The 144179-nt window shown below is 44.1% G+C and overlaps 1 protein-coding gene across 1 annotated transcript; it reads left to right on the forward strand.

Annotated features, from left to right (window-relative positions):
• The first annotated feature begins 19124 nt into the window (after positions 1-19124).
• On the forward strand, positions 19125-86227 carry LOC147683747 (nicotinamide N-methyltransferase-like). Its single transcript, XM_086942573.1, has 3 exons — positions 19125-19344; positions 72679-72886; positions 85762-86227. The coding sequence occupies exons 1-3, from the start codon at positions 19125-19127 to the stop codon at positions 86225-86227; spliced, it is 894 nt and encodes a 297-aa protein (XP_086798699.1).
• The last annotated feature ends 57952 nt before the right edge of the window (positions 86228-144179 follow it).

Genomic DNA, 144179 nt, shown 5'->3' on the forward strand with positions numbered 1-144179 from the left:
GACACGCAGCAGCCGCCATATATGGGTAGGTGGGGTGGAGGAACTGCTTGGAGGCGGGAGGCGGGGCAGCGAATGGGCAGTCAGGGGGTGGGGCTGTGGGGACGCAACGGTGGGATAGAAGAAAGAGCACAGAATCCCAGGGGCAACGGAGGGGACAGAAGAAGACAAAGGCACAGAATCACGGGGGCAGCGAAGGCGACAGAGGGAGAAAAAGGCAGAGTCACAGGGGCAGCGAAGGGGACAGAAGGAGAAAAAGACAGGGAGGCACAGGCAGTGCTGTGTGGAGGGGGAGCAACCTACCTGGTGGGGTCAAGGGTCGCACGTCAAAGACCTTAGTTTCAGAAAAAGAAGGTTGCTGTATTAACCGCGAGGTATGCCACAGATAGAGAACACAGCTTCGGAACCTGACATGGGCACTCACGCTGCTGGACAGCGCAGCCGAGGTTACAATAGTGTGGCAAGCACTGCGTCCATATCTGAAGGCAACAGCAACTGACACTAGAGTGGCTCCCCCTGACTGACTATATGACATAGTTATTTTAATTGAAAGTGACATACAGCGTGTAATAAAAGGGATTATTGGGGAAAATCTGACTTCTACATATGACATTTTGTTAGCAGAGGTCTCTTTTAATGCCTGGAGGGAATGGCTATCCTGCATTAGAGGCACCGACAATCCCGCTCTTCACTCATCACCATGGCAGGTTACCAACAAAAAACTATGGTCTTCCTTAGACCCGGCCTCCTTTACCTTCGACCCACCATGAAGCACCACCAATGAGGTCAATACTTGGTAAATGCGGGGATGCCGCTGCATGAATTGTACTGGTTATATCATGTCCACATGGGCTTACCAGCCTTAGACACAATGTGCAGGAACGACAAAGTATACCTGGTATTATATGACTAGATCTGGATGGAGAGCTCTACGGAACCGTGTACAACCGTAAGAATGCAATGATGGCATATTTTATTGTTTACCTTGTTTATTTGCTTATCCATTTATTTATTCATTCATCTCATATCATTTACAGATCCGGACTGGTGTTACCTTCTTGGTTTTACTATGCTTTATTTTCCGTTAATGTATGTATGTATGTATTGTTTTATATGCACTGATCCATGTTTGATTACGGCGTCACTCCAATACGATTGTAATTCTACTGATGCCTCATGGCCGTTATCTTTTTTGTTATTGCTTAATAAAAATGATTTGAACTCAAAAAGAATATCAAGGTGTAAATGAAACCTGTGTGTCTCCGATGAATAATCCTCTTTTCACTGTGACCAAGCCTGATGGGGCGTACTGCCTTGTTTTGTATTATCGACATTTGAACTCTCATTGTTGTACATGCACAGTACAAAATACTCACAGTTCTGCTCTGGTTGATAGTCTTGTGAGAAAATGGTTTAAAACCACACTTGACTTTTCCAATGGCTTTTTTAGTCATAAACTGTCCCTTCTTATTTGCCAATGGACAGCGTTTACTTCTGGCCGTAAACAAAAACAGTTCAAAAGGTTAACCAAGGGCTACAAAAATAGCCCAGGCATCTTTGCTGCCTGTGTCTTCTCATTGTTGGACAGCATAGACCCGAATGCAGACTCGTGTGTGGATGATATTTATCTCACAGACGAGAAATTATGGCTGCATCTGTGTCGCATTGACCGCATTATTGTCATGTTTGGGAACTTTGGTTACAAATGTAACTCTGCAAAATCTCACATTGCAGAGCACACAGTGTTGTTTTTGGGCTATGAGCTCAACAACGAAGGTCGATTTTTGGCACCTCACTTCCTGGAGATTTGTGCACGTTTGCATGCTTCAAAAACTCTGAAAACAGTACAATCTTTACTGGGTTTTTTAAATTTTTCGGGCATACTTACATTCCAATTATGCCCAGCGTATCAAGCCGATATATATGCCTTAATACAACATACTTTTACCAAATCATGCTGGCTTCCTGAACATTCAGCTATCCTGCAATATTTCAGGAGCAGAGTGTGAGTTATTTTATGGAAAAGAGAAGAAATTTGATTTTCATAGCTGTACAGTTTTACGATATTGTTTATACAAAACAAAAGAGGGAAGTCTGACTGATAGTTTCCTGATCTTACTGAAAGCTTCCTGATTGGTGATGTCTAACCTACAGCACGTTGTTCAAATTGAGCCATTCCTTCAGAGTCCTGGTAAACCTCCACTATTGGATAAGTGGTTCAAGTCTTTTAAAAATGTTATTGTGGCCATGGGTGCAGAGAAATTCCCATTCCATTCCATTAAGGCCCTTCTTGACAAACTGGTTGCAGAAGGTGTTCTTACATACATGGACACTTTCGGAGTGGGTAAGCACCATTGTCATTGTGCAAAAAAAGGATGGGGACATTAGACTTTGTGTAGATTTGTGTACCCTAAGCAAATATTTTGCAGTGGATTGCCACCCTATGCCCAAGAATAATGACCGTTTAGCAAACAATAGTGGGACCAAGTTGTTCTCCTTGTTGGATCTCTGCTCTGCATCTTATCAAATTCCGCTCAATGTAGATTCTCAGGACCTCATCACTTTTGTTACCTATCTATAGCAAGTGTGATTCCGAACATGATAGATACTATTTTAACCAATATACCAGGTTCTCAGACTTATCAATATGATGTTCTGCTTCTTACCAACACAGTGGCAGAGCATAACGTTATACTCAACGAAGTCTTGGAAATATTCAGAGAGTTGGGAATCACACTCAAGCCAAAGAAGTGTTGTTTATTCGAAACAAAAATGTGATTATTTTAGACGCCATATCTCTGACAGGATTTAAACCCAAATTCTTGTTGATTCAAGCAATACAGGACAAAGCTCCTCCTAATGACAAGGACACCTTGAAGTCTCTCCTTGGTATGAGTGAGTACTATTTTAGGTTCATCCAAGGGTTTGCACTAGTTGTTCAACCACTCCACCAATTACTGCATCAAGGTGTACAATTTAATTGGGATGATGTTGCTGATCAAGCCTTTCCTAAGACAAAGAGTCTTAGAAACTCTTGGCTATATCCTCATTTAGACCAGAAAGCTAATGCATTCTCACAGTAGATGCTAGTCAAGTTGTCATAGGGGCTGTTCTTTCAAACTTTTGTAAGAATAAAGAACACACAGTGACTGCTTCCTGCTCATGTGCGAATGAGAAGTTTTTAAACTTTTCTTTGGGGTATGCAATTTGAAATATTTACGGATCACAAGCTCCTTATACATTTACTTAATGACATTTACTTAATGACAGTAGATCAGGAAAGGCTTCACGCAAGGTTGGTCAGGCTTCTCTTCAGTTTATGGGAATACAATTTTCAAAATGGATTACCTACCTCGAGACAAAAACTCCAGGGCAGATTGCTATTTTAGGATGTCAGTGGAAGGTATAGATCAAACACAGGTTTTTGATGAAAATGAATCTGTTATAGCCACATTAGATGACATTTTGAGCTCTCTTCAGGTCTAGTTTCCCATGATGAATGGTTGAATGCTCTCCAGTATGACAATGTGTTGACAACGGTTATGGACTTTGTTGAAAAGGGCTGGCCCAAGGAGAGGTCTTTGACTACATCTCTCTAACCTTTTGCAAATGTGGAGGACAAACTGTCCATTGTAGATGGTATTCTGTTATGTATTGAAGCCACTGTTTGGTCAATTTGGAGTAGGAGCTGCTTGTAAAAATTTTAAGCCATTTTTTGGGTGGCCCTCATTAGATATCCAAATTGTGAGTTTGGTTTCAGGGTGGAATACATGTTTACCTTCAGTTAAACATTGGATCATACACACAACTCCCTTACACATAGTCCCTCTTCTTAGTGATGTGTGCTACAAGGTTTCTTTGGACTTTGCAGGACCTTTCAAACAATTACCTTCTGACAAAAGATCCCTACTAGTTCTAGTGGACTATTTCTCCAAATGGGTATATTCCAAATAAGTGAGTGCAACAACTACTGCCACGGTCATAACATTTTTGAAAGAGGTTTTTGATATAGAAGGAATTCTAAAGGAAATAGTTAATGACAGCAGTACACATTTTGCATCCTCACAAATGAAGGAGTTTGTCCAAAAGTTTTGCGTCAAACATTTGAAAGTGGATTTGCACTCGCCAACTTTGAATTGTCTAGTGGAGTGGATGAACAGGTTCCTAAAGGAAGGTATACAGTCTGCATTTGCTAGGAGACTTTCATTAAAAGAGTTTCTTTTCGAAAAAGGTGTGGGCTTATCATCTCACTCCTTATTCAACCATGGTGGTTTTGCTTTTTTGTCTTCTAAGGAAAAGACAACCAAGGTCTGACCTACGTCCTGACTGGGTTAATAACTTTATGACAGAAGTAGAAAATTGTCAATGGAATAATAATAGCATGGTCAAAGAGAGAGTTGTTGCAGTTTAATCTGTGCATAAAAACTATTATGACACAGTGCATGGTGTGAAAAATGTGGATCTCAATATTGGTGATTGGGTGTTGATCAAGCAACCCATCAGAGTGAAAAAGGATGAGTCAAAAGTCTTGGACTCAGTCCATGTTGTCAAGTTTTCATGTGACTCAATTATGCCTAATGGTAGAGGTTGGTCAAGCAAAAGCTAAACAAATCATCATACACAAAACTGGTGAAGATTCTCATGATTGGTTTTCTTTGGAACTTTTCAAATCATCCAGGTGGCAGGTGGGGTTTATCTTTCACATGGCGGCAGGTCTCCTATGTCCATTCTGTCCAACACTTCAGATTTAGGTACAGATTCAAATATTACTGAGGAGAGTTCAACAGGGGTTTCTGATGATTATGTAGACCACAGTCCTGCTTAATGTACCAATACGACAAAACCTCCTATTACTGTTGGAGCTTCTTCCCGCAATGTATCTATGCCGGTAAAGTGTAAGCATTTTTGTATGCACTAATGTTCTCACAGAGTAGCAATGCCTGTAAAGAGTATGGATTTTCATTTGTTTCCAATTTTTATGTGAGCCATTGCTTAATTTGTTTTTTATAAGGTCTAAGATGATGTAGTGGTGGGCTTGGATACTGTCAGTCCCTTGTCTATGTTTTGGATACATTGTGTTATGGCTGTAAGTAGTGTTGAACCATGTTTACTTTCACATGGGTTTATGTTTAACTTAACTCACACTCAATGTTCCTTCTCCATGGTGTCCAACTATGACTTGGAAAGCTACACACTAGACACCGTGGAGAAAGGACATGTGGGGCATGTGCCTCCCTTTGTTACTGGAACAAACTACAATTTGAAACTTACCTGGTCCTCATCTTCAATATTCATTACCCCACTACAAAAAGGTAGTTAACCGAAGCCAGAATGCACAGAGTTAAGTGTGCTGTGTGGGAAAATCTAATTGAAGACACCTAATGACTATAAGGAGAGTTGTTACCCTGAGTAAAGTGATTGTAGATTGCAGTCAAAGTTAAATTACCACTAAACTTTAGACCTGAATGTTGCTGTAGGAACAACATGGAACCCACCAGTCTCTTTCCATGTCAACAGTGCTGAAGACTTTAATAAATACTGTCAGCAAAGAGTGGGAAATTGGGATAGGGATGTCAGAGAAGGCAGACAAAAATGGCATCGGGTAGTAGAGCAATAGCTAATCTTCTCAATGGACCCTCTCTCAGATGTTCTGCAGTCTCTCATGGCTTAAGGTTCTTTTATTCTAAACAGTAAATAAGACTACTGTTACTCTTTGTTCTTACTTCAATATCTATTCACAGAGTTTTTTTTCATTAACGTTGATTTCACATGGATGGTAGAGCTCTACTGAAACTGAAAGTAATTCCCAAGAATCACCCTAGCAACATGTGCATTATAAAAAAATGAAATATCAATAGCACAGTACTTTTATCTTGCCAGAGCCAAGGGAATTGTTGTAAGACTAGTCCTTTTCCAATGCTCTATGCACAATTGTCAAAGCTCAACAACTTAAGGTACCAAACACAAACAAAAATTCACACAGGATTTGTAAGTAAAACTGGGAATGCCTAAGAGAAAGTTGTTACAGCACAACTTATCCACCCTCCACAGGATGATACAGCATACCAATTCATCAGTGCAAGTGGCAGTTAAAGAATCCAAACAGTAGTTTCAGAATACAAATAAATAAATCTAACTCTCCTTAGCTAATCACTAACATTAGGCCTCTAAATACAGCCCTGGAAGAGGTCAAAGAGTTCCAAGGATGCAGGGGAATTGTTTGAAGAGTTTCAAGGATGCAAGGAAGTTCTTTGAAGCAACACTGTAGAAGAAGTTCTGAGATTTCCCACAGGCAGAAAACATTTGAGAAGATTAACCCTGTGTTCAGTTTGAAAATTGTCTCACATGAGGAGTCAGGAGCACAGTTGAAGAGAAGAACCCAAGCACAGTAACAGAGATGAAGAGCAGGACAGAACCCGGGGATTCCTCTCTTCAACAGAGAGGAAAGCCATACAGATGAACATACTCCTTGAATCTTTAAGTGAACTTAGAATACTAGTGTTGATCCTTAAACCCTGGAGTTCTTTACTCCTACAGTAGATCTTTAAATCCCGCTGTGGACTGCAACTCAGATGGGGCATACTTTTTCAGCTTATGGAGTGCCTGCATGGGAGACTATGCGTTGCTGATGTTGGGTAAGTCGCAACAGTGCAGCAGACAGATAGTAGCTACAATTCTGGGCAGTTTGATTCTCATCAGAACAGTGTAGATAACATTCATCTGTGCCGTTCTCAATTTTCTTTCTATGCATGCACATGCATGCATAATATACCTCAATGATGTGTAAGACTGTAAGCCATTTATTAACAACTATCTTTTTAAAAATTATGCTAGTTGTTTTGGTTTAATGTGAATAGCAGAATAAAGGATGATGTAATTTGAAATGTTATCAGTAAAGTCATTTAACATGTCATCAGTAGTGTAATATGTGAGGTCACAAATAGTGGGCCCGATTCACAAAGGTAAACTAAGATGTTTGGTCTAAACTTAGGCCAAAAGTCTAAGTTTAAGACTTTGGGAACTCACAAAGGGTATTTATGAGTACTATCTTTATGTCCGCAGCCTAGGCGGAGATATGTCCCGAGTGTGGACATAAAGATAGTACCCATAAATGCCCTTTGTGAATTCCCAAAGTCTTAAACTTAGACTTTTGGTCTAAGTTTAGACCAAACATTTACTTTTAGGAATCAGGCTCACAGTGTAATGGTGAGTAGTACATTAACCATATGGCCCCGTTTAGCAATCATATCCTCCTCTTTGGACTAATACCGAGCCTGCCAGACTAATCCTTTTTTTTTATCAATAGGGCCTTCAATAACCGGTGATTACCGTGAATAAAACCAAAAGCACGGTGTGGCTCTATCACTCACTGCAAGGAATTGGTGAGTAAGGCATTAAGCATGTGACCCCTCATTAACATACTGCTCCTTGGACAATTACCAAGCCTCTGAGATGAAGCCATCTTTCATCAATAGGCCCTAATGTAACCGGTGGTTACCGTGATGAGTAAAACCTGAACCTTGGTGTGGCTCTATCATGATAAGGGTAAGCAATCCCCTAAAAAACACCTATTCACTTGTGTTTACCTCACACTATCTCATTGCCAATACATCCCTACAATGTCATTAAAAGGAACTAGACACCCTGAACTACAAGAAAGATCCTGAATTAAATTAGGAAGATTCCTGCATCATGGGCACAACTAAGTGTTGCTCTGTATGCATTTTGCCCATTTTTTATCCCTAAGCCCACAGAAATAAAATGCTCAAATGGCACTAAATCTATTTCTCCTCAGGCCCCAGAATTCCTGTCCTGAAGAGAGCCCATACCACGAGAGGGTCGAAACGTTGTTGGCTACTTTAGAGAGATAGCCCCAGATAAACTATAAAGTTGCCTATGACGAACTGACTGCATCATAAAAAGGGCTCCTCTTTTAGATAGCAATAACCATTTTTTTCGTCTCTTAATAGCACTATATGTATTGCACTGTTGGTTATGGTCACTACACTGGGGTTCACAAAACCACTTCAATCTGTTTAAATGTACATAGTGTAATTACACACTAAAATATTTTTACATGAGAAATTGTTCAATGAAATAAAATACACCCACTTTGGCTGAAGTGAGTAATGCAATTATTCATGCTCTTTGGGTTTCTATATATCTTAGGCTATAATGTTGATAAACCTAAATTGAATTAAGGTTCTACTATATATTTTTCTGGTCTTTGCTTTAATCGCGCAAGATATATTACTACTTGCTGAAATCTTTATTTATTCACTAATGAAATGAGTTCCTTGTGAACACTGTTTCTACATATTAGCAATACCCAGTTTGCAAGGACATATGGGTTGCTCTTGTTTTGTTTACTAATCACAGTTTGATAGGGCACAATTTAGGTTTAGCTCTCTAATCTATAACTGGCGAATTTCAGTGATTTTTATTTTTAAACGTTAGTTCTTATTTCATTTAATCACCTAAGAATAATGTCACTTTAAACTTTGTCTTTTTCAGTGACCCTGTATATGTATATAGTCACAGAAAAAAACACATTTAGAAATTGAGTTATAGTTCATGTTCAAACATCTAGTCACTGATATTTGCCAGCTATCATTTATGGCACAAAAATATCTCGTTCATCTCGTATGTCATAACTATATTATCAATTCATGTTGTTACAATGTGTTTTGTTCTATGTTTCTTAAATGTTATTCATATATTTCAGTTCTGAAGTAAGCAATGTTTCTTGAAGGTGCTGAACTAAATTTTCACTGGTTTTTGTTAGTGTGATAACTGTGGTTTAGACAGTTTAGAAATATTTAATAGAAGTCAGAGTTCCTTTATCGAAATATCTTTGTGCCCATAGAAAAAGGTTTTTGTTTGTACATGGAGAATATGGTGAACAACAGGCGCAATGTATGATGTTTGCATGTAGAGGACTATAATATTCTGAAATGGTAGTCTGTTTCTCCCTTGCCTAGTGCCAATGGTTGCTTATTTTATTTTTTCTTCTCTTTTTAATTGGTTGTTTAATTTCTTTTATGTGACTGATTTAATGTTATTGATTTCTTCAAACTAGCTCTACTTTTCCCTTCCATTTAGCAAAGAATTACATTCCACCCTCTTGGCGAGGATCGATTCTTGTTCCAATCTTCAAAGGAGGGGACAAAAAATCCCCAGGCAAATATCGGTTAGTCGCTCTTATCGATAATGAAGCGAAGTACTTTGCAGGGATTTTGCTGAATTCATTGCGGGATTGGGCAGAGGAACACTCAATAATCCCTCCAAACAATACTGGTTTTACAAGAGGAACTGTCACTGCAGTTAACCTTATAACTCTCTTGTGTCTGATAGATCAGACGGAGTTTATCACCAGACCGTTTTACATGGGATTCATAGACTATAGTTCGGCGTTTGATAAAGTCAATAGGGCCAAGCTATAGCAGAAGCTTTTCGCACTGAGCATCCCGAATGGTTTACTAAGAGCCCTACAGCTACTGCACCAGGACACCTGGGCCAGGATTAAGATTTGCGACAGTTCCAGACTATCACAACCAATTTTTACAACAAAAGGACTCAAACAAGGATGCATCTTGGCCCCTACACTTTTTAATCTATTTTTATCAGATCTCCCGGTAGCCCTAAACACAGTCAACTCTCATGCTCCCAAACTAACCAGCTTACAACTGTCAAATCAATTATATGCCAACAACGTGGTTCTCCTAAGTAACACAAAGATATGCTTAAAAAGGCTTATGGACGCAACTGCTGCATACTCAAATAAGAACGAGCCCCAGATAAACAACAAGAAAACAAAAATCTTGGTGGTTACCCGGGAAGGCCTTAAAAGCTGGCATGGGTCCTAAAGTCGGAAAGCATTATAGAATCCAAATGCCACAAATAATTAGGAGTCTTCTTCAACAACAACGGAAGATACAAAAGCCACCTGGGAGAGCAAAAACAGAAAGGAACAGCGTTAGCATTTGCTCTCAGTTCCATCCATAAGAAATTACTCGCCCCAACATTCGCTCCAACACTTCAGGTGGCACTTGCAAAAGTCACCCCAACCCTAACATATGGAAGCGAGGTGCAAAGAAGGATTGGACAGCGGCCAATTAGACACAATCATAGCAAAAAAATGTAGAACAGTCTTCCAGCTACCATCTTTTACGTCACCAGCACAAATCAGGCAGGAACTGGGCATCTGTAAACAATCACTGGGCAGAATGACAAATTTCTTAATGTGCTGCCACAAGATGAGGTTATCAAAAGAAGGCAGTTTAGCGGAAAACCTATGGTCCAATCTGAATACAAAAACAATGGCAAGCGGGGCATCGCTATCTGTCAAGAGGGCTAAAAACTCTAGGTCTGGGGATGTTGGGGACCTACACGTTAGCCAAAACTAGTTCAAAAGGCTACCAAAAATAAGCACAAAAAAGCTCTCCTCAATGGAAGACAAGGCGAGTCAGTGGGGGAGGGGGGAAGATAATGTAGCCGAAGGCGGCATTAATATAGGTCATTCTTCACCCGAGCAGAGTGTAATGTTTGCGGAGCCCTTGAGTTCTGAGAAAAACAGCATGGAGGATCCAGCTCTTAGCTCCAAGCAAATTGTACCTGAAAGTATGGATTTATCTGTTTCAGAAATGGACGCTATGGTGTTAAGTTCTGACAATTTCACACAAGATCTCAGGGGGTCACAGGAAGCGATCGATAATTTTTATTCCCTCTCTGATCCCTCTTCGGATTAATATACAAATTTTAGCAAGGATTGGCAGGATTATGGAGAGGGGAGTAGCTCGTAAGGTGAAATAATGCTAAATACTATCTCCCCAATCGTGAGTGATGTCACAGTTAAAAGTAAAAGGAAGAGAGGGAGTCAGCGTAAAAAATCGCATATTGAGCAGGCTAATTTTGGGAGATCAGCAGAAGCTGTACTATCTGAAGTAGCACCATCCCAACAGGACGAGATTCTGAACGTACCTCAGGAGATTACTCTTGTTACAATTTATGAAACCATGATGAAACATAGAGCGGAGATAAAGGCGGAAAATACCAGGACTCAGGTGACATGTAGTAAAGTGACAAACGCAGGTCGTTGTGTGATTAAAATGTGTGCAGACACAACAAACAGAGTAATTGAAGGTGAAGCCAGGATCGCAACACTAGAGGTTGAGGCAGAGGCTCAGAAAATTGAGCTTGAGGCAGTTAAAGCCCAGCGGGATGACATAGGCAATAAGTTGTCGGAGCTCGAGAACCAGACACGCCGGAATAAACTGCTTTTCTTAGGCATTCCGGAGAAAAAAGAAGGGACTGATGTGAGGAAATTTATTGCGGATCTATTGACAGAAGCTTTTCCTGAATTGACATCATGGAATTGGCTAAAAGTAATACAAAGGGCCCATCGATTTCCATTCTCAGTGAAAAATTTAAGGAAAGGAGAGGAAGAGTGCCCTAGACTAATTCTAGTTCGCTTTAACAATTTTCTAGCCAGAGAGGACATATTTTCATTGGCCAGGCCGGACAAGAAGGGGGCAGCTAAAGATTGTAATTTTTTTGTGAGACCAGACTTCTGCCAAGGGACAGGATCTAAACGCTGGCACCTTCGGCAGCTTATCCCTGGATTCCAGATTAAAGGGGCAATGTTTTTTTTGCAGAATCCAGCCAAACTTAAAGTAATTGTCAAGGGTCAGACTCGATTTTTTTTTCAGAAGTGATGGCTAAGGACTTTCTGGACTCATTGTAGAAATTGTTGAAATGGGACAATTAACTTTGTTTTATAAATGTTGTTCTGGGGACCTTCAACAAGAGATTATGTGACTGCTACTATTTTGATATTCCTTTTTTTTTTCATCTGCTCTGGGGGGGGCACGGTACTCCATATAATACAGGGACTGACAGCCCCTGGGCCTCATGTGGTGGGAAGGGAGGGTGGGGAGGGTGGGGTAGGCACGGGGATGGTGGTGGGGGGAGGAGGTGTTGGAGTAAGGGGGGTGTAAATTCAGTAACAGCGAAGGCACAGTATAAAAGACGGAAGAGTGGACAAGGGCACTCATGGAAGAATGGAGCAAACTTAGTCTTAAGTTATGAAGGTTCTCTGGGCAAATTCCAGATTCGTGTATATTATTGTTGTGTTTTGATTAGTATTTTTTTTATCAGCATACATGGATAGGAAATTAAAAATGTGTACCTTGAATGTATGTGGCCTCATTGACCCTAAGAAGAGGCGTGTATTGGCTAGGATTGTACAGTTGTTACATATTGACCTGCTATGTTTACAGGAAACGCACATTTCATGGATTAATAGGGGTTATCTAAAAACTCTGGGCTTGGAATTAATTGTGTGTTCTAAACAGACAGGGGTTAATAGGGGGGTGGCGATTTTTTTGAAACGTGGATTGGGCGTGTGTACCAAATCGGCATCAGACAAATGGGGACGTTGGGCAATTAGCGAATTTAGAATTAACCAAAGCAGGCTTACTGTGTGTAACGTTTATGGTCCCAATTTAGACGATGCCGAGCTGATGAATTTTTTGAATGTGGAATTGGCCCAATGGGCTCAACCAATGATTATGTGTGGTGATCTTAATGTTCATATTGATGCTCAAGTAGATATAAGGTCTAGCAACGTACACAAAGGCAGAAAGAAATTTGTCTTTAAGTCATTGAGAGGCTTGATTTTAGAACACAGACTATATGATGTCTGGAACAGACTATATCCTAATGATCCTGGTTTCACATTTTTTTTCTGCCCCTCACTCAAAATTTGTTAGGTTAGATTACTTTTTTGTTTCCTCCATTTTGTTAGGGGGAGTTACATTTGAGATCCATCCTAAACTTCAGGTCCTGATTTGAAAGTAGGGAACCAAACATGGTCTTTTAAGAGGAAATTATTAATGTATGAAGAGTATTGCCAATTTATGCGGAAGATAATTTCTGAGTTTTGGGAATTTAATAAAGGAACAGCTGATGTGAGAATAGTATGGGATACTTTAAAATCCGTAGTGAGAGGGGAAACATTGAGTTTTGCCAATGCGAAACGTAAAAAGATATGGGCCAAACACAAAAAAGACTTTGACTCAGTTATATTAGCAGAAAGAGAACTGGCTGCTGTTATTGGTTCCGGTTCTAACCCTACTAGGGCACAGTGCGATCTTACTAAGAAAAGGTCTGCTGCATATGCTAATATAGCAGACCAAATAGCTGAAATGTACACACAGTATAAGGAAGAGGCATATGAATTAAGTGTGAAAACTGGCCGAACTTTCGCTAAAAGGCTGAGGGAAAAAGCTGCCTTTAATGAGATTACATGGATTATAGATTTAGATGGAGTCTTGCAGGGGACGCAGGAAGGGGTCCTTGCAGCTTTCCAGAGATTCTATCAATCCTTATATAGTCAAGAAGAAGCAGACTTACAACCAAATGAGGAGGTAAATTATTTAAAAGACTTGGTATCTGGGGTATTGACGGATGTACACAAAGCTATATTATCTGCTCCTTTGGTATGGGAAGAGGTTGAAGCTGCTTTATTAGGATTAGCGAAAGGGAAGGCCCTGGGCCCAGATAATATACCTTTGGAGTTTTATCAAATTTTTCGGAGTGAATTGAAAAATGAATTATTAGAGGTTTGTCAGTTTGCATTTGCTGGCCTAGCCCAGGACTCTTGGTCTAAAGCAACATTAGTGGTCTTTAGGAAGAAAGGGAAAAAGGATACCAACCTGGGGTCCTACAGACCAATCTCATTGCTTAATTCAGATGGCAAAATATATTCAAAGGTAATAGCAAATAGGTTGAATGAGTTGATGCCAGGGTTGGTATCTTTGAGGCAACATGGCTTTATTCAACGTAGGGACACCACGGATCATGTTAGGAGGATTGTTTCCATGCTGGACTGGGCACAGGGGACCAACGCCCCGGTTGGAGTGTCCCTGTTGGATGCTGAAAAAGCATTCGACAGGGTCTTGTGGAGGTTTCTTTGGTCAGTTCTAGCATGGAAGGGGATCCCCGCTGAGTTCATCACAGCAATAAAAACATTATACAGTAATCAAAGAGCTACCATCCGTATTGCTGGTAAGGTGTCAGGGGATATAGTGATAGGGAGGGGGACAAGGCAGGGTTGTCCTTGCTCCCCCTTGTTATTCGCATTATATATTGAGCCCTTCATACTCACCATGGAGAATAATGAAATAATGAAACCGGTGGTGATTAATAATTAAGCATATAAAATATTTGCATACGCAGATGATATCGCAGTCACAACATCAGATATCTCAGACGCGTTACCTGAAATTATCAAAGCAGCTAAGGTTTTTGGATGGGCTTCAGGATATAAATTAAATGTGTCCAAAACACAGCTGATCCATTCTCTGGCTGGTCGCCCGGCTGATATTAAATTTGAACCAGTGGTAACATATTTAGGGATCAAAATATCATCAACAGTGGAGGATATCCTTTCTTTGAATCTGGACCCGATCATTGCCACTTCCAATAAGACATTGGAGCGGATTAATAACTTACATGTTTCTTTGTATGGGCGTAGTAATGTCCTGAAAATGTTAATATTTCCTAGATTTTTGTATATTTTTCGGACTATTCCTCTCCTTATTTCTTCCATTTTCTTTACTCGTATTGAGAGAATGTGTGCGAGGTTTTTGTGGAGCTATCGGCGCTCTAGGAGAGCTCTTAAATGGTGTATGATGCCGAGACCACAAGGTGGCTGGGGAATTCCCAACTTTCGAGTGTATCATTGGGTTGCTATATTGCAGCATATGGGGGTGCTAATACTCTCAGAAGATCCAACAGAAGACTTTGCGGCCCCGTCTATCTATGAGATGTTATTAGGGGGAGAGGCTAGGCTATGGCTTAATCCTATAATAGAACCTAGCTACTATAAGAAAACTAAATCCGAGGTTATGTGGTCTGCATTTGTAATTTGGAGGAGTGTGAAGAGAAAGCTGGGTTTTGAGGTTAATTTAAATTTAGGTACTTCACTCCATAATTGTCCGTTTCTCCCTGAAATATTTAAGGATCATGTAATGAAGAGATGGTATGATGCGGGGATTTGTGCTCTGGGAGATTTTTTTCAGGGGGATCAGCTGGTTTCATTTGAGTTTTTACAGAGGAAATATCAGTTAACCCGTAATTATTTTTTTAAATATCTTCAAGTGCGTAGTTTTTTTGAAGCAAAAATAAAGCAAAAGCAAATTCTTTTTGACAAAATAGCGGTTACAGAGGCAATCAGATCTCGAGCAAGGATGGGACCACTTTATCAGATATCTATGAAAGGGATGGAGGATGATATCGAGGGCTGGGAAAGTAAATGGCAGGACAGACTTGGTGTGGAGCGAATTAATTTAGTAAACTCCCTTGATTTAGCCATGAAAGTTTTATTTAACGGCCCTTTGAATAACCAACATTATATGTCAATTTTTTACTTATATTATACACCAAAGAAATTGGCTAAATGGAAATCAAATCGGGGGGATAGCTGCTGTCGTTGCGGGTTATATGCCGCAGACGCACCTCATATGTTCTTTGATTGTCCTAAGTTTTTTCAGTTTGTTAAAGATGTGGAACAATTTTTTCAGATATAAGGAATATCTATACAGTTATCAGCTGAATTGGTGATCATGGGACGGCAAGAAGGGGGAGATTATATACGCTCATTAAATGAGGAAGGATTTATATTTATTTGTATGGCTATTTTCCGTTTATGTATTACATCCCAATGGCTTCTTGATTCTGAGCCTCCAAATTTTATTAGCTGGCAAACTAGGCTATTATCAACATATTATTTAGAGATTGATACTTATAAAACCAAGGGCATGAAGAGGAAAGCTCAGGGGCTGCAAATATGGTCGCCGATTATTAATTGGCTATGAATTTAAGATATGATTGTATAATGTTGAATTGCTCTTCATTTTTTATTTCTTTTTTTCTCTTGTTGGGTTCTTCTTTCTGTTTTTGTTATAATGTAATTATGAAATATTGAATGTGTATCTCCTGTGTGTAATGTGTCTTACGCTGTTGCTGACATAAAATGTAATAAATAAATGAAAAAAATAAAAAAAGGAAGACAAGGCGAGTCTTGCAAGAAGAAGCCATGGTTGGATGACCCTCACTTCATACAATCAGGTGACACCTCAGAGCTACTTAACTTGCACTTTCAACGCTCACACTAAACTCTGTTTTTTAAAACAAAGATTGGGGGTGATCAACCTGTCCTGCCATCTTCCCAAATGGAAAAGAGAACAAGCTTTGGAGCAATGTCGAATTTGTTGCAACTATAGGGAAGACATATTTCATGTTCTGTGTCTGTGTCCAAGCCTCCTGAAAGAAAGAAGGACCCTCCTACGGAGGACCTGGATCAACAAGGAAGTTAGAACGTGCAGATCTGCAGTATTGGCCTTTTTCGACCCACGGAATACACACTTAAACTGCGCACTAGTGAGGTTTATGGACTGCGTAGTAAAAAAACGATGAGAGGGGAGATGTTGACCCCTACCTCAGCTAGAGGAGCAGATCCACTGACCTCCGCATTAACGGTAAATTTTGCCTTGCGGGCACCCTGATACACGAAAATCCGTCAGAATTGTCAATGCATAACTGACACAAAAAAGGGATGTGCGCACAGGCTGGACACCTTTGGGTCCTAAAACACAACCTTGGACACAATTGCCTTGAACGGATAATCATCAATGGCACCTGCAATGCAGCGCACCAACAAGAGAGTTCAGAAATGTGGGGGGCCGGGTGCTTTTTAACACTAGAACCAGGATTCTAATTTTACCAAACCTAATAAGTGTTATATTTTTATCAATTTAATAGGTGTCAAAATGTCATCTCTTGTACCTTGCAAAGGTTTCTTTTTATATCATGCAATAAAGATTTTTACATATTACTAATTTCTTTTATATAATGTTTTTCATCCATTTAAAGGTTTTGAAGGTTCTCATAGTAGTCAATGACATTTGCATTGACAAGGCATCAGTAATTTTGTTCTTTTATATTTCTTGTAATTTTTTAAGTCAATCATTTCTTCTATTGCCATGTTGTTTGCACAGTAGATTCCCTAACAGTGACAAGTATGCCTCAATGTGGGTGCCATGCTCACAGTGCCATAGTACTCAAGCTATACCTCACTGATGAGACCTAAGTAGGTTGAAACCGGTCTGGGGATGCGTGTGCTCCCATCTAGAGGTGACCTGGCCTGGGAGTTTGGGCTGGTCTGTTCCTGCTGAGAAGAAACAAGACTAATATGCATGAGACGGGTATCTGTCTAGAATGGCACAGTGGGTGAAAAACAATGGCATGGAATGTGGCTCAGAGAGACTCTAGTGGCTGGGATTAATTCAAACAATCCTTCAATTATCTTGTTCTTTTTACCTTTATTTAACCAAATGGAGAAATAGGATATGAGATACTTGTAGGTGCCTTACCATTGTATACAACGTATGCAAATCCTAGAATTAACCTAGTGAAAGAGCAAATAACTAGAAGGTGCACAGAAAAAGAAAGAGTTACAGACAAAGATTTGTATTAATGTCAACATGAGTGTGTTTGACGGATTTGTCTTCCAAGAATGTTGAAACGTGGTTATTTAGTAATTTGATTAATCGGAGAAATGCCTGCAATTAACTATTCTCCCACTCAGTCAAACTCCTATTTATAAAAGGATGAGTCACTGGATTTATTTAATTGAAAAAAATATTGATCCAGTAGCTAATCAGCCAAAGAGGCATGAAGACACTGTGGCAGAGGCCCCTCCCCCCATTTAGAACGTGGTGTCTGCCTCTGATTGGTCCTGCTCGGCCCTCCAAAAGATGCGCAACAGTCCTGCACTTGAAACTAACAAAATGTCCCAGAAATGCTCAGATGAAAAGTTCACTTGATTTCAAAGACAAATGTGTTGCTTTTTAGAAACAAACTTCATGTAAAAAAAAGAAATTCCGAGTAGACTGCACCAACACAGCATTCTGCTTTGTAAAAGGGGCGCCTGCTGTTCCAGTATATGGACATCTGTCACTGAGATCCCCATGAAGAACATGGGGAACTCTAACTTTGGTGGGCAGAACTCTGCTGGCGGTAAGAGAGTGAGACAAGGTTGGTCTTTGATGGGTTATGGTCACCCCATTAACCTCCAAAATCAACCATCACTATTAACTACATAACCTTTTGTATTTCTGACCATTTTTCAGCAATCAGAGAAGTGTAACTTATCTGGTGGACCTGATAAGTTCACTGCTGCAAGGTCACCTGACCCCAGTGCATCAACATGAGTTTCCAGGTTCAAACCTGAATCTGGACACATGTACTGCAAACTAGCACCTTTGCACTCCTCCAAAGAGCTCCATATTGAACAAGATGGGATTGAGGAATTGAATTACAGCAAAATGTGATGATGTACAGCACCTAAAAAATAACCACATTGTGCATATTGCATTTGGACGTGAAACGTGGGGTTAATGATTCTGCAATTGTGACATATAAAATGAACTGTGAAATATATACATCATCAACACTTCAACAAAAGAAGCGAAAGAGAGGAAGGGTTACAACATCTAAGCAGCACTCATTTGATGGAGTGCGACAATAATCCAAGCTTTTGACGGATAATCAAACCCTCACACAGTGGCTTAGTAAAGATGCCACAGGCCCTAGTGCACGGCCCAAAATATCCCCACCCCATTCCTTTATTTGGTCAAAAAAGCTACACTTGGGAATCAGTGGTCTCCTCACACCCCTTTTCTCCGGTGCCACTGCACCTGCTGCACTTTTGACAACTACACTCCGGACTTCACATGTGGCCAGTACAGAAAGGCAGCTCATTTTGCTTGTGTGGCTTTTGTTCTGAAGGGCCCAGAGTACGCTTAAAGGAGTGCAGTGTTTGTATTTACCATGTTCCTATAGGTAGATTCATCCCTTGCTTTGTGCAGCACCCAGCAGGATGTTTACTACAATACAGTGCCTAAGGGAGCAAAACATCATTATGTAGGGGTCGAAATTATCATTTCAGCTCACACAGACTAGACACAAACAGACAGCGCAATCTTCAAAGAGCACAAAGCAAACAAGAAAGCAGAACGTGGGCACGTAAGCAAACTGCACCTGTGGAATATAATGGGGCAAAAATGCTCACAATGCATAGCACTGGCGGCGTGGAATTCAGAGTCACGGTCCACCAACAAGTCTATAGTCAGAACATGGAGCCGGGCTTAACATGGACATCTATCTACCAGAAATATTTTGATGCTGAGAAGGCTCTTACCGAGTACTATACTGCAGACTCTGAATTCACGGACGAATCAGTGATACAGCCAATGAGACAACTTGAACAACTCTTGGCTTCTGGTAGGTACCGCACACAGTATTGCTTTAGCATTTTTTACTTATTTATGGATTCAATGTTGTGAACACGTTTTTCAAATATTTAGATGTGTCCAATAGGAGTCTGTTTATTTAAACTGTTGATTTGAGTTTATTAAAATTCACCACACACAGACTCTGAAATATTCTCTAAATAAAATGTATACAAAGTCTAGTATAAGGCGCATTAAAAAAAAAAAAAAATTAAACAATTACAGGTGATCAACAGTGCATGACTTTAAATTGTCAGCAAACATCAATTACTTGCATACCTGCTATATATTGCCCAGTTTTACTAACATTTGCTTCATGGCAGCTCCACATTTTTTGGCTCAGCCTGGATGCAAAATGATAGTTGGCACTTACTAACCCACGTAAGAGCCGACTTGCGTCCCCTTACATGGCTTCCTAAAGAAAATGTAACGCAACACAGCCCGTTGAGCTGCATTTTATCACACTGTGGCTTGGAGGTTGAGCATGGATGGATCTTGGGCATTCCCCTGATTTTGGCGCACTCCGAGATTTACTAAGCTAGAAATTCTGGAATTGATCAAAATGCCACACCAGTGAGGCATAACAAGGAAAAATATTTTTATTTCTCCTTGTTATTTCCTCTGCATCACACATAGAAAGAGGAAATTGACTTACAAGGATTTTTTGTGTGCAGGAAGCTCTCCCTTCCTGCAGAAAACCAATCCTTCCCATTACTCAGGCACCCTTGCAGCATAGCGCATGGGTGCTTGCATTGGTGCTAGGCAGCACAGAGTGCACCAGCAAAAGGAAGGAGTTGTTCAGTACCATATTTCTTCTGCAAATCAGGTGGCCATCTTAAACTGGCCTCAGTGCCCATAGGAATGGGCTATTCCCAAGCAGTCACTGAAATAATTCAGTAGTGCACTCCCCCTATTCGTCTACCCCTCATTTTAGCCTCTTAGCAGAATGGAGTGCTCAGGTCAACATATTTACACCATCAAGTACCTCCCTAACCTCTAAAAAAAGCAGTGAAACATTTTTAACATTCGCTGCTAAAAAACATATCCCGAGACACCAATATCAGACACCCACCACTCTCTATACAAGGGCTCTTTAACCAATGACATAATTTTTTACACAAAGAGAAGAGCTTAATGGAGGAAAGCATTCTACCCCCTGTTCTCTGTTTCCTCATCAAGGAAAACAGTGCACGGTCTCAAGATCTCTATCATCCCCTCCCCGCTTTCTAGGGCATCAGCTACAATCCACAACACACAAAAAAGATAGGTTAGGGTCAGAGGCCAAAATGTAAAGACTAACTGGAATATGTAGCCCCAAACTAACATGTACATACAAAATATACTCCAGCGTCTAAAAGATAAGAGAACAAAAAGAGGAAGTTCTTACTAAGAATCAAAATTGTGAAATGGCAAATAGACATAAAAATGTATGTATATGGATTCCCATCATTCACCAAGCCTGGTGATCAGCTTCATCATTTGGGTATCCTTTGATGTGAAAAATGACAGACTAGCTCTATAAATATCAGAGCTTACGTATGTCAGAAAGGTATAATTACCAAGATGAGCAAGATAGAATATGTGGGAACAAGATTTTTTGAAAGATTTTTTTAATGCAGTGCAAAATGGTGGGGTGCAAGAATATAAAATTGGTGCGTGAACAGACTAACAATTTTTATTCGTGTCAGTCACGATCAAGGATTAAAAACGTGAGTGCCAGGACCAGTTTTAACAAATAGCTGTCCTAAGCCGAAGTGGTCAACATGTTTCAGCACTTTAAGGCAAGAGATTAAGCCATGTGCTTTCGTCAGGACCTCTAAAGACAGAAATACAATTACTGCTATTTACAATACATCAAAAAGGATATGGTGTGAATGTAGCATCTCACAATCCCGATTTCCTCTTGATATCTTCAATTTTCTGAAAAAATAAAGAAAGAAATAAAATAGCACAAAACACATATGATTCTTAGAAAAGAATGACCAAATAGTCTTCTCATAATATGTGGCCACAAAGCGTTATGCCATCATATATGCCCCTGAATGGTGCAAAACTCCATCTTACCTTTGTAATATGGAAGACAAAACCTCACCCCACCTGGCAACGGCTCAGGATATAGGAGGCACCGCTCTAAAAAGAAGAGTACACCAAACTAAAATTCTTGTGGTGTATCAGACTTTTTCATTAAAATCAGTAACAATTATCCACAGCAGTCAAACACAAAACCAAATAGGCATTAGATACACTCTCATTGTATTTGCATAGTTTGACACTGATAATGGTGGGTATAAAACAAACCCAAGGGTGCCTAAATGCAATATGCTCAAGAACATACACTGCAGCTATATATGTGCAGAAGATTCAATCAGGTGAATCTCAAATGTTGGGGTGCACCTTAGAGGAAAAGTGCTGTTTTTTCTTATGAATAGACAAACTGTATTACCCACAATACATTGACCCCTTAGATCTTGTACTGCAAGTGCATTATGAAACAAGCTGTTATGGTGATCTACGATGTCGTATCACCTTACACGAGTCATAGATCTTAGCAATAAGGAAAAACTGTATTAACCCCTTGTTTCTGGGCAGTATATGCATAAAGGTTCAAGCTGTCTCAAAAACAACACTGTTTCGTGTGCTATACAAACTAGTTTTAAGCATTTCTATTCTGACCCCGTAATTCCAACATGCGCGGCGTATTAACAAAGTTTCCCAACACAGAGAAAGAGAGAAACCTCCGCTTACCTTTCCGTTGGTACCTCGGACGGTCAGCAGAGCCGTCGGGGAGGAACCGAGCGGATGGGCGACCGTAGTTTAATGTCCTGCGCACGTACGGCAGGCTTCCGGGTCCCGAATAGAAATCTTGCGATACCGCAAATACCGCAAGACTCTACTCGGAACTACAAAAGAGAAGGGACATGCAGTACAAAGTGGGCCCGTACAGGTAGGAGCTTGTAAAACACAATTTGTACACAAAATTTGTACACAAAAAAGAGCTACAATCACCATCTATCATACTGGGATCATTCTCTTGCAATGTTATGCCCAAAATGTTATCTTGCTCGACAACATCTTTCCGCTCATCAAAGATAAATTCCTTCATCCTTTACCCCCGCCACAGGCACCCCTAACTCCATAATTCCCCCCGAGTCCATGCCGACATCCCCCCTTGGCACTCACCTACAAACCCATCTTTCCATACTCCCACCCCGATGCCAGAAGATATCCAAGCTTTTGAGAACCACACCCATAACTCCTACATCACTACACTTTCACCTAGGATCCAAAGAAGTAACTTCCCTTACAATAGTCCCCCAATCAATAGGAACCCTCACATGCCCATAACCTCGATGCACACCCTTCCGATACATACCTACCCCCTTTGTTTACTTCCCCCCCTTTGTCTACTTCCACATTTCCGGACAGCCAGACTCGTAGTTCTCACTACGCAGATGCAGACTACTGCTACCCTCCAATCCACATCCCAAACGCTTCCACCCCCCTAGACCACATTAATAACACCCCTCCCACATCAGACCCTAGGCTAGACGAAATCCTACTTTCACTACAATATATCAAACATGACCTCCATAAGCTACGGAACCTGATCATACAGCAACCCAAGATCAGACGACATGCGGTTAATAAGAGCAGGATCCCATACAGCAAAAGCCCCACACCCCAGCACCAGTTGCAACTACTATCCCCTAATCAACCGCCCCCAAGATAGAGAACATTTTCTTACTGCAATTCCACAACGCGTCCGATCCGCAGGAAGAATACTCTATCCGCTAAAGATATACACTCCCTACTCATCTCCTACGATCCCCCCCACCCCGCCAGTCCACAGTAGACCTGAACAAGCAGAAGCAACCCTTCCTAATCAAAACTCAACTCAGTACACACAGAGCCCCTAATCACAACTCCAGAGGTATAACCCTGGAGAATCTTATATACATTCCATTAACACTGGAACCTCCAATGACCTCCAAGCCGTGTACCAAATGCATGCTACTAAACTGTACATCAGCCTCAGCACATGCAGATGACATTGTTGACCTTATACTCACTCACGAACCGGACCTCCTAATCCTAACAGAAACTTGGCTAAATGAATCATCCATGCCGATCCTAGACATACTGGTCCCTCCCAATTATGACATTATGACATCACCAGACTATATAGACCTATAAGACCAGGAGTGGTATTGCCTGCATACACTGGAGCAGCCTCTCAGTGAGCCGCTCACCCTCACCGGATCTTTCCTCATGTGAATATTGTTGCCTAGATATCACAGATAATAACAAAACAATTTGTTTGCTGCACACATTTTACGACCCAACAGACGATAACCTCACCTTCATCGAGCAATTCATGGGTATCGTGACCAAACATACTGGTCAACAAAATATCCAAATATTCCTTGGTGACTTCGCTCTCCATTGGAATGACCCTAAGGACCTGGCAGTAAATTGCCTCAAAACATTCCTTTCGGACCTTGACCTCAACCAAATCTGCAATAGCCCCACACATGTCAAAGGCTTATCCCTTGACTTGGTGATTGCCAACCCAGAGGCCATTCAGCTTAACACAATCCTTCCCTGTGATTAGTCTGATCACCAAAATATGGAAGAGCAACCTAAAAAAAACTCCCTCACAGACCTATTCACTTCCGCCAGTGTCAGCCTCCTGCTTCCCCCGGAAGACGTAACAGATGTTTATGCTTTGACACAACACTACTTTAACTCCATGACCATAATTTTAGATACAACAGCACCTCTACAACTGAAGGGGCTCTCCACAAAAGAATCTAAACCTTGGTATGATGATAGACTCAACGAGAACAGACGAGCCCTAAGATTAGCTGAACGGAGATGGAGGTCATCACCATCCACTGACCACCTTAAACTTCTCAGATCCTCCAGAAACTTGTATTATAGAAAGATCAGACACTCAAAAGCTAACTTTTTAAAAAATCAACAAGACCAAGCCAAGAACAGACCCAAGAAAGTATTTGAACTAGTCAAAACTTAATCTCTTGGCGTAGCTCACCCTCACCAAGATGGTCTATGTTCTCCACCCAGCTGCAAAGAATTTTCTTCCTTCTTCAAAATAAAGACCGAACTCCTGGAAACAGACCTACTTAAGGCCTCATTAGCTCAGACTGACTCTCAGAAGGACATGCCATCTCACACGCTAGCAACCCCAAGTACCTGCACAGCTAAGCTCGCCCTAAAAAACAACACCTCCAGGGCCTCCTTCACTACCTACAGCGAAGAAACAATCCTAAAAGTACTCCCGTCCTTGAACCCCTCTAACCACTTCTCTGACCCCCTCCCTGCTAACTACCTCAACGAGAACAGACGAGCCCTAAGATTAGCTGAACGGAGATGGAGGTCATCACCATCCACTGACCACCTTAAACTTCTCAGATCCTCCAGAAACTTGTATTATAGAAAGATCAGACACTCAAAAGCTAACTTTTTAAAAAATCAACAAGACCAAGCCAAGAACAGACCCAAGAAAGTATTTGAACTAGTCAAAACTTAATCTCTTGGCGTAGCTCACCCTCACCAAGATGGTCTATGTTCTCCACCCAGCTGCAAAGAATTTTCTTCCTTCTTCAAAATAAAGACCGAACTCCTGGAAACAGACCTACTTAAGGCCTCATTAGCTCAGACTGACTCTCAGAAGGACATGCCATCTCACACGCTAGCAACCCCAAGTACCTGCACAGCTAAGCTCGCCCTAAAAAACAACACCTCCAGGGCCTCCTTCACTACCTACAGCGAAGAAACAATCCTAAAAGTACTCCCGTCCTTGAACCCCTCTAACCACTTCTCTGACCCCCTCTCTGCTAACTACCTCAAAGATCTCATACCGGCGCTATTGCCACTTTGGACAAAGTTCATCAATGCTGCCTTAGTTTAAGGAGTTATTCCTCATATTCTCAAATCTGGACAAGTTTCCCACATCCTGAAAAAAATGACGACGGACCCCACTGACCTAAACAACTACCGACCAATTTCCAACATCCCAACTCTGGCTAAACTCTAAGAAAAATGTGTTCTCATCCAGTTAGACAACCACATCACCAACTTCCACCTGCTCACTAAATTTCAATCTGGCTTCGGACAGGGCATAGTACGGAGTCGGCCATGGCCCGCATAACAGACGACGCACTAAAAAGCCCAGATCAGAACAAAGCCTGCCTACTCATCCTACTTGACTTATCTTTGGCAATTGATACCGTCAAACATGATAATCTACTAGACCTCTTGCAATACAGAAGGGGCCTATCAGGGTCAGTTCTAAATTAGTTTACCTCTTTCCTCCGAAATAGATCCCAGAGTCAAGGTCAACCAATCCCTGTCCAGGACTGTCCCAGTAACATTAGGAGTCCCACAGGGCTCCTCCCTCTCGCCTACACTGTTCATCCTATTCATGGAGCCACTCACTGAGATCCTCTACTCAGCTAATATCCTCTTTCACATGTCACAGACGACACACAACTATATTTAAAGATAAACTCTCCGGATGACATCAAAGCTCTCAATCTGACTCTACAGAAAACTCAGTCTTGGTTGACTGAAAACCACCTCAAATTAAACGCCCTCAAAACCAAATTCTTACTAATCGCCCGCCTAACTAAACAAACATCATACAAGAATGGCTTAAACATCTTACAGTGCTCAACTTCAGCCTCTTATTATAGATTCAGCAAAATCACTGGGAGTAACTCTGGACAGTAACCTAAACATGCAAAAACATATCAGTGCCGCAGCAAAAGGTGAAAACTTTCAGATGCCCACCTTGAGAAAATTAAAACCGTTCCTCCCAGTAAACGACTTCAAACTAGCAGTCCAAACACTAGTAATTCCCAGACTAGAGCATGGTAGTGCAACTCTCTTGTTGTATTTCTATCTAGGACCCTAATTCGATATTCCCAATTCATGCCCTTATGTGGTTATAATTAATAATATCCTTATAAAGGCATAAGAATCATATCCATATTCAGTAATAGCCCATGCAGTCCAAAACACAGCACGGCTACTCCCATAGACTCCGAGAAAGCACAACGCATTCTTCAAACAAACCAAGCCTCCAGCAGCCCGGGAAAACCCCTGATTTTGTTTTGATTTGCACAAGAACTCCTGGAGTCCAGAAAGAACTGCTAGTTCTTAGTGACGTCTTATGTCCAACCTTACGTCAAACCCGGCACCTTTCAGGTATAAATATACCAATGTTGCCTTAAGCAAACACACAGTGGTTGGGAGCAGAGCGACGTTCTACTTGCCCGGGAGCCCAGCTGTTATGAGACCCGACGGAGACCGCCCCTCCCCTTGACACACTGAGAGAGACGCTGTCTTTTTCTCCAGCCGAGAAAATCCAGCTCCGGTGTTCCCAAGTCACCCTCGCGGGTTGCTGGGAGATCGAGTCCTGAGAAGCGAAATACAAGACCTTCTTCATTCTATGACCAAGGTACGGAACTGATTACAACGTTAGAGAGAATTCTTGATTCCGATACTTGGCAAAACTTAACTTAACTTAACACTGCAACTTACTTACTCCTTCCCACGTATTAGGCTTAGGTCAGGTACACTGGGGTAGGCGTATCTTAGAAGCACCAGTTGAGTTTGTTAGTCAATGTTTTTATGTATGTATATATTTTATCCATTTTAAAGTATCATATGGCTAAGAAACCATATCAATGCTTTTACAGTATTATTTCATAATACAACTTTTACTGTATGCACTTTACTTTACAATAAGTATTGCAATTGTGGCAATTCATTTCTCTTGCATGAGAAAGAAGCCTGCTCAATAAAATAACAACTTTTATTGAAAACGCCTGTCTCTCTATTTCTCGGAAAACTGGTGGAACTAAGCATGCACGACTGACTGAGTGAAATAGTTGTCTATTGTTTCACACGACTCTGAAGATACACTCTTTATTCTGGGGGAGCAAAGTTGTCATGTTTATGCGGTTGTCAGAAGCTAATCCCTTCTTGTCTAAATCAGGACGGGTAACCCTTTCCTGAAATTCGAGAAAGTTTCTAGTGACCTCTGAGCTAGCTGGCAAAACTAATTAAGTTTAACATAGTCAGTAGAGACCTAGATGACCTCAGTCCTACGTCTACACTGCTGTTATGTTATTCCAATGCGCAGAGCCTATTGGGAACATAGGAACTACACTACATGGCGCCCAACGTTTGGTAAGGCGATAAAACTAACGCAAGACACTAGAGTAACTCAGTCGTGCTTTTCACACAGACCCCTTTCTCCCGTAAAAACTCCAATAGACGTCTGGAGTGGGTGAAAGGTTAAATATCCACTGGAACTTAGTAGGATGAGAATCCTATGTATTAGTTCTTGGTTTAGTCAACGTTGAAGGATACAGTGTTCCAAAATATTGTGCACCTAATCTTTGTTTCATTGATACTCGCTCTGCAACAAAACATTTTTAGTCAAAATGACGGAAAGTGAAGAAGAAAGAGAAACATTAGCAGCTCAACTCTTAGAGGAAGACACAAGTCTCCAGCAAAGTGACCCGAATGCTATAATCATTCCGGTCAACATAAGAAGAACTATAATTTTTAAACTTATAGAAAATGGACTATCATCCAGAGGTGGTACGGTCATATTCGTGATAGAGGCTCATGAGTTTCCGCAGACAGAGGTATTCTACACATGGATAAATTTTCCATCAGCACACGCTGTGACAAAAGATTTCCACTATTACAAAATAGAGGAACCTCCGGATATATATACTCCTTTCGAGGACGTTGAAATCCCACTAACTTACCAAGAGCACCTGCTCTGGTGTAAAGGCGCCCTAAAACATCAAAATCACATCACCAGGCACGGTCCACTAGGTAGACTAGGAGCCACGTGGCCAGTTCTAGCCAGCTACACACCACATCCAGACATTGAAAACATGTCAGACGTGGAACTTTTCGCTCAGCTAAAAATATTAATTAAAATACATAGACAATTAGTCCAATATGTCATGCGGACTGCAACAATCTAGCCAGAAATTAACATCCCACAACTGACCTCTCATCAGGGGAATACAAACAAAATTACACCACAGAACATACAATCATGTCTGGGTAAAACACCCATAAAACGGGAACAAATTCCATTCTGGTTAGCTCAGAAAATACCTCAAATAGAGGCAGCATTTCCCAATACTACACCTCATGGAAAACACAGGATTCTGACTATCTGCCTCCCAATGGGGGTTGCACCACATGAGGAGGACTGTGACACTTGGGGCACGGTCTTTGCTTCCATCTACACAAAAACACATGGTGTTCCGTCTATAGCGGTAATACCAGATGTACTAAGACAAATTCAAAACGAATACGGTCCAGAACCTGCCTTAAATCTGGGTATGAAATTACTAAAAGACTTTAAACAGGTCTCAGCTGTACTATTGGCCAACATAATAGGAGAAGCAGCATGTGTGGCAATCCGCCAGAAATTGAAAGAAACAGATATAACAGACCAACCATTTGAACTTGCCAGAATTATAGAAAAATCCTATGAAGTGCTAGGAAGAGATAGTTTGGGTGGGAAACCGGTAAAACCCCAACTAACTGAAAATCCTGAAAAAAGATTTATTAAAAATAATTTAAATACTCCAAAAAAGGGTTGGGAGGGTAATAAACAATCCACTCCCAAGGAAAAACTTTTCCAGTCCAGAGGAAGGTCACCTCAACGGAGAGAAAGATCTCCAGGCCGAGGAGGCAAGTCTCCCCTAAGGGAACCCTCTGAGAAAAGGTATAACCTTAGAGATAGGGATAAATTGAGAAAACCTGATAGATATCAAGATATTGATACACGTCCATCTCGATCTTTTCAGACTTCCTCACAGAAATCGGAAAGAAGAGGACGTTCATAACAGAAGGAAGAGCACGTCAAGTCCAAAGACAAAGAACCTACTCATCAAAGTAATAAATCCCAATTTCCCAGAAAAAAAGGTAGCAAGTATTAAGATTAAACATGCCAAGGATTCTGAGGACACAACTGAAAAACGGAGAGTGGGCTCAGACAATGCTAGACAGCGCAGCAGAAGTGAAATAGCTCGCAAGATCCTGATGAATCTTCTGGAGACAGTGGACACGAATGAATACATTCAGGTGGAAACTGCAGACACACGAGTCAGTGTGCCCCATAAACTATATGAAATAACATTACGCATAAAGGGAGATAAAACCAGGAAAATAAAAGGTCTCTTTTGGGACATCCTGTTAGCTGAAAAAGACTGGCTGCCAGAGTTTGTCAGAGAGTGCCCTCATGGCGAAGAAATGATTATGCCTGCCTTCTCTAATCACATTCCGATTCATAAAAAATACACATTGGCAAGAAAATGGGCCGTGGCCCAAGGCCCTGCACTATACAAAAATCATGTTGGATGGGATGAGGAGTCTCCTCCCCACAAAATCCAGTTAAAAAATCAACCCACTGCACAAAGGTGGTACCCTGTTAAACAAGAAGCTAAAAAGCAAGTCAGGGAGATCTTAGATCAACTTGAATATCAAGGGGTGATTGAAACATGCACCTCACAAATGAACAATCCTTTGTTTCCTGTCTCCAAGCCAGGCAATTCATATCGCCTAGTTTTGGACTACAGACATATAAATTCCTGCTGCAAAACTTTTGCAGTACAAAACTCACATAGTGCAGCACTAATAAATAACATTGTGCGCAAAAAATATAAAACGACATTAGATATCTCTAATGGATTCTTCTGTCAAGACATTGCACCAGAAAGCAGGTATTTGACCGCTTTCTCAATAATGGGGTCGCAAAAACAATTTTGCTGACTCTCACAGGGATTCAAGAATAGCCCAGGATTATTCTCAGCAAGGGTAACAGAGTTAGTACAAATATATGATGATGAAGCATTATCATATGTCTATGATATCTATCTTACAGATGATGACATGGAGAGTCGCTTAAAGAGAGTAAACACCATAATACTTGGGTTTGCATCAGAGGGTTACTAATTCAACTATAAAAAGTCAGGAATTGCCCATCTAACAGTCCTATTTTTAGGATATGAATTATCAAGTGAAGGCAAAAGCCTGGCAGACAACTTCCTAGAGAAGTGTGCAGTACTCCAAGCACCAAAAACGCTGAAAAACTTACAATCAATACTAGGCTTCCTGAATTTCGTTAGAACATACATTCTAAATTACGCAGAGAGGGTTAAACCTATGAATTAATAAGACCTGATTTCAAACCAATAAATTGGACTCAGAAACACACAGAAATTTTAAGATCACTACAAATAGACATGTTAGCTAAAACAAAATTGCAAACTCGCGACAACATACGCAACCTGGTAATCCGAGTCATCCCAGGAAGATGCGGATTCACATACCTGACCTCTAATGAGGGAGAAACGGTACCTATAGCTTACAAATCACATTTGTACACTCAAGCTGAAATGAAATTCAGCTCTACAGAAAAAATTCAGACAGCGGTTCAAACTGCTGTAGCAAAAGAAAGAGCCCAAGCTCGAGGCAAAAGAATAACTGTTTATACAGTAGAATCAGCGCTTGAGGCATTAACAGGTCCACACAATCTGAATACAGTGGCATTAGATCCGAAACGGATACAATGGGAAAATTCTCTTGCTACAGAAGACATGAAATACTATTTTGACCCGAAACTGAAAAAACTAGATGATCTAGAATATGAACAAGAATATCCTCTGCCAATCAAAATTCTGCCTCTGGAACAATATACCTGCGTAATCTATATGGACAGATTCGCACAACACTACGATGTAGATAAAAAATCCTACAATGCAGCGTGCGCGATTGTTAAAGGTCTCTGGCGCTCTGGTAAATTCTAACCGATGATTACCAAAAGTGAATCACTCAGAAACTGTTCAGCTCAGCGAGCTGAAATACGATCTTTAAAGATGGCGCTTGAAAATGCTGATCGCGAATTCCCCACACTGATAGTGTGTGATTCGCATTTCTGCGTCAAGTCTTACAACAGTGACATGCAGACATGGAGTAAAAACGGTTACAAAGATTACACCGGTGCCACAATAAAGCATAAAACGCTTTGGGAACAAGTAGTTCTTTTAGAGAAAGAACTACAAAAGACTAACGTGATACACACACTGAGTCATCAACGTGATGGCATTCACGTTGCACGGAATTCATTGGCTAACACAGCCACAGTAGAAGCGGTTCAACCGGCTTCCGTCGCCACAAAAAAGCTTTCAGATAAACACATAGATGGGGAAACCATGCTGGCAGTAAAAGCCTCATTAAAAGGCTATTATGTAGCATTACCTCTCAACTATTTACTCAGTAATACATACATAATTGATGCAAACTCCGTTTCTTTTGCTCAAATCCCTGGAGTGGGGGATAGAGTAATTCCAAACATGAACAGGAGAGTTTTCTTGATTGAAGACGCACACAGGGGACTGGGTCCGAGGCACCAACAGATCTTGAAATCTCTAATAGAATTACAATCAGAATACTGGTGGCCGGGGATGAGCTTGCAAATCTACAAATTTGCAATGAATTGTCCAGACTGCAACAGAGATCGCAGTTGTGAACCAGACCAGACTATTGCCAGGACACCTTTATTAGAAAGCATCAGGCAATCTATAACGCAGAAATCCAACCGGAGAAACGCATCCCCATAATTATTAAGACAAAATTAACTTAAAAATGTAGACCACCAGCACTCGGCTGACGCCAGAACTGTTATAAAAAGATTTGCGAGTCTTTATCGGCACATACGCAATTGGCATGCTACATTCTGATCAGGGTCCTGCGTTTAGCTCTCGAGCTTACAAAGAGCCCATAAACAGCATGGGCATCGCATTGCGGTACTCTTCTCCCTTCCATCCTGAGAGAAATGCGGTAGTGGAAAGAAAAAAACGTGACATAAAGTAATCTATAACGGCGAGGGTATTCGGTTCGGGTGATGGGTGGGTCAAACATTTAATAAGTGTCCAACGTAGTCTTAATAACATGCCAAGAAATTCCCTAGGAGGTATCAGTCCATACGAACTATTGTTCGGTACTGGAATGATAATCCAGGATCTGGATCCTCAGACTTCAGTGGTAGAAGAAAAAACCTTTGATATCAAAGATCGTTTGGCTGTTTTAAAGGACTTGAATGAAACAAGAAAGAGTCTAAGTAACAAAAAGTTTAAGGCAACAACCACTGAAGAACCACCTGTCCCATCAAGACCTGTCTGGATTCCGAAGATTGGGGATCTGGTCAGAGAAAAGATCGGGGTAAAGAAGGAATTTGGGCCTTCTTACAGGAAAGCAGTACCTGTCTTAGCTGTCAGCGGAACAAGATCAGTAGTACTACCGCCACTTGCTGGTAAAAAGGAAAACAGAATTGTTGCCATCGATCTGGTGAAACCACAAACATGTGGCCGATAATAAATAGCAGGCCCAGTGGACTGCCAAGAAATAACAGAAGACCAAACTTTGCAACTATCCAAGAGGTTCAGACTGAGAGACTAATCACATTCGATAAACCTGCTGTAAATAACAAGGGACTATGCAACAAAGCCATGGAACTTGTGCCTCTTGAAACCCAAATTGCAACAATTTGTGATGATACACCAATCTACAACGATGTAGCATCAGACTGTACAAATGTAACAAAAGAAATTGCAAAGATCAAGGGAAATCTGGAAGCAATCCCACCAATTGACAGAACAGCATCTGGCTATTTTATCAACTTTGATGACTTTTCCGATGATCCAAGTGAACATGGAGACAAGCCAGCAACAAAAACTTTCAATGAGAAAATGACCGAGCTTTTACATCAACTAAAAGAAACATATCTGATTTCACCATGGATTGAATTTTGGACTGTGTTAGGTTTACTTTTTCTCCTGCTTTGGCTCATCATGGTTTTGATGGAAAATATAGTACAATGGACACAGCAAGTCAGAACATCAACTTGGTCTTAAAGTCTCACAGATCCTCTCACATTGAGAAAAGAGAACTATCATCAGTGAACATCACAGCCAATCCAATATCTGGTGGTATAGCATGGGACAGAACTGACTATGATATTTATTGCCCGATTGAGCTCTTGAAGTATCCACACCAGTTCAAGGTTTCCTTAAGTGACTTTGTGATACCAAGTTCTTTTTCTGATGATTGGGACTTTGAAAATATCAATAATATGATGTCAGATTTAGTAATGTCAGCTAAATTCACAGTGTGTATACAACAAAGGGGGACAGAATGGGGACAATATTTAAAGGGGTCCAGTGTACCTGTTCTAACAACATGTAACAAAAGAGTTGTACAAAGTTCCCCTGGGAAGCATCTTATAAAAGGGTCTCTCTCTCTAGGTTGACTGATGTAGCCGGTATTCAGGGAACCAGTCAGGTCCCTTGTCGAAACTAAGAAACCTCACACAACTAATAGGCTGGATGACTTGTTTCATTTAGCCCTTGTGCTGTTGTATCATTATCGGCTTCCTGCTCCTGCGTCAAGCTGGCGCTGCAATGCCTGACGGGTAACAACAAGTGTTACACTTTTGTGGAGATCTTTTGTTCCTTGCTGTAGCTTGATGATGTGTGAGGCACTTAGAAAAAAAAGTGGTAGTGAGCGTAGAGTGAATTTAAAAAGGGTTGGTTAGTCCACTAAGTAACCTTTATTCATGTGGTAAGCCACCCTATTAAAAAGTGCAATGAGGGGTATGGAGAACCAAAAATGAATTAGGTTGGTCTCGGTTCAACCCTCAGGTGTGGTCAACATGTTTCATGCCCTAAGGGCAATTCTTCAGGACCTAGTAGTGCTCATAAACTAATCAGGTGCCCGGAAAAGGGCTTTAGTGTATATAGTATACAACCTGGTAGGTCTATTACTGGGGCAAGCTGGTAGTCCTGCGGTCCCGTCAGACCTAGGGAAGGAATAGAGGCATTAGATACAATCTGTTTATATTTCAAGTAATTTGTATGTTGCTGCCTTCCCAAGTTTAGATATATATAACATAACACCCGAGCATCAGTGGTATCTATAGTGCTCATTGATACACAGGTGAAAATGTGAAGAGAGAGAGATGTTGTGAGTGACTTAAGTGAATATGTGAATACAAATTGTTTTCGGGAGCATAATGGAAAACTAACTCTAAGAGGAAGTCTGTTTCTTTAGTAATACAAGGACTTCTAAGGTTAGATCATTGTTTTGCTTTCACTGAGGAGCCAATTACCCCCGGGTTTAGAAGGAGAAATGACAATAGGCTACTGCCTAGAGAATATTGTGGCTTACCATTGTAAACCCTGTAGGACCACGTGGCTCGTTCCTGTGGGGCCTGCGCTTTGCGGTAGTTACCTAAGGGATGTACGAATCAGGGGTCAAATGGAGACTGGACATTAAGAAAGGAACTTTGAAAAGAATTTTGTAAAAAACTTAAAGGTACCGCCAGCAAGCCACATGGAGAACTGTCCAACCAGGCTGCACCGCCCGGAAAGACATGCCGCGCGCCATGGCCCATGACGCTGACCGCAGGTGCCGCGTATCCACCCTGGGATCGTGGGAGGGCTCAATTGTGCCGGTAACTGGTAGGCGGGGGTCCCAGGTAGTAGCGCTAGCCATCCAACAACCAGCGCCAAGGGGCCAGGCAAGGGCAGCCTCCAGGAGGCTGCAGCCCGGCAGGGGACCGAGACCCATATGGTCTCGCTCGGGAGTCCGACACTCATCAGGAAAGGAGTCCTGAACCCGACCGCAAGGCTTACCTTAGAGGCGCGAGGCCACTGCCGGTCAGAACCTACCCCCACACTTCGGCGTGTACTTGACACGCGGAACAGCCGGTGATGTGTTGTAGAAACCACCGCCATTAAATATACGGCGTTTGCGTCTCTCTAGGGGGGCGTGTCCCGATGATGTCGCTAGTGGACCGGCCAATGAGGTGCCTCGGGTGTCAGGCAATCCCGAGTGGAGGTCAATAGGCTACCTGCAATGTTAGGGAGTGAGGGCAAAGTGCCTCACTAGAGTGGGGTGGCAAGATGTTTTAACTCTGCGGTATCTGGGTCCCAATGGCACGTAGTTTGGGATTCTGATTAAAGTATAATGCGTGTCAGTATCCGTGGTGGGGGGGGCGTGTCCTGATGACGTCACTCATAAATCGGCCAGTGAGGTCACAGGTATCAAGCGAGTAGGAGCCAATAGCCTCCCTGAAATCTAAGGGACTGGGAGCAAAGTTGGAAGGTTGTCTTCACTCTAAGGCACCTGGGTCCCAATGACTCGTGATTTGGGATTCTTAATGAACCAGATGACAGCTCTATGAAAACCCCTCCCTAATGTAAGGAGTGTATTTCATCACAGGAGGTACAGAGGTTTATAGGGGATGTCGGTGAATAAGGGGTCAAGTGGAGCTGGCCTAGTTTAACCCATGGATAGGCAGGTAACGCCAGTCTTGATGATAATAATAGTAATAATAAGCCCGCAGGGTGCCCTACGATCAGGGGATAGGTGGAGGGAGCCTGCGCTTTAAATGATGGAATCTACCTGATTCTATCGGGTATATCTATTGGATGCTAAGTAGTAGCAGCAACGCTAAAAGGGATTGAAGGAGACTCAGCAGGAATGATGGGGGCACTGTAGTTCTTATTGTGGTATTTGGTTCCAAGGAACTGAGTCATTGAGCCCACAGGTGTCTAGTTGTAGGCGGTGCACCCACCTTTGTTCCATTATAAACAGGGCTTGTTGATTAATGGAGGGGTGGCACTCCAACACCACCCATTTCATGCTCTCTGCGGTTGGCCAGTTTGTTTACAATGATCATAAAGTCGTGTGTGTGTCTTTCCACAGCGAATATTGCTGTTATGTTCAATGATGCGCACTTTGACTGTGCGCATCGTCATGCCTATGTAGTTAAGCCCACAGGGGCATGTGAGCATGTAGATGCATCTACTGCTGTTGCAGTTGGTATGCTTGTTGAGGTGCCAGGTAAAGGTATCGGATAGCCTGATTAATTTACTTTGTAAAGACTGGGGACAAACGATGCAATTTCCGCAACGGAAGTGGCCCACGACTGGTGGTCAATCCCAAAGTGTATTTGGAGGCAAGGTGCTTGTCTTTTTGGGTCGAGTATGGATCAAAGTATCCTTCAATTGGCAGTTCTTTTGAAGGCAAATCGTGGCCGTGGAATATCCAGGCCAGCGGAATTGATGATTCCCCAGTGTGAATTTACCGTTTTTTTGATGAAGGTTGAATTTTTGGTGTAGGTAGTCACGCAGGTGATGACATCATCTGTAGCCTTTGTGTGTGTCTCCAGAAGGGCTTCTCTGTTCTTGTTAAGTGCTCTTTTAGCTGACTGTTTGAGGAGTCTCGTCGGATAGCCTCTTTCTTGAAGTTTATATTGCAGGGTGGATGCCTCTTGTTTGTAGTCAAACACTGACGTACAGTTCCTGCGAATCCGCAGGAATTGTCCAAAGGGTAGGTTCTCTCTCAAAGCCCTGGTGTGGTGACTCTGGTAAAGGAGGAGACTGTTTCTATCAGTCTCTTTTTTGTAGAGAGTGGTGGTGATCTCTGTAGGGTCCAGCCTGATGGTAAGGTCGAGGAAGGGGAGAGATTGTTCTGAAATGGTGCCTGTGAATTTGAGAAATGGATTCTGGAGATTAATCCACGAGCAAAAGGCTTCACAGCTGGCCCGGTCTCCATTCCAGAGGACCAAAATATCATTGATATAGCGACGCCATAGGGTCAGATGTGTAAGGAAAGGGTTGGTCTCAGCGGAGTAAATGCAGAGCTCTTCAAAAGTGGCCATGTAAATACATGCCAGGCTTGACGCGAAAGTAGAACCCATAGATGTGCCACGGATCTGATGGTACATCTGTGACTCGTATCTGAAAAAGTTCTCCGTCAGAGCTATACTTGCTAAAGCCATGATAAATGAGATGGGGGTGGGTGATGTCCATTCCTCCGTCCTCAAAGCAGACTCTACTGCTTCCAGAGTTGCTTGCTGTGGAATATTCGTGAATAGAGCTTCCACATCCAATGTCAATATGAGATCGACATTTTCCCTGCCCTCCATATCATGGACCCCGAAGACCCCGGCCGACCCGCCTGACGTACTCCGCCGCCACCCTCATCGCACTCAACACCGGCTGACTCCCAGAATGCCATCAAGCCACTCCACGGCGCACCCACGGACCCTTCAGCTGCCACGCCTGCAAGTTCACCTGCATCCGGACCTGCCTCGCACCAGCACCCACCAAGTCGAACGCCAGCAGCACCCACCTCAAGTGCATCCTGCTCAACACCCGCTCCGTCCACAGACACGCCATCGAACTCTGGAACCTCCTAGATGCCACAGCCCCTGATGTCGCCTTCCTCACGGAGACCTGGATGAACGCCTCTTCAGCTCCCGACATCGCCATCGCCATCCCAGAGGGCTACAAGATCGTCCGGAGGGACCACAACGCCAACCAGATGGGAGGAGGCATCGCCATCATCCACAGGAACACCATCCGTCTCACGACCAGCACCGACAACACCCTGAACACCGCCGAACACCTGCATTTCCAGATCCACACCAGCCCGAACACCACCCTCAGAGGCACCCTGATCTACCGACCCCCGGGACCACGCACACAATTCAGCGAGGACATCGCCGACTTCGTCAGCCCGCATGCCCTCCCCTCCGCTGACTACATCCTCCTAGGCGACCTCAACTTCCACCTGGAGAACAACAACGACCGCAACACCAGCACCCTGCTCGACAACCTCGGCAATCTTGGACTCAAGCAACTGGTGTCCACCCCCACCCACCTCGCCGGACACACACTGGACGCAGTCTTCTCCTCCAGCCCAGACATCGACTTCAGCCACGCCACAGAGCTTCAATGGACGGACCACAGCTGCGTCCACTTCACCTTCAAGAGAACGACGACCCACCGCCACCAGCAAAAGGCCGCCCGCAGAAGCTGGAACAAGATCACAGCAGACCAGCTCGCCACCTCCCTGAGCCAGCACCCTCCTGCCAGCTCAGCGAACCCCAGCCAGGCCGCCGACAACCTCACGAAGTGGATCAGCATCTGCGCGGACGAACTCGCCCCACTGAGGACCCCGCCCAGCAGACCCGGCAGCAAGAAGGCCCCATGGTTCACCGACGAACTCAAGAGCTCCAAGAAGAACTGCCGAGCCCTCGAGAAAGTCTGGAGAAGGGAACCTACACCGGACAACAGGACCTCCCTCAAGCTTGCCACCCGGAAGCACCACCAGCTGATCCGCGCCGCCAAGAAAACAGCATTCAAGGACCGGTTGGACAACAACGCACACAACTGCAAGGAGCTCTTCAACATCGTGAAAGAGCTCTCCAACCCCAGCGCAGGGAACAACGACATCACCCCATCGCAAGACCTCTGCAACTCCCTCGCTTCATACTTCCACAACAAGATCGCGGACATACACAACAGCTTCAACAACCAACCAACGCACACCATGACCGAACAACCACCCCCCACCACCACCCTCCACGCCTGGACCCCGATCAGCACCGAAGACACCATACGCACAATGAACTCCATCCACTCCGGATCACCGACCGACCCCTGCCCTCACCACGTCTTCAACAAGGCCGACGCTGTCATCGCACCCCAACTGCGGGACATCATCAACACCTCCTTCGACACCGCCACCTTCCCTGAGAGCTGGAAACACGCCGAACTCAGCGCTCTCCTCAAGAAACCAACAGCGGACCCCACCGAACTCAAGAACTACCGCCCCATCTCGCTCCTCCCGTTTCCAGCCAAAGTCATCCAGAAGACCGTCAACAAGCAGATGGCCGCCTTCCTCGAGACGAACGGATCCCTCGACCCCTCACAGTCAGGCTTCCGAGCCAATCACAGCACCGAGACCGCCCTCATCGCCACCACCGATGACATCCGAGCCCTGATGGACAATGGAGAAACAGCGGCCCTCATCCTCCTAGACCTCTCCGTGGCATTCGACACTGTCTGCCACCGCACCCTAGTACAGCGCCTCAGCAACGTCGGAATCCAGGACAAGGCGCTGGAATGGATCATCTCCTTCCTCGACGGAAGAACACAGAGAGTCCGCCTACCACCGTACAAGTCAGAGGCCTCCGAAGTCATCTGCGGCGTCCCTCAAGGGTCATCTCTGAGCCCCACCCTCTTCAACGTCTACATGAGCCCCCTCGCGGCCATCGTACGCAAACACAACCTCAGCATAATCTCCTACGCCGACGACACCCAGCTGATCCTCTCCCTGACCAACGACCCCGCCTCCGCCAGAGCCAACCTGCACGATGGGATGAAAGAGGTAGCCGAGTGGATGACGACCAGCCGCCTGAAACTGAACTCTGACAAGACGGAGGTCCTCATCCTGGGCTCTTCACCCTCCGCCTGGGGCGACTCCTGGTGGCCTCCCGCCCTGGGCACCGCACCCAAACCGACAGACCATGCACGCAACCTGGGCTTCATCCTGGACTCCTCCCTCTCCATGACCAGGCAAGTCAACAACGTCTCCTCGGCGTGCTTCAACATCTTACGCATGCTATGAAAGATCTTCTGGTGGATCCCCTCCGAGACCAGGAAGACCGTCACCCAGGCCCTCGTCACCAGCCGACTGGACTACGGCAACGCCCTCTACGCCGGTACCACCGCCAAGCTCCAGAAGAGACTCCAGCGGATCCAGAACGCCTCAGCCAGACTCATCCTCGACATCCCACGAACCAGCCACATCATCGGACATCTGAGAGACCTCCACTGGCTCCCCGTCAACAAAAGAATCACCTTCCGCCTCCTCACCCACGCACACAAAGCCCTACACGACCAGGGCCCGAGCTACCTCAACAGCCGAATCAACTTCTACGCTCCCAAACGCCACCTCCGATCAGCCAACCACGCCCTCGCCGCCGTCCCCCGCATCCGAAGAGCGACTACGGGAGGAAGGTCCTTCTCCTACCTGGCCGCCAAGACCTGGAACTCCCTCCCTCCCGACCTGCGCCTGACCCAAGACCACCTCTCCTTCAGGAAGAAGCTGAAGACCTGGCTGTTCGAGCAGTAGTGGCACCCCCCCCACCCCCCCCAGCGCCTTGAGACCCTACGGGTAGGTAGCGCGCTATATAAGTGTCACTGATTGATTGATTGATCATCAATCAAACGCAGGACATCTCTAGTGTCCTGTAAAAAGGATGGAATTTTCTTGACTATCGGTTGTAGGAATACATCGCAGAATTGGGAGAGGGGTTCCAACAAGGACCCTATTCCAGAAACAATGGGCCTGCCTGGCACCGGGGTGACTCCCTTGTGGATCTTTGGTAGTGTGTAAAAATAGGGGGTCACCGGCTCTGTAGTAATGAGGAATTCTGCTTCCTTCTTTGTTAGCCATTCGTTTGTTTCCCCCTCAATCATGATGGTAGTCGTCAAACGTTTGGTAGGATCTATGGTGAGGGGTCTGTAGTGAGTGCTGTTTGATAGTTGTCGTCTACATTCCCGGTCGTATTCCTAATAGTCTTGGATGACCGTGGCTCCTCCCTTATCCGCCTGTTTAATGACGATTGTGTTGTCATTGCCTAAGGCTTGAGCGGCTTGTCTCTCTGCTTTGGTCAAGTTATTGAACTGGTTGATGTACGGTTTCTTTGTGACGCCGGTTAAGACAGCTCTCTCAAAAGCCAGAATCTCCGGGGGGGGGACCATCCCATCCGTCGGAGTAAAAGTGGAGGGTTTCCGTAATCCTGTGTCTAGAGTTTCTGTTTCAGGTTTGTCATCGAAGTAAGCTCACAGGTGTATTTTTCTAAAGAGCTGCTTGATTTCAATCATTTCTTGAAAGTTATCTGGAGTTGGGGTTGGGACAAAGCCAAGTCCGTTTTCTAAGATTTTGTTTTCACTGGGGGTCAGAGTCCTTTTCGAGAGGTTCACCGTCAGACTCTTCTCCCTCTGGTTGTGCTCCTGGTTTCCACTGTGGTCTGTGGTGTTGGCTGGTCTTGCCACTGGACCCCTTTCTGTCCGCCTCGCTTTCGCCCTCTTCCTCTGCCCCAACCTCTGCCTTGAAAAGGTGGCGGGTTCAGAGGGAAAAATTGTGGTGGACCCTGTTGGTAAAAGGGGTACTGCCACGGGGGTGCCATATGTGGGGGCCCATGGAAGGCGGGTCCTTGGTGGTAGCCAGGTTGCCAGTTGGGGCGTTGTGGGGCCCGATTGTTCTTTGGGTTATATCCTCCACTGGAATCACTGCTGTTGGAGCCTTGTCTACTGTTGTTGTCCGAATTTTCATCCGAGGAGTAGCTGGTCTTTTTATTCTTATAGCCATCCTTCAAGTATGGGTATACTTTCTCCTTTTCGAATTTTGCGATACCTTTCTGTAGTTTGGTTGTTTTAATATTCAGAAGGTATTCATGGTGGTCAGCCATTTCCTGATTGATATCAGCTAATTTCGTGGTGAAGTTAGCCTTATTGTTCTTGTTGACTGCGCTCCTCATTGTCGCTTCTATGGCTGTGATTTTCTCCAGTAGGGCATCGGACAATCGTTTCGCTGTTTGCACAATTAAAAAGAGCAAGTCTTTGGTGCACTTCCAGGATACCTGGACCCAATCAACTTTAAATTGTTTATCTTCCAAGAAGAGTCTGGGTATGATGTTGATAATTAGGCCCTGAGGGGCAATGTTGCTTCTCAAATATTCAGTCATCATTGTCCCATGTATCGTGATCCTTATCAGTTCTTTCTTCATCTCAGTTAATGTGACCCAGTCATCGTTGGAGGTACCGGAGGCAGAGGTAGCCAAGGTGGTGAGAATGCTAGGGGCTGCCCTAAGGGCTTCAGCAATTGCGTCCTCATCAAAACTAAGACCCGGTACATCTTCCATGTTTATCATGGAATATGGCCAGGTTTATGTGTGTTGGAGTGGTGAAGTGAACCACAGTTGTGGAATACCGGGGAACGGAGCCCGGTAGAGGTAGGGCCTGAGAAGTGAAGTAGTGTCACTCTTGGTAACCTAAATGTCCCGTGGGGGTAACCCACGCCAATTATGTGTACAACAAAGGGGGACAGAATGGGGACGATATTTAAAGGGGTCCAGTGTACCTGTCCTAACAACATGTAACAAAAGAGTTGTACAAAGTTCCCCTGGGAAGCATCTTATAATAGGCATGACGATGAGCACTGTCAAAGTGCGCATCATTGAACATAATAGCAATATTCGCTGTGGAAAGACACACACACGACTTTATGATCATTGTAAACAAACTGGCCATACCGCAGAGAGCATGAAATGGGTGGTGTTGGAGTGCCACCCCTCCATTAATCAACAAGCCCTGTTTAGAATGGAACAAAGGTGGGTGCACCGCCTACAACTAGACACCTGTGGGCTCAATGACTCAGTTCCTTGGAACCAAATACCACGATAAGAACTACAGTGCCCCCATCATTCCTGCTGAGTCTCCTTCAATCCCTTTCAGCGTTGCTGCTACTACTTAGCATCCAATAGATATACCCGATAGAATCAGGTAGATTTCATCATTTAAAGCGCAGGCTCCCTCCACCTATCCCCTGATCGTAGGGCACCCTGCTGGCTTATTATTACTATTATTATTATCATCAAGACTGGCGTTACCTGCCTATCCATGGGTTAAACTAGGCCAGCTCCACTTGACCCCTTATTCACCGACATCCCCTATAAACCTCTGTACCTCCCGTGATGAAATAAACTCCTTACATTAGGGAGGGGTTTTCATAGAGCTGTCATCTGGTTCATTCAGAATCCCAAATCACGAGTCATTGGGACCCAGGTGCCTTAGAGTGAAGACAACCTTCCAACTTTGCTCCCAGTCCCTTAGATTTCAGGGAGGCTATTGGCTCCTACTCGCTTGATACCTGTGACCTCACTGGCCGATTTACAAGTGACGTCATCAGGACACGCCCCCCCACCACGGATACTGACACGCATTATACTTTAATCAGAATCCCAAACTACGTGCCATTGGGACCCAGATACTGCAGAGTTAAAACATCTTGCCACCCCACTCTAGTGAGGCACTTTGCCCTCACTCCCTAACATTGCAGGTAGCCTATTGACCTCCACTCGGGATTGCCTGACACCCGAGGCACCTCATTGGCCGGTCCACTAGCGACGTCATCGGGACACGCCCCCCTAGAGAGACGCAAACGCCATATATTTAATGGCGGTGGTTTCTACATTACATCACCGGCTGTTCCGCGTGTCAAGTACACGCCGAAGTGTGGGGGTAGGTTCTAACCGGCAGTGGCCTCGCGCCTCTAAGGTAAGCCTCGCGGTCGGGTTCAGGACTCCTTTCCTGATGAGTGTCGGACTCCCGAGCGAGACCATATGGGTCTCGGTCCCCTGCCGGGCTGCAGCCTCCTGGAGGCTGCCCTTGCCTGGCCCCTCGGCGCTGGTTGTTGGATGGCTAGCGCTACTACCTGGGACCCCCGCCTACCAGTTACCGGCACAATTGAGCCCTCCCACGATCCCAGGGTGGATACGTGGCACCTGCGGTCAGCGTCGTGGGCCATGGCGCGCGGCATGTCTTTCCGGGCGGTGCAGCCTGGTTGGACAGTACTCCATGTGGCTTGCTGGCGGTACCTTTAAGTTTTTTACAAAATTCTTTTCAAAGTTCCTTTCTTAATGTCCAGGCTCCATTTGACCCCTGATTCGTACATCCCTTAGGTAACTACCGCAAAGCGCAGGCCCCACAGGAACGAGCCGCGTGGTCCTACTGAGGGTTTACAATGGTAAGCCACAATATTCTCCAGGCAGTAGCCTATTGTCATTTCTCCTTCTAAACCCGGGGGTAATTGGCTCCTCAGTGAAAGCAAAACAATGATCTAACCTTAGAAGTCCTTGTATTACTAAAGAAACAGACTTCCTCTTAGAGTTAGTTTTCCATTATGCTCCCGAAAACAATTTGTTTTCACATATTCACTTAAGTCACTCACAACATCTCTCTCTCTTCACATTTTCACCTGTGTATCAATGAGCACTATAGATACCACTGATGCTCAGGTGTTATGTTATATATATCTAAACTTGGGAAGGCAGCAACATACAAATTACTTGGAATGTAAACCGATTGTATCTAATGCCTCTATTCCTTCCCTAGGTCTGACGGGACCGCAGGAATACCAGCTTGCCCCAGTAATAGACCTACCAGGTTGTATACTATATACACTAAAGCCCTTTTCCGGGCCCCTGATTAGTTTATGAGCACTACTAGGTCCTGAAGAATTGCCCTTAGGGCATGAAACATGTTGACCACACCTGAGGGTTGAACCAAGACCAACCTAATTCATTTTTGGTTCTCCATACCCCTCATTGCACTTTTTAATAGGGTGGCTTACCACATGAATAAAGGTTACTTAGTTGACCAACCAACCCTTTTAAAATTCACTCTACGCTCACTACCACTTTTTTTTCTAAGTGCCTCACACATCATCAAGCTACGGCAAGGAACAAAAGATCTCCACAAAAGTATAACACTTGTTGTTACCCGTCAGGCATTGCGGCGCCAGCTTGACGCAGGAGCAGGAAGCCGATGATGATACAACACCACAAGGGCTAAATGAAACAAGTCATCCAGCCTATTAGTTGTGTGAGGTTTCTTAGTTCCGACAAGGGACCTGACTGGTTCCCTGAATACCGGCTACATCAGTCAACCTAGAGAGAAAGACCCTTTTATAAGATGCTTCCCAGGGGAACTTTGTACAACTCTTTTGTTACAAGCTAAATTCACAGAACATGATTATTTACAGGGTTCATCAAATTATGAAGAGTTATACTGTTACAATCACTAAGGGTGGGCGTAAAATCCGTTTCGCGGGCAAATTTGCGGATTTTCCGCGATTTCCCGATCCGCTAATCTCGCGAAATCGCGGTAAAATCCGCGAATCAGCGGGGACGAATTTTCAGCCAAGCAAGGGTTACAGCAGCAGGTGCAAAAGTTGAACCTAATTTCTTTGTAACCTTTTACAAAAGGGTTACAAACAAATTAACTTCAACTTGGACACCTGCTGCTAATTGCTTCCTGGCGCCTCGTTGCCTACTTGCAACTATTCTCCGACCCTGCTCTGACCCTTGAAGCAGGGTCAGAGAATAGTTACAAGTAGGCAACGAGGCACCTGTCCAAGGAATTAAACCTCATCAGGAAGCACTTACAGATATAAAAAACAGGAAGAAGGGAGAGGATGGCAAATACACCCATTTTGAGTTGTCAGGAGGGGTTAAACTAAAAGAGACCTTTACAGCACAATTTTTATATGCATTTTGCTAAAAATAAAAAGCTGTATGTTCTGTAGGGGCAACTCATGAATCTGGCCCTTCAGAGATCCGGCCTCTCTTTCTTTCTCTCGTTCTCTCTCTCCTCTCTCTTTACCTCTCTTTCTCTCTCTTTCTATCTATCTATCTCTCTATCTCTCTCTCCCTCCCTCTCCCATAAACGACTGCATGGGTAACTTCGCTATGCAAGCGGCTCGCGAAGACGCAAAAAGCCCCGCGAACACGCAAAAACCCTGCGAACATGCAAAAAACCCCGCTAACATGCAAATAAACAAAAATCCACAAATTCGCGAATTTTGCGGATCACGAATTCGCAAATCCGCAAATTTGCGGATCGCGAATTCGCAAAATTCACCCATGCTTAACAATCACTATGGTCATCACTATTTGTATAAATCTGCACAACCTAGAAATGTTTTTAATTATAATCAATGGGAACATTGTCCAACTCCGCCAAAAGGCAGATTGAAGACATTCTATGAGAAATTTCCAAACTTCTCAGGGATCAAAAATAGTGATCCAGAAACGTTTTATTTTAAACTGTTAAACAGAACAGGAATGAAAACAATGTTGACAAATACTAAATTGATTTATTCTGAAAAATTTTAAGACACAATGTCTACATTTGGTTTTGAGTTCTGGAAAAATAACATCGAAACAAAAACCATCTGGGGTACAAAAGATTGGCAGGTACGAGGTCTAGAATCATTATTTAGAGCCTGCATGATCCCAGAACAAATAATATTCCTGAATGATACCATTCAACAAACTACTTGTCTTGGCCTAGCTAAGATAAAAGACTTAAACAAACCGTCTATTCAGAAGCCCATAGCTGATAGCAATAGCACTACAGATGTGGAAATAGACGTATCCCATATTTTTCACCAAAACAGAACCAATCCATATTGGAAAAAATGGTTGATCCGGCCCACAGACACAAACAACTGTCAAGATAGATTCCTGAACAAAAAACAGGGGTTAAAAATGACCAGGCCAGACCCAAGATACTCCCAGAGACAACACCCAGGGATAGTTACAACATACAGTGTAGGGAAATTATGCCTTGAGTGGCTACAGAAATCCACAGTGGCTGAAATTAGGCAACAAGTGACTTTACTTAAAGAAGGTGCTGACTTGCGAGATTGCATAATGGGACCTCGCAAACAGCGTCAAAAACGTTTTATAGCGGCCGGTATATATGCTGCATACAACGAAGCTTGGAAAGTAATGCAAATTGAGACAGCAGAAAAAATACGAGAAATTGATCGTATAAATTTGGAAAAATCACTTTCTGTTGTGGACAATGGGTTAACGACTCTGTCTTCCAGAATATATTCACTGGACAGTATTGTGTCATCTGCCTTTGATATAATAGAGCAAGACTTACTAATGTTACAACATGGTCAGTCCCAATTGCGTTCTATTGTACAGCTTGGCTGGACGTTGCAAAATCTACGTTCAGGCTACGTACCATGGCGTCTAATCAACGTAACGTCATTATTTTCTATATTTAACCTTACTGATAAACAAATCAGTTTGGCACAAAAAGGAGCAGATTATACGATTCTGAGCATTGAAAAACTTGAGAGATTACCATTGACAATGTCAGAGAGACCTGTCATTGAAAGGATAATACACGGAACAATTACAATTCCGATAACAACTTTCCAGTTTAAAAATTGCCAAGAATATATACCAGCAGGCCAGTATGAAAGGTTGGGTAAAGGATACATCAAATCAACCTGGGATTTACCTTACACACACAAATGTTATAGTGAAGGCAAAAAGGAGGTATTCCTTAGTGGCAATAATTGTCAAAAATCACTAGGCGGTACACTTCTGGGTCAAGGTATTAACTTGCATGGAGCTTGCGAAGGGTCTTCAAATAACCTTTCTTGTCACCTGCAAGGCACTCCTTCAAAACAGATAGAGCCATTCTTCAGACAACTTTTGAACCAAAGTTATGTTTTAATAAATGACCACAGCTGTTGCGGAATGGTGCCAGGAGAATGTTATCTTGTTATTGATACTTCCAGGGTCGTTTGCTGTATGCAAGTATTGTATCCAAACAGCAATCCAGACATGGAGGCGGCAATATGGCCTCATGTGAATATCTCTTCTATTCGAATTGATACTTTAAGCAGAATGAAGTCTATTCTTTTACAGACTACTGTGCCTCTGACGTCGTCCAAAGAAACGTATGATCTGCAAGTTGCAAGGGCGGCATCAGAGATACATACCCTTTTATCAACAAATTGCCCCATGCATTTCGTAGAAATGTTAAGTCAAATCTTAAACATGTCTGATACTAGTGGCATCGCACATGTATTTAAGACAATTTCTTCGGGACTGTTAGCACCCTTTGAAACTGTTCTGGGCATCTTCCCGAATTTTTTCCTTTCTGTCTTTGGCGGCCTACCCTTAATCTTGGGACTCGTGGCAGGAATTTTATTTTTGTTCCTTCTGCTCAGATATGGCAAGCTAATCCACAGACAAGACTCCAGCAACGATGGATGAAACGATCCTAGCAATACGAAACCGAGACCATATCACTAAGGTCCTCGGATTGGCCCGGCTAAGAGATCTGAATACAACTTGGTTTCTTTCATTCAGACATATCTGGCAAGATTGCATCTTACCTGTGCTTCGATGTCTGCTATGCAGAGAAGAATGCGTGTTGGACAGTTGTCTTACACTACCATCAGCAGTACCAATGGATATCGACTCTTTGCTTTGTCCTGTAACGACTCATGCAACGTGTTGTCCCCAGCGGCTACCTATTCTGATGACGGCATTCGTTGAGACTTCACCATTACGAGTAGGTGGCGGTGAAGTACGAGAGGAAAGCAGCACCAAACAGGTAAAACCTTCTGTGAGCATTGCTGATCCAAACATCGATGATAGCAATCACGCTCCAAACTGCAGTTACAGCATTTTCGAACTTGGTCGAACTTTCACCTGATGTTGTAGACCAATTTTTTCTCTTTCTGATATGATGTTCTCTCCTAACAACGAGAATAACATTTAAAAACAATGATCACACAGCATTCCCTGAACTCTGAATTCGGCCTTCAATTTTGTTAAACAATGCTACTAAAAACATTTGGGACTATTCTTTTTCCTCACTTCCCCTGAAAGAGAAATTATTTTTCTTTCACTTCTAAAATATTTTTAAAAAATTTCGGTACATGGTATGCTGCTTAAAGTAAAACTATTCTTAGAGAACAGAGCTACTATTTTTAGAGACAATGTTTACCTCAGCCTCTAGCACATGTACAATATCTTATAAATATGTGATGAAGTAGTCTCGTTTAGAAAAACAGAGGGGGGAGGGTCCTGGGGACAGTTTAACAACCCTACAGTGCTACTATCCCTATAACCAGTTTAACCAACAAAAAATAGCAAGAGGTCAATTATTATGCAATCCAAATTTTCAACTAAGAAATGGGGAACCTCATTCCTATCACACAAAAAACTAATAATGGGCTGCAACAGTCACTTGAAAAACATCTTATTGAAAAAAAATATCCAAAACGACTGATCAGGTCTGATGAAGGGCGGATCCGAGTGATGACTGATGGGAATCTTCTCACAAAGAAGGAGACCCCATGTGTGACTGTTGCAGCACATTATTATTTTTTTGTGTGATAGGAATGAGGTTCCACATTTCTTAGTTGAAAATTTGGATTGCATAATAATTGACCCCTTGCTATTTTTTGTTGATGAAGTGGTCTCGACCTTCTTTTCTGTAAACCGAGCCATTTCATATGTAATTTTTCGCAATTCATTCAGCTGATATATATATGCATTTAACTGAATGATAAACCTGCTTGAAAAGCGTACAGTACCAATACTCATTTCGTGTATAAACCATACACCATTTCAAATGCTATTATGTATTTTGGGGTGGGTTGGAAAACACACATGCATCGTTGTATGTTTATATTGCTTATTATTTAGTAATGATGGACATTAATACGTGGAGTAGGTGTTGTATTTCTATCTAGGACCTTAATTCTATATTCCCGATTCATGCCCATATTCAGTAATAGCCCATGCAGTCCAAAACACAGCACGGCTACTCCCAGAGACTCCTAGAAAGCACAACGCGTTCTTTAAACAAGCCAAGCCTCCAGCAGCCCAGGAAAACCCCTGCTTTTGTTTTGATTTTCACAAGAACTCCTGGAGTCCAGAAAGAACTGTTAGTTCTTAGTGACGTCTTATGTCCAACCTTACGTCAAACCCGGCACCTTTCAGGTATAAATATACCAACGTTGCCTTAAGCAAACACATGGTGGTTGGGAGCAGAGCGACGTTCTACTTGCCCGGGAGCCCAGCTGTTATGAGAGCCGACGGAGACCCCCCCTCCCCTTGACGCACTGAGAGAGACACTGTCTTTTTCTCCAGCCAAGAAAATCCAGCTCCGGTGTTCCCAAGTCACCCTCGCGGGTTGCTGGGAGATCGAGTCCTGAGAAGTGAGATACAAGACCTTCTTCATTCTATGACCAAGGTACGGAACTGATTACAACCTTAGAGAGAATTCTTGATTCCGATACTTGGCAAAACTTAACTTAACTTAAAACTGCAACTTACTTACTCCTTTCCACGATTTAGGCTTTGGTCAGGTACACTGGGGGGGGCATATCTTAGAAGCACCAGTTGAGTTCGTTAGTCAATGTTTTTATGAATGTATATATTTTATCCATTTTAAAGTATCATATGGCTAAGAGTCCATATCAATGCTTTTACACGATTATTTTATAATACTACTTTCATTGTACGCACTTTACTTTACAATAAGTATTGCAATTGTGGCAATTCATTTCTCTTGCATGAGAAAGAAGACTGCTCAATAAAATAACACCTTTTATTGAAAACGCCCGTCTCTCTATTTCTCTGCAAACTGGTGGAACTAAGCATGCACGACTGAGTGAGTGAAATAGTTCTCTATTGTTTCACACGACTCTGAAGATACACTCTTTATTCTGGGGAAGCAAAGTTGTCATGTTTATGCGGTTGTCAGAAGCTAATCCCTTCTTGTCTAAATCAGGATGGGTAACCCTTTCCTGAACATTCGAGAAGGTTTCAAGTGACCTCTAAGCTAGCTGGAAAAACTAATTAAGTCTATCTTAGTCAGTAGAGACCTAGATGACCTCAGTCCTACGTCTACACTGCTGTTTATGTTATTCCAATGCGTAGAGCCTATTGGGAATATAGGTACTACACTACACTCTGTGGACTCCCTAGATCGACAACTTCCCCGCTAAGAGCATCACTCAACTCAGCGGCCAGGCTCATCACAGGCTCCTAAAGACATTGCCACATTTACCCTGACTTCAAATCGCTTAACTGGCTACCCTTCGAATCAAGAATTCATCTACAAATTGCTTGCATGACACACAGAGCCCTACATCACAACACCCTGAGGTACCTGGCCCAGAAACTGAAGCCCTTGTGTGGAAACAGATCCTCCAGGAGCGCCAACAACCTTCTTTTGATGCCTCAAAGATTTGCCAAGAAGAAAACATATAATCGCGCCTTCTCTGGAATTGCGCCAAGTATTTGGAATGCACCACCCCCAGAAATCAGACTCAACCCATCAACTGCCTCCTTGAAAAAAGAAGTTAAATCTCTTCTCATGACGAAATTATTTTGAACATTATTTCGGACTAGTAGAACAACCAGCTGTAACATATGTCTTTATCTCAAAATACTATGTTTCTTTGTACATTGTCTCTTTTGTTTGACTACCTTACTTGTAAAGCACTCTGATACCATGTTCGCGATATATAAAACCTTCAAAAAATAAATATGGTGCTGTACAGTTTTCTCCATTTGAAGCAACACAGCGTAGCAAGTGACCTTGCTACATTGCGCCAAATGGTATTTAATGTGGCCCATTATGAGTGACTTGCATGTTGGACAATGCACCTGAATTTCATCCACACAGGTAAAATGGTTTCTGTTACATTTATTTGGCTCACCTTTGGTGGCTCAGTGAATGTGGCTAAGCGAATGCAGTAAGTCTAAGCTCAGAGAAAATGTGTGTGGTATATTATGTAACTGCACAAACAAACAACAAAATAAGTATGAAAGAAAGATGAAAGGTCCACATCAACATTAGCTAAAGATGCAAGCAAATCTAGATTTTTTGAAAAAGGTAGGAATAGCATCTAAAGAATACATTTTGTGATGGGCAAAAAAATAATTAAAAATAGTAATCAATAGGTATATTTACTATTTATTCATGAAACATGGCACAGCAAGGGAACTTGCTGTGCTGCGTTGCATAAATGAGAAATCAATCAATCAATCAGAGATTTGTATAGAGCACTACTCACCCATGAGGGTCTCAAGGCTCTGGGGGGAGGGGGGTTTCGGGCCATTGCGGTCATCCGAAGAGCCAGGTCTTTAGGCTCTTTCTGAATGTTTGTAGTGTGGGGCTTCGTCTGATGCTGAGGGGGAGTTTGTTCCAGGCCTTGGCTGAGATGTAGGAGAAAGGATCTGCCTCCCGTCCTGGCTCTGTGGATGTGAGGGATTTTGGACAAGTGTAGGTCAGTGAAGCATAGATTTCTTTTGGGGGAATAGAAGGAGAATCTTTCTTTGAGGTATTGGGGTCCGGTCTTGTTGAGGGCTTTGTAGGCATGTGTTAGCTGCTTGAAGGGTACTCTTTTTTCAATGGGGAGCCAGTGGAGGTCTCGTCGGGGCTGGGTGATGTGGCCTTGTTGTGGGATACTGAGGACAAGTCTGGCTGTTGCATTTTGGACAGTCTGGAGTTTGTGGAGTAGAGATGTATTGATTCCAGCATAGAAGGTATTCCCGTAGTCCAGCCTGCTGGTGATGAGTGCTGGTGTGACAGTCTTTCTGGAGTTGGGGGGGGGGGTCCATTTAAAGGTCTTGTGGAATATGCGAAGAGTGTTGATACATGTGGAGGATACTGCGTTGATCTGTTAGTTAATGATGAGGGAGGAGTCGAGTAAGATGCTGAGGTTGAGGGCATGGTCCATGGGTGTGGGAGGGCTGCCAAAGGCGTGAGACCACCTGGTGTTGTCCCACGTGGAGGGGTGGATCTGAGGAGGAGGACTTCCATTTTCTCAGAGTTGAGCTTCAGGCAGCTGCTGTTTATCCAGGATGCGATGTCTTTCATTCCTTCCTGGAAATTTTGCCTGGTGATGTCAGGTTCCTTAGAGAGGGAGAGGATGAGCTGGCTGTCGTCGGTGCTGTGGTTGCTGCGGAAGCCGGATTGAGGAAGTAGTTGGATTCGATGAACTTTGTTAGCTGGATGTTTACGATCTTCTTGGTGACTTTGGCTGCAAAAGGGAGGAGAGAGATGGGCCTGTAGTAGTTGCGGTCTGTCTAGCCTGTGGAGGGCTTCTTGAGGAGGGGTTTGACTACTGCGTGTTTTCAGTTGTCGGGGAACATGCCTGTTTCAAGGGTACAGCTGATTGTCTTTCGTAATTCTGGTGTGATGGTGGAGGCAACCCTGTGGAAGAGGTGCTGTGGGGTGTATGCTCCTCATGGTTTTTGCAGTTTCTTCTGTGGTGACCGGGGTCCAGGAGAGGATGGTCTGTTGAGTGGCATTGCTGGTGGGAGGTGTTGGGTCAGTGCCTTGGTCTTGTTCGTCGAAGTTGTCGTAGAGTGTCCTGATCTAGTAGTGGAAGAAGGAGCCGAGTTTGTTGCAGAGGTCCTGGGAGGGAGAGATGTCAGAGGTTCTGCTGGGGGGTCTGGTGAATTCTTTTATGATGTTAAAGAGTTCCAGCAAGTTGCTGGAGTTGGAGAAGATTCTGTTCTGGATGAAGTTTCTCTTCGTAGATCTGATGAGTTGGTGGTTTGCTGTAGTGGCGATTCTGAAGGCGGTGCATGCTTCCAGGGTATTGCTGTTCCTCCATGCTTTCTCGAGTCGTCGGCACGAGCACTTGGATTCTTGGAGGTCCCTGATGAACCAGGTGGCTTTTGTGGTGTGTTGTCTGAGTTCTGGAGGGGTGCAAGCGCGTTTGGCACAGTTGGCAATCAATTTGTGGAGTTCAATGGCTGCTGAGTTGGCATCGATTGTGGTGGGGAGGAGTGCAGATGAGGGCAAAGGCGAGGTGCTCTTCAGTGATCTTGCTTCAGTTTCTGCATGGGGGTGTGCCATTGGCTTGTGTGTTGTGGCTTTTGAGAAGGAGAAGTGAACACAGTGGTGGTCCATCAAGAGGGGTTGCATTGTGTGACTGAAGTAAATGTTGATTCCACCAATGAAGATGGGGTCTAGGGTGTGTCCCACCTTGTGAGTGGGGGTGGTGACAAGTTGCTTCAGTCCGATGTTGGCGAGGTTGTCTAGGAGGATGGTGGAGTTTGGGTCGCTGAGCTTCAGGTCCCTAAGCAGGGCGTGGGGCGCGATGTAGTCTGAGATGGTGTTATTGAATGTGGTGCGGGGTCCCGAAGGTCTGTATGCGAGAGTTGTTCCAGGGTAAGGTGTGGCAGCAGTGTCGGCAGGAGAATGGTCCTTGGGTGACGCCGGGTGTTGAGAGCTGGCAGTTGTTGTTGCACCCGGGGTTGAGTGTGTGGAGGGTTACTGAGTCGTAACGGCGGGGAGTCGGAGGACCAGGGTCCCTGCTGCTGGTCGCGGTTGAGTCACAGACGGGCACAGACAAGCATGCCTTTGGCATGCTAGCAGCATGCCAGTGGTGCACACTGCGCAGTAGCCGTCATTAAGTAGGGGGAGGAAGAGCAGCTGGGAGGTGGGAGAGGGAACATGCAGGAGGGCAGTTGCCTAGAGGTCAGCAGCAGTGGGAAGAGGTAGGAAAAAAGCAACAGGAAAACCAAAACAAAAGTGAAAACAGCAACAGAAACGGCAGAGACAGACAAAAGGCACAAAAAGATAAAAAGGTGTGGACAAAAGGCACACACAGATAAAGAGGCACAACAGATAAAGAGGCACACACAGATAAAAAGGCACAACAGGTAAATAGGCAAAACAGATAAAAAGACACAACAGATAAATGGGGAATCCACTACCAACTTTCCAGTTGAGCGGGGGGTACGGCAGGGATGTGCAATGGCACCCCTGCTGTTCTCCCTGTTCATTAATGGCATTGTAGATAGGATATTGGACGCAATGGTTGACGCACCTTCGTTAGCGGGCATCAGAGTTCCAATTCTGATGTTCGCCGACGACACCTTGATTGTGTCCAAGACCCCGTCGGGTCTCCAGCGAGCCCTGAACATATTTGACGCATTTTGCAAAGAACGGGGTCTCGAGGTTAATGTAAATAAAACCAAGTTGATGGCCTTTGGGCAAAAGCGCCAATCTCAACCCAAGGTATTCTTGAACAATATCAAATTAGAGTTAGTAAATGTTTTGACATACCTCGGGGTGGAGATATCAAGTAAACTTGGTTGGTCAAGACACATAGAGAAGGCGGTGTTGAAACACCAGCAGATTTCAGGAGCCCTCAGGGTCGAGCAAGTAAAATCCAAAACCAGGCCTATAAAACCTGTTCTTATGGTTTATGACGCAAAAGCCTTGGGCGCAACCCTTTATGGGGCTGAAGTCTGGGGCTTTGAGAGTCTTACCACCCTTCAAAGATCTGAGAACAGGTTTGTGAGAGGGATAACTAGTCTTCCCCAAAGTACCCCATTAATACCGCTTGGCCTTGATCTAGGCAGAAGATCGCTTAGTGACCGTGCCCGACTGAGGCCTATCCTCTATTGGAGACGGCTATGGACAACCGTGGAAATAAGACACTACGCTGAGGGGTTCTTAGCATTAGCCAAATCAGATGCTTTTCGTAAAATTAAATGGCTAAAAATGCTAAGGGACGTCCTTGCTGAGCTTGGGCTCTCCAAACTATGGGAAAACCCCCTCGGGGAAGTATTCCCTAGTAAATCCAGTATCAAAGAAATATATTGGGACCACATCGATCAGAAACTTTGGAGGAGCGTAACCTCGGAATCCATGGGGGGTAGATTTATGGAAATTAAACAAAGACCATCCCTAGAAAAGTATTGGGACAGTATAACTGTCCCATTAGACAGGAAATTATTTTTCCAGTTAAGGGCAGGCTCTCTCCCCCTGAGGTGTTTGACGTCCAGTTGGAGAACTAGTAGTAGTTTGTGCTGCCCGTCATGTGGGGCCCCCAATGAAAGCATCGCACATTTTCTTTTTTTATGCGAGGCTTATGTAAATCCAAGAAAATCTTGGTTGGCTCCAGTCTGTAGGAACCTTGGTGTCCTAAGCGGTGTTGAGGGGTTGAGAATTATTTGTTCCTCCACTGAAATGTCCATCGTAGTTGGAACAGCAAAATATCTGGGGTGGGCATGGTCCATAAGGAGGAGGGCTCTATCCTCTAATGTGTTTTGAATTTTACATTTTCCATTGTTTGACTTATCCTTGCAAACATCTACTGGGAGATATATATGAATTTTAACTACAAAATGCGGCTAATATGTATGGTATGAGTTTTTATTGTATAAACTTGGGAATGGTCCGTAATGCGGAGGTCTCTATACCTCAACATGCATCTAGTTTTCGCATATTATGAAAAAGCTTATTTTATTCTAATTGGCAACAATTTTAATGCTTATGTATTATGTATTATGTATTTTCAATTATAAATTTATTTAACAGAATGTTTGAAATTTTAAAAAAATGTATGAATTTATATGTGTGTGCTTCTATGAGTGTATAACTCGAATAAAGCTTTTTCAATCAATCAATCACAACAGATAAAGAGGCACAGACAGACGAAAACAGAGAACACAAAAAGGCTGGCAGAGCAGACCAGCAGAGTCCCAAATATCTAAACAATCCCACTGGCCATCTTTCCTCCACTCTTCTTCACATTCAATTAACTATTAAACACCCTACTGAGCAGAAGGTACCTTACCAGGTAGATTACTCAAACTGCATTAACAGAAACAGGCTCAGTACAAGAAATGTACTAAACTCAAAATACAGCTGTTTCACAGCTATCACAATGCTTAAGTCTCCTTAATGCACATCACATTCCTGAAAATCAGTTACTTTCCTTGTTTCATATATCCTTCCTATTGATTTCTATTGATTCCAAATTTTTCTCTCATTCTAGATTCAGCTACATTGCACAAATGCATCTCACTGAACTAAATGCCATCTTCCCTTTCTAAGACTTGCCTTGTTTCTCTCACTTTGTCCATCTTTCTGTCATATATTTCCCCATTGTCTAATCAACAACTTTGTTTTCACTGTCTCTGATTTGTGCCTTTTTCCTCTTCTGTTAGTGTAGTTCCTATGGCCTAGATGTAGGTAATTTTATTTTACCACTTCTTAAATACCAAATTTTACCGATTCGGTATTTAAGAAGTGGTAAAATAGAGGGGGGATGTAGGTATTACAGATTCTGTAAATAACGAATCGTTAAGATTCGGTATTTACAGATTCTGTAAATACCGATTCGGTAATGCCCATTGATTCCTATAGGCATTGAAGCCCATAGGGATCAATGGGCATTACCGAATCGGTATTTGCCGATTCGGTAACTACCGATTCCAGCAAGGGTGCAGGGGGTGTCACTTTGACACCCTCTAGCACCCGAAATACAGGCATGTGTGCCATGTGGCACACAGACATGCCCTAAGGGCATGTCTGTCTGTCACATGGCATAGGTGTGCATGCACACCAGGATTCGGTATTTTACCACCCAATTAGATTGGGTGGTAAAATACAGAATCTGAAAGGCCTTTGGGACTCAGAAGAGTCCTACCTACATCTGGGTTTTACCGAATCAGTAAAATTACCGATTCGGTATTTTACAGAATCGGTAAATTTACTGATTCGGTAAATTTACTGAATCTGTAAAATGATGCCCCAACATCCCAATCCCCAAATACCGGTCGGTAACGGCCAAATTCGGGCGTTACCGACCGGTATTTGGGCTCCTACATCTGGCCATATATTCCCAATAGGCTCTGCGCATTGGAATAACATAAACGGCAGTTTAGACGTAGGACTGAGGTCGACTAGGTCTCTACTGAATATGTTAGACTTAATTAGGTATGCCAGCTAGCTCAGAGGTAACTAGAAACTTTCTCAAATGAACAGGGAGGAGTTAACTTCCCTGATTAGACAAGAAGGGATTAGCTTCTGACAACCGCATAAACATGACAACTTTGCTCCCTCCAGAATAAGGAGTATATTTCCAGAGTCGTGTGAAAACAATAGATAGCTATTTCACTCAGTCAATGGTGCATGCTTAGTTTCAACAGAGTGCAGAGAAATAGAGAGACGGGCGTTTTCAATAAAAGGTGTTATTTATTGAGCAGTCTTCTTTCTCATGCAAGAGAAGTGGATTGCCACAATTTCAATACTTGTCATAAAGTAAAGTGCGTACAGTAAAAGGAGTATTATGAAATAATACTGTAAAAGCATTGATATGGTTTCTGAGCCATATGATACTTAAAACGGATAAAATATATACAATTATATACAATGATAAAAGTTGACTAAACGTACTCAACTGGTGCTTCTAAATACCCCTACCCCAGTGTACCTAACCTAAGCCTAGTACGTGGGAAGGAGTAAGGGAGTTGCAGTTTAAGTTAAGTTCGTTTTGCGAAGAATCTGAATCAAGAATTCTCTAAGGATCTAATCAGCTCCATACCTTGGTTTTAGAATGAAGGAGGTCTTATATCTCGTTCTCAGGACTCGATCTCCCAGTAACCCGCAAGGGTGACTGGAAACCCTGGAGCTGGATTTTCTCAGCAGGAGAAAAGACAGCGTCTTTCTCAGTGCGTCAAATGGGAGGGACAGCTTCCTTCGGCACTCGCATCAGCTGGGCTTCGGGTAAGTAGATAGCCGCTCTGTTCCAAACCACTGTGTGTTGCTTAAGGCAAACGCTAGTATATTTATACCTGGAAGGTGCCGTGTTTGACGTAAGGTTGGACATAAGACGTCAATAAAAGATGTCACCAGGAACTGGCAGTTCTTTCAGGACTCGCAGGAGTTCTAGGACAAATCAAAACAAAAGCAGGGGGAATTCCCGGTATGCTGGAGGTTTGGTATGTCTAAAGAACTCGTTGTACTTTCTAGGAGTCTAAGGAAGTAGCCTTGCCGTATTTGGACTGCTTTGACTATTACTAAATATGGATATGATTCATATGCCTTTATAAGGATAGGAGTTGTTATAACCACATAAGGGCATAAGTCGGGAATATTTAATTAGGGTCCTAGATACGTTCACAACATTCTCTGTTCCCCTCATTTCTCTTTAAGACATCTATCTGGTTCTTAGAGAGATAAGATTCAGCAGATTCTGGGCTTCATGTACGAAAAAATGGCACAGTACTGCGCTGCAAGACATGTTGCTGCGTCAAGCTGCATCATTTTAAACGCACAGGGATGTGTCATATTACCAACAATATAACACATGCATGTGCTTTCCCCTGCGCTGGTACACAAATGGGTGCCGTGCGCCAGCACAGGCACTCTTGTGTCATGTTGTAAGGGAACCTTCATTGCGGGATGATTGTTTTTGTGCAGGAAGGGACACCTTCCTGCGAAAAACAATATTCATCTTGTAGAATTAGGAAAAAACTAGGAGAAATAAAAGAATTTCTTCTCGTTGTACCACTCCTACGCATCCCCTGGGGAGGTGTAGGATTCTGACGCATTCCCAGCTTTACCGAACTCTGTAAATCTGGGAATGTGTCAGGTTCAATGGATGTTGCGTTGTAACACCCATAGCAACACCCAAGGAATGCCCATTTCATGCAGAGTAATGTGTGAAAGGGGTCCATATTTACAAGGCCATACAAAGTCATGCAGGGTGACTTTATTTGGCCTTGATATATGGGCAGGGACACTGCACCGCAGGTGCATCAAAAAAAAAGATACACCAGCGGCGCAATGGCCTTGTAAATGATGCCCTCTGTTTGTATCTCCTTCTGACTCCCACCTTTGCTCATCTCATTGTTTCAAGCCCTCCACGATTCAAGCTCTTTGCTTTGCCAAATTTATACTCTTCCTGTCTGTCTGAAAGAATTCATTATGAATATCCATTCAAGAGTTCACTAATTATCTTAGTACTTATGAAAGCCCCTTGTTCAGTGTAAGAGCAATCCATCTCAATTGTTTAGTTACATGTAAAGTGTGCTGACTCCATTTTGATTATGCTGTGCTGTATAAGCAAGTTAAATAAATTAAGAAGCAAATACCTACATAAATAAACAAAACAAATTACTATGAATTATGTGAGGAATATGCCTCGGCAATGTTGAGCCATTGGTGCTGAATTTGAACAATGTAGAAGAGTCTGGTCTGTTACTGATTTAATGCAGACTCTGGCTGATGGAAGGGGAGAAGAGAGAGGATACTTACTTAAATGGAAATCTATGTCGGGCGTTGCCAAAATAGAGTCCGTGGTGGACGTGTAACTCTGAGCTCCGTATTGGGCCCGATAGTTATCCTGCATTTATCCCCCGCATCCGAGTTATCCACGACCTGAGTTACCACAACTCCCTGTGTCGCCTGTCGGGTGAACATGACTGGCGTGCATGGCTGACCATTTCGACATTAATAACAAAGGTCCTTAGCTGTTGTCATCGCAATGGCGAATGAGACCAGGCCTACCAATTGGGCTCGGCCATGGGCATTTGAGGCAGAATCCCTGGGGCGCCCTGCCAGGCAAGTCGGCTTCTGGACTTACTCCACGGCTTTGGAACAGCCCAGAGCTAGGGACACACCCCAGCCTGTGACCCGGATTGTACTGGACCTGGGGCCGCTGTGGGGGACAGTGAAGAGGGGGGGTTATCAGCCTACCTGCCATCTGTTGAGTGGTCGGCCCCTGGACCCTGCGGTGTTGATGGACTGGGAAGGTGCTCTGAGGAACTGAGGCAGAGATGACACAGGATCTCCTCGAGGAACTCTTCCCTTCTTCGTCGTCACTGGAACTGATGACGCTGGCAGAGGTAAGAACACTGATGGTGTCCCTCTGCCCCACCACCCCTAGCCTGACTAGGCCACTTTGAGGTGGCCTGGACTGACTGTGCAGTTCCTGGGTCCTCCCTGATGCTGCTGGAGGTGGCTGCTACTCCTGAGGGGAGCCTGTCTGTGGTTATCTGCCAGGCTCATCGGCCCTGGGACGACAGCCTGAGCCCTAATTGTAGAGGTTGGTCCGTGGCCCCATGGAAGGCCGCAAGGATCGTCTGAGGGCGAAAAAAATGTTACAGAAAAGGAAGAGAAAAAACTGGAGGAGGTGTGAGCTACTGTACCCCAGTGCACTGAATGCCTCCAAATTTGAATGACTGCCTCAACAACATACATGCCCATGCTTGCAAGCTACCACGAGGAACTGCAGTGGGCACAATAAGAATGCAAAGGTGAGATGACAGAGTGGACTCCTACCTAATCTGGGGTGCAATGGGACCCTTTTTACTTCCATCCCATTCCCTACTGAATGGGGGACAAACCGCAAACTAGCGCAAATTCCCTGTAGCATATGGACTCCTTGGATGCCCAGGAACCCAGACACTGGCTGCTTGACTGCTGTACTCACTTCTGCAGCTGCAGTGCTCCCTCCCATGCATGTCATTGAGGGGACTCCTGGGGAATGTGACCTGTTGTATGAGAGCCTCCCTTGGATGCTAAAGCTGCGCCTCCGAGACACTCCCCTCAGCTATGGGTGATTCCCAAACACGGGGGCAAACACACAGTGTGCCCCCAAAATGAAGTGATACAACCTGCTGTCTTGTGGACACAGGAGGGTTTAATGATGACTAATGATGATGAAGCCAAAGTCCAACAAGTCACTGCTACCAGGAGGCACGAGAAACAGCCATTACAATGCAACTAAAACAACGCACTACCATTACAACAAAACCTTTACAACGCAGGATCCATTACAACGCATGCCATTACAATGCATGCCATTACAACACAGCCGCTATTACAATGCATGCCATTACAACGTAAGTGTGGGTAAGTATTTAATTAAATTTTAACCCCTACACCATCCAAAACGTACCCTACTATTATGCCCCCCTGGAGTTAGAATTAACCCTGGGCGAAGCACTACTCTACGCTCGCGGAGTTTGCGAAGTTTGCGCAACTTCGCACTACGCGAGCTGCACGTAGCACAGTGCGAACACGCGTAGTGCAGGGTAGCGTAGTGCAGCGGTCATTTTTTGCTTGGTCGCTGTCCTCAACGTCATGTTCGCGACCGCGACCAAGCAAAATGACATCCTGACGAGATTCTCAACGCCGGGAGGTCAGGTTTCTCATTGTGAGTGGTTGCGCATGCTTGCGACCGCTCTCAATGAGAAACTACCAGTTCGCGTTGAGAAAGCTGCCGCTCCAGTAATAATCTACTCGAGCAGCAGAAAACTACAGCTCGCACTGTGCAAGATGCCCTTTTCAATGATTGCACAGTGCCGGATGCTTGTCCGCATTGTGCAATCATTGAAAACGCATCTTGCACAGTGCGAACATGCTACTACGCAGCTCGCGTAGTGCTACGTGAAGTTCGCGAAGTGCACTTCGCGTAGCTTCACGTAGCGCTACTTCCCGAACTACGCCCACCCCTAGTTAGACTATTAATTTTAACCCCTACACTATCCAACACTTACCCTACTATTACACCCCCCTGGAGTTAGAATTGTAATTGTAACCCCTACACTATCCAACACTTACACTACTATCACATTCCCATTAATTAAAAAAAAAATACTTACCAATACTTACGTTGTAATGGCATGCGTTGTAATAGCAGCTGCGTTGTAATGGCATGCGTTGTAATGGCATGCGTTGTAATGGATCCTGCGTTGTAAAAGTTTCGTTGTAATGGTATGCGTTGTGAATATATGCATTGTAACGTCATACATCCGGAGGCACAGATCCAAAGGCGGATGCCCCCCATGGACAAGACTCTTTGCAGCCTGCAGCACCAGAAAGAGATGCTCCTTGCCCACTCTGCCAAATTTAACAAGGTTCTCCAAGCCATCCTAGACACTAAAATCTCCTTGGAGACCTGTACAGACTTTGTCACACTGGAGGTCAACTTATTGCGGGCTGATCATCGCAGACTAACGGAGTGAGTGGGTGTGGCTGAGTCCACATTGGCAAAAATGCGGCCTTGCATGCAGGATGTGCAGGAACGTTTGAAGAAGGTGGGAGCTGAGGTTCTCACCCTGCATCACAGGGCGGAAGAGGCAGAGGGCAGGTCGAAATGTAATAACATCAATCTGATGGGACTACCTGAACGATCGGTGGGCCCCAAAAGGAAGCTGTTTCTGGAAGAATGGCTGATGGGCAAAGGTCTGGATGGTAAGGTGCACACCAGGATGACCCCCGCACATGGGCCATCCACGCCCTATCATAGCATGGCTCCTCAATTACCATGATTGCATCTTGTTTTTACATTTCTTTCATACCGAAGGTCACATATCCATGAGAATGCTCAAATTACAGAGCATCCCGACTTCACCATGAAGGTGCAGCAGCAATGAGGGTCGTACTCCTGTTAAACAACGTCTCTGAGAACTGAACCTGAAGTACACGTTTTTTATTCCCTGCTAGGCTACTCGTCGTTGATGAGGATAACATTCCCATCTTTCACTCACCGGAGGACGTGTGGACATGGCTCCACACAACGGATATGCTACCTTCTCCTTCCTCGGAATGGCACGAGGGTGAATGGTTGCTAACCAAACCAAGAAGATGCGGGAAATGCACAAGAGGGTGCGACCATCCAGAGATTAGGCCGCTGAGGAGAGAACACAGGCTGTAGCGGAGGACTCCCTCCAGATCATAAATTCATTTGCCCCTTTCCAAACTGGTCACCCATCAGAGTAGTTCTCGGACTCAGGCAAATCACTCCCTACCATGATCTGCAAAAGTCAGGGCCCGAAGATCACCCACAGATTGGCAGATGACCTGTGAATGTGCACTCAGGACTGCCACTGCTCAGATGTCAAATTAAACAGGTGCCTCACCTGATGGGCCGGAAGCCGGCAGGTAAGAGGTGGTGTGTATGGGACTGCAGGGCACATATGAACACAAGGCCCACACTGAGGTCTACCCACCAAATATGACCCTTGTCTTTGATTTTGGCACCATGTCACCCCATTGTTTCCAAGTGGACTCTGGCATTGAATATTTATACTTTTCTTGTGCTTTTCTCTTCTTTTTTTCTTAATGTATGGCTGTTGGTGCATAGTTTGTGGGTACTTTTATGGACGGAACTTCTCACGGCAACTGTCCCAGGGGAAACAGTTTTTTGGATATTTTAGATATATGCAGTGTTTACCTGATGCATACATGCCACCTGTGGGGTGAGCCGCAGGGCTATGGGGTTCTCAAAGAATGCATGGCATGACGAGTGACTTACCAGACACCCGTGTACTTCCGTACCGCATAATCCCCTAGAATGTGCACAGTAGGCCACTCCATGCAAGCAATGTCGATGTTATGCCTCTCTTAAATGGAATCAGATACACAAAGCCACGCTCCAAGAAACAGACCACAACATTACTGAATTGCACCAAGCACCATGCAAAGTGAAAGGGACAGATGCATGGCCCTCTTGAGTCTTCCTTCACTAGTGGGATCTGTATTTGGGTGGCCCAGGGGCACCTTACACTTTGGTCACTCAGAGGGTGGACACAGCGGGCGATTTGTGATTTTGGATGTGCAACTAGATGGCGAACCACTCACTCTTGCTGTAATCTATGCACCCAAAAGACAACAGGGTGAATTCTTGGACACCCTCACACCGGCGCTCCTTGGAGACCCCTCTTCCCCTGGACTTTGAGGTAGGTATTTTAATTGTGTCCCAGATGTGATGCTTGATTGCTTCACCCCCCCACTCAGAGAGGCAGCCACAAGACGAACCGCACAACACCTTACTCAATAGCTGTCGCGCATGCACCACTTGGATGCATGGCGCCACCTACATCCCTTAGACCATGAGTACTCCTATTATTTGCAGGTCCACAAAGTGCACACCAGAATTGATCTGTTTCTCTGTGCGACCTGACTTGGTGCACGGTTAGCTGAGGTAAGGTACCTGCACACGCCTTATCAGACCACTGCCCCCTATGACTTTTACTATCCGAGGTACTTAGTCAAGTGGCGGCTGCGCTGGACATAAAAAAGCTTTTGACACCTCAAGGTAGGATTACCTTCAGCTGGTCTTCGCCAAAATGGGGTTTGGACTGGGATTCTTGGGATGAATTCACATCATGTACACCAGCCCCACAGCGAGAGTGAAGATGGGACAGGTTATCTCGGACAGGGTGGATATCTGTGGGGGACAAGACAGGGGTGCCTGCTGTTCCCTCTTCTGTTGGCACTGGTCATGAAGCCCCTGGCCTGTCAACTCTGTTGGTGGGCAGAGGAGTGGGGCATCAGGGAGCAGCATGTATGCCACATGATATCACTGTATGCTGATGACAACTTAATTTACCTCTGAGACGTGGATGTGTCGCTCAGCGGTGCCATGTGAATATTGCAACCTTTTGGTGATATCCCTGGGCTGCGCGTGAATTGGGATAAGACCTGCATATGTCCTCTGGAGGACCAGGTGGACCCCATGGGGACCCACCTAAGATGGTGCTATGACACCTTTCAATATCTAGGTATACAAATGTATCATACTAAGAAAGACCTCAAGGAAGGAAATCTGGAGAAGGCAGTTTTCTCCATACGTCAATCCCTATCTTTTTGGTGCTCGCTCCCTTTGTCTCAACCCGGTCAGGGAACGATAACCAAAATGTATGTTCCCCCTAACTGTTGTATTTATTTGTTGCCCTCCCAATTGTGTTCCCCAGTAGCTTCTTTCGGTAACTGAACGGGTTAATGCACGCAATGATATGGGGCTCAGGACAACATTGGGGTGCTTTTAACACGATACAACACCCATTCAATGAGGGTGGTTTAGGGGCACCCCATTATGAGCTCTATTATGCTACTGTGCAGCTGCAATGGCTGTTGGGGTGGTTATACAACTTAACCCACCATGAAACCATCTTGGTGTGCGCACTGCAGATGGAAGTGTGCACCTACACCTGGCTGACTGATTCTGTACCCCACGCACGACATGTGTTTAGACAAAGGGTGGTAGTGTGCACTTGTTGTCGCAGATACATAAATCCCAAAGGTGCCACCTGATCCACCCTTGATTTGCAGCGGGTCTCCGAACAAACCTTTACAGAAAACAACAAAGTGAGACGTCTGATGGTAAAGCTTTTCTGCCACAAGATACCATTACAAAGTGAGTGGTGGGAGAAGCATTTACTCAATGGGACAGCCGAGGCTTGCCTAACTGTCAAGAGCGGTATGAGGGCCCGAGTGTAGAAAGCACATGTGCACAGCGTTGGAATGTGTGTGCAAATGTGCACGTTGGCCTGCTTGCATGCCCTATTCTAAAAGCATACCCCCAAGATGGCTGAGTCACGCACTAGTGTTACAGTGCATGCTATGATGTACTGAGAAGCGAACCAGTGTAGTGGCTTGTCCAGTGGATAGCAATAATTACAATCTACTAAGAGGCATGGGGGCCTCTCCACACACATTTGGAGCATAAAGGTTAGATCGGAAAAGGACAGATAGTGAAGATATTCTGCACATAAACACAAAATTCATTAAACATTTATGCTACTGTATCAAGTTTCTGATAGTATTACATGATATAGAATAATCTTACAATAAATATTGATTTTTTTTTAAAAAAAAAACATTGGTTGTCTTTGACTTCTCTCTCTCGCTAAGATCAATTGTCTAGATCATTAATACATGTATTAACAGCGTATGTTTAGCCATGAGGACCCTTATGTTTGTATAGCACTATACCCAGGTCCTGTGGCTCACCTTGGATTATCCCATGAATTTGTAATGCTCTGAAACAATGAAAGCTGATGGATACTTAATATGGAGTGTTACAACAGAACTAAGACCTGAAACTGGCCAATCAACTTTTCAGTGAAAGAACTCAGTGAAAGAACTCAGCATATGATAGATTTCAGAATCTTTTCTTATATTCTCGTCATTTCAAACCTGCTGGAAGGTATTTCCATAGGTCTACAACCTCTATAAACTGAACTTCATCCGTGACCTCATCCAGTTAAATCAAAGGTTCCGAATTATGGTATGACAGAAATTGTCAGGATTCTTTCTAGTATTCTTTTCTCTACAAGTCGCCAAACCCAGTGGGCGTATATTAGGTAGCTATGACTCCATGATTATGTCGAAAATGCTTCTTCCCTGTTTGTTTAGGGGCAGTAATCCCCCCAAACGCCAAAATATTCCTTTTCAATGCCAACATGTTGTGTCTCATTCAATCACGAAAATTCTTTTTACAGCGACCCCCACCACGTGTGTTATTTTGCAGTGTTAGCACAATGCCTTCTGAGAATCTAGGATGTTTATAGCAAATTGTTAGTTACTAAATGGTCACATTTCTTACTGTTTTCTAATTTAGTGTGACATAGGATGCAGTACTTTCCAACATCTATTTTTAATGGTACTGTTTTCTAAGAATGATTTCATTAATGTTACATGCAGTCTTTAGTCACAGAATAGTTATTGGTGTTATTTTTGTTTTGCCTATAACCTTTGGGGACCCTCTTTGTTTTGCTTAACTGAGTTTGTCTTATCTTACTTATTATGTTTTCAGTTCTTTGTTTTTGACTTTCCTAATATGCTACTGACGTCAAGCTAAGGAGATCAGGCAGAGAGTTATCTCATTGAAACCTGCTACCCATATCAATTGGATGGTGGGCCACTCCCAACATTTCAATTTATCACTTTGTATTGTAGCCATTATTTCCTGTTTGCAGAACACAGGGAGTTTTCACTAATTTCAGTAAGTATACCATTGCCAGTTTCAGTTTTGATCAGCAGCGTATCATTCACAGTTTCATTTATGGTTTGCTAGGAAAGCATTGACATTTTCTGTATAACTATTTAGCACATCACAGCAGTTTCCATCAGGCCCATTGAGCACATTTTCACCAGTTACCAATTTGTAAAATTCGCATTTGTAGGTATGTTTCCTTTAGGCATGCTGGTAATTGTCCAATATTTCAAAGTTGCTCTTCATGCTTAGTACAGTACACAAGCTAAAACAATATTGTCAATTTAAATTATGTCCAGTTACTGTGAAATGCTCAGGGATATAGTTTGTTACCAAACCATTCTCAGTTTTCACAATAAGAAATAAGTCTATTATTGACAGATTACATTATACCAGCTTAACACATCGTGCATTTTTTTCCACCGTGCTCAATTAGTATATAATTTTAATTATTCATGATTTAGAACAGCATTGCCAGTTTTCTTTATGACCAGTTGGAACAGCATGGCAAGATTTCCTTACACATATTTTCCACACTATAACCAATTTCAATATTAACCAGTTAGTATTTGATTTGGCATTACACATGTTCTCCTCACAGCTTCCATTATCTTATTCTCGGGGTAAATATGGATGGGAAGAAGCTGGCTTTCAGTTGACTGAAGTAAGACGGTGTCTAACCACAGTCAAACGCAGACCTGGATTGCGGGTTGCAGAAAGCCTCATTACCTCCATTCATGTCCTGTTGGTAAGCACTGGCAATTCTTCTTTGATAAGGATAATAATCACAACACTTGGAAACCTCTTTCAGAAGAGCATTGCCAGAGCAACACAGATGCACTATCAGAACTAATGCTCTAGAGAGTGATGTAGAAAATACTCTTCTTTAGATTTAACACTAGGAAGATAATAGAGCAGTCTTGGTCAAACAATGAACAAATCTCCTCTCAAGATACATTTGTCGCAAGTGCCAGATCGCTTATAGCACTCTAAATTGTATGGGTGCACTATATTCATGGTTTAAATGCACTCACATGTATTTTTATCGTTTGCAGTGTTTCATGATTATTAAGATGCATTTATTCGAGTTATATTAGCATTGAAATGTAGTGTGCACATTTAAGTAGGCCTTTGTATGTATTAAAGAAATTTATAATTCCTGTATGTGTAATATGCAGGTTGAAATTATACTTGTGTAATGTATTTGTATTTAGTATAAGTTGACTGAATTGTAGGCCCAAACTGTAGGTTGTTTTGAGTTTCATTTCTCCTTGGTTGCTCAAGAATTGTAATTAAATGAATCCTTAGTGTGCTCGAAGATAGTATGTTCTTATCCTACTGCAGGTGCCGGAATTTGGCCTTGTTATTCTTAGATGTAAGGAGATACTCGGAATGTCTTTGAAGAAGTCTGGGAGGCAAAAATGGAGGACGCTTTTATGTCTGGCCTCTCTGGGAACCAAGGACACTAGAAAATAATTAATTTAATTAAAGGCTTCTGTGGAAACTAACTGAAGGATGGTGCCAATGATTACGACGTATTGTGGGTTGAACATTGTCTTTTTGTATGGTGCGCAGGGACAGATTAGGGAAACTTCTGCCCATTTCGTAGGAGAAGGAGCATCTTAGAGCGAGCGCCATAGCTTTAAGACCCATTTGACGTGAGGATTTCTTAGGAAGTCAACACGTGCTTTCACCTTTGGGATAGGATATTGGGGAAATAGGTTGGACTCTCATTTAGAGCAGAGTAGGGAAAGATACTTTTGTTTTTCTCTCAAATGAAAAGGGAATTGGACTCAGCTTCCTTTGTTGAATTTTGATTCTGGAGTTCATTATATTATGCCACTTATGCCGAATGATTTATATACGTAGACTTGGCTCTGTATTCATTTCTATGTATCTATATACCCTGATATTGACGTGTGTTTATATTCAATTATTTTTGGCCTTATAACCAAAACTGGAATTCGGAGTCTGTTGTCCTATAAAGCATGTCTAATTGAAAGTATAATATTGAATTGTTTTACTCCCTCCACACTTTTTAGCAGGCAATAAAAGACCATCTGCCTTGAACTTAGTAGGGAAGGTAAGGAGCAAATTTAGCGTCACCACATGGATGAAGTCATGCTGCTGTGGGTGCACATTTGAACCATATTAATCCTTCAAACCAGTTTGTAGAAATGAAACATTTCTAAACCCCTTCCCAAAGTTATATCAACAATTCCCAACACATTTACTTTTGCCAGAAAGCCCCCCTAATATTTACAACTGAAATGGGCAATAAGATTTGGCATCTGATTCACCATGTTCCTAACATGAAATACAGATTTGGACCATTTACTAGTGAAAATTAAAGATATGAATATACTTGGAGAGGCTGAGCCCATCTGGTCTCTTCATATATGTATTTGATTAGGTATATGAAGAGACAGATGGGCTCTGCCTCTCCAAATAGTTTGATATCCTTAATTTTCACTAGTAAATGGTCCAAATCTTAGGTATGGGGATTTCCATATATTGAACCTTGATATAAAGCTAGACAAGTCGGTATAGATTGGATGTAAAAAAAGGAGTGTAGAGAAAAAGGCCATGGGAGAGGATGGAGCACGGCAAGGAAGGTTATCAGCTTTTACCAATCAACCAGAAGGTTACCTGTTTATAAGATGGCAATTGAGGAGGAGTTTCTTGAGTGAGCTTTCCACATCTGAGTTGCAAGGGAGTATGAATCAAATAATTACTTTTGCAAGAGTTACACATAACCTATGAAATGTTGTCTGAAACTATTTAAGGAAGGATTATCCAGTGTAATTCCAAGTGGACCATATTCAGGCCTGATATAAAGAATGACCAATGGGAACATAAATGAGAATCACTTAGCTTGACTGGATGTAAGTTTATCTCATAGAGGTAGTTTGACAATCTAGCATAGATTTGGTCCTTCTGGATCTACGCTATAATTCACTAATGTATGACTTTCTCTCTCTACTTACAATATGCATTACATCATTTGCATAAACCAATAGACAATGAGGCATAGAAGCAATGATTGGAATATCAGCAGACACATTTACTAGCTTCTCATACAGATTGAATACAGTGGGCCCGATTCACAGAACTAACTTAAGACAAAATCCTAAACTTACTACTTATGGTATTCACAGAAGTTATGATTTTGTCTTAAGTTTGTCTTAAGACAAACTTAAGACAGACTTAAGACAGACTTAAGACAAACTTAAGACAGACTTGTCTTAAGTCTGTCTTAAATCTGTCTTAAGTCTGTCTTAAGTTTGTCTTAAGACAAACTTAAGACAAAATCCTAAATTCTGTGAATACCATAAGTAGTAAGTTTAGGATTTTGTCTTAAGTTAGTTCTGTGAATCGGGCCCATAGATCATATGCATAGAGATGACTAGCATGCAGCCTTGGTTAGCCATGGTAGTAACACGTACTGATTAAGTTATCAGGGACCATTTGTCATAAGAAATAAGTTGAGGTTTTCAGAAACCTGACAGCTTGAGCTATAGCTTGCTTCACCCAGAGATACAAAGAAATAACATGCAAATGTGTTTATAATGAAACTTTTTTTTTAAAAATATTCAGTTGCTATTATACCCATTATTTGTCATTTTTAAAGCATGAGTTTAAACATGCACACTTACCCCTAATGTAAGTCTTAACGGGGTAATCGCCCACCTGACTGGGATCACTGATATAGATGCCCCAAGGCTAGACGGCAGCAGGGTGCCCGCAATTATGTTTGCAGACGACACCCTGCTGCTGTCAAAATCCCCGATGCGGATACAACGTGTTTTGCATGGTTTTGTGGAATTTTGTGGCGAAAGGGGGCTGGAGATGAATGCCCTTAAGACTAAATTCATGATTTTCAGCCCCCCGGCCACAACTCGCCCCAACCCAACCATAGGCACAATGAGGCTCGAGAGGATGCACACATTCGAGTACCTGGGGGTGACAATTAATGAAAATATGACCTGGGATACGCACAGAACAAAAGCTAATCTTAAATTGGTGCAGTTAACGGGTGGCATCTCCAGGATAATAAATAGATCGACCCTCAAACTTCTCGGTCCATTGCTCGAAATTTATAAAATTCAGGCGAGGGGGGCAGTCACATATGGCGGGGAATTGTGGGGGCACATATCCAGCCAAGACTTGATCATTACAGAAAACAAGTTCATCAGACAGCTGACAGCCCTACCCCCAAGCACTCCTCTCCTCCCTCTCAGATTTGATTTGGGCCTTAGATCCATTGACGAGGAATTGGGCCTAAAACCACTAACATTCTGGCGACGACTCTGGAGCACTCTAGAGCTCTTGATTTATAGGAAAGAACTGAAAGAGATTTTGAGCTTACCAAATTTGGCGAATATTCCCTGGCTTAAATACATACAAAAGGAATGCGAAAGTTTGGGAAGGCCAGAATTATGGCAAACCCTGAAAACGTTTGTAGTAAGGTCTCACGCAAATGTTTAACAAAGGAATATTACGATTTAAAATTAAACACCTTATTAGGGAATTTGCGGCTAGGGATTTTAACAAACACATTTATTCAATTCAAAGACTCTTATTATTTGGAGCAAGCCCTTGACAGAATCTGCCCTGTATTGACCAGGAAGTTATTCTTGCAGTGGAGGTATGGTACTCTCCCCCTTAGAGCATTTACAATTACCTGGTGTCAGCTCTCCTCAATTAAGCAATGCCCTGCATGTTTATACCAGTTGGAAAATGAATTACATGTTGCTATGCCTATCAAAAATCTAGAAAGTATTGGCTTGTTCCCCTTTTTAAAAACCCAGGCTTTAGGCACTGCATCCCGGCTTACAGAACCCTCAAGTCGGTTCTATCACCCCCTATTGTATTTGCGATAGCTAAATTCTTAACAGCGATTTGGCACAAGCGCACCTGCCATATCCTGAACTCTGATACGCATTTGGTACAGGCATTTTAAAAATCATAGTATAGACCAGCACAAATCAGAAGGGATTGTAATTGGTTTTATCTATTATAACAAATGTGTTTAAACATAAATTAGAAGTCTGATTTTTATCTTGCACCAGCACTTTGAATTTGTACCATAACATGATAATCGGAGTGATTTTTATAATCTCTGTTTTATGAATATGTATTATTCTTGTTTGTTTTAACTTTTGGTGCATATCTTTTATGGTCCAAGTGATCGAAATAAAGATAGAAATGAATGATGTAAGTCTTAACATGTTGCTCATTTCTTTTATAGGATCTGTGAAGGGAGACACACTGGTCTTATATGGGGTTTTCGTAACTAATCATCTGCTTTTCCCAACATGTGCATACTTCAAGGAGATCACTATCATGGAGTGTTTAGACACCAACCTGCAATATATAGATAACTGGCTTAAAAATCAACCAAAAGCATTTAACTGGACCCAGTGCTTCAAATCTATTCAAGAAAATGAGGAAGAGAGGTATGAAATATACTGTTTAGTCATCCATCACATTATAAGGATCATTTCCCACTATTATGCCTGTTTTTATTGTTACATTCCAATACTACACTGGTTTAATATAAGAAATACTGTCTATCAACATCTAGTGGGGGCTTTGAAACTGTACTGCATGTCTTAATTTTTTTGAAAACGTATTTTACTCAGTTTTAACATCTTACACATCACATCCGTAAGCACAAGTTCCCAACCCCACTGTAGTCTGCCATGGACTGAGAAGGTGCGTGCAATCCTGCTTATCCAATGAACTCTGGGAATCCAACAGTTCTAACATGGTGACACTGCCTAATAATGAAACAAAGCAATGAACAGTAATTAAGAGTCCTGCCAAAGGGAGAGGGAGAATGACATGATATGTGATGCAATGTAAGTACGGGGAGGTGACCCTGGGGATACATGAAGTCATGGAATTTGCTTGTGGCAAGTTAGTAGGGAATGTGGGTGAGCAAGTGTAGGCCAATTCATACTGTGTGGGTGCCCTCATTGGCGCTCAAGAGACACCACACCACAAGATGCCAGATGTTACTTAACCCTCTTCTCCCACAAAGTGGGATGTCAACCAATATGAGGTTCCAGGCCTCAGTCCAACTCCCGGGTTGCAATCCCCTGTTAGACTCCTGCTATAGCGCAACTCCCTCACAGCCAGCTCATTTGCAAAGGTCCATCACCCACGAGTGTACAGTGGAGCTGCCAGAGGACTTCCATACAAGTGGAATTTGGTGCCGACAAGTATGAGCACCAAGCCTATACATTTGTTTGTAACTGTACCTTCCTTAAGGCAGGTGAACCATCCCAGCAGGAATGCCCCTGGAGAGCCTATAAACTGCCTCCCCATTGCTGTTGATATTATTGTTTCCACCCCTGTCCAGAATGGTTAGATGACTGGGCAATCCCATACCATATGCAGATATATGTCAATATATTCACCACATCTAGGGCAAGTGTGCTCTGCTAACCCCTTCACAGCTGGGCAAATTCCCCTGCTGTGCAGGGGGGCGCACACAGCGCCCCGTGCTCATGACGAGCTGAGCGCGTCATGAGCCACGGTGGTCGTGTGCTCATGACGAGCTGAGCTTGTCATGACCACACCCGTTTCTTTAGAACGCTCGCACAGCAGGGGAATTTGCCCAGCATGCGAGCGTTCTAACGGTCATGACGAGCTCAGCTCGTCATGAGCACACGAGCACCGTGGCTCATGACGAGCTGAGCTCGTCATGAGACACGAAGGTGCTAATGTGATAAAACTGGATCCATTTGAAGCGCTCATTGTGGGACCCTAGTGGTGTGATTCTGACTATACTTGTCCAGTATGTGTCAGTGATGGGTTTCCCCATTGTTTTTTTTTTTTTTTTTAAACCTTTATTTGGAGACAAGTAGGTACAAGGGAAGTGTACATTCAAAACATACAGTCACATTCGGCCATTACAGTGGTACGTCAGTGCCCAGAAAGCATACAAAACAGAAATACATAAGGAGACACGAGGAAGTACAGGGCAGGGCATCAGTCAATACAAGGAGCAACAGCGAAATGTGCAGGAGATATTAAAATACAATGATCCAGCATGGACAGGCGAGCCAATAAGACAATGCAATGTGAATACAGTACAGTAGCGGAGAACACGTGAGCCAGAGGGGACACAAGTAGGAGGAGCACTGGATAGAGGGGTGCCGCATAGGGATACAATCCGAATTTCCGATAAAAATACCTGTCCGAAGGAAGACTCCCACCCCTCAATAGCTCGCAGGAACAAGAGACAGTCAGCTCCCCCCCCGATATCGGAAGAGCAGCAGGTGTCGTGTAAAATCCCAGCCCATCCCGTCGTCATCAGCCTATCCCCTCACGGTCCTCAAGTTCAGAATCGGAGTCCCGCGCAGCCCTGGTAAGGAGGTACACCTGGAGCGGACTCCAAAAATCCTTTGGTCTGCATCGAACAGGCATCAATTCAGAATAGATATTATACTGATCCTGACAGTAAATGAGGTCAGTCACCCAGTCCTGAAAGCGCGGCACCCTACCACGACCCCAGCAGCAAGCAACCCTACGCTTAGCCAACAACAGAGCCACGTCAACAAATCTACGGTGAGAGGCAGGTACGTCCTTAGAGAAGCCAAGTAACATCACCAAGGGGTCAAACGCCACCCCATCCTCCGCCATAACCTGCAGGGCCTCATGAACCTGAGTCCAATATTCCAAAACCCCCGCACAGCTCCAAGCCAAATGCAAAAAGTCAGCGCCTTCCGCTCGACACCTAGCACACCTATCATCCTCCGCCAAATGAAACCGCAGTTTCCTCGCCGGGGTATAGTAGTACCTCTGAACAAATTTGTAATGGATGATTTTAAGGCGACAACTAGAAGAGACATTGGCCGTGAGTCCGCAACAATATTTCCACTGCTCGTCTGTAATAGGAGCACCCAATTCGGCAACCCACTGCTCGCGCACCCGATTGGTCGGGACCGATCGCTGTTGGCGAATAGCCCCGTATAACTTCGACACCAGGTGTCGCCCATCTGAAACCAGCAGCACATGGAGGGGGAGGGTTACCCCAGGCTCCGAAGGGTAGTCCGGTAGCAGAGCACGCATGCCCTGCCGCAGGCGGACAAAGTAGAACAGGTCTAGAGGGGAGCAAGCAGCCGAACCGAAGAAATGAGCCTGCGTACGAAAGGCACCTTCATGGAACAAGTCGCCCCACGTAAGAATACCTAGCCGCTTGCACATCCGCTGAAACCCCGTCTCCAACAACAGCGACAGATCCGGATGATAAGACAGAGGCAAGGCCGGCGAGTAGAGAAAGGAAACGTCTAGCAAATGAGCCGTCCGCTTCCAAGCATCCACCGTGCATGTCACCGTCGTGCGGGGCGTTTCCACATCTGACACCTTGCCCAAAACCATCCCCTCCAGTGGGAGCGGGTGGGCGACCCAATGCTCAGCAGCAATCTGGGGCATGAATGGCGTGGGGCGCATCCAATGATAGGCATAGTGCGCCTGAGCGCTGAGATAATAGAGTTCAAAATCAGGGACGTCAAAACCGCCATCAGCATAAGGCAACGTAAGGGTAGCCCAGGCCACCCGTGGCTGCTTGCCCCCCCAAAACAATCGCAGAAGCTCAGAACGAAGTCTACGAAAGAAATAAGCACCAGGATGATATGGGAGGTTTTGAAAGAGATAAAGAAAGCGGGGCAGAACCACCATCTTGATAAGAGACGCCCTGCCGGCCATGGAGAGAGGTAAAGACATCCACCTGGTGACATCATCCGCCAGTTTAGTAATGGCCACACCATAGTTGAGCCGAACCGCGTCTCCCCTATCCAAGGATACAACAATACCGAGATAGCGCAACTCCGAGTCACACCATTCCAGAGGGTAGTCAAGGGGAAACCTGGCCACCGCAGATGTGAGGGGGAAAAATTGAGATTTCCGCCAGTTGATATGAACCCCAGATACGCCACCAAAAGCGACCAGCTCCCGCAGGAGCGAATTAAGGTTGTTCTCAGGGTCCTTGACATAGAGTGTGACATCATCGGCGTATAAAGAAATGCCGACCTGCCGCTGAAGACAATGAAAGGCGCTCTGCTGATGAAACTGACGTATCCTACAGGCTAGCGGCTCAATGGCGATAGCAAACAAGAGGGGTGAGAGGGGGCAACCCTGTCGGGTCCCTCTCGTGAGAGGGAACGAGGGGGACAGCACCCCATTCACTACTACCCTCGCCATCGGATCAGTATATAGAAGCTTAACCCAAGAGATGAAAATCCTGGGGAAACCCATCCGACAAAGAACATCAATAAGGTAGCCCCACTCGACAGAGTCAAACGCCTTAGTGGCATCAAGAAAGACAGCGGCAACCGGGACAGCGGGATCGATGGTCGACACAAGCGAAAACAAAGTGCGAAGATTGTGAGAGGTGGCGCGGCCGGGCACAAATCCCGACTGATCAGGCAACACGATGACGGGCATGAGTTCGGCTAATCTCACCGCCAAGACCTTCGCGAGAATTTTAACATCGCAGTTGAGCAATGAGAGGGGCCTGTAGGAGCCCACGTCCAGTGGATCCTTACCCGGCTTGAGCAGCGACGTGATGGCGACCTCCCGCATGGAGCCCGGAAGGCGTCCCTCCTCCAGAGACTCCTCAAACACCTCACGGAGCACAGGGGCCATGATGTCAATATAACACTTATAAAATTCAGCAGGAAGGCCATCCAGCCCGGCGGCCTTCCCATTAGAAAGAGACATGATGGCATTCCTGACCTCCTCCTCCTCCAGGGGCCTGCCTAAGAACTCCCGATGACCATCCGATAGCCAACAGAGCGCCAACTCATCGAGGAAGCCACCGTATCGAGTCTCACCCGTCTGCTGTGTCGTGTAAAGGTGTGCATAATGATCAATAAAAGTGCGCTGAATCTCCGATGTATCTCGACAGCGAGTGCCATTCGGAGACACCAATTCCAACACGTCCGACCCATGCCTAGGATGTCTAGTAAGGGCAGCGAGGACCTTACCGGGCCGCTCCCCTTCGCAGTATCGCCTCGCCGTCCAGTATTTCCCCCTGTGCTTAGCCTCCCGAGCAGCCTCCTCCTCATACTCGGAGAGCTTAGTGCGGAACTGTGCCAAAAGAGCGGGGTCCGAAGTCCCCTGCATCCTGCGCTCCAAGTCTCGCAAGTCAGCCTCCAACCTCTCGAGGGTCCGAACAATCAGACGGAGTACTCCACAACTTTTAGAAATAGTGACACCCCGGATCGTAACCTTGAATGCCTCCCAAATGACCTCAATGCTCTCCACAGAGCCCTTGTTTCTAGGGAAGAACGCCTCCACCTCCGCACCGAGTTCCTCCTTGAACACCGGGTCAAGCAAAGCAGTCGGAAACAAACGCCAAGGCGGGCGCGGCCTGTGTAACCCGGGGACGGACAAATCAACCTTCACTGGACAGTGATCTGAATATGTCCGAGCCAAATGTGAGGCCCCCCTTAGGCCAGCCATCAACCCTCTAGAGAGAAAGACATAGTCCAGCCTCGCCCATGAACGAGCATGTGTGGTGTAATGGGTGCCTTCCCTAGTGGCAGGGTGGGTGTACCTCCAGCTGTCAACCATCCCAGCCTCCTCCACTATCCCCCGCAGCACATCCCTTGCCTGTACATTGTACTGAGGACTACCCTCCGATCTGTCCATCTGGGCCTGAAATGCAAAATTAAAATCACCCCCCCACACAATGTGAGTAGCATCCACAGCAAGAACATGACCCCACAGAGTGATAAAAAAGATTGGCGTATCAACATTGGGAGCATAGCAATTAACAAACAGTACAGTGGTCTGCCCAAGCCGTCCCCACAGCAGCACATAGCGCCCCTCAGGGTCCCCCATAGATCCAAGTTCCTGGAATGCAAGCGACTTCTTAACAAGGGTAACAACCCCACGAGCATAAGAAGAGTATGAAGCAAACCCCCTGGCCGCAGCCCACCTTCCGCCGAAAGTGGGGGAGGGAGCGGGGCGTAGATGCGTCTCCTGGAGAAAAGCAACTTGAATAGCATGCCTGTCCAAATACTGTATCACACTGCGACACTTCCTGGCATCATTAAGGCCCCGCACATTCCAGGACAAAATCGAGATCTGATCTACAACAGCAGTTGACATCACATAAAGTAAGGGCCCCACAGGACCCTATAACCAAATACAGGGCATCCAACTACCAGCAACAGCCATCGATAGGTCCGCGCCCCAGGGCACGGGCAGCCCTCCACATACACTCCATACATTTCCCAGTCATCTCCAAAACAACCAAACAAGAACACAACAACTCCCCCCCAACCGACCCATCCACGCAGCAAGCACTCGGGACAGCCTACGCGCCGCGCGCCGCCAAGCCATTCCACACGGCCCACATCACGCACACGTGCTGCGCTCGCAGAGTGCGCCCCGGCACGCGGCAGCCTAAAATGGCGGCCGGCGCGCTCGGGCCCAAAATGGACGGGAGCACGGATCCCAGAACCCGTCCCGTAAGATAGGAAAGTGGAACAGCCCGGATAGCGGGCGCCACGACATGTCCGTGCACTCAAACAACAGTAGCAGCTACCAAAGCGAACCAAAAGTCCCGGGCAAACATACATGGACAGCTTCAGCCCCCCCCAATCCACCCACCTGATACCACCCCAACTATCAGGCCACATACACCCCTCCCCCCCATCCCGCAACACACATCCAGTCAACCAACATAGGACTAGAATCCAAACAAAAGGTAAATATGGGGCACACCCTCCGGGGAACCTTCCAGAGGTGCACGACGCCACTCCCTCACGCCACGCCAGTGTCCGCGCCAACGAGTATCAGGCGGCCCCAGGCGCAGCGCGGGGGGGTGGGTGCCCAGAGCGCGACATCCCATAACACCATCCCGCGGTGCCATCCCAACCCCACAATAACAGCAAAACGCACTCACTCATCATAATACAGCCATAACCCACGCATGAGCAAAAAAATCAAAAACGGACAATAGCTAGGCCGCAAATACTGAGAAGGAAGCCAGCAGGCCTCAATAAAAAAAGTTACATATCCACAATACTACAAAAACCGGGAAGAAGACAGACAAAGTCCAAAGTCACCAGAATCAGGCGACCTCCTCCTCAGCAGCCGAATGTTCACCCTCCGGATCTCGATCGTCGCCACGATCCGCAGCAGCGCGCTCGCGCTGGAGGCGCTTCGCAAAGTCCTCAGCATGCTGTGGGTTGGTGAAAAAATGTTGTTTAGCCTGGTGCGTCACTCGAAGTTTAGCCGGATAAAGCAAGGCGTAGTCCATTTGAAGGTCCCGAAGCTTCCTTTTCACCCCCAAGAACTTCCGACGCTGGTCCTGTACCATCGGTGTGAAGTCGGGGTACATGGTGAAAGACACCCCTTCGAAGGAGAGAGTCCTGTTAGTGCGGGCAGCCTGAAGAGCAGCGTCTCGATCACGATAATTCAATAGGCGCGCAATGATGGGACGCGGTGCAGCCCCAGAGGCCGGACGGGGTCCCAACGTCCGATGCGCTCTCTCGACGATGAACTGGGACGAGAAAACTTCCGCCCCAATGGCGCCCACCAGTAACCTCTCCACATAAGTCTCCATTTTCCCCACATTCGTGGACTCCGGTACACCTACAATGCGCACGTTGTTGCGCCTACTCCTCGCCTCCAACTCCTCGTTCTTGGCGGCAATGACACGCAAGATATTGTCCATTCTCGCCAGCTGGGTGGTATGGGTGGCCGCCGTGTCATCATGGTCCGAAATGCGCTGTTCCGCCGCCGTCAAGCGCTCCTCGTGTACGTCCAATTTCTGAACGACCGCATCCATGCGCGACGATATCTTGTCTACTTTGTCCACTATAGTGGCGAACCCCTGCCTCATCTCCTGCATCATTTGGGCGAAGTCCGTGGAGGTGGGTGCGGGACACTCTCAGCGACATTCGGGGGGGGGGACCGCGAAGTCCCAGCTTCCTGGAGCGAACGCGCCCCTCGCCTGGCCCCTCCAGAGTCAAAGGACAGTTTGGACTGTTTAGTGTCCGGCTTCCCCATAACGGTGGTACAGAAGGGGAACGAGGCAAATGGGAGTCAGGATACAGGTCGGGCAAGGGACCCGGCCAAGCAGAAAGCAGCTCGAATCGTGGGGGCACGAGCAGGCCAGCACGCCCCGCCACTCCCACCGATGAGCAAAGGCCGTCGCCGTTCCCAGCCCAAGGTGGCAAACCCTCAGAATCCAAGTATTAAATCCGTGGCACTTCCGTGGGCGATGGTATCTGGACAGGCAGATGGGAGAGCCAAGAAAAGTCCGACAACAAGGGAGAGCCAAGCGTCTCGCCCGGCCAGCGATCGGGCCTGACGGAGAAGGGCGGAGCTAGGCCTACACCCCACGTGCAGAGCCCCGGACTGGCATGAACAGCGACGCCGGGCAAGATGGCATCAGACTTCCAGAGCGCGAGTCGGAGAAACTTGGGACCCTCATAACTTCGGCCAGCAACCTCCGAATGGCACAGGAGTTGGACCGTGGGTGGACAGCCGATATCCCAACCGAACCGTGGGGTCAGTTCAGGGCGCAGCGATGGTAATCAGGATACCTAAGCGGATAATAGCTCCGGGCAGCGGGAGCCTCACGACAGTGCGGCCATTCCGCAGTGCGCCCTCTAGCGCCCCCCAGGTTTCCCCATTGTTTGCTCCCAGTGATCTCTTAGGGCCCAAGCCCAAAATTAGCCTAGTCCTGTGGAACCCTATAGAAAAGTGACATTACATGATGCCTCCTGGGGAATCTCACAAATGCACTGCAGCCCCTGTGCATCTGGGGCTTCGGCAGTCCTGCCCGTCACCATTGTTTGATGTTCCTTGTCAGTGCCCCATGAAAAAAAAATCACTAGCGAGAATGTGGTATTGCTCTCAGATGCACTGAAAATCCACTATCACAGCATTAACAGAAAGGTTGTCTGCTGTTGTCAGATTTAACTCCAGCAAGTTTCTAAGTCTGTTCCAATTGCCACCATGTGGTATGGCAAGCATGTGCCATGTCGGGAGCTCTCTGACATACAGTACCCTGGTCTGCGTCTTCTGAAGTGCCCTCTTTCAAACATATAGCTACCTGGTTATCAGAAGCCCTCCTCCAGGCCCACCTGGAAAGCCCAACAAGGTCAGCAGCAGTCTTGCCATATCTCTCTCTCTGTGGGGTGAACCTTGAGGCTATCATCTCAACAATCCCCCTGTCAGAAATTGGGTTTCTGGTTGGCACCCTGTCTAAGCAGGAACCACAGTATGGGTAAGCCACAAGCACACTGTAGATTAACCTGTGCTCCCTCCCTGGTAGCTTGGCACAGAGCACTCAGGCTTAACTTAAGAGGGAATGTGCAAAGTATTTGTGCAACACTTCAAACAGTAAAGCAGGGAAATCACCACACAAAAAGATACCAAACTTGGTTAGAATACCAGAGGTTAATTTAATGAAAAGAACAAGACCAAAATGACAAATATCCAATAAGCAGAACCGGAGTTATGACTCTGGAATGAATAGCTGAAATGTTGTGCTTAAAAGCATGAAGTGCCAACTGAAGCTATCTGGGTGCGCTATAACCATGAGGGCAAAATCCGTTCCACTCGCGGATTTTCGGTAAATCCGCAATCCGCGAACTCCCGCGAATTTACCGAAAATCTGCGAATCCGCGAGCAGCGGATATGGGGGGCAAAAGTTCAAGCCTTCAAGCTTGAAGTTGTAACTATTTTAGGATGGCGCCGGCAAGCTGCCAGCGCCATCCTAAAATAGTTACTAAGTTAGCTTCAACAGGAAGCACTAATAGATAAAATAAGCACCTGCTTTATTTTATCTATTAGTGCTTCCTGATGAAGCTAATTTAGTAACTATTTTAGGATGGCGCTGGCAGCTTGCCGGCGTCATCTTAAAATAGTTACAGGATGATGGGCACTGGCAGCTCACTCAAGGGACCCCTGCGCTCTTCGGTGTGATGGCAAAGTTAATCAGCCCCCCAAAAAATGAGCGTTTTGTCGAGGCTGGGCAGGTGTGCGTTCACCCCATATCTATCGTCGAAAATTAGCTATGATGCTTGATGGAGGCCTTTGCATAATTGACTTTCACGAGCTCAATCCCTGTGCAGTTCCTGTGACCACGAGCTTCTCTGATCCGTGCCTGTCCTTTTATACACACAAGATGCATGTGAACTCGCATATAAAAATCAGCAAAATCCGCGAATCCGCAAATTCGCAGATTTTGCGGATCCGCGAAAACGCAAATCTGCAAATTTGCGGATCGTGGATCCGCGAAATCCGCCCATGCTCAGTACGCTAGAATGGGTCAAATCCAAAAGTTCAGGGTGACGACGATGGCGTGCTGGTCGGATACAGTAACCAGCTTTGGCCCTCTGCAAACTACCTTGGTTGCAGATACAGGGTGCAGGTGAGGTGATGGGTAGTCGACGGTCCATAAAGGAAGACAATGCAGCATTTTCAAGCCGGGCAATGGTGATAATGCATAGGGAATGAAGTCGATCTGCCATGCAGTCTGCGATGCGCCATTGTCAATCCTCGCAATGGCGGTGATGCGTCTGCAGTGGAAGTTATTGACAGGTTCAGAGTACTCGCTCCAATAGCAATGAGTGGATTCCGCTGGAGCAGCACTTCAAATCAACTTCCAAGGATCCAGGACTGGGTTGACGCCGCTTGGCAGGGCAGACTCATGGAAGGCACAGCCCAGGTGCTGAAGCAGTTAAGTTGGAAGTCATTTATGTCCCCACGACTTGAATCAGAAGGCAAGCCAGCAAGTCTTTGGAGTCATTCTGATTCTTGGTTCAAGTGATATGGGTCCAGTCCTTATCACCCAGGCAAGGAGTGCAGCAGGTCAGCACAGCAAGGAAGCAGTTCTTCCAGAGCACTGTCCAGCATAGTGGCAGTCCTTCAACAGCACAGCAGTCCTCTTTCCTGGAAGAGTATCCACAGGTCCAGAAGTGCACCAAAGCGGTAGAGTCAAAAGTCCAGTCCTTATATCCACTGGCGCCTTTGAAGTGAAATGGACTTAAAGGAAGGGCTTTGAGGTGCACAGAGGCCTTCTCTTCCTGCCTTGGCTCTGGCCTCACTACAGGGGATATGCAGCCCTTTGTGTATGGACAGGACAAAGGCTATTCAGGTGTAAGTGTGAAGCTGTGCCTAGCTCCAACTTCCCATCCTATCCAGGATGGCCCATCAGGTGGCACCTAAGCTCTAAGCTCCCTTTGTGTGTGCTGTCTGGAGTTGGACGGAAAATTATGCTACGCTCGCGTGAATTGTGCAACTACGTGCTCCGCGAATTGCACATAGCACAGTGCAAAAACACGTCGCGTAGCATAGTTGGCATTTTTTGCTCGCTCGCGGTCCTCAACATCAAGTAGGCGACCGCGAGTGAGCAAAATGACATCCCGGTGAGACTTTTTCCTTGTTTGTGTTCAGCAACATGAAGTTGCTGATCGCGAGCTTGGAAAATAAACCTCCCGGCGAGATTCTCAACACGGGGAGGTCAGGTTTCTCATTGCAAGTGGTCGCATATTCTCGCGACCGCTCGCCATGAGAAACTATCAGTTTGCTTTGAGGAAGCTGCCGTTCGAGTAAAAACTACTCGAGCGGCAGAAAACGACCACTTGCACTGTGCAAGATGCCATTTGCAATGATTGCACAGTTCCCACTGTGAGTGCACCGCTAACTATTACAGCTGGAAAGTCGGGTACTACCAAACCCCCTGCCGTTTTGCCAGAGCCACCTGTTTCCCTCCATTGCCCCATATAAGTTGGATGAGCAACACATCAATAGTTAGAAACACTGTTCGTGTATTGATATGGGGAGTGCTGTAAAGTAGTAGAGTATCTTGGAAGGATTACCATCGCAAACAATGCTATTTAGAACATAACTGACAAGGGCAGCATCAGCCAGAATCTAACTGCGAGTCACAAAGAAGCCACCACTACCAGGACATTCCGAACTAAGAGTTGTTCCAGTGTGCAGGGGATATGGACACCCAGATACTTTATTATGTCCGACGCCCATGTCAGTGAGTGCCTTACGCCAGTGGGCATGAGGATCCCTGTGCAAATGCCAAGGGGAAAGCCACAGGACTTCTCCCAGTTGACCCTCAATCCCAAAAGGCACCCAAATTGTTCCAGGGCTCCAATCCTCCCCTGCACACACGAGGAGGCCTCCTTCATGTAGAGTAACATATCATCGGCACACAGGGACAGGTAAATGGAGACCCCAAAAATCATAAAACCACGGTGATATATAACCCATCTTAGTGTATTAGCCAATGGCTCCAGCGTTATCACAAACAACACTGGCAACAGTGTACAACCGTGTCTGGAGTCACGCCCCACCAGGTAAGTGGCTGCTACTTTGCAGCCTTTTTTCACCCAGGCTACTGGGTTAGAGTAAAGCAATTTGTCCAATGGATAAACACACTGCGCAGATCTATGCTCGCCATCACCACATATAGGAAACCCCCACAACAATGTGTAAAAGGCTTTCTAAATATCTTTGGCCAATGTCAGGGCCCATTGCGGCAGTATGGCGGAGCTTTCAACGATATGCATCAACTGCTGTTCATTCTGAAAGGTTTTACATGTACCGATGAACCCCACCTCATCCAGGTGTATCAGCGTATGTATTCTGGGCACCAGCCTACCTGCCAAGATGCCACTGAGAATTTTATAGTCCACATTCAATGGGAGAGGGGTCTGTATGACCTGACCTCCTCAATGTGCCTCCCAGGTTTGAGCACTGATGTTACTAGTGCCTCCTGTATTCTACTCAGAATTTCTCTCTTATCCCTGGCTACCATCTACAGTTTAGTCAGGCGATGGACTAGGCGGTACACATAAACTGCATAGAACTCCACCGGGAGGCCTTCCGTATCTGGCATCCTCCGCTGCTCCATAGCCCGGATCGCTCCCTCACTTCCTGCTCTGACTTAGCCGTGCACCGCGGCTGTCTGTCTCTGTTAGCCAGTGTTCCAGAAAAAGTTCATCATTAGGTTTAGAGAAATCTGGTACTATCTCATTTGATCAATGACATGGTGTGACAGGTTACACTCATCAAAAACATGATGACAGCAATGTGCAAACAAACGAGGAAAACATGGTAATGTTTTAACCACAGATATTCCTCAGTTCTTTGCACAATCATAGGATTATACGCAACAAACATTTCTACCACCTTGAGGTATTACTTGTGGAGTTTGCAAATGCCTCTAAATAAACCTGGTAGTACTTGTTAAATGTGACGCAAAAACGAGTGGTTTGAAAATATGATTGCCATAACTCAACTGGGAGGTCTGTATAATACTTTTTGCATTTTTTTCCAGGCAAAAGTGGATTGAAAATGAAGAGAAAACGAAAAGAATCATCAAAAACATCATGAAATTAGAGGTTTCTGAAAGTGGTCCGGTAGCACCTAAATCCTTCCCTCAGGTTGATTGCCTGCTCGTCCCACACACTTTGATAACACTATGCAAGGACCATGTCTCCTTCATCAGCAGTTTGAAAGATTTGTCATCATTGTTGAAGAGCGGGGGTCACTTATTAATGTTTCTGCTTCTGGAATGCACATACATGTATGTAGCCGATTTTAAGTTTCCAATGTTATGCGTCGATGAAGATTTTGTGAGAAACGTTTTGAACGAGCAAGGCTTTATGATTAAAGAAGCACAAGTAAAACCTAGACTCAACCAAACAAAAATTTCAATCATGGATTATTCTTATATTATGTTCATTCATGCTGTTAAAGTGAAGGATGTGCAAAAATGTAAAACATCAGCAATAGAAAGCTGAAAGTGTGAATAACTTTGTTCCTTGTCAAAGAATCATTTTAGTTTGTTAAATATGTAACTCGTGCTTTCTATGCTTTTGAGCCTTTTGTTGACAGGGATTGATCATTTGTCTTGATTTTTACTTTCTTTCTAGCTTCCTCATCAGTTATTTATTGCTGTTAAAGTCATGTATGATGCAGGGTTGTGCTTTATAGAATTGACCTTATAGAAAGGAAAGGCTATTGTTGCAAAGGGCAACTTTTGAGCTTTGAGATATATATATATATATATATATATATATATATATATATATATATATATATATATATATATATATAGATACTGTATATTAAGGACGGACGGTTGGAAACAAGAATATACCGCAAAGCCACCGCGGGTAACAGCATTTTACATGCTGCAAATGCACACCCAGCTCATCTCATCTCCAGCAATCCGTATGGTGAAATGCTGCGCATGAGACGAGTGTGCAGTAACCCTAGTGATCTGGAAGTGGCCCAATGTGAGAGCAAGAGTAGATTCTTGGAAAGGGGCTACACTGAACAACTCATTGAGAGGGCCAGGATTAAATCCATGATTAAAACTAGGGAGGATCTCCTTACTAAATGCAGTAATACAGATCATTCAGTGCTGCAGCCAGTTGAAAACAAGAGACACAATGATGAAACTAAGAGCTTCAGAATTATCACTGGCTACAGTAAACAACATAAAGAGATCTATAGGATTGTCAACAGAAACTGGCCCATTGTGGCCAGTGACCCCATTATTGGTGCCACTTTGGCAAAGAGGGTGTCATTAACTTACAGCAGGGCGGCCTCACTTAGAGATCAACTGGTAGATACCAGCCCTGAGACTATTGACAGAACTACGTGGCTGCAGAATAACAGGGGATTCTTCAGGTGCAAAACCTGTAAGGCCTGTGGCCATGGTGTCAATGTAAAAACGTTCACAGATGGTTTTAGTGGAATAGAACACCCAATAACTCAGGTTTTAACATGCAAAACTGAGTTCGCCATATATGTATTGCAGTGCCCATGCCCACTTAAACATGTGGGCAGTACCAAGTTACCAGTACATAAACGTATCCTCCAACATCTTCGGGCTATTACAAATGGGGATAACACGTACCCGGTGGCGAGGCATTTTTGAGACTGCCATCAAAGTGTAAATACAAGCTTAAAATACTTTGTCATTGATGCAGTCAAGGCCAGCAGGCGGGGTGGACACTGGGAGGCCAAACTCAGGAAATTGGAAACCCAGTACATTCTCCAACTTGACACCAAGGTACCGGGGGGATTGAATGTAACTGAGGACATGTACACTTGCCTCCCATAATCAATTCCACTTTACTTATGACTGTCTTATCTGCTTACTGCTATGTGTGTCTTTTTTACTTCCTATAGTTGGTTGGCGACCAGGTACTTTGATTGGAGGTTTGACCCGGCTGGGCAAACTTCCCTCCTATGATTGCCAGTTGATGCCCAAACACAATGATATTGACGAAAAATTTCGCTACATTTATTTGTTTTTGATCAGGATCTGTTGTGTGACTATGCTGCTGCTGTTGACTAGAGCAATATTTAATGAGAGAATTGTTCAATACATCATTCAGACTTTACAGGTTCTTATTCCCTAACAGTCTTACTTATATGATGATTTCCATAATTTATAATATTCACATTTTTCATTATTTCACTACTTGGAGAATAAATAGAAGCCAGGAATAGAGACAACTGGGGTCGTTGTGAGAAACACAAAGTAAGGTTCTTTGTAAACAGAGAGCATTGGTGTATATAGAATATGAATTTTAAATATTTTTATCAAGTTTCTGATGAAATATTCCTTGCAGTTTTTTAATGTTTGTACCTACTAGAATTGTTATTTGCACATATTAGCGAATGGCTAATTCGGCAGTCTTTGCTCAGATTTGATAAAATTTGCACATTGGATGTTATCAACATCTAGATATGTTATTTGCACTATTGCGTAATTTGCACATAATTTAATGCATTTGCACTTTAGTTAGACTGAGTTGATATCTAGTACGGTATGTTAAATTATTGAAACGTTCTCTGCTCTACCCTACAACATCATTTGGTTCAATCGGAACAGGTATTTAACCACCATTTTTTTCTAGAAAACCACTTGACTCTTGTGTTCCCCATTTTCCTACTATTGACTCACACAGATTTTATAGTATTTTACTATAATTGTATTTATTTGTGTCAATTTACGCAAATGTTTAAACATTGACCCATGTAACATTTCTGGTTGACTAACATGTCAAAGTATTTTTTCCATGTTAACTCTCAGGCACAATCACGTGATGCTATTGCATCCAATTACTGGCACTTTAAATTGAGCATTTTTCACCCAGAACGTTGTCATGTGAGCAAGGCTCATCAGAGCCGAAACGTCATGCGGCTGAATTTGCACGAATAAAATTTTGCACTTAACTGGTCCGTGTCCGTGCTGTCTTTGCCAGCTGTAAGAAGTTCTGTGTACTGGGTGTGAGACGCGGCAATCCGTTATATATATATATATATATATATATATATATATATATGTATATATATATATATATATATATATATATATATATATATATATATATATATATATATATATATATATATATATATATATATATATTCCTTGCACTAACCATACCATGAAAAATTAGGCTTGTTCTATTGGGTAACTATGGGCAATGTACCATATCTGTATTCGTACAGTTATTTTCTTGTATTCCATATGTGATCCCAGCTTAATGTTAATAGAACATCAGGATTTATCTCGTTATTTTGCACTATCTGATGTGATTCTTATATGTAATGTTGTTTAAAATTATGAGCAATAACAAGACGATATTTAAATATGCCTAGATATTTCTTCTATGTCTATGAACATGTGATCGCTGATGCCACCACTTAGGCTGTTTCACATTAAAAAGCATATGTATAAAAGCAGTAGTTGTCATAAAATCTTCAGCTTGACAAAGGGCGAGTAAGCCCGAAACGCGTTGCTGTTTTCGTGAATAAATGTAACATCCCTGCTGTACTTGGCTGGTCCGTCTCCTTCCTTTGGCGTCACGCCGTGCTGTGCCAAGCTGTGTGGAGCCGATTATATATATATAGCCGCATTCAAGAGGCTCCCGTTTCTGCAAGTTGGCTCTGGTTCGACTGGACGCTACTTCGGTGGTTTTTGTTGGAATCCGGGTTACCGGAACTGCCAGAGCTCGCCTCTTGACCTGGACGATATTGCTGGCAGTTTTGGGGTCATTGACTTCATGCTGGGCGAGGTATGATTCTCATCCTTGCTCCTGCCTCATTGACACCAGGTTCAGGAGGTTGAAACGGTTCGGGGACTGGAGGAGACGGTGGCATTCCTGTGTCATCGGGTTTCGGAGGGTTCATTAGCAGCACAGCTCTGTCTGACCCCGAGCAGTATCCACCAGGCAAGACTCAGAACATTGCATCCTGGTACTGGTAGTCGCTGTGCATAAAGCGGCGTACTAGGATAACTGCCATTGGTACTTACCCGGAGGGGCGGAGCAGAGCTCACACCTATTAGGAGGGGCGTGAGAAGTGCCGCCTCCTATCCTGCACACACCCGTGGCGCTGAGGAAGGCTTGAGAGAAGCTGAAATGCATTCGCCGTGAACGGATGATGTGAACTTTCCTTACCTGCAGCACAGGAATAAAATTTGCCTTCTCCTACTCCCCTGGGCTGGCCTCTTCACTCTCGTCGTTTGAGGAGGTGATGTGTTTACATTTTGCAACGCGGAATCCAGTGCAGCATTCAAGAGGCTCCCGTTTCTGCAAGTTGGCTCTGGTTCGACTGGACGCTACTTCGGTGGTTTTTGTTGGAATCCGGGTTACCGGAACTGCCAGAGCTCGCCTCTTGACCTGGACGATATTGCTGGCAGTTTTGGGGTCATTGACTTCATGCTGGGCGAGGTATGATTCTCATCCTTGCTCCTGCCTCATTGACACCAGGTTCAGGAGGTTGAAACGGTTCGGGGACTGGAGGAGACGGTGGCATTCCTGTGTCATCGGGTTTCGGAGGGTTCATTAGCAGCACAGCTCTGTCTGACCCCGAGCAGTATCCACCAGGCAAGACTCAGAACATTGCATCCTGGTACTGGTAGTCGCTGTGCATAAAGCGACGTACTAGGATAACTGCCATTGGTACTTACCCGGAGGGGCGGAGCAGAGCTCACACCTATTAGGAGGGGCGTGAGAAGTGCCGCCTCCTATCCTGCACACACCCGTGGCGCTGAGGAAGGCTTGAGAGAAGCTGAAATGCATTCGCCGTGAACGGATGATGTGAACTTTCCTTACCTGCAGCACAGGAATAAAATTTGCCTTCTCCTACTCCCCTGGGCTGGCCTCTTCACTCTCGTCGTTTGAGGAGGTGATGTGTTTACATTTTGCAACGCGGAATCCAGTGCCGCATTCAAGAGGCTCCCGTTTCTGCAAGTTGGCTCTGGTTCGACTGGACGCTACTTCGGTGGTTTTTGTTGGAATCCGGGTTACCGGAACTGCCAGAGCTCGCCTCTTGACCTGGACGATATTGCTGGCAGTTTTGGGGTCATTGACTTCATGCTGGGCGAGGTATGATTCTCATCCTTGCTCCTGCCTCATTGACACCAGGTTCAGGAGGTTGAAACGGTTCGGGGACTGGAGGAGACGGTGGCATTCCTGTGTCATCGGGTTTCGGAGGGTTCATTAGCAGCACAGCTCTGTCTGACTCCGAGCAGTATCCACCAGGCAAGACTCAGAACATTGCATCCTGGTACTGGTAGTCGCTGTGCATAAAGCGACGTACTAGGATAACTGCCATTGGTACTTACCCGGAGGGGCGGAGCAGAGCTCACACCTATTAGGAGGGGCGTGAGAAGTGCCGCCTCCTATCCTGCACACACCCGTGGCGCTGAGGAAGGCTTGAGAGAAGCTGAAATGCATTCGCCGTGAACGGATGATGTGAACTTTCCTTACCTGCAGCACAGGAATAAAATTTGCCTTCTCCTACTCCCCTGGGCTGGCCTCTTCACTCTCGTCGTTTGAGGAGGTGATGTGTTTACATTTTGCAACGCGGAATCCAGTGCCGCATTCAAGAGGCTCCCGTTTCTGCAAGTTGGCTCTGGTTCGACTGGACGCTACTTCGGTGGTTTTTGTTGGAATCCGGGTTACCGGAACTGCCAGAGCTCGCCTCTTGACCTGGACGATATTGCTGGCAGTTTTGGGGTCATTGACTTCATGCTGGGCGAGGTATGATTCTCATCCTTGCTCCTGCCTCATTGACACCAGGTTCAGGAGGTTGAAACGGTTCGGGGACTGGAGGAGACGGTGGCATTCCTGTGTCATCGGGTTTCGGAGGGTTCATTAGCAGCACAGCTCTGTCTGACCCCGAGCAGTATCCACCAGGCAAGACTCAGAACATTGCATCCTGGTACTGGTAGTCGCTGTGCATAAAGCGACGTACTAGGATAACTGCCATTGGTACTTACCCGGAGGGGCGGAGCAGAGCTCACACCTATTAGGAGGGGCGTGAGAAGTGCCGCCTCCTATCCTGCACACACCCGTGGCGCTGAGGAAGGCTTGAGAGAAGCTGAAATGCATTCGCCGTGAACGGATGATGTGAACTTTCCTTACCTGCAGCACAGGAATAAAATTTGCCTTCTCCTACTCCCCTGGGCTGGCCTCTTCACTCTCGTCGTTTGAGGAGGTGATGTGTTTACATTTTGCAACGCGGAATCCAGTGCCGCATTCAAGAGGCTCCCGTTTCTGCAAGTTGGCTCTGGTTCGACTGGACGCTACTTCGGTGGTTTTTGTTGGAATCCGGGTTACCGGAACGGCCAGAGCTCGCCTCTTGACCTGGACGATATTGCTGGCAGTTTTGGGGTCATTGACTTCATGCTGGGCGAGGTATGATTCTCATCCTTGCTCCTGCCTCATTGACACCAGGTTCAGGAGGTTGAAACGGTTCGGGGACTGGAGGAGACGGTGGCATTCCTGTGTCATCGGGTTTCGGAGGGTTCATTAGCAGCACAGCTCTGTCTGACCCCGAGCAGTATCCACCAGGCAAGACTCAGAACATTGCATCCTGGTACTGGTAGTCGCTGTGCATAAAGCGACGTACTAGGATAACTGCCATTGGTACTTACCCGGAGGGGCGGAGCAGAGCTCACACCTATTAGGAGGGGCGTGAGAAGTGCTGCCTCCTATCCTGCACACACCCGTGGCGCTGAGGAAGGCTTGAGAGAAGCTGAAATGCATTCGCCGTGAACGGATGATGTGAACTTTCCTTACCTGCAGCACAGGAATAAAATTTGCCTTCTCCTACTCCCCTGGGCTGGCCTCTTCACTCTCGTCGTTTGAGGAGGTGATGTGTTTACATTTTGCAACGCGGAATCCAGTGCCGCATTCAAGAGGCTCCCGTTTCTGCAAGTTGGCTCTGGTTTGACTGGACGCTACTTCGGTGGTTTTTGTTGGAATCCGGGTTACCGGAACTTCCAGAGCTCGCCTCTTGACCTGGACGATATTGCTGGCAGTTTTGGGGTCATTGACTTCATGCTGGGCGAGGTATGATTCTCATCCTTGCTCCTGCCTCATTGACACCAGGTTCAGGAGGTTGAAACGGTTCGGGGACTGGAGGAGACGGTGGCATTCCTGTGTCATCGGGTTTCGGAGGGTTCATTAGCAGCACAGCTCTGTCTGACCCCGAGCAGTATCCACCAGGCAAGACTCAGAACATTGCATCCTGGTACTGGTAGTCGCTGTGCATAAAGCGACGTACTAGGATAACTGCCATTGGTACTTACCCGGAGGGGCGGAGCAGAGCTCACACCTATTAGGAGGGGCGTGAGAAGTGCCGCCTCCTATCCTGCACACACCCGTGGCGCTGAGGAAGGCTTGAGAGAAGCTGAAATGCATTCGCCGTGAACGGATGATGTGAACTTTCCTTACCTGCAGCACAGGAATAAAATTTGCCTTCTCCTACTCCCCTGGGCTGGCCTCTTCACTCTCGTCGTTTGAGGAGGTGATGTGTTTACATTTTGCAACACGGAATCCAGTGCCGCATTCAAGAGGCTCCCGTTTCTGCAAGTTGGCTCTGGTTCGACTGGACGCTACTTCGGTGGTTTTTGTTGGAATCCGGGTTACCGGAACTGCCAGAGCTCGCCTCTTGACCTGGACGATATTGCTGGCAGTTTTGGGGTCATTGACTTCATGCTGGGCCAGGTATGATTCTCATCCTTGCTCCTGCCTCATTGACACCAGGTTCAGGAGGTTGAAACGGTTCGGGGACTGGAGGAGACGGTGGCATTCCTGTGTCATCGGGTTTCGGAGGGTTCATTAGCAGCACAGCTCTGTCTGACCCCGAGCAGTATCCACCAGGCAAGACTCAGAACATTGCATCCTGGTACTGGTAGTCGCTGTGCATAAAGCGACGTACTAGGATAACTGCCATTGGTACTTACCCGGAGGGGCGGAGCAGAGCTCACACCTATTAGGAGGGGCGTGAGAAGTGCCGCCTCCTATCCTGCACACACCCGTGGCGCTGAGGAAGGCTTGAGAGAAGCTGAAATGCATTCGCCGTGAACGGATGATGTGAACTTTCCTTACCTGCAGCACAGGAATAAAATTTGCCTTCTCCTACTCCCCTGGGCTGGCCTCTTCACTCTCGTCGTTTGAGGAGGTGATGTGTTTACATTTTGCAACGCGGAATCCAGTGCCGCATTCAAGAGGCTCCCGTTTCTGCAAGTTGGCTCTGGTTCGACTGGACGCTACTTCGGTGGTTTTTGTTGGAATCCGGGTTACCGGAACTGCCAGAGCTCGCCTCTTGACCTGGACGATATTGCTGGCAGTTTTGGGGTCATTGACTTCATGCTGGGCGAGGTATGATTCTCATCCTTGCTCCTGCCTCATTGACACCAGGTTCAGGAGGTTGAAACGGTTCGGGGACTGGAGGAGACGGTGGCATTCCTGTGTCATCGGGTTTCGGAGGGTTCATTAGCAGCACAGCTCTGTCTGACCCCGAGCAGTATCCACCAGGCAAGACTCAGAACATTGCATCCTGGTACTGGTAGTCGCTGTGCATAAAGCGACGTACTAGGATAACTGCCATTGGTACTTACCCGGAGGGGCGGAGCAGAGCTCACACCTATTAGGAGGGGCGTGAGAAGTGCCGCCTCCTATCCTGCACACACCCGTGGCGCTGAGGAAGGCTTGAGAGAAGCTGAAATGCATTCGCCGTGAACGGATGATGTGAACTTTCCTTACCTGCAGCACAGGAATAAAATTTGCCTTCTCCTACTCCCCTGGGCTGGCCTCTTCACTCTCGTCGTTTGAGGAGGTGATGTGTTATATATATATATATATATATATATATATATATATATATATATATATATATATATATATATATATATATATATATATATATATATGTATATGTATGTATGTATATATATATATATATTCACTGAAAAAACCATAGGTTTCACACCAGTTATAGTTAGCTGGAAATTTTACTGATATAAAACCATTGAAATTCCCACGTTATAGTTAGTCGGACTCACTATAACTTGCGCGTGCAATGCACTGCTGATGACATCACATATTACATCACTCATGACATGGTCAGTGACATCACTCATGACACCATCCTTGTGACATAGTGAGAGACCTCCTTTCACTATAATGTAACCCTTGAGACACATATTCAAAAATAGAAACTGAAATTTTTAATAAAATGGAGATACCTATATCAGTTACAACAAGCAATTCAGTAATTCCACTATCTATATACACATCCACTCATTCACCAACAGTTCTATATAGTCACTCATACATATACTCACTCATCATATGTAGTGATACACCTATACATCCTGTTACACACCGACATTCATCCAAAAGTTACTCACACACATATTCACACGTGCAAATAAACTATTGAACATCCATTTATTTGAATATAGAGTTATACACACACTTCCACCTTACTTCTATTTAAAATTACACATATTTATTCTCTTAAACAATCACTTATATAAACACATACTTATTTAAACAGGAACTCTTACAATCTCTTACTCTCACAGATTAAAACATATGTAGTTACTGATAAAGACACTAGTGAGACAGTCATTCACTCACTAACAAACACATATAGACACTCATCCACCCATACAGTCCTGTACATATGCTGTCTTCAAAACACATACAAACAAAGAGTCAGTCACTCATGCATCTATGTGCTAAGTAATACCCCCACCAAACCATATAGAAACTCATACTGATACTAATAAAAATATCTAATAACCCATATACATACACATGAGTGGATGTGTATTAGATGGTGGTATTACTGAATTGGTTGTTGTAACTGGTATGGGTATATCCACTTTTTTGAAAATATTAGTTTCTATTTTTGAATATGTGTTTCAAGGGTTACATTACACTAAAAGGAGGTCTGTCACTCTGTCGCAAGGATGATGTCATCAGTGATGTCATGAGTGATGTCACTGACCATGTCATGAGTGATGTAATATGTGATGTCATCAGCAGTGCATTGCACGCGCAAGTTATAGTGAGTCCGACTAACTATAACGTGGGAATTTCAATGGTTTTATATCAGTAAAATTTCCAGCTAACTATAACTGGTGTGAAACCTATGGTTTTTTCAGTGAATTTAATAGGTTTTTTAAATGCTAATTCCTAACTATAACTGGTGTGAAACCTATGGTTTTTTCAGTGAATTTCAAAGGTTTTTTAAATGCTAATTCCTAACTATAACTGGTGTGAAACCTATGGTTTTTTCAGTGTATTTCATAGGTTTTTTAAATGCTAATTCCTTTGTATATCGAGTTTCTAACCTTTTTTTTTTTTACAATTTGCTGTTTTTTTTAAGTATTCATTTTTTTTATAATTTTTTTTTTTTTGCGCTCTGGGTGCGCGCTCCGGGAAGCTTTCAGCTAAGCTCTCCTGTAAGCTTCTCCGAGAGCTCATCTGAAAGCGCACCCAGAGCGCAACTGTCGTTCGTGAAAAAAAATAAATATGAATGAAAAGTTAATAATAATGCAAAACATTTCGTACCATACAAATAAAATTAGTTTTTTTTAATAAGGAAAATGATTATGCATTTCTGTAAAAGTTTGATGACGTCACTTCGGCGCGCAACGTAAGTGCCCTCGGAAGCGCATACGTGCGCGGCGCATAAACGCACGGAAAAGCGCCTACGATCGCGCCACGTGTGCGCCCCGGAAGCGCCTACGATCGCGCTGCGTAAACGCACCCGGAAGTGCACCCGAGCGCGCAACGTAAGCGCGTCAGGTCATGTGACCCTAAAATAACACTTTTCATTGGTTGCTAACAGTTTTTTTTTACAATGAATGAAATCCCCACCCATTTCCTTCACTTCTTCTTTCACTTTTGTGACTGAAAGACCTGCCTTTTTGCTGCTCCATATTCCTGGATTCATCATTGCTGCCAGATCATCCAGCAGTGAAGATGACTTCATTGATGAAGAGCCACCTACCCCAAAGGTGAAGGGACATTTCATCTGGAAATTTTTTAAGTTTCCAGAAGGCCAGAAGAAGGTGAATGCACCAAAAGTAGAGTGCAGGATCTGTAAAAAGGTCCTGTCACGGGGTAACCCCCCAAAAAAATACTCTTTTGGCAACTTCACCATGATTCGCCATGTGGAGACCAGGCACCCCCAGAATTTTGCCCGAGAAAGTGTCAGGGCTCTGGCACAGGAGGTTCCCAGAGGTGGGGCCTCTACATCAACAGGAGGAGCAACTTCTTCTGGAAGAGAACAATCTCAGGGGCAGGTAGCAAACATCCAACCTGCATTCAACCATGGGGTCGTCAGATGCAGATACTGCAATCAACTCCTCACCTATGGGGAGCAAAGTGTCCTGCTCATGGTTCGGGCATTAGAGAACCATCACTGCCCTTCCCACCCCTAATTTTTTTCTTTTCTTTTTGCTCCTGTTGAGCAGTTTCTATTCCCTGTTTTTGTTCCTCTTCAGTTAAAAGAAGAAAACCAAAAGTTCTTTTCAGAACTACCTCCAATTCTCATCAAAGAGCTATAATCTTAAAAAATGAAGAGTAAGTGAAATATAGTGCATTGATAATTGAAAGGAGAATGAGTAAGAAAGAACAGAAAGGTATGAGAGGTGAAAGGAAGTGAAGTAGGAGGACTGAAAGAAGGTGAGTGTTAGAAAAGAAATTTATGACACAGTGAATAAACTGGAGGCCTCATTTCTGAAAAGTGACGCATCGCTACGTGAAAACAGCGATGCGTCACTTTTGTGGACGCACTCCTTATGACATTCCAGATATGTTGACCAATGATGCGTCATATTTAATGTATGACGCATCATGTCGCAAGGAGTTACAGATACGTCAGTATTTCTGACATATCTGTAAACACAAAAGTAACGCATTGCAGGAGTGCGTCACAAAAGTGACGCAACTCAAATAATGTGTCCTTTCACATGGAAAAAGCACCATGTGAAAGGTTTGCTGTGAAGCAGGCGCAAGATTTTGGCGCAACTGCATCCTAAAAGTGACGCACTGCGTCATTATTACCAAGCTTTTTGCAAGGAACACCCCCTCTGCATGCATTATACCTGACACTATTTTTTAAAAAGTGACGCATCTAGGTACATGGGTCACTTTTTAAAACTCTGCGCCATATTGTATCTGCATCAGGTATAATGTATGCAGAGGGGGCATTCCCCCGCAAAAAGCTTGGTAATAACAACGTACTGAAATCTATGAGATTTCCCTGCGTCACTTTTAGGATGCTATTGCGTCAAAATTTTGCGCCGGCCTCGCATCACTTTTATGTTTACACATATGTCAGAAATACTGACGTATCTGTAACTCCTTGCAACATGATTCGTCATACATTAAATATGACACATCTGGAATGTCATAAGGACTGTGTACAGAAAAGTGACGCATCACACCAGCAGTGTAATAAAATGTGCCTCGTTGCACTATATTTAAAGGATGCAACAGCATCCTAAAAGTGACGCAGTGAAATCTCAAACATTTCACTGCGTCGCTATTACAAAGCTTTTTGTGGGGGAACACCCCCTCTGCATGCATTATACCTCACGCAGATATAATGTGGCGCTTGATTTTAAAAAGTGACCCATCTACCTAGATACCTCACTTTTTAAATATAACGCAACGCAACACATTTTTTTACACTACTGGTGCAATGCGTCACTTTTCTGTGCGCACTCCTTATGACATTCCAAGTAACGCATTGCTGGAGTGCGTCACAAAAGTGACGCAATTCCAGTAATGTGTCCTTTCAAATGGGGAAAGCAGCATATGAAAGGTCTTGCCTCAGTCTAACACCTGCTGTAAAGCAGGCACAAGATTTTGACGCAACAGCATCCTAAAACTGACGCAGTGAAATCTCAAAGATTTCACTGCGTCGCTATTACAAAGCTTTTTGCGGGAGAACACCCCCTCTGCATACATTATACCTGACGCTATTTTTAAAAAGTGACGCATCTAGGTACATGGGTCACTTTTTAAAACTCTGCGCCATATTGTATCTGCAACATGATTCGTCATACATTAAATATGACACATCTGGAACGTCATAAGGAGTGCGCACAGAAAAGTGACGCATAACACCAGCAGTGTAATAAAATGTACCTCGTTGCACTATATTTAAAAAGTGACGCATCTAGATAGATGCGTCACTTTTTAAATATTGCATAACAATGCGCATTTTTTTACACCGCTGGTGCGTCACAAAAATTGACGCACAGGAAGCGCAAAACTAACAGCGCAAGGCCTTCATAAATATAGTCCTGGATTTAGGGGGTCAGAGGGGGTCTACTCTTCCCCCTTATGATCCAATCAGCTTCCTGCGCGCAAGTCGCGTGTCGCGCCTGGAGCGCACTCCCGTGCGCGCACGGGAGAGCGCCTATCCCCGCGCAAAACGAAAAAAAAATGTTAATGCCCTGCAGGACCCTATTTTAGTCCCTACATCAAACCTAGGGGGTCAGAGGGGGTCTACTCTTCCCCCTTATGGTCATTTGCCCCTTTTTTTTTCAAACCCCTTGTGTCTCGATTTTACCGAGACACAAGATGGCGGCCGCTCCGCACTGTTTAGAATGTTTACAGACAACTGAGATCCAATCAGCTTCCTGCGCGCAAGTCGCGTGTCGCGCCTGGAGCGCACTCCCGTGCGCGCACGGGAGCGCGGCTATAGATATATATATTTTTTTGAACCTAAATTACTCAAAATCCACTGGAGCACATATCTTGAGACATAGCAAAGGCACATCGGGCTACCAGTCCCTACAATTTTGCCAAGTTTGGTGGAAATCCATTCAGCCGTTCGGGCTAAAAGTGAAATCGACCGCCCTATGGAAATTAACATGGGGAAAACGCGTTTTGGGACCCCCCTTTTATCTCGGCCCCCGCTTGACGAATCCCCCCCAAACTTTCAGGGAAGGACCGGACCGCCATGAGACCATTTTCCTGAAAATTTCAGGCAGATTCGTCAACCGGCGCCAAAGTTATTCAAAATAGAATGTTGAGATTTAACATTGAAAATTATCCTAACTATAACTACCTACTGGCGACCGCCAGTAGGTAATACATATATATATATATATATATATATATATATATATATATATATATATATATATATATATATTCACAGAAAAAACCATAGGTTTTAGGCCATATATAGTTAGGGATTAGCATTTACAAAACCTTAATATACTCGCACAAAACCATAGAAATTCGCATATATAGTTAGATGCAATAACTATATATCGCGCACCCGCAACCCACTGCTGATGATGTCACATATTACATCATTCATGACATGGTCAGTGACATCACTGATGACATCACTGATGACATCTCAAATGACATCACTGATGACATCTCTAATGACAACATCCAGTGACTGTATGTTTCTGTAAAGTTAAAATATGTCTTAGATATTGAAGAATGAGTGGATGTATAAGTTTTTGGATGAAGGATTTAGTAGGTGCATGACTGACTGTATGAGTGAGTGATTAAATGTGTCTCACTGAGTGCATGGGTTAGTGACTAAACTGTCTTAATTTGTGCATCATTATTACTGTAGTTCTGTAAACTGCTGCATGTGTTTATCAGTAGCTATATGAGTAACTATATGGGTTATTGATTGGTTGCCCAAATATTTGTATGGGAGAGTGAGTGTGTGAGTGGGGGTGGCTGGGAGGTGTGTGACTCTGTGCATAGATGTGTGAGCAGTTGATTCAGTAGATTTATCAGTGCTATATGTCAAAGTAAGTACATATGTAAAACACAGTACATGTAAGAGTTGACATATATAAATAACTGTGCATAAGAGCCAGTGAATGTGTGAGTGGCTGTATGGATCATTCTGAACTTTTATCAGGGATTGTATAAGAGAGTAAATATGTGTTAGTATATGTTTGATTAAGTAAGGTGTGTATAACTGTATAGTTGATGAAATGGAGGTGTGATTGATTCTTTGCATCACTGACTAGGTGTGTGAGTAACTCCATGGATGAGTGACAGTCTGTGAGAGTGTGTTTACACTGATTGTATCTAAGGTTATATTAGAGTCTGAAGAGGTTGATCGTATTATCACATGAATTATATCATCAGTGATGTGATCAGTAATGACAAATGAGAAGTTATCAGTGATGTCATTTGAGATGTCATCAGTGATGTCATCAGTGATGTCACTGACCATGTCATCAGTGATGTCATTTGAGATGTCATCAGTGATGTCATCAGTGATGTCACTGACCATGTCATGAATGATGTAATATGTGACATCATCAGCAGTGGGTTGCGGGTGCGCGATATATAGTTATTGCATCTAACTATATATGCGAATTTCTATGGTTTTGTGTGAGTAAATTAAGGTTTTGTAAATGCTAATCCCTAACTATATATGACCTAAAACCTATGTTTTTTTCTGTGAATTTCAATGGTCTTTTAATAGCAAATATCTATAGCTGTAACATATATTTTTTTATTCTAATTCACAAATATTTTTTATATATTTGTATTATATTTTTTTAATTCAATTTATATTATAGTTTAAAATATTTTTTCTTGTTTCGTTGCCGGTCCGCGAATCGGTAAACGTTCCGTTAGTGTAAATACCGCGTTAGAAAGGCACATCGTGATGCGTCCCATAAACGCAACATATCGCGTTACTACGTAATGCCCCTTATGACGTGCTGCGTTAGCGCACCCGGAAGCGTTCTGGAACGCGAACAAAGGCCCGAAACGTAAAGCCCCGGAATCGATCTAAGGCGCGGTGCGGAACGCGGAACGTAAGCATAACAGGTCATGTGGCTAGTCAATAAATATTTTCATTGGTTGATTTTACTTTTAGTTTCCTAATGATGGAACGCTTGATCATATGACGTAAAACAAACACTTTTCATTGGTTTAGAACATTTTGTTTTCTCAAATGATGAAAGTCCCACCTTTTTTCCTCACTCCGACTTTCATTTTTATGAGAGAAAGACCTGTTTTTGTTTGCTAAGACATGGCATTTCTATTAGCTGCAGCTGGTGGATCTCCACCACCTCCACCACCACCAAAGAACACAGGACCGACTAGCCAGGTCATCTTCGACCAGGAAGAAGAAGAGGAAGACGAGGAACAGGAGCAAGGGACAAGTGGCTTTCTGAAAGAAATGCCAAGAACGTCCCGTGTGAAAGTGAATTTTATCTGGCAATTTTTTTCTTTTCCTTCTCATGAAAAGAAAGTTAATGCTAGGTACGTTACCTGCCTCATCTGCAAAAAAACACTCTCGAGAGGGACCGAAAAAAAACATAGCTTTGGTAATCATACCATGCATCGGCACATGGAGACTTGGCATCCTCTTAATTATTCTAGAGCACAACTTCGAGATTTGGTGCATAACCCCCGACCGGCTAAAACATCCACCAATGACTTTACAATAAGTGAGTCAGAGGCAAGGGAAACGATTCCAAATCTGCAAAAGAACTTTGGGCAGATGAGATTGACTTGTGTACAGTGTGGAAAATTAATTTCATGCGGAGAAATGAGTATTACTTTAATAAATAGATCATTTGAAAATCATCAATGTCCAAAACGTCCTAGAAAGTAATTTTTTTTTGTTGCTCCTGTTGAGCCCTTTGAAGTAAATCATTTTTGTTTCTCCTTCCTCAAAAAAAACAAAAAAAATATAAAACATCAAAAATAAAAAAATAAAGTTCTTTTTAGAACTACCTTCCCTTTTCCAAAACAATTGCAAGAATGTTTAGCACTCTAGCATCCTCTATTTCTATTGATACGCTTCCCGATTAGCGTCCGAGTACGCGAACCGGGAGCGAAGTAAAAAAATATTTTTTTTAAAAAAGACGAATTAATAAACAGAGAGTAATGTGAAAACAAAGAAAAATAGAGTGAATAACACACAGTTACTGTAGAAAGAGGAACTGATAAAAGAAGTGAAAAGAGTAGTATAAATAAGTAATAGAAAAAGAAATAAAGGAAGTAGCAAAGACAGGAAACTAATGGTTACAAAAAAAAAGCAGAGGAACTAATAAAAGTTAAATCTGATAGACATGTAACGTAAAAAGTACGAAACGCTTACCTTATAATTGTCATTACCGTACTGTATTGTCATTTTCATACTTTTTATCTATGTAAAAAAGAACAAAAAAATTTAAATTAATACAAGATGGTAAAAAAAGAGTGCGCATAAGACAAAATGAATGTTAAATGTTAAATGTGGTATACTAGTAAAGCGTACAGCTGACCCAGCAAAGAAGCGTCCCGGCGCTGTATTTTGCTGGGGAACCCATCCTGGCTTTCCATGTGAGATAAACCCTCCTGAGCATCCCCAAGGTGATGCCAGGCATCCCCGGCGCTGATGGGGCTGTTAGTTGAGATTAAACAAGCTATTACCCAAAGTTGCTGAGTGGGACCCATGGTTGGAGTAGGCACCGAAGCAAAAATTATCAAGTCCGCTGACCAAGGCCCAGGCCGACCTCTGCTTCTGGGTCTACCGCCTCTAATCAGTGAGCCACACCAATCCATATACATATTACAAAATCACAATTCAAAGTAGAAAATTAATTAAACATATTTAATGGTTTATTTTTGCTGTTATCAGAAAAAATCAAATTTCACTGAAAACAGTGAGTTGAAGGTATTCATCATATAACAGCGGGGAAAAAAACACAATCAAAATGATTGTGTTTAAAAAACCCAAATAATATAAATAAACAGAAATAGGAACTTCTCCAAAGTAACTTACCTTCTATGACGTCAAAGGATATCCTATGAACAGCTTATACTCAGTTGTGCTGTTACTATTTTCTGCCCGCCACTTTCTGAAAAATAAACTCAATTGTTAAGAAAACTGAGACATACAAAGCAATTTGAAACAGCACACTAAGTTACAGCAACACCTAGAATCATTGTAGTCCAATTACCTACCCTAAATTCTGACTTCAAAAATCAAGTTAAGAGGCAACATTGCTTCATACTCAATTAGTAATGTTTGCTGAAAGAATAGCCATTTTTAAAATTTTAAATAAGCTGTGTAATATCCAGATGTTGTCAAAGTACCAGCATATTATGTAATAACTGCAGTTGCAAATGTTCTTCCTGAAATCGATGACTGTGTAGCAAAAACATTTTTAATTAGACTGGACAACTTATTTTCTTCTAGTTTATGTAGTTGAAATTATAAAATGACGTTTCATCCATAAGTTTTCAAAAATAATGTGGACAGCATTGCAGACTTACATTTCCTCTACTTCTTTTTTTGATCTGCTGCTTGACTTTGCTTATAAAAACAAATAGTTTTCGCTCTGTACTACAATTATCCACAAGGCCATATATAGTAGGAGCCATTAGAACCTCTGTAAATTCCTCTAAACAAATCCCAAGCTTCCTTTCCTAAAATTTTGGTTGTAAGAACACCAGGTAAGAATTTTGAAGGTGGAAAGGCAATCTTTTTTTAAAAGTTAAAACAGAATCATTGCAGAATGACCATCCGTTTCCAGATTTCAAATAAGCTGTGTAATGTCCTGAATTAGTTGAAGGACCGTTATGATATATAATTGCAGTAGTTTTAAAAGTCCTTCCTGATATTGACAACTGCGAAGCCACAAAATTATTAATTAAAGTTGTCAATTTACTTCCATCAGGCCTACATCGTTGGAATATTAAAATGACATACTGGCCATAACTTCGTAAAATTAACGTGGACAGCATTCCAGACTTACATTGCCTGCACTCCATGTTTTGATCGGCTGCATTTACTACCTTTTTGAAGGATACTGATTTACTGTCAGGCAAAGTTAAATATATAAATCTTTCTGAGTCTACACTAGTAGTACTTGATAGCCTACAGTTCTCGCAGTCATGCTGCCATTGATAAGAAAGGCCAAATAGATAATCTACATCTACACCCTCATCTTGCAATACATCAAGCATATACATTAAAAACTCCTGACAATCCTGCTGAATATTTTCAGAGAATTCTGTTTGACCTGAACATTTGTCTAACAGAAAACGAATTTCAGACACACTTTCTACTCTCGTTTTATCAGCACTACATTTCTCTAACACATAATTCAACAAACAGCATAAACTTTGTTCCGAATTGATCACAATCTGTTCTTTGAAAGTCTCTAGTGAAAAGAGAACATTAACAACTACATTAGCATAGCAGTTGACACCAGAACTATTTTCAAATTTAAAACCAACAACATTTTCAACAGAATTCATTTTATTCCTGCTTCCACTTTTGGGTTCATCGACTTTTGCTCTTTTTGCTACAATCTCCCTACTATTACTGATATTTATTTGTTTCCGGCCTACCACACGTTTCTCAATCAAAGGATATTGAGGCAAATGTGGCGCATACTCTCTTCTTAACCTATTGTATTCCTTAACACAATCTAGATCTGCACAAATGTTTGTGACATCACAGTCAATCAAGTACAAACCCGATAAAGTTTTGACTCGTGACAATGCTACATAAGCCATACCCTCTTTGAATACAGAACTGGCAATATTCACTAAAGCAGTGTCTACACTTAAACCTTGCGATTTATGAATTGTCACCGCATATGCCAAGCAAACAGGAAACTGCTTACGACGAACGTATAAGTCTTTAACAAGCAAAAACCTAGCAGAGCAACGACCAATTAGCTGTACTTCCTCAATGCCATCAAATTTAATTTTTAAAAATTCAATTCCATCTCTATTTCTTTATTTCTCAAAATCAACAACATTACCCATTGATCCATTTACCAGACCTCTTTCAACATGTAAATTCCTTCTCAAAATGATTCGGCAATTTAAACACACATTCAAAGTCTTTTCAAAACCCGCAGTTTTAGATATAGTCTTCTCTAATGAATCCAATTTAGATTTCAAATTCTCTGACAAAATAATTGTTGCTCCCATATGCTCTATTTTGTCAATAGCTTCAAGTTTTACAATCTCTTGTTTTTCTAAATTCAACATTTTGTTGTTGAAGATGGAACATTCTGCAAGAGTTGGCATCAAACATATTCCAGATTTCTTCACAGTAATTTTCTGAAAAATATCCTCTGGCAAAACGTCTTCTTCTGGATATAAATTTGACAGTAATCGTGCATGTAAAGCTTGTTTACCACACTCAGTCACTCTCCCGATTCTAATATCTTGTAGAATATTCTTGTAATCTTCGTCCTTCGCCTGACGCATATTTTCACGCAGCTCAGCATAACTGAAGTTTAACCATATGTTAACGTTGCCAATGCTCCCTAGGCACTTCTTGGTATCTTCATGTGTAAGCAGTTTAAACACTGGTTGTCCTTTCACTGGTGTCAGCTGCAGAAGATCACCAAAAACAATGATGTGTTTGCCACCGAATAACACATCATACTCTGTTTTAAGAACTTCCTGCATTCTTAAATGCACAAAAGCAAGCATGAGATTGGAAACCATGCTTACTTCGTCAATGATAAGAAGTTTCATCTTCTTCAAAACTCGAGATACTTCACAACAAGCATCTCCAGATAACTTGTGGTATTGTAATTTGTTATCATGCTCCACTGGCAGCATCAGTAACCGATGCAAAGTAATCCCTTTAATGTTATGAGCTGCCAGTCCAGTTGGAGCGGTCACAACACAAGACAGTGATGAATCAGTCCTTTTCTGCATATAACATGAAATTGCTTTAATAAGGAAACTTTTTCCAGTTCCTGCTTCTCCACTCACGTACAGTCGGACAGGCTTCAACGACGTACATGAGCACTCTTTCTTCTCATGACTTAATCCATGCTCAATTTGGTTGGTAACTTCGACATATATTTTCCTCTGCTCAACGTTAAGTTGTCTTTCCAATTCTTCTAAGTTAACCGCATCCTTTTGAGCATGTGCCATGGCTCTTTCACTTCAATCATGGCAGTAGCAGCTTCATTTTCAATAACTGGTTCTCCTAGTGGATCCTGACTCAATGAAACAGAACTCTGACTGTCCTGAGAACTGTCTCTAGCAATCTCGGCTGCAATTGTTGCTTCCTGCTCAATTTCTGCATTCAACATTTGTAGATATTTTGGAAAAACAGGACATTCTATGGACTCCTTGGCTGCATTGAAAGAGTCTTCATAACAGAGGAAATCTCCAAGCAGTTCCTCTTCTGCACGCCAAGGCTTGAAAAGTTGCAAAAGAGGTAAATAGAAAAACTCTTTTCTTTCGGGAGATTCGCAATCCAATTTTCGATGATTTATCAATTGACATTTTTTTTGCTTCACCAGACATCCCTCACTTCCAATTACAGCATACACACCTATATCAATATCTTCTTTGATGTTCCTCTTGAAAATGTAATTTTGAAGAACTTCATACAGACAAGCATTCTCCAGGTGACTGCTTCTATTTGGATAATATGTATCCAACATCTTGCTCTTCAAAATATCTGTACTGTTTGGCTCCTTCTCCGCCAAATACTCAATTTCCCGTACAGGTTTCAGAACTCGATTACGCGTTGCAGCAAGACCATGACTCGCCCAAATGATACTCCTAGATTTGGCATAGAGACTTGCTGAAGATAACCGGTCAGAACATTCATAAGCTCCAATTTCTCGATGCGACAACATCTTCAGACTGAAACTGTACAACTTCTTACTGAGGCTCTTTTCATGGGAAATATCCTCCCATATATCCTTCAGTTCTGTCTTTTCTTTTTTAGTGATGTAAGACGTCACATACCGAGCAACAGCCATACAGTTGTCAGCCACAAACTGTATATCCATGTTAGCATTCCACATGGACAAAATCACTGGGTTGTAGTCGTTGATGTACTTGGACTCTTGGTTTCTTTTCAAATTGTATGTGTTTTTGGGTGATTTCCTCGTCACATTATGTCGCAGCGATGACATCAAATTGTTAACTCTTCCTTTAGATATCACCGACCGTGGAAATGAAAAACGACATTTGGTATAGTATTTGTCCTTGTTTCTGAATTTTCGACGACAGTACTTTCCACATCGATGACTTTGAAACCGTAAAACTTGTTCTCTTAGACTTTTGTCTTCATTTGTCTTTGGAACAGCACATGTAGCATACTGTTCTATGAAACTCATCACTAAGTCATCCGGATCTGTTCCAAATTTAGGTGCATCTTTGATCCATAGTAGCATATGTATATGAGGAGCACCTCTTGCTTGATACTCCTTTCTCCAGAAGAAATCCAACACCTCTCCAAGAGGTGGATTTTTCTTGTTCGTGATGAAAGACATCATAGCTTCAAATCTATGATTGAAGTACCTGCAAACATTCACAGGATCCAAAGAGCACAGTTCTCCAGGTGTCTTAAATTCAATATTTTCAATGTTTCCATTTACCTCTCGTAGAAATTCAAGTAAGTCTTCCCAGCCATACTCAGCACAGCTGAGAGTGAGGAACCATGTGGGAGTTCCTAAGTTCCTCAGCATACATTTTAAATCACCATGACGGCGGTACCAATACTCATTAGTACCACGCTGACAAGCCATGAGATTAATCAGGTGAGAATCCAAAATACTGTCTTGCACATTGACTTTATCCATAAAGTCCTTTGCCGAGATATTTCGCAGTTGTATACCACTTTTCAAGATGTGGTTCACTGCATAAGACAATCCAGAGAGATCACTTTCAAACAATAGATGAAATAAATAGGGAATGCATTGTCGAAACCTAGGATCTTCTGTATACAATCGTAAAGTCCGGTATTCTGAAGCAGGAATTTGAACAGGTCGCTCATCATAACGTCCTCCTCGACCTGTGGGAAATAACTGTGGGAAACACCGAGCTTCCAAACTTTCCTCCCAAACACTAATAGGACCCCCTTTGGCTTGTTTCACTTGAAACAACTCAATAGCATTCCCCATGACTTCCTTGGAATGCAAAGGATGAACACTATAATGTTCATATATTTCTTCCTTTTTAGAGGATTCTATTTTCTCAATTTGACCAGGACACAAATCGCTGTCCTCTTCTTCACTTACTTCCTCTTCTGCAACACATACATTCTTGTAGTACTTATTATTTTTTATCAAATACAATGTTGCCTTTTTAACTTTCCTAACATCCACTAAATCTTGCCAGATTTTCTTACTCTTTGTCGGAACACCATTAACTATGATAACCAGAGGTTCCTCTTCCACTTTCTCTATTCCAATTGTATTAATGTTTTTCTTCAAATCCAAAGGCAAATAAACAACCCTTCCCTTTAATCCTCTCTGTAAATCTGATGGAGGCAACTTCCCTGTCTTTGGCTCCATTCGTACAATAGCCTGGAAGGGATGGACACTTTGAATCAAAATAGATTCATAAGTATTTAAATCCTTCAATTCATAAGGAATGTCATCTAAATCCAGATTATTATAAACCGCTCTAGCAGGCATCTGGTTTTGGTTTAATTTGTTATAGCAATAAGTACACATACGTTGGTCTGCTCCCAAATCAAAACAATTTTCTACCATCAAGTATGTGGCAAAATCCTTCCATTCACTATTGTTTTCGATATCACTCTTCGCATATATATCCACTAACTTACTCTGATTCTTATAATAAGTCCGTCGACAACACACACAGTGAAATTAGGCCTCTCACTTGATTTCACCATAAATGTGGAAATTTCCTTGTGAAACTTATCTGTACTGAAAATCTGTTCACTGTCTTCCACATTACCATCTTCTAGTGGTTCAATATCAACATTGTTCTCTTTACCAGCAAAATAACAGAACTCAATTTCTTGACAAATATTCTTCACATCTACTTCAGAACCATGCAAAAGAGCTTTGCTTAATTTTTTAAGCATAATTGCTGTACTCTTAGCATAATACAACATTCTAACTAATTTCCTCACTTTATTATGATGCACTGCAAGCATCCTGAAATGATGAAATACACTCTGGCATACTCTCCTAGAAAGACAAGCCAGTGAATGACCACGCAAACCTGTCACTTATCTCACTCTGCAAGGATCTAATTCTTGCAACAACTTTATTTTTTGCTTTACACTTTTCTTATGAAATGTCCGTATAAAATCACAAAGCAAATGATAGAATCCTGTCGCACACTGCAAATAGAACTACACTTCCAGGTGTACACTGGTCCCTTAGGACGTCTCCCTAAAACCTCATCACTTAGCGCCTCTTCTGCATCTGCAGACACAAGTATTTCTTTTTCAACCGGATGACCATCTTTTACCTCATATGCTCGACCACTGCTGTCAACTGCATGCACCAAAACATTGTCCTGAAAATAACTCTCCTCATTAAAAAATGCCTCACTATTTGAACTATGCATCCATTCTCCTAAGAAAACTTCACAAAAATTACTCCGATTAATGTCTCTCTTCCATCTACTGTTAGATTTGAAAACATAGATTACCTTGTTTAGTTTCCTAATTCTATTAATTACCAACATAAATAACTTTCGCTTGATTTCGAAAGCCTGATCAATAATTTTCTCTACATTTTTCTTTTTCTTATAAAATGACACTTTCTGTTGACCTTTTTTAAATTGTTTTACCAAATTGACAATTACCCTGTTACGGAACATTCGCTTACGAATGTCCTTGAAAATATTTGCCCTTCTACTGCCATGCACAGAGTTATCTCCTGCTCTAGCACAAACTTTTTTGACGGGCCTTTCCTTTCCATTTAAATTGGCTCTCTTTTTCTGGACTAAAACTTGTTCTGTAGTTATACTTTTGTTTCTACAAATGTTTTTAAGGAATGATTTCGTTCTCTTACCCGGTGTTCTCTTCGTCCGTTGAGATAATATTAAAGTAGAGGACTGCTGCAAAATATTTGGTAACTGCTGTCTTTGACGTTTTGTAGCCTTTCAAATTCTATCCTTAGACGGCATTGTCTAATTCCCAAATAATCTGCAGTTGAATCTGTGGTGAAATATAATAAAAAATGTTATTAACCACTATTACCAAACAGTAAATCAATAACAGTAAGAACTAGATTCGACAATGCTATAAAAAAAAAGTATGCACAAGGGTGCAGGGGGTATCACTGTGACACCCTCTGACACCCTCAAAACAGGCACAGGTGCCATGTGGCAAGCAAACCAGCCCTAAGGGCATGTCTGTCTGTCACATGGCATAGGTGTGCATGCACACATGTGCATGCACACCTGGATTCGGTATTTTAACACCTAATTGGATTGGGTGTTAAAATACCAAATCTAAAGGGCCTGTGGGACAGAAAGTAGTCCCACCTACATCCCAAATTTAAAAATCAGTAAAATTACCGATTCGGTATTTTTGCGATTCGGTAATTTTACCGAATCGGTAAAATACCGAATCGGACAAAGAAAGGTCCCCTACATCTCAGTAGGCCAAATACCGGTCGGAAACGGCCGAAATCGTCCGTTTCCGACCGGTATTTGGTACCTACATCGGGTCCTTTATGTAAAACACCTAGGGCCAGATGTAGGTAAATCACATGTACCGATTTTGAAATACCGAATATTACCGGTATTTCAAAATCGGTAAATGGGATGTAGGTACCAACATCTGATTTATTACCGATTCCTTAAAAATTCGGTATTTACCGATTCGGTAAATACCAAATCGATATTTGCTATTAAATCCTATGGGCCTTGAAGCCCATAGGATTCAATTCAAATACCGATTCAGTATTTACCGAATCGGTAAATACCGAATTTGTCAAGGGTGCAGGGGGTATCACTTTGACAACATCTAGAACCCTCAAAACGGGCATGTGTGCAAAGTGGCACACAGACATGCCCTAAGGACACGTCTGTCTGTCACATGGCATATGTGTACATGCACAGATGTGCATGTACACAGGAATCGGGATTTGTATTCCATGGTAAAATACCGATTCTGAAAGGCATGTGCCAATGGAAAATTGGCTACCCACATTTCAATCTTGCATTTTCGGTAAAATTACCGAATCTGTAAAATTACCGATTCGGTAAAATTACCGAATCGGAAAAATTACCGATTCGGTAAAATTACCGAAAACGCAACATTTAAGGGCCCCTACATGTCAATGCCCATTTACCGGTCGGTAACGGCCGAATTCGGCCATTACCGATCGGTAAATGGCTATTTTCAGCCACCTACATCTGGCCCCTACATTCATGGGGAACAGACTTAAAATGCCCTAATACACATGAAAACGTTTTTTTAAGGAACTTGCACCTTTTTTTCAATAACTTTTAACATGGCTATGTAACTCAAACAATCAAAATTAAAATTTGCCAGGCACACATGGGGGCGTATTTACAAGGGCCTTACACTACAAGGAAAATGACCTCAAATGACCAGACACACATGGGGACGTATTTACAAGGCCCTTGAACCCGGGGGAAGTGACTTGAAATTGCTAAGCACACATAAGAGAGTATCTACAATGCCCGTGCAACACTTATGCATCATTTTTTACATGTACACCGTAACATTAACAACACAATTACATCATATATCTGTTCCGCAAAAGCGACGCATTGCAGGAGTCACATCATTTTACCATCAAAAACAATTTCTCCGATTCTGTAAATGTAAATTTACCTACATGTGACCCTGGATTTAGGTGCCTACATACCTTTTCGCCATTTACAGGTCGGAAACGACCGAAATCGGCCGTAACCTGTCGGTAAATGGCCTAAACGGCCACCTACATCGGGCCCTAAGTGTGCATGCATTTGATTTCAAACAAAGTTTTAAAACCTTTTATGTAAAACAATTATACACCTACATTCATGTAAGGGCAGGTCTGCCTTTCACATGACATACGAGTGCATGCACAAATGTGCATGCACACCGGAATCGGTATTTTACCATGAAGTTTAATTTCATGCTAAAATACCGATTAGTTAAGTCATTTGAGACTCAGAAGACTCCCCCCTATATAGCAAATTTACAGAATCGGTAAAATTACCGATTCGGTATTTTTCCGAACCAAAAATGTTTCCGATTCTATAAATGAAGAATGCAAAACCGCCTTTGAAAGCAGAATGCAGACACTTAATGCAAAACATAATTTTAAATACACAGCTGACTTTCTTATTTACGCAAAAAAGCATACTACTCTTTAACTAAAATATATAAACGATAACTCACCTTTACAAATTCTTTTTGAAATTGAAAACAGTCTCAGAAACACACCAATTATTCTGTACCAGAATTAAAGGTATGCACTCCAGAGGCTAGAACCAACAAAGGCACCGAAACGCTGATATTCAACACACATATCTCTCATGTCAGCCAATAAAAAATCTTCCCTCACTTTTTGCAAATCAACACCCTTCCCCACTCTGCCCTTTCTACCTCTTTTCCATAGCAACTACCACCTGCCTGACTTGTCATGACCAAAAGTTCACAAAACAAGGTTTCAAATGAACTCTGAACTCTCAGTACACCTGCTAATCCACTGCAATCTTTCATAACAACATTTTTAAATAACCATTCAAAATACATCTTTCAAAGAACACATCCATGCACCCTAACTTTCTGTTTTCAGCAATGAAAATACACCAATCACTGCTAATGAATCATTTACACTTAAACTCCACAGTTTTTTACATTACAAACATCACTATTTCAACTGCATTTCATTCCCACACTTCATCTGACTGCAGCAAAAACTCCTCTAGCCATGTTTTCAGTCTGGATTCTGGGACATAGCTATATCCACTGGGCTCACAGGTATGCTGAAAACAGAAATTTACACAACCTCGATTTACAAAATGTGGAAATCAAATGGATTGGTCGAAGAGGATTGAAATGTCACCAATTGATACCATTGGTGAAAACCTTTTTAAATTTGCCAACCTCATACCTCATAATAGTGCACTGTGGAGGAAACGATTTGGGCACTTTGACTGGGGTAGGACTGGAAATGCTTTTAAAGGACACCTTTGAACAATTGATGACACTTTTTCCTCAAACTGCCTTGGTATATTTCAATATATGCCAAAGACAAAAATGGAGGTGGTCCAATCAATTTTGTCCACAAATTGAGAAATCGAGGAAGCATGTAAATAAGTCTGTTTCAGCTTACATGAGGGACCATGTAATGGGCTGCATCTACAACAATAACTTGGGTTACTACATGCAAGATATCTACAGAGGAGATGGCATGCATTTCTCAGATGAGGGGAACAGAATTTTCATACTAAATTTAGGAATGTGTATTGGTTTCTACTTATAACTTTCTAGAACATACACAGAACCCAAAAGCTCTTTTCAGAGCTACCTTAACTTAGTGTACTCTTTTAAAATTTCGAATGAACCTTTTTTTTCCACTTAATTTCACCTATATTCGCTTCCCGGTACGCTACCCAATTCGCGTACCTGCAGCTAACCACACGAAAAAAAACTTTTTTTTTAATCGACATATATGAGCCTCCTCAGCCACGCTCAGAAAACTTAGGGAAACAGCATACGTCTAAAGTACCCCAATCTTTCCATTCTGAACATTATTTACCCTCCATCTTGTATCTCAATTCTACCGAAACACAAAATGGAGGACTCCCGTAACACTGCAAGTTCGCGTACCGGGAAACGCACTGACAAGCACTCGCACAAAAAAGGTGGGAAAGTAATTTACAGAAAAACCACTGGAGACACTTTCACCAATTAAACAGTAGCTCATACTACATACCAATCCCTACCATTTTCACAAATTTAGTTGGAATACCATTTAGCCATTTAGCATGTAGAACTCTCTAAAATCCCTGAGGTAAATTACTTCACAAAAAATATCGAAAGTGTTGGAAATGACAACCAATTAAAATATTACTTTCAATTTCTACTACTATATCATGACATTTGATTGGTTATGTACCTGAATATATATAAACAAAGAGAAAGAAACACAGCCATTTTGACTACTACTTCGTGAAGTGCAGAACAACAAAAAATCAACTGATAACTTCAAATTATATTTAAAAGGTAAGATATTATTTTTAAAACTGAGGGTGCGCCAAAATGCTGGACAATGGGCCCCCCACAGTGTCTGTGAATGGTCTCCTTGCAATTGAGGGAACGTCTCCTTCTCCCTCCCCTATACCTCCTGACACCATCCATGAGAGGCCCAAGGAGGGGCCCCCGCCAATGGACCTTAATTGCAGGCGACACCTTGCTTTGTGATAGATCTCCAGGAAAACAAAAGGACACATCACCAGTGTGTGGCCCCATGCTGATGGGCTGAGTGCGAGGCCCTGACTGGCAGCCCACGCTGCCCATGCCTAGCGCCGGCCCTGAGTTAAGGATAGAGTTAGACTTCTCTAGTATAATTCAGAATTGACTAAGAGTTTATTTGATAATTTTCTTCATATTGCTACTTCCAATTTGATACCATACACTGCCCAAAGAAAAAAACACTGTATAAATAACCAAACTACCAGTCTGTACTGAAACCCAACAGTGCCCTATCTGTACTGATATATTTTTTTAAAATTCATTTTTCAGAATTCAAAATGGAAGGAGAAGTAAACAACTTTAAAACTGAAACAGAAAAAAAAAATGAGACAGAAGTTGACATGGATTTCTACGACGACACAATAAACAATGAACTTGTGCAATGTGTAGATGCAGTAGATTTTCTACTGAAAAATGAAGAAAAAAATGATCACGATTTTTTAGATTTTCTTTTAAATTTTGAAAAACAATCTGAAAAATAAATTTTAATTTCTTAATTCAAAAATTGTTTGACACATTATTTATTTTTATATATATATTGAAAACTAGTAGCAAATTGATTATAACGTGAAGTCAGACTTTAAATATACTGTGCAACTTTTTGGTGTTACATAGTTACTTCCTTTCTCCCACTATATTATCTCCAATGTGTATTTGCAAAAACAACAAGTGACAACATCAACAACATCTCTTTATCATCTCCTGCCTCCATGTTGTTTCGGCTTTCCAGACAGACTATGGTATGAATTCCATATACCACAATAACTTCTTTAACAACAAGCAACATATCTACAAAGGAGACGGCGTTTATTAAATTATACACTCTACATTGATACCTACATGTAGCTACGTAAATAAAAATAAACAAAAAAAACAACAAAACGAACAATCAATAAACATACAATAAGTTAAAAGTCAATCATTCTTGTTTCCTTATACTACGCTCCCCAGACCGCTTTCCAGTACGCGAACCGGGTGCACCCCACGAAAAAACAATTTTTTTTTTTTGGGCCCCGCGGGGCACTTTAATATCCCCCTCATCAATCCTAGGGGGTCAGAAGGGGTCTACTTTGCCCCCTTTCCTTCATTTCCCCCTTCGTTTTGGCCTCCTCTTGTCTCTCGATCCTACCGAGAGACAAGATGGCGGCCGCTACAGACTGTTTAGAATGTTGACAGACACCGGAGAGCCAATCAGCTTCGCTTCGAAAAGCTCCGAAACGCGAAAAGTACGCGAACTAGTACGCTATCTAGGACGCTGTCACAGATATATCTGTTTTTTTAAACGTTAATTTCTCAAAATCCACTGGAGCACATATATTGAGACCCAGCAAAGGCACATCGGGCTAACAGTCCCTACAATTTTGCCAAGTTTCGTGTAAATCCATTCAGCCGTTCGAGCTAAAAGTGAGGCCAAACGCCCTATGGAAATTAACATGGGAAAAACGCGTTTTGGGACCCCCCTTTTTTCTAGGCCCCCCCTTGACGAAACCCCCGCAAATTTTCAGGGGCTGATCAGAAACAAAATGTGCCATTTTCCTGAAAATTTCTGCCAATTCCGTCCACAAACGCCAAAGTTATTAGACATAGAATTTTCAAAAGTTCCATAGAGAAAAAATCCTAACTATATATACCTACTGGCGACCGCCAGTAGGTAATATATATATATATATATATATATATATATATATATATATATATATATATATATATATATATATATATATATATATATATATATATATATATATATATATATATATATATATATATATATATATATATATATATATATTTCGCTCAGGACGATTTGTTTATTGTCTGGGATGGAGGAATAGACTCGGCAGAAGAATTTATTAAAATTCTTAATAACAACGATCTCAATCTGCACTTCTCGGGCTCGGTTAGTCCGGTGAGAGCGGAGTACCTAGACCTGAGGGTGTACATTGAAGATAATCAGATGCATACCACCCTGCATAGAAAGGACACTGCTGGCAATTCTACACTCTTTGCCAGCAGTAGCCATCCCACCCAACTCAAGAACAGCATTCCCTACGGAGAGCTATTGAGGATCCGTAGGAACTGCTCTAAGGACTCCGATTTTGAGGCAGCCGCCTCAGAATGCATCGAGAGATTTTCGATGAGGGGTTATGGCACCACCTTACTTACGAATACGCTAAAAAAAGTAAGGAAGATGCCAAGATCGCAACTCTTGGCAACTGAGAATCCTGTAGTAGGAAGGAACAGAAATTCGAACAAGAGTGATGGCAAATTCAGACTCATTACTCCTTACTCAAAAGGAGCAGGGGATCTGAAAGACATGCTTACAAAAAATTGGAACATTTTGAAAACAGACAGCGTACATGCAGATGACCTACCTGCTTATCCTCTAATCACATTTAGCAGAGCGAGGTCACTTAGCGATATGCTTGTCTCAAGTCACCTTGACAAACTAACACCAAAAACTAACTCCCTGAAGCGGATGGCAGGCTTCTTTCCTTGCGGCCACTGCAAGGCTTGCAGTGGCAGCAAACGGGTGCTATCATTTGACATACCTGATACCGGGAAGAAAGTGCCGATTAAGCACTTCATTACATGCAGCTCCCAGTTTGTGGTTTATTGTTTGGTCTGCCCGTGTGGCTTACGCTACATAGGTAGCACGATCAAGGAGCTCAAGCTGAGGATCCTGGAGCACCAACGGGCGATCGAGAAATTAGACACCTCATATCCGGTCGCCCGACATTTTGCAGAGGAGCATAGTAAAGATCGCAAGCAACTCCGATTCTTCGGATTGGACATTGTTCCACCGAATGCAAGAGGAGGTGATAGGTTGAGGAGACTCCGCAGACTAGAGTCTAGATACATTGTAGATCTTTCTACAAAACAACCTGGTGGGCTCAATAGCGGGGAGGAACTAGCATACCACTTGGGAAAGTAACACCATAGGAGGAGTAAACTCCCCTTTCGATAGGAAGCTTAGTACACTAAAATGAAAATCCAACTAGAATATGTATGCTCCTTGAGGATCAAAACAACGTGAACACTACAAGATCAGATATACTCTTCCAAGCATGTTCTTCCGGTATGTTTCCAATTTTGACACCCACGATCTTGATTTATGAATTTCAGTATCCTAATGTTGAACATCAATTATGACAAAAATGCAAACTGTGATATATTTTTTGTCCCCCGTTGCAGTTGAGGATAGACTACCATAGGTGTGTAAATATGTAAATAGATGTATAATCCAGCTTGCATGTATATGCACTGAATATGACAAGCATGCAACTTACCTTGCATATGTATGTACAGATAATAGGATTTATATCATGAGGTTATAATTTTGAACAAAGGTTTGGTCTTTATCACCATGGATGATACTGCATTGCAGGAGAACCAGGATCTTGATGTAGATACTTGAATCTAGACAATTACAAACAATGTGTGTCCTGAGAGTATCCGTTTTGGTAACCTATCTTCATTATTTATCTCAAAACACACCAGACCGTGGTTTAGTCTAACTGGAGTTTTGTAAATATTGTAAACACATTTTTCCTTTGCGAGTTCCCTGAACCAAAAGAATATTTTTCTGCTATATATTTTGTAAATAGCAATGTCTAGTAATTATGATAAATTATGACGAAATAATTTGGTTCAATTCCACTTAAAGGATAGGAACACAATCATCTTTTTTCATGTGCCTGATGACCTTCCTTACTTCTTATGTTTTTTGCACTGTTTTGATTATGTTAGCATTGCATAAAAATGCCATAGGACACAAGCCGATCCACGGCTTTATTTTCAAGCGTGATAACTTCATGTTTAAATCAGATAAGACCCCTATCTGGATAAAACACCATTCCAAGATGGCGCCCATAGTGGCCTAAAAGGGTATAGTCCTATGTCTATGACAATGCTCACGAATTGTTTGTTTATATAATAGATTGTATGATGTGGATGAATGACACACTGACAAAGGCTCAGGCCGAAACGCGTCTGTGCTTTATTGTTCCCTCCAATTAAACTCTGGTTTACTCTTGGTCCGCGAGTGCTGCCTCTTTCTTGAGGATTCTAAGGAGAGTCGAGCGTTAATATATATATATATATATATATATATATATATATATATATATATGTATATATATATGTATATATATACATATTAACGCTCGACTCTCCTTATAGTTAGCTGGAAATTTTACTGACATAAAACCATTGAAATTCCCACGTTATAGTTAGTTGGACTCACTATAACGTGCGCGCCTGCAATGCACTGCTGATGACGTCACATATTACATCACTCATGACGCTCCCGGGGCGCGTACCGGTGAGCGCGCCGGTGAGCGCAGTCTTGCGGCGCACCACGGTGCGCGTACCGGTGAGCGTCCCGTTAGCGCTATTGCCGTGAACGAAAACATCATCGTGACGTATCGCGTAACCGCATCCGCGTGATACGCACGGCGTAAACGCACCCAGGAGCACCCGCGCGCATACGATCATGCTACGGGCGCGCCCCGGGGCGCGTAGCGTAAGCGCGTCGGGTCATGTGATCTGAAAATAACACTTTCCATTGGTTCAGAACAGTTTTGGTTTCCAAATGATGAAAGCCCGAGTCATGTGACCTGAAAATATCACTTTTTATTGGTTCAGGACAGTTTTGTTTTCCAAATGATGAAAGCCCCCACCTTTTTTCCTCATTCTCACTTTGTACTTTGAATGAGGAAGACCTGTTAGCAGACCTATTTGTACCTATTTGTACTGAAAAATGGCTACAGTAGCAGCAGCAGCAGCAGCAGGAGCATCTCAACCACCACCACCACCACAAGGACCACCAGAACACCACAGTGGTGGAGATGAAGAGGAGGAGGAGGAGGAGGAGGAGGAGAGGCAGTTCCTGCTTGAACATACTACCCCCTATAAGCCAAAGGAGCACATTGTCTGGGAGTTTTTTAAAATCCCAAAGGACCTCAAGAAAGAAATGCGCCAAAGGTTACTTGTCTGATCTGTGGCATTGTATTTTCCAGGGGGAACCCTGCCAAAAAAATACTCTTTTGGCAACAACACCATGATTCGCCACATGCAACGCCGGCATCCAAACAACTATGCTGCGTCAGAGGTCAGAGAACTGACCAGAAACCCTCCCCAATCTTCTCCCAGCACCTCCCAAAGTAAACAACCCACTCCATCGGGTCCAGAGACACAAGGGAGATGGTCCCAAACATCCAAACCAAGTTTGGAGAATTCAAAATATTTTGTATATTTTGTGGAAAAACAATTACCTATGGAGAGCAAAGTATTAAACTTATAAACCGTGCTGGAGACAACCACAAGTGCATAAAGAAACCTTAATTTTTTCCTGTTTTTTTTTGCTCCAGTTGAGCCGTTTACAATTCCCTGTTTTTTGTTTGTCCCCATAAAAATTACAAAAAAAATATAAAATTGTTCATAAAAGCCAAAAAAAGTAAAAAATGGTCCAAAAAACAATAACAAAATATAAAACAACAAAAAGAATAAAAACAGTTCTTTTTAGAACTACCTCCAATTTATAAAAAAATGTTACATTTTTTAAAAAAATCTGTCATTCTCTTTTCCCCATGGTACGCTCCCCGGTACGCTCCCTGGTGCGCGTACCTGGCACCCCCCCCCCCCACCCCCCCGGCGCAAATCAAAAAAAAAATTAAAAATTGCCCCGCGGGGCCCTTTTATGGGCCCCACATCAAACCTAGGGGGTTAGGGGGGGGTCTACCCTGCCCTCTTTTGGTCATTTCCCCCTTTGTTTTTTCCACCTGTTGTGTCTCGATCGTACCGAGACACAAGATGGCGGCCGCTCCGGACTGTTTTGAATGTTGACAGACACCCAAGAGCCAATCAGCTTTCCGCTCACGAACTCGCGTAGCGTGCTCCGGTGCCCGTACCGGGGCACGCTTATAGATAGACCGGGCGCGCTTATAGATAGACCGCCAGTAGGTAATATATATATATATATATATATATATATATATATATATATATATATATATATATATATATATATATATATATATATTCACTGAAAAGCCATAGGTTTCAGGGACGTTATAGTTAAAAATTAGCATTTAAAAAACCTTAGAAATTCAATGAAAAAAACATAGGTTTCAGGAACGTTATAGTTAGAAATTATCATTTAAAAAAACCTTTGAAATTCACTGGAAAAAACATAGATTTCAGTTACATCATAGTTAATTGGACATTTCACTCGTACAAAACTAGAGAAATGCTACCATTATAGTTAGTTTAGCTAACTATAACGTGTGCATCCCTAGACTCACATGGTAGCCTCCCTAGACTTACATGGCAGCCTCTGTCTGTACAGCTTGTGCTCACAGCGTCAAGGTCAAATAACAATGTATGCTGTTGATTCAATGTGATCGGCCCACACTCTAGACATAGCATGCATCCAGCTGCAAGAAGCTGAAATTCGAGTGCCTTTGATATTACACTGCATGCATGTTTACAGGCACTTGGAGAAAAACCTTTCCATCTACAAGAGAGCTGGCTGATCCTTTTGATGTGATTCACCAAAGCTGACCTTTGAGGTATGGAGTTCCCCGTTGAAACCTAAAGACCTTCAATTATTATAAAACTTAGCTTTGAGCAAGGGGAGGGTGGTACACAAGGCGCTATATGACCTGTTTCCACTATCAGTATAATATGATTTCTCCCTTTGTGTTTTATGGAATTGTAACAATGATGTCTGTTTTATTTCTAATCATATGCCTGCTTATATTAACCAAAATACTGCATCTTAGAGCACGTCGTTAAAATAAACATTTTAAACTTTTATTGTGTCTCTGATTACTCACGTTGTGGATGGGTATAAGAAATATAAACGAAAGAGTGTCCTTGATGTCCACCATTCCTGAGAGTATTCTAAGTCGCTGGTTCTGGTTTTTCTAATCATTGGTAGCTTCGCGGTAGGACGGAGAACGAATGAGACACTGATGCCAGTCGGATAGAGGTTCTGGGTAGTAAGGCGAGTTTCTGGTACACCACATGTCACTGAGGTCCTGGTTTCCTACGCACAATTCTGTGCACACACAGAGTCCCTGCAACATGGCGAACCTAACGTTTGGTCTTATTTTCGAGACTCTTTAGTAGTTAATGCTTCTCTTAGTCCACAACACCCTCACTTCAGTTTCCAGTAGACAGTTGTGAAGGTTTAACCTACCTATACAGATTAAATTTAGGTTAACTCAAGATTGAATTTTTCGAAAAGGTTCACATTTCATGAACTACTACCCTTTTTTGTGCTACAATTAATATAGATTGTTTTTCTTCTCTGTGTCCTTATGGGTGAAATTGACATAGCTCAGCATAGTCGTGCACCGCTCAGGCGGCATCTTGCTACGTTTGAGGTGCCTGACAATGGTTTGGCAGTTATCTTTGTGGTGAGTGCTGATGCAGCCTTCCCTTTTGAGCTTTTTTACTCTTGGGTTACGTTTCCTGCTGTAAATGCGGATGATAATACATTTCATACATATTTTCACACCGCAATACCAGTGAATTATGTTCCATCTAGGACACTAAAGATTCTGATTTCTGCATGGCAGCATCGTGTTTGGTTTAAGGGCGCCCTTCCCCACACTGTGACTCCGGCTCGGTTATGTCCCTTGTCAATTCCTGGGGCTACTTCACCAGTCTTGGCCAGTTTCACGTCACATCCTAACTATTTGCGGGTCCCTGTTGCCGACTTACGGCTACTTTATAACTCTGTGATTGAGGTACATAGGGCTCTAGTACAATATGTTACACGCAACCTCCAGGTGGGGGCATATGGGGTTGCAGCGCATCTAGTTTGACCAGCCGGAATGAAGATTAGTCCCATCATGGTGAATTCGATTATGGGCAGGTGACCCCAAGATAAGGACGATAAGCCTTATTGGCTTGCTGAGAAATTTGAACAATTGGAGTCAGTATTTCCGAATAAAACTCCTGTGGAGAAACACAGGATCCTGACCATTAGTTTGCAGAAAAACTTGGTGCCTGAGGTAACCGATTGTGATACTTAGGGCAAAATATTTGCAGCAGTGTATTCGAAGTGCTTCAGCACACAGTCTATGACTGTCCTGCCCTCCGTAATCAAGCGTGTTCAGGATAAACACAGACCGGAGGTGGCTGTCGAGTTGGGTATGAGACTTGTCGGAGTGTTTCACGTAGTTTCTGATCTGATCCTTGCCAATGTCAAGGGGGATGCAGTTAACTTTCAGGTGTCTAATGCTTTGCGCCTTGTCTGAAACGCCGAGAAACCCCAGAGATTACCGAAAATACGATGCAGTGCGCGCAACGAAATTTGTTTTATTTATTTATATGTTTACTTACCTGTAAAGCTCCGTAATCCATAGATTACTACCACCCACCCTGCCCCTCCCCCTCCCCACGTCACCACCCTGCAGGTACACCTACTACTGACCACGGCTGCAAGCAACCTGTGGTCATCACAAAGGTCACTCATAAGGGCCCTTACCCAATTGTTACACTTGTCAGTGGGACCTGTAACATCCAGTTTAGCATTTTGTACTAGGTTCCTGTCCCCACTTCGCGATGCTAGACATGTTAAGCTCAGTCAGGTGTCAGTGAACGCAGGGCAAAAAAGTGATCCCAAACTGACCCCTTTAGAGCTGATTCTGAGTTTTGCAAACGTGTAACATTCTCGCAATCCATCCATGTTCGGAAACCTGTACAGGGGAGGGCTGTGTGGATAAGGATGGCCTTGCCATTCTTCTTAGAGCTCTACTTCATGTTAAAGGGGGTGGTGGGGTAGCGGTGGCAGAAGATCTGCAGTTGTAAATGACCTTCCCCAGCCAGTCTCTCTTGAGTATATCTCAGCTTCTTTAGGGGAGATGGGGTCTCTTGTAGGATGGCGATGTCTGAAAGTACAATATCTTTTTAAGTTTCACACAGTTGGTTATGCATTGAAATTAATGTTTGTCAGGGGACAGGACACCATTGTAGAGAGTGTGGTAGCCTCCAAGCTGCATCCAGGTGTGCAGGGGGATGGGGGAGGTATGGTAGGTGACCCCTGAAGATATTAGATCATTGCATGGAGGTCACGGGTAGGGTGAGGGTGTACAGGTCAGCGGGGAGGTGGGTAGACCTAGCAGGGGATGTAGTGAAGGAGTGATTAGTGACAGAGCAACGTCTCACTAGAGAAAGCGAGAGGCAAAGCAGAAAAGTGGTGGGTCTGTGTTAAGCAGAGCGTGATGGGGAACAGTACGAGTATGTGCTCAGGCCGTGACCATCAACAGCAAGTCTAAACATCTGCATGAGTCAAGAAAATGGATTCATAACACTCCAGATTGGAGAAGGGACAAGAGAACATGGATAGGAGGTCAGAGAGCAGGCAGCAGGAGGAGGTTGGGGAGAAAACCCCCTGAGGGTGTGAGTTATGCAAGGGCAATACGGGTGATGTATAATAGCAGCTGTACCTGCCATACCAGTGTACCAAAGCATACAGTAAGGGGATGGTGGTAGTGGGTAACATATCCACGGGGATGGTATGGAGGCTTTGGAGGCAGTATTCCTGAGATCTAGTGGAAGAATGTAGATATGTGTGGGCAGCACTAGGCCAATGTGAGTGGGCTCATGAGTGGCCAGCATGCTTGTGCTGTAAATGGAGAAGACATGGCACCTGAGCAAATGAACAGGGACATGGGAGGCCCATGTTGCCCTACTCATAGGCCATAGTCGAGAGGTGGGATCCATTGTGACATTATGAGGGTACTCCAAAGGTGTAATCGTAGCCTCCTATGAGTGCCACCCATGTGGGGAGTGGGAAGGAGGGTGAGACTAAGGGTTGAGCAGGGGAGGTACAATTGACAAATATCAAAGTGGGTGAAAAAAACTAACAGGTGGGATAATAGAGGGGAGGGTAAGGGAGAAAGGGATGGAAATGTAAGCAGGGAAGTAAGAAATAAAGGGTGAGGTGAGGAATAGAAATGTCAAATACCAGCAAAAAGCGAGAGTGAAGGCTCTCTTTTGTATAGGTTGCAGTAGAAAGGCTCACATATCTGAATGCTCCATGTTCAGGGATTCCATAGAATCTGATATCATTACAGCAGAATAGGTCTTTCACTTAATCAGCTTCGGTTTGATGTGCCACACATCCGGATGCAAGCTCTCCAGCTCCACTACCTTCTCCACCACCTCCGAGAGGTGATCATCCATTACAGACACTGTGGCTTGGAATAGGCCCATGACAGTTTTGATGTATCCTGGGATGGTAAGATCAGTAATTTTTGTGGCCATGGCGGTGTGATGTGTTTCATTTGAGGTGATTTCATTAATGAGGGCATCAAGTGTTCGCTCCAGCGGGGTTTGTGATGTTTGTGATGTAGGGGCTGTGGCAGACCACCCCGCTCCAACCATATCAGTGAATAGGAGCTGCTGAGAAGATTTGAAAGTTGCCATAAAAAAGTGAAACTGATGATATGAGAGAGTTGCAGGTGTGTTACTGTAGGAGGCTAAGGAGGGTGGTGGTTAGGGACTGTGGTAGAACAAGCAGCTAAAGATATAAGTGTAAATGCAGTCAACCCAGCATGAGGTGAAATGAAGCAGGGCAGATCATTTTGTCCAGATCCAATCCACATTCTTGCAGATCTGAAGTGAAGCGGCGTCAAGAAAGAAAGGCTCTGGATCAGCTGCCAAGCCAAAGGATACAGTTCTCGGGTCCAGGGTCCGCAAAAGTGGAAAGGGGTCATGGTAGGAGGCAGAACCCTCAGGGAGTCAAACAGTTCCTATAATGTAGGCTTAAAGAAGTAGATTAGGCCAGAGTCCATAAGTGAGGGAAGCAGGGCATATTATCCCCTGTAGGGATCTCAAGTAGGCCTCAAGTGTGGGGACCCAAGGCATCCAGGCAGGTAAAAAGGTCCTCCTAATAGCAGGCCCGATGCGAACGGAAGAAAAGTGGTTGGGATATTTGAGATGAGTAGATGCCAAACCACAGGGTAAATATGCCAGAGTTTTGGGGAATATCAGGTCTGGGGGGTCCGCAAGTTAGTGCACCTACTCACCCCAGTATGATATCTGCATGCATAGGGTCAGGCATCACTCCAGCAACCCCTCTTGAGCAGTACTGCAGCCGTAATCAGGTTCAGTAGGATTTGGGTCTTAGGTATTTTAGGGCCATCCAGGGAGAGGGAGTGTGTGGTTGGAGGAATTATGGCGAACTCCACACAGGAAACACAAGGAGATGATGGACGGAATGCTGAAGCTTTTCCGACACTCACCCCCAGTCACAGATCAGGATTGAATCCACCACTGTTCTTTAGCTCACTTTGCCACCCCAGTTTGGACCCAGCCATATGCAAATTAGTTTTAACCCTGTCCCTCGTTGGAACAGCCCAGCCCAAACTGCCAGGCCAGGTCCTCCCTGGATCGGAAACAAACATCCTGGGACCGATTTCGAGGCCAGGCCAGGTCCTCCCAGGATCGGAAACAAACATCCTGGGACCGGTTTCGAGGTAACACCCATAATCAGCCAGGCTAGCTTGAATCTAGTGGCAAAGTGAGCAAGGGACCCATGTCTGGGCAGCATACCTTGCCAACTTAGGGCAAACAAAGCAAACAAAAGGACTTGATGGACGGAATGCTGAAACTTTTCAGACACTCACCCCCAGTCACAGATCTGGTCTGAATCCATCACTGTTCTTTAGCTCACTTCAGCACCCTGGTTTGGATCCAGCCATATGCAAATCAGTCTTGACCCTGTTCTCAAGTGAACAGTCCTGCCCGAACTGCCAGGCCAGGTCCTCTCTGGACCGGAAACAAGCATCCTGGGACCGGTTTCGGGGTAACATCCCTCATCCGCCAGGCTAGCTTGAATCCAGTGGCAAAGTGAGCAAGGGACCCGTGTCTGCGCATATACTGCAAACTTAGGGCAAACACAAGGAGATGATGGACGGAATGCTGAAACATTGGAGACACTCACCCCCAGTCACAGATCTGATCTGAATCCATCACCATTCTTTAACTCACTTTGCCACCCCAGTTTGGACCCAGCCAAATGCAAGTCAGTCTTGACCCTGTGCCTCATGGGAACAGTCCAGCTCGAACTGCCAGGCCAGGTCCTCCATGGACTGGAAACAAGAATCCTGGAACTGGTTTCAGCGTAACACCCCTCATCAGCCAGGTTAGCTTAAATCTAGTGGCAAAGTCAGCAAGGCGCCCACGTCTGGGAATACCCTGCCAAATTAGGGCAAACAAAGCAAACACAAGGAGATGATGGACGGAATGCTGACATTTTTCAGACACTCAACCCCACTCATAGATCTGGGCTGTATCCATCACCGTTCTTTAGTTCACTTAACTATGCACAACTGGCCTTCTCATGGAAATTAACAAGTGCTCTAGAAAAAATCCATTGCTCTGCATACAAAAAGATATTCCATCTACCCGCATGCACCAGAAACAATCTGTGCCTGCCTTTCACAGTGCTGTCTCATCTCTGCTGTAGCGTGTCTGGAGCCAGGGCTGGGGATTAAATTGGGGTGTTGTGCACTTCTTAAGTTGTTTGAAGTGGCCCCAGAAAAAAGACGTAGTGGGTATAAGTACAGGGTCTGTGACCCCATGATTTTAGAAACTGCGTATGTTTTACAAACTGCCCATTGCCAGAAGGAACTTTTCTGCTGCCAGGAAGGATCACCATTTGGAATATTTGCTTTGCTCGATTTACCTGCTGCTCGCTGATTGCTGGGCTGCCAGAGGGACTACCACTTTGCCCTGCCTTATGTGCTGGTCTGCAGCCTTTTCCCCCTGTCCTCATGCCCCCAGTAATCTCCCAGGGCTTAGTGGCCTGCCATGTGTTTCTGAAAACTCAGCACCTGAAGGGCACTTTCCTTTTTATTTCTTAATTCTTGTGGAGCGCTTTATGCTTCAGCGATCTTTTTCTGTGGTGGAGCACGTGTTAAGCGCTCTTCTGGGCTAAGTGGTGATCAGGATCTGCACCACCCTAGAAGAGAGGCCGAGTGCTCTGATCCGATCTCAGGGGAGCGCTTTTTTACTTGCCCCTTGCTGCCTCCAACTCCGATCTAGGCCTGCAGGACTGAGGACTACCAATTGGAGAATGAGCCACTGGAGCACCTTGCAGCGGGCCTTCGTCAACTGGTTATTTAGTAAACCAGAGCAGCCTAAATACACAGATTCAGCCATCAGGCCCGCCTTCCTGGATTCAGGTGCAGGCCGAGAGAGATGCCATGGGCCCCGGTCACGAGGCTGCCAACCCGATAGCAGCAACCTGATGCGACATACAACAAAGTCCAAGGGTGATTTGAGCCCCTGGGCAGTTTGGTAGTGGCCCCATGATTTCAATTACAAAGCACACTGGGAGGCTGTGTAGCCAGCGGCGTCATATGCAGATACAGGCAGTTGACTTTTGCTGACCCCATTACGAACCACTTGTTTTTTCCGCATGGGTGCCCGGCACCCAGCTCTGTGCACAAACCTTTGGGGGCACTGGAGCTCCCGTGTCAGCAAGTTTGTGAGTGGTCTGCGATGCCCCGCAGGTCTCCGGACCCTCCTGCATTTGTAGAAGGGCATTTGCTGGGTGAATCTGAAATGCTGCAACACAGCCCAGGGGTTTTGGAGACTACCTTACTCAGTTCACTCAGGAGATCCCCATGAGAGCTCCCTGTCAGAATTGTGCTATGTGGGTGTCCCCATCCCCTTTTTCTGGGGGCAAAAACCTGGGGGACTTGATGGACCGTGTTGGTGACCATCATGGGAAGACATGGGCAGAGGTTCCCCAAGATCTGCAAAGTCCTGGCAAATCACTGTAGTTCCTGTAGTAGGTGTACAGGAGTCCCTGGAACCCACATGTTGTGCACTGTACCATATACCCTGAATTAGGAGTGCAGATTGCTGCTCTTCATACATTTATGGCAGGGTTCATAATTTCTGTACTATTGGGGATATATCATGATTTGTTTGTTTCCTCTCTTGTCTGTTACATCACTGCTCCTGATGTATGGATGGATGTCGTTTTATACCTAGCATTTTAGAATAATATGTACAGTGATGGTTTAGGGTGCTGTTTTCATGACGTGTGCAACCTGTGTATATACTTTACTGCACTGCCTGTGATGGTTTGGCAATTGCCTAGTTGGCAAAGTGATTTATGATCTATGTGATGTCATGACAATTCTCTAGTTGGCAAAGGGATTTATGTGATTGTGGTCCATGTGTGTAATGTATAATACAAAGGATATTTTTATATAACCTTGTGTGGACTTTCTCTTATTTTTGTTTGCCTAGTGTGTCACTGCTGTGTGTATGTGTGTGTGTGTGTGTGTGTGTGTGTGCGCGTGTGTGTGTGTGTGTGTGTGTGTGAGACCAAACACTTTACACATCGCAGAAACAATCGCAATGGACTGCACACCGCTAGCCCCTCCTCCGGATCGCCCCTCGGGACTCAGGTACATGGAGTTCTTGAGTGGTTCACCCCAGTGGGTGCAATTAGGTACATGTTGGACTGATGATCTCTAGACCCGATACATGTCCCGGGTTTTAGGATATCGCCGAGACAAGAACTTCATGTACCAGAGTCCCGAGGGGCGATCCGGAGCTGGGGCTAGCGGTGTGCGGTCCATTGCGATTCTTTTTACACATTGCCTCTGAGATAAGACTGACTGCTCTACCAAGCTACCAAGGGGGTGAGCAGGGGTTATCTTTTGTGTGGACTCCTTAACCTTACTAAAGTGGTGGGTTCTGCCTCGCTTAGGTGCATAGCCTAGCCAACCAGAAATGTCATTTCTCACACTGCTCATATTATGGAACTTGAAGGTTCCTTGCCTGCCTATTTCCTGACAGTGTGAATCTATAAAAAGTGCAGTCAGAAAGAAGCAGGAGACATACACATGTTCCTGGAGTGTCCAGCTCAGTGCCCTATCTGGCAGGCTGTGGGTAAGGTTTGGGAACTGTTTTTAATGACACCAATGCGGTAAGACCAAGGTTGGCCTTTTTTGGCATCAATGAGAGAGTGAGCACAGAAAGAGATGGGAACTGCAGCAAGTTGCTTTTTTATTGTCCTGCTAGCAAGGAGGGAGATCAGCAAAAGGTGGTTGCAAATGTACCCCCCCCCCCTCCCCCGAGAACGATGGATTGGCTAAGAGCTGTAAAACAGTTGTATGTTATAGAAAAACAGGGCAAGTTAGGAGCTCTGACAGATTGTGGGTCCTGCTAAAAACTTTTGGCTTTTAGTACTGATAACTCATACTATGGTCCTATGGTTTTTAGCTAGACGTAGTGCTCCTCGCGGTCAACGCCGAACCTATGGGATAACTTTGCCTCGATGTCGTGTGACTCCTGTGAGGGTTACATTGTTGCCAAGAACTGTGCTTTAAAGAAGAAGATTTACTTTTGTTGCTAAAGAAACATCTACTAAGAAGAGACTCTACCTGAACTATTATTTTCCTTCCAAATAGTATTTATTAAGATTGTGGTATATTTTTGTCGTTATTTGGTCTTGTGCTAAGCCTTATGTAAACATCCTTATTTTTATAATACCTTCTGTGTTGTGTCCTTTTGTGGTGTAATCACTTTATTATTGTATGTGGTCATAAATGCTTAACACACTGCCTCTGAGATAGGCCTGTCTGCTCTGCCAAGCTACCAAGGGGGTGAGCAGGGGTTATCTGAGTGTGTGATCCCCTTACCCTGACTAGAGGAGGTGGGTCCCTATTTGTCAAAAGTATTTACCTCTGCCAACTAGAGACCAGCCGATTCTAACAGTGCATATAATAAAGTGCAAGAATTGAATCAAACTTACAACAGTGCTTTTCAATATTAGATCACCATTACCTTCCCAGAGTTATGTCAATTTCTGTCTTTCTCTATAACAACATTTTCATGCTTCCTTGTGTGATTTAGACAAATCCATTCTTTTCAAGTAATTGTTATCAACTAGTTATAGGACATATAAGCAAATCAAATCAATGCATCAGAGGGTACACCCCATTCCAGAACATGATCAGAATTGATGCTCCACAGTTCGATTCATATAACCTCCAAATGTACATGCAGTTGGGCATCAGTTTTATGGCCTCATGGCATTTCAGTCCCTAAAATCAGGATCAATTTGGATTCTTGTTCTCCTAAAACTTTTTTCTATGGGATGAGCCTTTATGTGTTTCATGCCGTAGTATTTTAGTCCTAATAGTGAACCCTTATGATATTCCATGAAGTGGCTGGCCACTGGATAATTCTTATCGCCATTTGTGATCGCTCATATATGTTGTAGCAGTCTCACTTTCAATTTATCAATTGTGCCACACTCACACACCAATATATATATCACAACTCTGTGTTACAAGTTATTCTGTTGTAAATGATGATTGTTCACCCGTCAAAGGTCCTATACTCCTTTCGATTTTGTCCATATTTGCTAGATTTGAATGTGTTACACTTTACACAGTCCTTACTACTCTCCATTAGTCAGTTACTTTTCTTATTAGGATCATAAAAACTCTGAGTTAAAATTTCACCTAAAGATTTTGTTTTTCAGTATGTGATTCTCCGTTGGGAGCCAATGATACTCCTTAGATGTTGATCATGCTTTACATTATGCCAATTCTTCTTTAAAATTCTACTATACTAATGTCCCATCAAGCTTGATCGTAGTCCAAAAATATTCCAGATATAGTATCCATTTTATTAATTCGTGGTTCTGCCCATATAAAAAAACTTTCCTTTTCTTCTCTCAGCCCTTTCCAGCACATCATCAAGTACACTTTGGGGATAGCCACGGTGATCGAATCTTACTATTATTTTTGCTGCTTTTAAAACAAAATTATTTTCTGTGGAGCATATCCTTTGTGCTTTCAACATCTGTCCATATGGGATTCTCGACTTCAGTGCCTTTCAATGTACCGTATTTGCATGCAACATAAGATTTGGAGCTGTTATTTTTCTGTGGATCATACTTTTCAAACTAATATTACTAATTTTTATCTCCATATCCCAAAAATCATTATGTTTCTTGCAATGCCCCTTGGTGAACTAAAAATTTAAATTTTTCTTGTTCAACTTCATCAGAAATTCTTCCAATTTTTCTTCTCACCATGGAGAGAGATGTGTGGTGCTGGGCCCAAAGCAGCTAACTCCAGTGTGCAGGGCTCAGGGTAGGATCCAGACTCTGGTGACAGCTCAGCTTACATCATGTAACTCTAGGTGATAGCTCACTTAATCTCTCCGATGTCCCGCAGCACCTGGATACCCTTAAGGGTGATAAGTGACGCTTTACAAATCCAAAATTAATATTATTTATTTATTATTATTATAGGATAAAGTGGTCATCAATAAACTGAGTCAACACTACCGTATCCTTCATATACAAATCGTTCTTCTCTGCACAATTGTAACTCTGTGCTTATAAAATACTACACTGGGATTGTCTTTCCACCCAGATTGGGAATTTACACCTTGATGTAGTTGGAGTCTTCTACCCATGACAATGAATGAGGTAGTGATGGCAAATTCTTTTTTACTGGAAACTGGGACAAAGGCAAGTCAAAAACATTTGGGAACATTATCGTTCACAAACAGAAGCAAGTGACTCTTAAGATTGTATTTATCACACAGCATGTTGGGGATTCCCGTGGCGTTTTCGCTGAGCACAAGCCACACACCCGAGCTTAATTACTGTAAGAAGTTGGGTTATTGGTTGACTGGGCTGTAAGCACTGGTCAAGCAAGAACCACAATCCATGTCAGGGCGAAGGCACAAGCAAAGTCCAAATTAACCTGTGCTCACCCCTTTATTAACTTGGCCCAGAGCATTCAGGCTTAACGTAGATGCAATGTGAAAAGTATTTAGACAACACTTTAAAGAGTAAACACACTCCACAAAAGGAGCACATAGCAGGTTTAGAAATGCAGAGTAATTTTGAATAAATGAAATGAAACCAGAATGACTGAAATCTAATCAGTAAAACCATAAATATTCAATTGTAAAGGTTTTAGTGAAAATAGTGCCCAAAAACACGTATCGCTAACTATACGTACCTGGTCATGCCAGACCGGGATAAAGTGACAAGTTTAGGCCACCCACGGTGGAGTGGGTGCTTGCTACATGGACCCTGTTAGGCTTGCTGCACCAAGTACCGGAAATCCTGTTTGCAGAGCATTGCGAGGATCCTCGTTAAAGCGGCCCTGCCCAGCCGAAGCGATGCATCAATTCTGAGATGCAGGGACGCTGCGGTGCGAGATCCTCTTGCATCATCATCAAAGGTCTCGCAAACGGGGCTTGCGATGTGCAACCCCACATCAGGGTCAAGGCCGACAAAAGATGTGAGGGCCTGTGCTGTGGATGCGGCGCACCATTGGGGATGGTTCCAAGGGCTGCAGAGGCGATGCAGGTTTTTGCAACAGACCCAATACACCCAGCAGCAGCAATGCCTCAGTTCCTCTCGGGGATGTGCTGCTAGGCAGAGAAGATGCATCGTTCTGCTCGGGCATGCGCCATTCAGATTAGAAGATGCCGCAGTTCTGCTGGTTCCACAAGGGCTGTCATGAAACAAGTGGTCCGTGATTACTTTAGAGAAGAATTCATTAAAATGTATCATGTGTGTGTAGCCTAAATAAGTCAAACACTGGTAAAAAATACCAAAAATAATTGCAACAACATACCCTGCTGTCTAAGATAGCATTGTTCTAAACGTACAGTCAATGTAAAACACAAAAGCACCAAAGAATTGTTTAAGTTCAGTATATTTAATTTCATATACTTGAAACAGATCAAAATGAATTTGACAAAAGGAAGGTACAAAGGTTGCTCAAAGGAAGAGAGAGGAATGGGTGTGCTCGTGATGGGTCAGGAAAAGTGAATAGTCCAAAATATTCAGAGTCCTGTCCCAAACAAATCATTTATATCATTTTTATACACTTTTTGTAAATGCATAAATGCAACATCAAGCGAAGGGGATGGGATGTGATACAGGCCGTTAGTGGGTGGGGTGCGTCAACGTTTTGACTCGACTTGTGCATAGAGGGGGACTTAAACCTCCACTGCGGGTCTTCTTGAGGACGAAGGGGGCAACCTAGAGGTGAAAAATCAACTCTGTGTTAATTGGTGCCTACTAACGGACTCGAGAAAGTATTAAGTGACGATATAGTGCTGACCTAATCCTGGTGCCACACAGGCATCTAAGGCACAACACTGGAGGTTGAGTACTTAAATGGCTCTGTCAGGGTTTTCTGTGGAAAACTAATTCTAAAATTAGTATGCATATGTATCTGCAATGTGGCGCAAGGTATGTGGTTACTCTAATTATGCACTCACCCAATAGTAGTGAGCTGAAATCCACTCATGAGGGTCCACCTTGTGAAGTCCTCAATGGTATTTGAAACCGTAAATTAGTTATGACATGGTCATCAGACAATTTAATTAATCTGTCAAGACCTGCAAGTTAGAAAGCAAGTTTCATTATTCTGAACTTTAAAATTGCTAACCTTCTTTTATTTTGACACCCTTGCAAAGCCCAAATGTGAATTTCATGAGCGAAGCATGTGCCAGCAGTATTAAGAGTTAACAGTTTTGAACATAATCAACTACGTCTAGAGCTCACCATTTTGTACCTACTGTAATCCACTAAGAGAAATTTAAAGCAACAAAAGCAACAAAATATAACTGTAAAAGTTAAATCTGGAGTGTTGTCCTATTTCCTGTATAGCAATAGGGCACACATTATTAACAAATAAAAATGCTATCACAAATCTCCAACACAGGTCCAAAAGATTTTAAAAGGAATTTCTGGGCATATTACCAACAACTAGCGATAATTATCGCTATGTTGGCTTAGCGGCAATATTTTTATCGCCAAACTGCGGGGATTTTTATCGCTGAGGAACCTTGCTATTATCAAGGTTTATCTCCTAAGAGATAAAAATCGGCCGAAATGCATGAATATCGCTGAAAAGTCCGCGATATTCATGCATTACCGAGCTAATGCTCTTAGCCATGTTATCCACCTACCATTGGATAACATGGCTAAGAACTGCTCAGGAGCAGGTGTTATCTTTTGGAGATATTCGCACTTAGCGCGAATATCTCCAAAAGTTGGTAATAGGAGATAGCAATGTTATTGACTGTTTCCAGTTGCTAACATCTTGGCACGCCCACTTTGCATGTCATTAGTGATAAATTTCACTGACATGCAAAGCGGGGCCCAAGATGGTCGCTATCTCCTACTAGCTGTCGCTAACTGGTGTTACCGACAGCTAGGTAATAGGGTGATAATTTTATCTCTGCTTTCTTGGCTTTTAAAGCCAAAAAAGCGGAGATAAACCCCCTTGTTAATATGCCCCATATTTCCCTCACTAGGCACCCTCGGCCAAGTTGTAGCTCGTTTGAAATTGTGTGAGTTGATCATTCTGGCACAAGGGGGTGCAAAATATTAATAGCTAACATCTTATAAGCTAAATGTAACAGCAGTGGACATTCTCAAGTCCAATTACATATGTATTAATTTATGTGGTTCTTCAGCATGATGTTTTACCACAACAAAATTTGTCTTGTGTGCCTCCTGTGGTCACATTGAAAGCTGGCAGACTTTTATTAGCAATTGGGGAGAAAATGTATCAAGGCGACGCAGGGTGAAGCAAAACCAAGCCATGGAAGGCCACCTGGCATGGCCCTGTGTGACTTGGTAAATCTGTAGTAACACAAGCAGTGCAAGTCGCTGCTTTGAGTTACTCTGCCCTGGGAAGGTGATCCATGGATGGAACATGGGTGTTCCTACGCATCAACCCATGAACTTTGGTGCATTTCCAGATTTACCAAGTCAGGTAAACCTGGGAATGCATCAAAAAGCTAGGCCTTCCCAGGGGAGGCGCAAGGAGGAGATATATCTTTATTTCTCCTTGTTTCCTCTTTGGAAGTGTGCTGTATTTTGCAGCACGCTTAGAAAGAGAAAAATGCCTCTGAGGACTGTGTTTTTACGGGAAGGTGCCTCTTCTTGCAAAAAATCAATCCTGCATACAACGCAAGAACACATGCCCCATGGCGCAAGGGTGGCTGCATTGGTGCAGGGCACCACATTGTTCACCAGTGCAAGGAAATGGCAGAAATGTGACATATGATGTAATTATCCTGCGGACTAGCTTAGAACTCACCCTCCATGACTGGCGATCCTGGCTCCATGCACCTAAAGGCTCCGTTTTACCCCTCCATGGGCTCGCTCCCCCACTGCTGTGCGGAGAGATTGACCGGTGAGCCTAGCTGCAGCGCACAGCCGATGGGCCTCTTCTGCGGGGCTAGGAAGCGTATGTGGGCTGCCGCTGCACCAGACCATTGCTGAAGAGAGCCAGGGTCAAGCCTCACACGCCGTATTTGGATCCTGCATGATCACCTCCAATTTTCTGCTGGTGACTGGGCGCCATGTGAGGTGGTTGGGCTGTGGGGCAGGGGCCTGCGAGTAGCAACCCGTGGGCTCAGGGGCCATTTCTCGTAACTGTGAGCTCCCGCCTGTGCTACTATTCGCTGTGTCTGCCCCAGTTTGCCTTGGGCCCTGCGAAGAGGGCGGTGCGCCCCTGTGTCTCCCTGTTGTCCTCCCCCCTCTGTTGCAGCACGCCTGCTATAGCCTTGGACCTGGGGACCCTCGGCGCTGCAGCCTGCGGTGGCGGCGAGGCCCTCCTTCTGAAGCCTAAAGCAGTAAAGGTTTTGTAACCACGTTTCCCTGTAGGAGGTCACATGGATCCGCATGTCGTGTGATATCGAAGTCTTTTTGGAACACGAATCACAGTCTTTCCGGACCTTGTACATATATGCGGCATAAACTAAATTAACTATACGGTGCCATAGAACGGAATAAATTACTCTACTCTAAGCCCAGCTGCAAACCGAGTAACAGTTACCTTATTGAATCTACATTATTACCTTCCCATTATTTCATTGGACATCTATAGAGACTCCTACACACTTGACATAGGTATTGATAAATCCTTGAGTTATCTTTCCACGTGGTTCATGCCGGTGATATTTCCCTTTGGGAATTAAGCAGAACGTATGTTTTTTAAGTGTCCCCTGTTAATGTGGGTTTGACTGCATGGAAGAAGTCCTGAGGAAGGTGGCCGTTGGTCGCCGAAACGCGCGTCGACCATAGTCCGGCGTCTCATACTAAGTTTTGAGACTCGTTAGTTGGCAGAGATCTCCTTGCTGATTAGAACCCAGATTCCTTTTTCAGATGTTGTGGATGTGTATGTAACGAGAGTATGAATGTGTTAGGATGCTGTGATGATTTGTGTGTTATCAGGGGCATATGTTTTTGTATAAATTGTTTTTTCACATATAGGTATTGTCACTTTATTTCCTTTGTTGTATGAACCATGAAATTATTTATATGTTAATATTGTGATTATATGTCTCTTATGTATTCTAATTCAAATGAATAATATATAAACTTGAAAGCAATGCTAAAAATAAAATACTAAAAGCTTCATATATTTTTTAAAGAAAATAAAAAGTCTGTTGTGAATCTGTCACCCTTATTATTAAGAATGGGATGCACACCTATATCGAAAGATTGTGGCCACTGAGGGAACTTCCTCTTCTGTTGTACCTCCTTCTGAAGCCTGCCTACCTGCGGATGAGCCCGGACTGCCTGGAGTGCCGCGGTGTGGCGTCTTCCTGATTCCACCGTCAGACTCTTCCTCCTGACTTGCCGCTTCAGTGCACGCGGCCACCAGTGGCTCTCTGCCATCAATGCCTGCTGATCGTTCTCTGGCTGCCCTCATCTACTCACTGCTGCACGTGCTGCCCAGGGACGACCTCTAGCTGTGGATTACCACCCAATTCATTCTGCGTGCTCCGTGAGTCTCTGGGGCCTGGCCGGCACTGCCCACTTCCTGCGGGGCCTGGGGACACCAGACAGTTGGAGGAGCTGTGTTCCTGGAGGCCCTTGTTTCCTCGTTGCAGTGTGATCCCGGCCACTCCTGCTGGTTCCTCCCCAGCGGCTCTGGTGCTCCCCGCGTTTCTAACTCCTGCGCTCTCCTCCTCACTGGTGTTTCTTGGGGACTGATGCGTGCCTTGTGGGCCGTGGAGGCCTAGCCAATGGGGAGGACGGGCCCCAAGCAGCTCAAGCTGGTGTTTGAGCAGCGGAAACGGACTCTTCAGGATGTCGCCACCCTGGATGCATGCGAACCAGCCACTCAGATGGAGACCGGCATGACGCGGGACGACGACTTGAAAGCGATCATGTTGGACATCAAGGTGACAAGCAGGACAAGCTCTCAGCCTGCCTAGACACTGTGAAGGCCAGGGTGGACTCCCACAATTCCCATATAGCTCACGTTGAGGCCAGGGTTTCAGAAGCTGAGGACTCCATGGCTGGAGACCACCACAAATTGCTGGTAATGGACAAAGTGCTGGAACTCATTAAGAGCAAGAATGCGGATTTGGATGCGTGCTCCTGCAGGAGCAACCTCTGCATCACTGGGGTGCCTGAATCTTTCAACATTACCAAAATGGAGGGCTTCGACAAGCAACTCCTGCGTGACCTGTTTGGCGATGTCTTGTCCCCGGTTTTCATCGTCGAGAGGGCCCATCGCTCTCTGGGGCTGCAGCCTCCCCTGGGGGCTCCTGCCCACCCCATCATTACCAAACTGTTCAACTTACGCGACCGGGTTTAAAATGCTGTACACGAGAGGAGTGAGGTTCGTCATCAAGGTTCCTTTCTCGCCTTCTTTTCAGACTTCGCGCTGGCGGTACAGGCCACCCGGCGGGAGTTCCTCCCGGCCACTGCTCCAGAAGCACAATGCCTTCTATTCCCTGGTCTACCCAGCAAAACTGCGAGTCAAGGATGATTCCCAAACGCACCTCTTCAATGAGCCACCGCAGCCCTGGCCTTTGCGAAAAAGTTAGACAAGAGACAGTGCCTGTCCCTATCCAGCTCACAGCAGGTTCATGAAGGTGGCACGAGTGACAACGACTAAGGAAGCCTCCCACAGTATTGACTTGGCCACCACAGCTGTTTGCCCGGACGCTTTCTCGAATGTTTGCTATTGTACACTCTTTCCTGCAGCTGGCCTGTTTCTCTTTCTTGTTCACTCCAGCTGACCCCATGATTCAGGGTGGGCGAATTATATGCATGATGCCAGGCCGCTCTAAAGTAAAGCAGCGGACCTCGCCCTCACATTGGGGCCTCCCCAACTGGTTTCTCAGACCCTCACTGGCCTGGTGGAGGCGCACTCCAGATCATATTCCTACCTTGGCATCATTCCTTGCTAAGTGTAACTGATGTCCGAACCATAACATGGCTTGGCCACCCTGTCCTCTGGATGGGGTGTTCGCCAGGCGGAGTCATGCCTCCTGAGGATAATTTCCTTCTTCTTTGCCTTTGGTTCCTTTCCAAGAGTGGGTCCCTGGGGCGGGGTGGGGTCGTATACTCAACCTACTTGGGGGGGTTGGAGTGGGTGGAAGGGTGTGGGCGGTATTGCATCTTTGGGTTTGTTGCCTCCTCTCAGAGGCTTGTTATGTTCGTTCTCTCATATCATATCTGATACCATGTTGCCTTCTCCGCTATCATACATTACATTGCTCTCACCATGCACCCCGGGCATATGCCTCTATCCGACTCCCAGCTTTACTACACCCCAGCATGACAGATACCACCCTCTGGACTTAGAATGTCAGAAGCCTTAATGACCACCGCACGGCCCACCTCATGCACGCCCATCCCATACGGCACAAGATGGACATATGTTTTTTTCAGGAGACACACTTCCTGCCGGCTACCTCCTCCAGGCTTCTATCCAACCACTGGGGCGAAATCCACTCCTCCTTCTACTCTAATTACTCAGTGGGGTCTCCATCCTACTGCGTAGGGGTCTGCCCTGGCACACATCCCAGACTGTCATCGACCAAGACGGCCGATTTCTTATAAGACACAACACTCTCCTTGCTCAGCTCTTTATCCTAGCAGCAATATATGGCCCCAACTCAGATAGCCGGAGTTTTTCACACAAGCCTGGAAGCACATTTCCTCCCTAGGTCCCGCCGCTCTCCTTTGGGGAGGAGACGTCAACACCACACTCTCACCTTTGCTCGACCGCTCCGTGTCGCACGCTCAGAACACCCATGCTGCTGCGATTTTACACTCCTTACTGGCCGACAACTCCTTATTAGATGCATGGTGACACTCACACCTGGACTTACGCGAGGGCACCTGCATGATGGGCTCGTGGGGCTGCTGGTCCCGGTTGGACCTTTGGGTCACCACCCGCGTCACCTTCGCCTGGGTTGCCTATGTCGAGAACATGCCCAAATTCTCTCCGATCACGCTCCTGTGTGCTTATGCTTGAGAGTACCACAAACCCCAAACCGCATGTTCTCGTGGCGGCTGCCCTCGAACGCGCTCCACGACTCGGTTTTCCATGAGGAGATACAAACGGCCATTGCCAAATTACTTCGAACACAAGTCTGGCTCGGTTCATTCCCCATCAATGCTCTGGGAGGGTTTTAAAGCAGTGATTCGGGGCCAATGTATTTCCAAGCAGTATGGAGTGCTTCATTCCATTCGGAGTGTCCCGTAGCGTCTTGAGAGGGAGATCAAGGCTCTCGACTCCCAGCAGTCCCAGAACCCTAATCCAGAAATCCTGGCTCAGATCAGAGGCAAACTCACTGAATTCCAGGACGAAGCTAACAGAGATTTCTGTCCTGGGTAAGGATGCTAGGGCTCGCCGCTATGGCAAGGACGCCCGCCCTGGGAAACCCCTCACCAGCCTTCTGCACCATCCACATGCTGCATCCTATGTCACTGCGCTCCAAGAAATGGTCCCTTACAGGACGCCCTCCCCTGTTGAGGTGGTTGCCAGGCTCACTGCATTTACTCACAACTCTATGCTGCTGGAGAGTCTCCCTCTCGTGAAGTTTTCAATCAATATTTCGAGAGAATCAAGCTCTTGTGGCTGGGCAATAGGCACCAGGAATACCTTGATGAACCGTTCTCTAAAGAAGAGATTTTGGCTGTCAGCGGTCTCCCTTGGGATAAGGCCCCTTGCTCCGATATCCTTCCTGCTACGTTTTATAAGATGTTCGTGCACCTCCTTGTCCCACATCTAGCCACCATGTATAATGAATTGTTTGAAAGTGGCCACTTTCCCCCCCACTCTCCACGAGGCCTTGCTCACACTTCTTTTAAAGCCTGATAAATCCCCTGGACTATGTGACTCCTACCGCCCCCTATCCCTCATCAACACCCATAATAACATGTTCTCCAAATTGCTGGCCTCACGCCTTCTTCCTCTCATGCCACTAATTGCTTGCCCGGACCAATCCAGCTTCATTCCCGGACACGCTACCTCGCACAAACTTCGGTTCATATTTGCAGTCCTCCATCAGATAAATACCTCCTTACCGACCGTGGCCACTCTATTGGATGCCACTAAGGCCTTTGACGCGTTTGGGTTTCAGTCCGGTCTCCTTACGTAAGGTCCAGCTTTTATTCACCTTGCCTAGCGCCCACATGCAGATTAATGGTCAGATCACAGAGACAATTCCCATCGCGAGGGGCACTAGACAGGGCTGCCCTCTCTCCCCCTTGCTTTGTGCTATCGCCATGGAGCCTCTTGTGGCCCGGCTCGGACAACATCAGGCACAAAGGGGCATTGGCTTCGCAGCTCGGGACTTGGTTGTCTCCATGTATGTGGATGATGTCACATTGTACATCCGCAATACACAAGACAATCTCGCCCCCATGATCAGGGAGGTTGTGCAGTTTGGGTGCCTTTCCAGCATACAAGTAAACTGGAGCAAATGTATTCTTTTTCCCCTCACTGATGCCACCGCCCCCCCTTTGCCTTAGATTTTCCCTTTGTCTGGGCCTCAGTCCCACCAGATATCTGGGCATCTGGTTCAGCAGGGACCTGGATGAGCTGTGGAGGGCTAACGTCTGCCGGGCTATAGATTGGTTGGACACCAAAATTCAACTCTGGCAGAAACTTCCCCTGTCGCTGGCGGGGCGAATTTATTTATTTATTATTTATTTATTTTATGATTTATAGAGCGCCTGGTGACCCGAAGGCATCCCCGCGCTGTAGAGTTGTGAGATCCAGAAGGGGGGGACAGGGGGAACTATTTGGGGAAGAGGAAGGTTTTAAGTTTTTTACGGAAGAGGGCGTGACAGGGTTCAAGACGCAGATTGCGAGGAAGTGCGTTCCATTTTGACGAGGCATTGACCGAGAAGCGGCGGCCACCGGTGCGAGACTTCTTAAATTTTGGGACTATGGCCAGATGTTCGCTGTCAGAGCGAAGGTTTCTGGGGGCTTTGCCATCGCCAAGATGGTGGAACTTATACCTCTTTATCAATGTTCCAATCCCTCTCACTGCGCATTTCTTTCGTAAATTGCGCTCTCTTATCATCTCTTTGTGTGGGCCGGTCGGCAGCCCCGGTTTGCATACGACATTCTCACGCTCCCCTTATCCCGGGGCGGCATGGGCGGCCCAGACTTCAAGTTGTACGCGCTCAGCGCCCAGGCAATCTTCCTTCACTTCTGCCTTTCCAACCACACGTCACGGTGAAAGCTGATCTTGCTGCTCCTTGGACGCTACAAATCTCTCTCTTTGCTCCTCCTAAACCCCTGCGCGGTGAAATTGACCCAGTGGAGAACCTGCACTGAGTCTGGGACGGCCTTGGGAAGCACGTTGGCACTAGCACACTCTCCGCACAGGCTATGCTTCTTGCCAATTACCCAGCATTTCCTCCCTTTCAATCTGCTGGCATGGCCAAGTGCGCTGCGCATATGGGTCTCGTTACGCTAGCGGACTTCTACCCTGACAACACCTTTCTTACCTTCGATGGGGACGCTAGCCCATTGGATACGTTGCAGTATTATCAAATTAGAGCATCCTTTAGAGTAAACCACTCCACGTTCCCTCAGCCCCCTCCTGCGCTTGCTGCCAACAACCTAGTTTACACTTCCAGCTCCCCACGTAAAATGGTTACTAGGATATATGGCCTCTCATTTGCAGCCTCCCCCATTACCACTGAACGCTCTCGTATTGCCTGGAGCGCAGACCTAGGCATGGACCTTTCTCAGGGCGTTTGGTTATACTGCTGCAACCAGACTGCACGCTGTCTCCCAACTATTCATTGCCGCTCATCCACTTCAAATACTTGCATAGATTATACCGTACACCCGCAACATTGTACAGAATGGGTCTCATTGCTAGCAACAGCTGTTTACAGTGCTCCTCACCCGCGGCTAATTTTTCTCACCTAGCCTGGCTGTGCCCTGATGTCTCCACCTACTGGCAGGCCGTTTGCACTGCCATCACTAAGATCACCTCCACGCATATCGCCCCAGATCCCCTGGTGTGCCTCCTGGGCTACTTGAAACAACTTCCAAACACTAATCGCAAACTCATTGCCAGGCTATTAGTTCTTACCAGGTGCAGGGTGTCCATGCACCTGGGGAGGAAGACCTGCTCCAAAGGTCCGGGGCTGGGTGAAAGCCTCCGCCCATTGTCAGACGCTATTGGGGGAATTCTGGGAACTGATGCCAGCTGCTAGTCAGCCACCTGATATCTGTGGACCTCTCGTCTCCTACCTACAATGCCAAGATGCCCCATCCACCCCACTGCTCGACGAGCTTAATAGAGGTGCCATGTCCGTCGCGGACAACGCGGCCAGTTAGCCGCCCACCACTTTACTGTTCCCAGCGCCCTTTACGACACTATGCACTAACTCTAGCACACAGATCGGCCCCACTGGGTGTTTCATTTCTGCTCAGTGCCAATCTCTTCTTGCTATGTGATTCTCTGGTGATGTCATCATACTTACTTCCGATGTGAATGTGACGGTTTTGAACTGTGATTATGTCTATGCCTCATTGACAGACTGTAATGCAACATGTGTTAAATCCGAAAAAAAGATAAATATGGAGCATTCCTGCCCTAGGTGTTTTGCTGCATTGTGTTGCATGAAAGTTAGATGTAGTTGGCCGAGGATCTCTAATTAAAAAGCAATATACAGTCTGCCTTACATTAATATATTTAAGAAAGTTGGTGATAAAGCAATTCCAAGTTTTTTGTCCTATGTGCTAAAACTTTAAATTAACAACTCAGATATTTCTTATAGTGTTTAAAACATGAGAGATGCAATATTCTATCACTGATTTGGCCAGGATGAATTAATTAACATTGCTCTTCTGGGTGAGGGAAATAAGAAAATAATCTTATGCAGATGCATTGTCAGTGACC

The sequence above is a fragment of the Lissotriton vulgaris genome, chromosome 11, assembly GCF_964263255.1.
Source record: "Lissotriton vulgaris chromosome 11, aLisVul1.2, whole genome shotgun sequence".
Classification (NCBI taxonomy): Eukaryota; Metazoa; Chordata; class Amphibia; order Caudata; family Salamandridae; genus Lissotriton; species Lissotriton vulgaris.

Bases quoted from the DNA above. Each gene is read 5' to 3' on its own strand.
- LOC147683747 (XM_086942573.1), top strand. From the start codon at position 19,125: ATGCTCACAATGCATAGCACTGGCGGCGTGGAATTCAGAGTCACGGTC. The intron at 19,345-72,678 runs GTAGGTACCGCA...TTTCTTTTATAG, and splicing joins TGAACAACTCTTGGCTTCTG to GATCTGTGAAGGGAGACACA. The intron at 72,887-85,761 runs GTATGAAATATA...ATTTTTTTCCAG, and splicing joins CAAGAAAATGAGGAAGAGAG to GCAAAAGTGGATTGAAAATG.